The sequence below is a fragment of the Condylostylus longicornis genome, unplaced genomic scaffold (assembly GCF_029603195.1).
Source record: "Condylostylus longicornis isolate FDR11 unplaced genomic scaffold, ASM2960319v2 ptg000048l, whole genome shotgun sequence".
Taxonomy (NCBI): domain Eukaryota; kingdom Metazoa; phylum Arthropoda; class Insecta; order Diptera; family Dolichopodidae; genus Condylostylus; species Condylostylus longicornis.
In genome coordinates this window covers 16199069-16320964 of record NW_026578017.1, presented here as the reverse complement: position 1 = coordinate 16320964, position 121896 = coordinate 16199069, and the positions used below count along the sequence as shown (strand labels likewise).

Sequence of the window (121896 nt, the reverse complement as noted above, 5' to 3'; positions counted from 1 at the left end):
AAATTCGGGGGGTAAATGTAAAAAATGCACTGTATGGATAATAAATTAATTAACAATGTAAAAATATTAGAAAATGGAGGACTAGATATACATAGAATATTAGCGTACTAAAACAAAATTTACAATAGTTTGAATACGTAATGAAATTTATCATTAAATTTTCTAAACAAGCGAATAACTGAAGTTTATTAAGTAAGTTCTTTATATTTGACTACAGTCATATTCAAATTAATTGTATTCTGTCGAATATTTTCTTATTATTTACTTAACTATACCAAAAACCTTATAAGTTTAAGTTTTGGCTTTCATAATGTAATACTCGATTATAACAATTCTAATGTTTAATAGAAAAACTGTTTTTAGTAAAAATTATTTTATGCCAGTTTCAAATGTCCCATTTTTAGCGAATATATAGATCAAGAGCCGAATAAAATTTATACCGTACAAGAAATATAAAACAATTTAATAAAATAAAAGACTAAAGGAATCGAGAAATTTAAACTTGTGTCATATACCAGTCAAACAATAAACATCTTTATTATATGATTCAAGGCAATTAAAGATTCAAATGAACTATGAAGATCATTTAAATTTAATTGAACTGCAGTTTTTGTTGAACCAGGGTGTAAAAAAATTCTATATTTAAGTTTTCATTATATGATTACCGGTCATCACCCAGAGCAAAATTATTCTGGTCAAGATGATGAAGATATTTATTTTGATATGTTTGAAACAGGAGAAATGGCTCCAGATTTAGCTACTAAAAGATGACAGTTTAATTAAAAGTTTAAACGAAAAATCATTGGAAAAATAATAATATTTTTGGTCTGTTGGACAATTAGTGAAAAAGAAGAATATGGATATGATAAAATTTAAACAAATTATTTCAGAGAAAATTTCCGCTTATTATAATAGAATACTATATTTGTGAGGTACTTAATATTTTTTGTATGAGAAATCCGAAATTCTACTCTAGAATGATGTGTGTATTATTTATACATAGTTCTTTTGAAGTATACAATTTTAAAGATTAAATTTTAAGAAAGAGCTATTCCATTTGATCAACAAAAAGGTTTAGTCCATATATAATTCACTTATCAACCATTCTCGAATCATCTACACCACAATAAATGAAAAATATAATTTTGCACAACTAAAATATTTTTAAAATTTAATCATGTGAATTTGAAAAAGAAAACAAAAACCGGAGAGAATAAAAGAATCACGTTTTGAAAAACAATAAATGAAAAATTTTCTCTAAACAACTAATGAATCTATTTATTTTTATTATATGTACACACATATATATGGATGTGTATATGTTATGCTCGTATACTTAATTAAATATTCAAATTGAATGCAAATTTATTAAAAAAAAAAAATAATTTTATCCTTTGTCTTTTCTTCTTTTTATTTTTAATTTTTTTTTAAACCGAAACTGCTGTATAAACAAAATAATATTATTAAAAAATACAAAGAAATTTTTGATAACGAAATTGTCTATAAAACTAAATCTAGTATTTTTTTCTCTAAAAACTTCCTAATTTGACATTCTGTATACACACACATACAATAAAATCATCAAAAATTTATTTTTTTTTTAATTCCCATACAATATAAGGATAAAAAAAATATTAAAAGGATATGCAAAAATTGAATATTTTTATAAACAAAAATACTAGAGCTATTGTTCAAATAAATATTAGCTATTTCGAGAACAAAAATTTTATTCGGCGTTAAAGACTAACGAATTCTAACACATTTTTAAAATTGTCTATGTGTAACCATAGTTAAGTACTGCATTTGTATTAATTTCCTTATACTGAAATTGATTGGTATACAATTATGAAAAATCGAACATGCACATATTACCCATTAAAATTAAATTTTTCTTGACTAATATAACACACAACTGTTGCTTAGATGAAGCATTAAGTACAACGCTAAAAGAACGCAAAATAAATTTTTTTTTAGTCGCAACTAAGCAACTATTAGTTAAAAAGTAACAATCGTCATCATTTACAGGAAAGGGAGGAAAAGAGTATAGATGATGTAAGTTAAATAAAGCGAGGAGATGAAAATGACGAGAACAAATAAAAACATACCGAACTCCAGGCACTGAGAAAGTGAGAAGAATTCTACAAAAAATGATAGGAAATAAATAAACAAATCAATAAAACGAACAAGAATAAAGAATATTACGACAAATTAAAATTATAAATAAAAAGTGTAGATCTAAAAGTACCCTTACTAACAGCAGGATCAAATACCAAAGAACTAGAATTAACACAATGCAACATTCTAATGACCAACTCATTTCTTCCATATAATCAGTAGAATTATAGTGAACATAATATAAGATCTTTGCTCTAGTGGTGGCGGAGTTACGGTCTTCTGGTCCTCACAAGTTGTTCTGGTCCTCGTGTGTTGTAGGGCATTCCGCGCACTCGGGTGAGGGCACACAATAGATCCTTATACGTGGTCTCGCGGTGCACTGTTGCCCCCGTTGTATACATCTACAAATCTACAATACAAGACCTACGATTTCTTAAATTATCCCTAAAAACTAGCTCTACGATTTTCTAATACTACAATTTGTTTCGGTACGGTCTTAATTTATCCGTACATCTTTGAAATTTTGGAAAATTGACAATTTATTAAACACCATACGGTGAACTCTTTAAATAAAAATTATTTTAAATCTCAAGATCCTATTTAATTTTTAGTAAATTAATTGAATTTAATATTTGTAATGTTAGCCTCTTTTAGACCTCAAGATAATTAAATTAATAAAACAATTTGACTGGATTTTATTTATTTAAAATTACCACTAAAGTGTGATAAAAATATTGTAATAACATCGATGTGCACTAAATAAATTTTAGTATCTAAAAATATATTTTTTTTTTCAAAAAAAAAATAAAACAAATCACTGATACCAAAATGTAGAATAGAAGAAAAATAAACAATAAAAACAAAATATGGAAAATATTTTATCATATTAAAAAATAAAATACATATACATATATATAAAAAGGATAAAAAATTTTCACGATTTATGACCAGAATAATGGAATACTTAATGCTTTTGGCGTCTAAATGGTTTATGCAAAAAACAATACACGTACATACTATATTTATATAAAATATTTATTTATTTATTTTTCAAAACAAAAAACAAGGAAAAAACGAAAGGAAATAATTTTAATATTTTATTGTTGTTGTTGTTAGCTAAATTTTTCATAAAAATAAAATTTTTCTTTTTAAAATTCTCTAAATTTATTTTTATTTATTATTCATTATTATTTTCATTGTTTTCCTTTTTTTTTTGTATTTTGTTTTTCATTTTCATATTTTACTTATCTCTTTTCTATGTTGTTTGTTTTTATTCTATTATATTTTATATAATAAACAAATGCTACAGATGCGCCAAAATTTCCATTTCATTTTGTTGAGTATTTACTAACATCGCATTATTATTACCACCATTATTATTACTGATATTATTGCTGTTATTATTATAGAAGTTACTGTTGCTACAACTATTACTATTTCCATTACCATTACCATTTGAATTATTAATATTGTTTAGATTTCTATTATTATTAATATTTGTTTTTAAATTTATAGAAGATGTTGTTTCATTAATACCAATACTATTATTGAAATTTCCAATTATTCCATTAATTCCATTACCGATATTATTGTTAACATTTCCAATAATTCCAATATTATTAGTGTTGTTATTAGTTAATAAAAGTTGTTTTTGTTGTTTTTCGGATTGCTGCATTGTTGCTGATATTGTAACAATTGTTACCAATTCTTTACGACCAATATTATTACTATTATTATCATTATTATTGTTATTATTATTATTATTATTATTGTTATTATTATTATTATTGTTTGTGTTATTATTATTAGTACGAAGTAATGATGTATTTGTGTCATTCGATGAATTTAAATTGATCGAATTTGTACTAGATATTTTATTATTATTATTTTTCAAAATTTTACTAGGATTAAATAATTCATTGGAATTAATTTGGTTATTAGTATTATTACTATTAGTATTATTATTGTTATCATTATTATTATTATTGCTTGTGGCATTTGTTTTATTTTTTATTGTACAATGACTATTTATATTATTGTTACTATGAATATTACTGTTATTATTATCATTACTATTATTATTACAATTTCTATTATTATTGTTACTGATAGAATCTGGATTTTGATTATGTAAAATTGATGTTGTATCATTTTGTTTTATTATTGTTGATTTAAGATTATCATCACGTTTCGTTAATAATTTATTTGATAATTCATTTGCTGTTGCAGTTTGTGTTGAATAATTTTTTCTTGTTGGTGGTGATGGTGAGTCAGTTGATGATTCTGTTCTAGCTGAAATTGGTGTCTCAAATTCCATTATATTGCAATTATTATTATTGTTGCTATTTTTATTATTATTCGTTATTGATAGTAATGAATCTAATTGAGTGCTGTTGTTATTACTTTTATTCTCGTTGCTGATATTTCCACCTAAAGTTGATTCAATACTATCAGTATTACTATCAATAGCTTCACTATGGATTATTGTTGAAGGATTTAATGATAAAGAATTACTATTATTATTGCCATTACTATTATTGTTATTATTACTATTATTATTATTATTATTATTATTATTATTATTATTATTGTTATTATTGTTATTAGAACTATTATTATTGGTACTATTATTATTATTGTTGCTATGAATAGTTTTTATAGAATTTGAATTATCGTTTGGAGTACTATTGGTTATTGCTGTTGTAATATTTCTTGATCGGTAACTTGGTGGTAAACTGTATTCAGAACCAGGACCACCAACACTACTAAATGTTCCAACGTGACCATTAATATTTCCACTGCGTGGATTTGTACTCAAGGGTGTCCTGTAATTAGAAAAACAATTTTTTTTTTCATTTAGTCTTTTCATAAATTTCTTTTGGAAATAATAAAATTATTGGCACCAATGAATAAATCTGAATAATTCATAGCCTGTTTGTTAATTTTTGTTTTGTATAAAAGAAGGAGAATTTTCTCGCAAACAATAATTTTATATAGCGTCGCATTTTAAAAATTTTAATTTGCATAACTTCATGATGAATGTTTTAAAAATGAAATGAAATTTTATGAACTGCAAAAATTTTAAATGTTGAGAAATATTTTAACAGTATTCATTGTTAGGCTGTTAATATTATAATCAAATTTGTACGAATTCTATATTAAATTTCGAAGGATTTCAAAAGGGGCTTTTAAAATAAAAATTAAGAATGACTAATAAACTTTCGATAATAATTAATTTTACAATTAAATTCCTGGTAATATACTTTAAAATCATAATACTTTTAAAAGAAAAACTATATCAGAAAATTATTAATTTTTCACTACAAAGATTAAATTTCATACACAATTCTTTTTATTTTATAATATCATAAAATTAGTTTTCCTATATAAGACACTATTATAAATATATACTCAATATAATAATTACTTAAGTCTTAAGCTCTTTTTAAAGCAAATTATTACTTATTTCCCTTCAAAAATTACTATCATATCTCGTTCATCATTTTCAAAAAAAAAGTTTCTCTTATTATTCAATTTGTATTGTATGTATGTGCGAGAATAACAACAATAAAGTAAATTATATAAAGTAAAGAAAATGAAATAATAACAAGGATAATTACTTATCTCAGATTTGTGTATTTATATATGTACATGTATGTATTATGTGAATATAAAATTAAATTTGAAAAAAATACAAACTTATATCATTAAATTTTCATAAAAACCTCATACCCATTATAGCACAGTAAAGAGAAAATTATTACAAGAGAAAGTTTTTTTTTTTTTACATAATATCCTTTTTATAATATTTATGCATTTGTATTATATAGTCATATACATTATATTCTATACAGGGTTATAAAATGTTTAATGAATTAAATTAAAGCTTAAGAAGCTGGGCAAAATTCTGTAAAAAGTATTTTGAAAGTTCTAAAAAATTTCACTAGAAATTGTCGGGCCATAAAAGTAAAACAATTAAAAACGCTGGAATATTAGAATTTTACTAAAATTCGAACCCTTAAATATTGCCGAAAAAACATGTAAAACCAAATTATCCTCTATTCTTTATTTTAAGTCCTCTAATAGTTCATTCAAAATCTGTTTGTTTGAGGCTCCTATCTTTCTTGGAACGGCAGTTATAAGGAAAAAAATTTGAAATTCCTGTAGCTCGGAAAAGATTCCGATTTAACACTATGTTCCGAACAAAAATTTTACTCATTTTCGACCCTCTATCCGATGGTATATGGCTCTAACATTGTTTATTCTGAATGACTCTGTATAATATGCATAAATTCAAGTTTATTAAAAAGTAAGAGAAAAAAAAAAAACGAAATGAAAATCTTTTGAAGCGATAATTTTTCAAGAAGTCCTTTAAAGTTATTACATTGAGTTTTGCAAGTATTTAAGTATGTAAATTTTTTTTTTTTACATTTTCTATACTCTTTTCTGTGCCTTTACTATCCTTGAAGTACAAAATTTATTTATAAGACTTTATAACTTATTTAATATTTCGTATGTATGTATAAAATATTGTAATATACATGCACGTTATAAAATAATATAGACTTGTACGTAAACTAATGTATTCATAATTTGCATTATAAATGTAAAGCGGCACAAAAAAAAAATTTCCTTTTTTTTTATTTTATTTTGTTTTTCTGCAAAACTTTCTTAAATTTAAGTGGTTCTTTTTTCTATTTTAGATTTAAAAATGTAAAAAATGCGTAATCCTTAGACATCTTGTTAAAATTGTATTTACATAGCATAAATATTATACAAAGTTTCAACATTTATATGTGTATTATATAATATGTATGTACATATAGAGAAAAATATTATAATATGTAACAGGGGTGATTTAACTGTAGCCAAATGGCTACACTCTAGGCACTCTAGTTTCCGTTTTTAATTTTTGTTTTAATTGTATTTCTAAATGTCTCGTAAATTTTTTAAAATAAAAATGTGGCTGATATATGAGTAATTCATTAAAAATTATACGGGAACGAATAAAAACCGCCCCATAATTGTCTGTAATCGACTAAGTTCAAGTCGATTTTGAATTTATAAAATTTCATTGCAACGAAGAGTTGATGTCATACAAACAATTTGTATCACTTCTGCTACAAATATTTTTTTTAATATTTAATTTTTAATATAAATATTTCATTAAACCTCGCGAAAAATCTCAAAATTTAAAACATTGTTCAGATTTTTAAAGACTTTGGCCACCCCTGCATACTTGCATGAATTTATTAAAAATGAATGTTTTCTTATAAAATTCTTATTTATATAAGTATAATATCTAATGTCAAATTTTTCTACCACAAAATATTATACACATACATATAAGGTTTAGGATTCTATTTTAGTTTTTAAAAAAATTAATATTTGTATATTTATAAAACAACCTTGGAATTGATTAAAAATCAATAATTAATCTTTAACTAAATTTTAGTTTTGAACCTCTTTATAATAATAATTTCGTAAATCATATGAAGGCTACAGAGCTTGCATAATTAAATTGGTTAATAATAGTAAAAAATTTATCATAAAGTTGATTAAAAATTCATAAAATTGAGATTAAGATTAATGGAAAATAATGATGTAGAATTTTAAAAAAATTTTTATATGAGTTCTGCGTCATAGTTTTGTTTCAAATTTCTAATTTTATATTAGGCCTTATTTTTAATTTTATCAGTTTTACATTCGTTGTAATTTTAGATATAAGTTTATTGAATATCAAAATATGAAAAAGTTCTATGGAAGAAGAATTAGTTTTTCTAATTAATATAATTTATAATATTGATTTTGGAAATTTTTTATAAGCAAAAATCAAAAACCGAATTACTTTTCAAATAAATTTAAATAATAAAAGGTTGTAGCTGTTTCTAACACCACAATAAATTACTTAATAGGGGCCAAATGAAAAAAGAGCCACAATAACAAAAATTTTCCATAATATACATACATTCTAAGTTAATGGAGAGCCTGAATTTGAAAAAAAATATTCAAAATTACAAAATTGGTTAGAATTCTGACCATTTATAAATAATAAATTACTCAAATGAGTTTGGTCATTCTGCTCATAATGAATATTAAGTGAAATGCTATTTTCAAAATGAATTCTCTTAAGCACCTATATATAAATTACATTAACACATAAACACTAATACTCGTCTTGTTTTATTAGATATAGTCTTCTTAAAATATATTTACTTTATTTTAAATTTAATTAAAATTTCATTAAATACCATTTCATTAAATTTGTCATAACAAATTATTTTTGTACTCTTAATATATGAAACTATACATAAATAGAAGATTACAAGAGCTCAAATCACAGAAGAATGTTTGTTATGATGTATAAAATAAGATTATTTTACTCATATTTCAATTTTTAGCCCTCAAAATAAATAAAAAGAACATTTTCCCCCATTTTAACACTGCATTATTATCGTTCTATTGTACATTAGAAATTTATTGTTTAAATGCTAAAAATAATGAGGTTTAATAATATTTTTAAAATGTATTGAGTGTGTAAAATATTATTAACAAAGAATATACAAAATGCAATAGTAAAAATATTATAAAATAAAAGACTTGTTGTATACACTAACGTATTGAGTTTATATAACAAATTTCAATATGAATTTATATAAAAATTTCGTATAACAAAAATAATGAAGGGTGATTTTAATTTCTTCTTGTAGATGCATGTAATATGAAAATACAAAAAAAGGAATCTTCACTTTTAACACTACATCATGATAAATTAATGCTCTTTAACACAAATCAGTTTTTGAGATTTCCTTATATCTACATACGTGAATATCTACACATTTCCCCCTATATACTTAATTTTCTATAGAGAGAAAAATTTATATTGATGCTCTAATTCTTAACACTATACATTTTATAATAATTTATATAATAAGAATCAAATTTGTATTTTTGTGTCCTTGCATAAATGTAGAGATCATAAAATTTATAGACTGCGAATATAAGATTTAATTTATGCTTTTGTTATAAGAAAATGTAGAATATTATGGTCAACATGTAAATTGTTGTTGGTATACTTGCATATGTACACTCACATCTCTAATCTGCTTATAAGTGATTTGAATTTGAAATTAGTATATGGCATAGTTTGTACCTATATAGTTCTTATTTACTCTCAATAATTTTTTTTAATTCGTGCACATGAATTGTAATTATGATCTTTATTTTTAGAAATCAAAAAACACGTACAAATTATTAGTTGACTTGTTAATAATACTTGAATAAAATTTTATAGCCTGGTACACAATAATTATTGAATAGTCTCAAGATTATTTAAATTTTTATATTCATTAAACAAATTGTCAACTAATCAAAATAATGGACCATTAAAAATATTTAAATTAATTTAATAATTTATTGTAAGTGTAAGGGTAAAAGTGCTTTAAAACATAACTAACATCATAGAATTTGTATCAAAATTAATATCATATAACAATGTGTAATAATTTTACTGATCCCATCAGTATACTATACGCACAGTGAATTTTATCGGGATATAATTGTACCAGATAACAGAGTTTTAAATCTAATGATCAAAATATGTCTTCTGAGAAATTATCGATAGAGAACCATCATTTTCTTCAATTAGATCTTATAATTGTTTGAGAAATTTTAATATTTGAGGACTCCTTGACTTACAAAACGCTAACACTACAATACATAAAAATGCGAATAAATTACAATAACAAATATTTGGATTCCAGCTTCAATTTGATTCAAATGTACAGCGGCCTGAGACATTTGTTATATGTGATTATGATTGTTCTGAAGATTAGTATGCATTATTGAGCTTTGCAACAATCATTAATCGTAATTTTATTAAAAACTACTTATATATTCTTTAAATCAATTCCAAACAAAATCAATCTTTTCTTCTTTTCAAATCCTCTTGAAAAATTTCTTTAATTGAATCTATTGAAGAACATAAAAAATTTTTTAACATTTCAGGCCAAACAAAAAAAAGCTTAATAAAAATTTAAAAAATAATCACAAAAATGTTGAAGACAAAAAAAAAAACAAGGGAATTTAAAATGAGTCATTAAACTAGTAGAATAAAAAAAAAGTAAAAAATAATAAAATTTGAAAAAAATCTATGAATATGGGTAATATTTTTAAGTGCTTTGTGTACCTATATACGTTCTCTTTTATTTTATTCCCACTCAACTTACAACCTATCTACATAATTATTATATAAAAAATTACTTAGCATAATATACTTAACAATGACACAGCATATAAGTCTTACCATGCCTCCTCTTCGTATATAATTAACGTTTATACATAGAATTTTAATACGCACATATAACACAAGTTTCTTGATTTCAAGTTATCCTTCTTAATAAAAATGAAAAATAAAAAGGGAATCCTTTTGTAAAATCATTAAAGAATGAAGAAAGAAACAAACAAAACAAAATAAACTTGCATTTTGCATATTCCACATGAAAAAAAAATCTTACGCACTGCATTTTTTTAATTCCTTTTGTTACTTATACTCTCATTTCCTATTCTTTTACTTTATCCTTATTTCTTTTATTATTTTATATGGGAAAGAAGAATAAAAAATTATTAAAAAAAAAATAAATGAATTAAATTAACACCTAGAGGGCTTAAGTCATTCGTGTGCGATGCGATGTAATTTTACCGATTTTCAAAGGAAGTGATTTTTTTTTCTTGTTTTTTTTTTTATTATTATTATTCGTATTACATTACAAAATTGTGGAAAAAAAAGGTATACATGTATGTATTTGAATAATTACTTATGGTACCAGAGAAAGAAAAAAACAGAAGAAAAATACTTCAATTTATAAATAATTTTGTCATACAACTATAATGGATTTATTTTCTATTTTATTATTAAACAGGGTGATTTACAGGAGCTGTAACATGTGAAGTCTTAGAAGTTTATGGTAAATTTAAATTGCTACTGATTAAATAAAAAGTAAATCGAAATAGGAAATATTTATGTAAAATTGCATATTTATAGGGTGTTGCAAATCTATCTATTTTGGTTGAACTAATTGAATATAAACTTGAGGTACATTAAGGCTTCCATAATTTCAATGGAACATAACATTCTGATGCATTCTTATAGGTGAATTGGAAAAAATTTTGGAAATAAACTGCTTTCTTATGTGGAAAAAGCCAATCAATAGGAGTTTTCTTCCAGAATCAATATAGAATTTGTTACTACGTTTCGAAAGAAACCGCATGCTTTATATTATAGTAATTTAAATGATTTGTATGTATACAATTAAAATTTTTAAGAGCATTAAAGGTTCGCAAATATTTAAGATTCCATTAACATGTTTTTCTTCCCATTATAAATTATGCAACTGCACAGTTTTTCTATTTTAAACACTCAAGTGTATACTAACCCTAAAATTTCTCGGGAATTACCAAAGCTATAACTTTCGATACGAAAAATCTTGACAGTTATTGCAAAACGAATCTTAAATATTTTTTAATCTGCTCTTATAACCATATTTCCGGCCTTATAGCCTATATAATTTATATGTATACATCTTTCACCTTGTATTTCTTTGTGGCTGTATGTTATTCTATATATTTATATTATTATATATGGAACAATGAACATTTATTTGTAAATATAAATATTTTACATATACATAAATTGTGTATACATAAACATTTTTATGGCCGTATACAATACTTGATATACCTGTATGCCATATGCCATCTATACAAGGGAAATGTTAACAAGTTACGCATATACACACATATTTTAACGCAAGAATAAAAAAAACAACAACAAGTCTTTTCTTTTTTTTTCTTGTAATCCATAATTTGTAAGGATAAATAATAACAATAATAACAAGAAGAAACAAACAAAAATAAAGCAAAGAAATAAAATAATAATTGTGAGAAGGTTATTAACCTTAAAAAAAAATTTTTTTTCAAGATTTAACGTAGTGAAAGAAAAAAAAATATAAAAAATAAAATGAGATTCTCTAAGGATTATATGAATAATATGCGTGTATTTTATAATCGAAAGGAAATTATTCGTATTATATAAAGCGAACGTTGACCCAATTTTGTGGGTGAGAATAAAGTATACTATATATACATATACGCACCATATAATATTTATTAAATTGGTACTTTAAAATTGAAATGAAAAATTGAAAATAATATTGAAGCCCTACATGGTGATGAATGTGTTAAAAAAAATTAATATGAAGGCTATATACAGAGACTTATTTAATATGAAAATTGCCGCGCATAGATTTTCTAATTTCTTTCTCTTTTTCTTTGCTTGTATGTTTGTTGGTTTCTTTTCCCATCATTGAGTTTTTGTTTCACGTCAAGGACATTCGAAAAGTACACATTATATATGCTACATGTTGCAAAACAATTAAATATGTTCCAATGCGTTTTATGAAAAACTCGTGTAAAATGGAAATTTTATTATGTGCATTTTTTGAATTAAATATACTTGTTACTCTGGAAATCAACAAAGCACTAGAATTAAAAATATGATTATTTCACATAATATGTGCGTTCTATTTTCTATATAATATTAGAAAATAAAAGTATAGTATTTATATGATTAAACTAGGCGTTTACGGTTTTAAAATTTATTTAAGCGTCTACTTATTTTTAGTATCGATATTTATATTATTGGTAATATTACATATATACATATATAGATATTTATGAATTCATATAATTTGCATATTAATTTTAGATCAAAATATTGATGAACAGAATTCGAATCTGCTCCGGATCTGAATTTTGAAATAATTTCGAATCAAGCTTATATCTTAGATCATACGCAACTATAAATATAAATTTCAACCCTACATGCGATTCTAAAACCGACACTGACCAATTGTGTCGAGGTCCAACTCAGACCCTACGACTCCAACTTCAACACGACCTCGAATCGTACCTCGAAGCAGACCATAAATACGTGCTAATCATTCAGGCTTAAATCAGTTTTATAACTGTGTTATACTATAATTGTAAAGTATTTTGAAGTTACTCTTTAAGGTTATGCGACACAATTATGCTGCTTTTAAATGTTTCTTTATAAAAAATAATATAATCTCAAATTCTTACGGTTGCAAGGAATGAATCATTTATAAACACATAATATTAATGGCCTCTATCGATTTATTACAAAAAAAAATGTTTTATAATATTGAAATGCTATTTTTAATTTTCTATTATATCCCATTTAATATTGTGTTACATAAATTTACAATTTTGCACACAGCCCTCTTACCCAATGCTAATTCATTCATTCCTTCAATCAAAATAATCATGATTGATACATGAAATAATTAAAAGAGAAACTAAATAACCCATGAGAAATCTAATAAAATACATGCTTTTCTTATCACTAAATTGATAGGTGATTAAACTCGAATGTCTCACTATACCTAAATTTTTTTATTTTCCCTGACAAATGAAGAATTTGTTGAAAAAGAAAAAAATTACCCTAACATGCTATTTCACTTTTACATTTTAATTTGTCAGATTCTTCTTTGTTTTATTGCAGTCATAGTACCTTGCGTATACAAATATAGGTGTGTGTGATATAGATTTTTTTTTTGTTTGCAAAATTCCCCATATATTTGAAAAATATTTTATCAAACTAAAAAACAATTCAAGTTAAAATAATTGGAATAGACTAATTGCATTCCCAACGTCGTATTTTTCAAAGCAAAATAAAAAAAAATTAAAAAAAAAAGGGAAAAGATAAGAAACGCACGTTAAATCCAATTCCCGGGGAACAATGTAAGAAAAAAAAACAAAGATAAAAACAGTAGCTTGTGTAAGTGAAAACTACATGAACGCAGAACGGAAAATGTCATACAAACATACATATACGGAATGTCGCGCGTAAAATACTCGTAAAAATGGTCTCTTTTTCAAAAACAAGCAAATAAAACAACAACACACGATATGCAATCAGAACATTTTAAGCAATAAAGAGAAAATAAATAAAAAATTCAACTTACATTGAATTCCAAAAAAAAAAAATTAAATAATTTTTTTTATATTTCGTGTAAATCAAACTAACCTTAGAAAAAATTTTTTTTTGTAATGGCTAAATTGCTGATTTGAAGGTATGTAAATAGAAATGAAACAAAAAACAAGTTGAAATAAAATTTTTAAAAGCAATACCAAAGGAAAATGGTACCAAAAAAAAATGGGGCTATCCCAAGGCATAATAATATAGGAATAAAACACGAGATTGATTGTTGATTTGTGCACACGCGCCTACGTATAAGGATCTACTGTGCTCCCCATCCCGAAAGTACGGGGCATGCTCTATAACGCACGCTCCAGACCCGCCCTCCTGATGCACACGAACACTTTGTGAGGTCCGGAAAACCGCAACTCCAGGAAGACTTTAAATTACAAATCAGTCAAAGAGGCGATAATAATAATTACTTTTATTACCGTATCATATAAAACAATTTCAATGTTAGTTAACTAAATAAGGTTGCATATTTTGAACAAATTGATTCAGTTCAAATTTATCAAGTTCCTCCCAAAATTAATGTTATATCTATTCTTAAATATAAGCATGACATAATTACCTGTAATTAAAAAAAAATGTCGTGACATCTGTCAATGTAGTTTATATACAATTGTCTTATATGCTATAAAAATAATAATTAAGTTTTAAATTGAAGGATGCTTGCACAATTTCTCTACCTAAAGGTTGTACATACCTTAAACTACATAATCTTAAAACAAAATTTTCGTAAATATTTTAAGTAGCGTCCCTATGCTCGATCATTCGTTTAAGTGTTGTAAAATTAACGATATACTTAAAATTCTACCTCGAAATTTTAGAATTGTTACAACATCAGACATACGTGTCATGTGGACGAACGGAACAACAAACCAATATGTTGTGCCGATCGTCCACATAACATATTGTATGTATGTTCTTATTATGATTCAAATATCTATGATTTTAATTTGAGATTCATACTTAATTTACGTATCGATTTATTACATTGCTTACAGCCTTCCAGTTGTAATAAAACTGTCATTATTCAAGAATCTAGATATTTTGAGGAAGAATTCCTAATATTCGAAAACTCATAAAATATAAGTTTTATTTGAGGAAAAATTTTGAAAAAAGTAATTCATTAGATAACCCTTAACATTACTAACGTTACTGTAATGTAAATTTGAAAAAGAAATAAAAAAATTCATTTTTTCTTTCTAATGGTTTTTTTTTTTATGTATGCGATTGGCTATGACTTTTGGATCTAAAATGACCGTGTTAGCCGCGTAAATAATAAAAAAAAAATGCAGTTAATACAAAAATGGAACTTTTCAATATCATCGCAAATAAATAAATTGCAATAAAACCAAACATACTGGTTAAAAGTTTTATAGAAAAATTAAAAACGAGAAAAAAACAATACAAGCTATGCATACAAGAATAACATAAAATTTTTTTTGTTTTAGCCGGAAAACTTATACAGACAAGTGCAAACCTAAATATATTCTAATTCCACATCAATATACATACATACTATTATGAATATACAAGCAATTTTTATTGTGTTTCATGCCTTCTATCTTCATATACGTTTTTTATTGGTATAAAGTATTAGACATTTTAATTTTAGATGCAAAATTGTGTACTATGCAAACTAGCAAACAATTTAACAGACCAGAAAGAAATATGAATGGAAAAAAAAAAATTGAATTATTGCTTGCAATATTGCTTTGCTGCTAGTGATAAACAAAATTTTAAATTGTTAAAAGTTTGGAAGAAAACAAAACAAACATGGCAGCGAATATAGATTAATTTGGAATAGGTACAATTATATATAGTTAGAGTTTGAATCAGAACTAGAAAAAATACTGAAATATTTAAGATGCACAGCTAGCTGACGTTCAAACTTATGTTTTTAATGTAAAGTTATAAAGGCCGTAACTTCTAATTAGCGCTGGTTTTTATTCATAATAGCATTTTTGATTTGAAATGCGAACATTTTTTTTTCAAATTCTGCTACATAATGTGTACAAATTAATTTCCAAAACATAATGTTGAACAGTAATAAATTGAAATAATTAACAAGTATTCGAAAATATCGAAATATTAAAATTGTAACTCCATTTTGATATTATACTCTTAATACAATTAATAATAAGCAGATGACCCTCAAATCAAGAAATTGTTGAATCTCATTTTGAATGTTGCGGTAATTACTAAAATATCAAATTTGCTATTTTTTTTTTTGATATTATCAAATATCAAAAGTGCTATTTTACAAGTATTTTTTAATTCCAATTACATTTTTAATATATCATACGAAACTACTAAAAATATTCGATGGTCAAAGCTATAGTTTATGATTTTTGAAATAATGAACAAAATTCGGTCATATTTATTTACTACACCCCCATATGAAAGTATATCAAATTAAATCGTAAAATCTAATTTCTAAAGACTTTACATGGTGTTCCATGGTACACTTATGCATATTGAGTTTCAAAATTATTACACATATGTACTATCAAATCTTAAATATTTTGAATATTTTTGTTAATAATATATTATCATAAAATCGTTTAAAAATAAAATCTAGATTCATTACTTTGTGGCATATAGGTTCAACTCCAAATGTTCTACAGAAATTACTATTCTGCAGAACTCCTTACAATATTCTCTTTTGACTCCAACAAAAATTTAATTAAACAACTTGAATTCAATTTCTATTTTTTGACATGCCGTTTCGGAAATTTTCAAGGATTCCATTTAAAAAAACAAATTATGTGCTATATTAAAAGCATTAGCAGCTCCTGTACTCCCATTTCCTTCTTAATTTAAATCAAATATCAGATTTTAATAATAAGACTATAAAAATTACTCAATGATAGAACTAAATTATTAAAAATATGAAAAAAAGTGAATTATTTAAGCACATTTCCTTAAATTTTTGTTTTACAAAATGTGCTAAAAACTTCACCTTTTAACTTCAATTTATAAAGCCGATGAATACATGTTTTAAAACAATAAAATAAAAAAAGTAATTTTTTGCTTTTATATGAAAAAAGAAATTGGCTGCGGGAATAGAACACTTACACAACAAAAAAAAACATAAAAAAATTTAGGAACACGGACTCATGAACATGGACAGAAAACATTAAAAAAAATGGTTTTTGCTATTTTTTATGTAAATTTTACGTTTTTTTTCAAATGTAATTTATTTCTATTGTTTTATATTGTTATTGTTATACAATTTGCAATTTTTCATCTTATTTTCAATATCGATCTATACTGAATATAGAATGCTGAGCAATTCAACGTACAATATCCATGCATAAATCACAATATCAGAAAATGTGGTATAAATTATCGATACAATTATACCTACAGTAACAAACAAATGGATTATGTTATACAACATTTTAATAAGAGTAAAAATATTGATGACAGTGCAGGTGTTCGAATTGCATCTAAATTTATTGATGAGTATAATGGATAATAATTTCATATGGATTGCCTGATTGTAATTAAAAAAAAGAAAGGATATAAGTGCAATCTAGGATCGAAAGACTGAAAAGTAAAGGAATTAGAATATTTTTCTAAATTTTCGATTTTTAATTGTAATAGAAGTAATCGTAAATCGGAAATCCTAAAATAAAATTAAATTAATTGTTGTATGCCAGTAATTTTTTTTTAATAAATTTTGAATTTCATACATGTAACGTAATTATTATATTAGAAAAACACAGCTACATAAACTGACTCAGTCACTAAGAATTCAAAACTTTTCATAATGAGCAGCTCACGAAGTTTTGACTGTTAAATAGAAGCTTTCCAATATACAGAAATTCATGAACCAAGGGGGAAAAGAGAGATTGCAGAATGAATTCTTGGATAAACATATACTTTTCCTTACAATTATGATTGAACAGTTGCGCTATATTGGCTGCTGTAACATAATTTTAATAAAATGCTCTCCAATTGGGATTTTTGAAAAAGCAAAATTAAAAGTTTCTTTAACCCGAAGTATTACAATTTATGAAAGTAATGACTATTAAGAAATTTATTTAGAAATTTTCAAAACAAAATCTTAAATTTTTTATTTTAATCACTATTTTGTAGAAAATTTTACATAACAATATTATTTGTTCCAGAAATATTTTCATGGCAGTTAGATTCTTGACACGTGAAACTATGAAACTCCAATTTTTTAATTTTAATAATAATTTCGAAATTTTTGCCAAGACAATTGGATGGACTAAATTGTAAATACGCTAAGGTTTCAGTAGTTACAAAATTATTTTATGACCATATTAACACTGATTCGACCAAGATTTCATGAAAATTTTCCTTGATGAAAGGTAAAATATACTTCAATCCTTTATAAATAAATCGCAAGAAAACTATTTCTTTGTCCATACCCGTTATTTCCATCCATAATAGTAAGTTTAATACACCTACCAGTTTGCGACTTCAATTTGTTATCATTTGCAATAGTGAATTCAGAGTACAAGCTTAGTAATTTTAAAGAAAGAAAATTAGGGAAAATTTCAAAACTTAAACTTCTGTCTATAAAAATCGATTACGATTTTTTTCTAAAATTTATGTTTTTATTTTTTTTAAATTAAAAATCAAATCATAGCAAAAATCAATTTTTTTTTATTGAAAAAATTCTAAAGAATGTTGTTTTCCTCAATTTCTTTTGTTATATTTATTTTTTTTGTTCGTGTAAGGAAAATTTTGTAATAGCAATAAAAATTTTCATTTCCATATATGCAAAATAGTTTTTACTTATATTCACATATACAATTGTATACATATATAAAAAAGCATATAGACATAAAAAAATATGAAATATTCATTCATAATAAATAAGTATATATATACATACGAGTACGTATGTATGTATGAATTATTACAAATTCGATTTGAAGGCGTATACATGAGAATAGATAACTTATATAAAGGTATACGAAAATATGTTTGTGTATATTATTGTGTACAATCATATAAAAATTTGATAAATGTAATACAATTGGCATGAAAGTAAATAATGGAAAAAAATAAATAAAAATCAAAATATTAAAAAGCATCCCAGCGGCATAATAGCTCGAAATGATTGAATAAGATGAAAAAAGAAAGATAACAGAGAGAGAATTTCTCTTATATGAATATGAATGCTAAAGCTTATAACAAAACAAAAAACTAAAATATAAAAATTTTTAGTCAATAACAAAAATACATGTACATATACCTACATATTTAATACATACATTAATACAAATATGTACCTAATGTAAATTAAATGTATGTGTATACAGGAAGAGAAAATATTATTAAGTTGAAATGTATCTAAACATTTTATGCTATCAACATAATCATGATCATGAATTTTTGATATACATACATAATATAGTAAATACTGAAAGTATCGATTTCACTTCTGGTACCAAATACACATACATATTTCTATATCGAAAATAACTATATCTACCTAAAAACATTATATGCAATAATATTTTGGAAAAAAAAGGGAAAAGGATAGATAATGTTATTTACAATTGAGAAAAAAAATATTTGTAATACAAAAAAGTATGTTATAAATTTATCGTGTACTTGAATAGTTCAAATACAACTAATGCAAGTTTTGCGTATATACACAGATGAATAAAATCGGAATACAATCAGTGTTGACACTTTCAGTCCAAATAGGCCAAATGTTGAACATTTTTCTTCTTTTCAAAATCATTTTGGTCCGACAGCCTATTTTCTTCTTAATTAGTCATATTTGGCCCATTTTTTAAATCTCGAAGAACACTTCCATATTTTCCCTTTTTCAAAAATTTTTAATATAAAATTTCATTACAAAAATGTAACAAGACAATTATAAGGTCTTGTAATTAAAGTAAAAAGTAACAGATTGTGTATATTGCTCTTGGTATTGTGGAATTTATGTAACAATTTCCTTATTTAAGTGGGTTTTTCTGAAATACTGAAAATATTGCAAAAGTTTTCACGTTAACATTATATTGCAATTTTTGTATATACATGCATTCTTTGCTGAAAATTTTATTTCAACAAACCAAAAATGAAACATCAAATTAGACTGCAAATAAGTACTTTACTTCTGAAGTTAAGCATATTATCAATTTTTACTCCTTTTACTTAAATTTGGTCCTTTTTTTCCGGAAATCTGGCCCATTAATTTTTTCATGAGTGTCAACTTTGAACACAATTTTCAGTTCCTATAGAATTTGAAATATTGGGCCAGATAGCTTATTATTTAATTATTTTGCTTTAAATCGGGGTATACGAAGTAAATTAGAGTAACCTGCCACAAAAACTAATTCAAAACTAATTAACATAAAATTAAATTTGGAATGTAATATTAATTGAATAAAACGCCAATTTTTTATGCTAAATTACATTGCATATTTATGAAAAAATTTATAAATAATGAAAGAGATGATTTTCGAAATCTCAGACATTATTTTGTTTTACACCCTTAGCACATTTTCAACTACATTAAGTACAATTTTGACTACATCATTATACAAAAACAAAAATTATTCTATAATTTTAACTTTTAATTAACATTCTTGTGAAAATGCTCTACAAACAATGATTTATTAAAAATAATAAAATATTTATTCTCAATTTTGTAAAAAAAAAACATTTATTTCCGAAATAGCAGCTAATTTAAATAGTTTATTTTTAGGCGCATGGACCTCTGCACATTATACTTATATTTTCAATATTACAGACGGAATGTACCTAGCGCTAGCGCAAACTTTAATTTCAAAGAAAACTTTATTTTGCTTCTCCGAAAAGTATGCAATTTTTTTAATGTACACATAAAACTGAAGCGAATAGATAATAATCAATTAAAATTTTAAGTTTTCTCTGCTTATTGTGATCAATTATTCCAAAATTAAAATTTAATTAAATTATCTTACAATAATTTACAATGAAAATAAATTATTTTTCCAAAAAAAAAAAAAAACAATAATTTTCAAAGAAAAAAACATTTCTTTTATTTTTTCGAAAAAAATTCAAGATTCTATTTTCAGTTTCATTCCATATTTCAAAAATATTTTCTTTGTCTTTAAATCTTTAGCTCAAATTTTTTTGTAATTTTTAATAATGTTATCGAATATTACAAGGGTACCTACCAAATTGTGCAATAGAAAGGATAAAATAGAAAATACATAATTTTATTATTATTTTACAATGTAGAACCATGTCTAGATTTATTAACATGTATTCACATCCACACATACATATATGACTTGATTTTTCTTAAAAACATTTTATTTGAATTCATTGAAAAAATTTTAAAATTTTATTGGTAAAAATATTGTGAATTTACTCTTCTACATTTTGTGGTTTTTCTCTCTAACCTATGTATAGATATTTGAAATTTGTTAGAATTATTTTCTGGAAATAAATTTGATTGAAATAATTTAATTAAATTGAAACTGGAAAAAAAAAACACATAAAAACCAAATGAAATCTGTTAAAAAAAGATTTTCTCTAAATAAAATTATTACATTGGGCTTTTCTTCTTTAACACATGAAAATGAAAATGAATGAAATTTTAGTACCAAAAATAAATAATATTATTAAAGAATTTTTTTAAAGAATTTTTAATCTCATTTTTCAATTACAAAAGTTACAAAAAATAAAAAAAAAAAATAAATTTGTTTAAGTATTATTGCAAAAATTTAGATTATTTGCTTTTGGGTCAGTAATAACAATAAAATTTTTGAAAGAGTTTAAAAAAAAATTATGGTTTTGTTTAAAAAACAACAAACATTTTTTTTTTTAATTTTCTAAAATGGTTTCCTATGTATGTATATTGTTATTTTAGAATTTTTAATGAAAATATTTATTTTTTGGTTTTAAACTCAAAATAATTTAGAAATATAACTGGTATAAGAATGGTATTTGGTGAAAAATTTTACATTTAAACATTTATGGTTTCACAGGTAATAAAAATGTTATAATATTTCTAGCACTTTTGTGTAAAAAACAATATTTAGAGAACGCTACGTAAATAGATGATGAGTAGATAATAGAAGCTTAACATTGAGACAAAGTTACGTAAAGAGAAAATGAATGAAAAGAAGCCTTCCGTTTGTGAATTTCGAGCAGTTTTGAGAGACATTCGTGAGGCACAAATTGTAAATCATTAACGGCTTCACATGGTTCTAGTAAGAATTCATTAAATGACTTAAAAATAATCGAGTAAGCATTGAATTTTCCTAAAAGTTAAACGAACGACTCAGAAAAATTTTTATTCTTCATTTCTATAGAAACTATAGGAATTCATTAACTAAAATAATAATCATTAATAACGTATTATTCCAATATTTATATATATAATTTCCAATATTAATTATGCCAGACATTTACTTACAAAATGTAAAAAAATCTCTTTTGTAACGTAAAATAATCAAAATCAGGTACAAATACCTACGTACTCATATATAACAATGTACATAAATAAAGGCTGACCATTAATAACCATTTACAAGAATTTCTTAATTTTAACTTTTGATAAAGGAAATATATTTTTCCTTTTTCTGAAAAACTTTCTTCTTTTTTTTCGTTTTTTGTTTTGTTTGAATGTAATTATCAATTTCCTATTTTCACTATTAATGAGAATTACTTTATTTTTTCCAAGTCATCATCATGACAATATTTCATGCATGAACGTACATGTATCTATATATTTTACCATATCTATATTATATATGTGCAATAAATACTCTACATATAATCTATAACATTAGATATTTTAAATAACAGTAGTGTCGTAAAGTAAATGTATGAGTTATATTAACTTTATGTTGCCTGTAGATTTCAAATTAAAATGTTACTTTTAGCTTGGCACTATAATGTCATACACAAAATTTATATTTTACCTAAAAGTCGCAATGCCGCAGGAATCATTTTTTTGATTATTTGCTATAAAAATTCGTGCTATATACAAGCAACTATGTTCCAATAATGAAATTAAAATAATTACAATACAATCAGGTTTCTCTAATAATAAATTCGTAATACAACCGTGAAATTGTTTTTAATAAATAAGTATAGTGCCTCTTACACTAATAACGCAAACTTAATTTAAATTTCTTCAAACAACTGCAGAACAGATGGAAGAACATTTTGTCGGCAATTTCTTCATACCTCTGTAGCTCAGTTGGTACTTATAAAGTTATTTTCAAATAGAAAATCTTTAACTTCATGGTCAAATTTTCGCAAGATAAAATCAAATTTTGTTGTTGGTTAGTCATTATACCCAACTCAGTTCCTTAATATCTTGCTTTTCAACTTCTTAGATCTACTCCAGTTCAATATTATTTACTGAGTATTTTATGGTTCACAAATTATTTCAATTGAGTACCCTTCCTTTTGATATCCCAATATCGCAGAATTCAGACAAATTATATTTGATCTGTTTTTGAACCCAGTTTAGATTTATAATGAAATAATTATAATATAAAAATATTTACATAAAATTTAAAAATTTTTATATAAATCAAATATCTACATTCAGCTCGAAATGGGTTAAGCATTGAAAAACATAGAAAAAGAAGAAGAAGTGAAATTATAACTAACTTTTACTGTCAATGCAATTAGGAAAATTGGAAGTAATATGAAATAAATGTTCAGCTACCAATAAAAGTATATAATATGTATATATGTCTCAATATACATTGTATACAAAGAAATCATAGAAAGAAAAAAAATTTATAATGACATTACATCCAATCATACACACAAAATGTGGCAATAACAAACAAAACCCCCAAAAAAAAATCAAAAAAGAAAAAAAGAAGACATAAAAAATTGAATGAGAATCAAAAATCAACCCAAGCATTAAGAGAAAAATTTTCCAGCATATCAATAAATTATTTGAAAGATCGAAAAGAATGTCCTTCTTTTTGTACAAAGTGTTTTTGTATTTTTGTTTACTTGTTATTTTTCTTCCTGTCAGCACATCTACCAAACTAACAAACCAATATACGAACAAATTTCTCATTTTTATTTTTCTTATTCACATTTTGCTTATGGTTTTCAATCCCCTTATAAATTCAATATAATAATAATAATAATAATTGTGAACTGTTCGACAAAAACTTTAACAATTTTTTTTTTATACATATAATAATGTTTTTATTGTATTTCTGTACGCCTTTGTGTGCCCCTTTATAACACTATATATTATTGTCAGGCAATATTAAATGAAATGACATTAACATGTACATACATATACATACATATATGTTATATAATGTATATTAACTTAGATGTGTATTATGAAATTGCAGCATACTTATGTAAGGAGGTTGATGAAAAATTCAAAAATTATAAGTTCGGATATATTGGAGCACTTTCCAAAAATTTAAACATAAAATATATTTCATTACTGAATGACTGAAGTTGAGCTAAAGAGTCTATTTTGATAAAAGGGGATTAGATCTAAGCACAAATATTTTGTGAATATCATATTATACAATGGAATCCCTAAAAGTATGCAATATAAATAATTTCTCGGTTTAGAATAAATATCTCTTTCGATTTCTAGCACCATACAATTTATTAATATGTATTCAATGATCATAAAATACAAGCCACATTTAAGAAATTTAAATATGAATGATGAAATTTTGCATTATTTAATTAAATCTCTTACATCCAATTGCTATAAATACCTGCTTTGTTATTACCACATCTAACAATTAGAAATTAAAAAATTAAATTGTATAGTTCTCAGAGTGAAAATTAAAAATCAAATATCAAGCAGTTTTAATCCGAATCTACTCATAGAGTAGATAAATAACATCTTTAGCTTAATTAAAGAATTATAATTAATTAATTTGTTTGGATTTTTATATGCAAATGGTCTCATTTTCAATCGGCAAGGAGTCGTTCTTGTTCATTATTAATAATATAACAATTAAAAAAATTCTTAATATTAAGCTTCATAAATTTAGCCGAACTTTTTTCCCCAACATCATAAAATCAAACTAAAATATTATCGTAATAGGATCAAAAAAGAAAAAAAAATTTTTTTGTCCAAAATGTTCATTCAGCAATTATCACTCTTCGAAAAACTTTTCACACGACAAAAAAAAAACAAGTATCAAAAATTATTTAACTTTGAACTTTTCATTATAAATACTAAAAAATTCTCTAGCTATATATTTTTCTGTGTCACATTTAAAAAAACCTTACATATACATTTATGAGCAATAGTAAATATGTGTTTGTGTCACAATATTCACAATGTCGATAAAATTTATGTCCTTTCATTGTTTGTCGTTTTTCGTATTTTCATCTTTCAATTTCATACCAACATTTTTCTCTTCTTTTTATTCTTTTCTTTTTTATTCTGTTCTTTAATATCCTGGACATTTCAATATATACTTTTATGGTATATGCTAAAGTGTCTAATGTAAAATACTTTAATGTTTTTGGTCAAGTTTAAGCAATTTTATATATAAGAAAAAAAAACAATTTACTGTTAACATAAATTTTCTTTTGCCTTTGCTCAAAAGGTCCAGGAGCAACGAGAAAGTTGAAGTTTAATTTAAAATATGTCCAAGGATTTAAATTGGAATTGCGTCAGATAGGCTAAAATATTATAGAGAATTTATTGACAGAATGATATTTTTCATGTAATATTCGAAATGAATTTCGAAAAATTAAGTCAGAGAAAATATTATTTTCGTATACAAATAATCTGAACAGAAATATATTTTCGAATAAATAGCAAAATAAGTAAAGATACGGGATTGTTCAGTTTTTTTTATAGTATTTCCAGACAAAATTATTATTAATTAATATTAGAAGTTCGAAATCAGAAGTGAATAATTTCTCTTTTTTTTAATTTCTCTTGTAACTCCTAGTATTCATGGAAAGGGTCATAGAACTCAATATTTAGAAGCCGTGTTAGTGAGTGACTCATGCGAGTGTATAATTCGAACCAATCCATTTACAAACTTTTAAGTAGAGAAGATTTTACAATAAAAACAAAAAAATGCATACGTTAATTACGATACTTACAAGCACTCTCATTTTTCTCCGTAACAATAAAAGCAAAGAAATTTTTAAATTTTACGAAGTGGTTGGTAATGTTCGCAAAGAGCAATGCAGAAAAGAGAACAGATGAATTTCCAAAATGAAAATATAAAAATCATTCCGACCTTTTTCTCAACACTTTATTCGATTAGAAAATTTGTTCAAAAAATAAAAAGTTTGGTTAAATTTTCTTAAGGGAACAAAAGATCATTACTTAAAACTATAAGTGTAAAATGAACAGTCGCACACACAACACACCATGCAAAAAACATTTCAACTTTCGAATAATTTAAAAAATAAAAACGATCCTTTTTTTTTGCTTTTATTACCACAGATAAAAATAATAAAGGAATAAAATAAGAAAAGAGGCAATAAAGAAAAGAAAAAGTAAAATTTTAACTTCGTTTTAAAAAAAAAAAAATGAAAAAAAAAAATAGTACAAGAAAAAGGACATTTTGTTTGGTATGGAGTATAGAGCTAGATATTATATTACGCCAATGGGCTTTATAAAGCACAAGAGAACAAAAACGAAAAAAAAAAATATAAAAAGTAAAATGTTGTAAAATGTTAGTAGTTAGCCAAATGGTAAAAGTATCAAACAGTTCATATCCTCAAGAGATTTTTTTTTCCTATTTTCAAGGAAATTATTCTTCAAAATGTATAGGTCAACATATATATTGTATATATGTACATGTGTTTGCACATTTACATATTATAAGAAATTTTATACTGTGGAATTCTTCAGCTCAGGATGAATTCTTAAAAATTTAAATTTTTTTTTGTATTGTGAACCATGGAATGATTTGTCATTCAACTTAAATTACATTCTAGAATTTTCTTTCAAATATTCATCCAAGCACTTAAAGAATACTAAGTGCTTTTTTTATGTTTTTTTTTGTATTAAAGTTCATATTTCGATCCTGTAATTTTAGATTAAAGGTTAAAAATCAAAAATGATTTTAAATTGGAATTGAAAGATCACATTCATATTGTTAAAATTCACATTTCCTGTAATTTTTTTGTTGCGCAAATGACAACGTAGAACACACACATGTAACGAGTTTTCTTAAAATTTTTATTCTTGAATTATTCTTATTGAATTTTGAACTTTTGAATACTTGAACTTTTTCAATAGCATCAAATTCCAATAGATTGTAATAATAGAATGGGTTCAAATGAAATTATTGTATGTAATTGTGTGAAGTAAAAGGATCACTTTTTTGACAAGAATGTCAAGGTTCACTTTATTTCAATTGGATATCAAAAGTTACGTATTTCTGTACTAAATATATGAACATTGAAATTAAAGTAATAATTTAACTACATTATGTTAAACCTTCTCTCTCGTTACTAGGCTCGTCACCTACCTAATAAACTCCAAGTATGCTCGTAGTATGCTCCTCCAAGAAGTGAAGTAGGATAAAAATAACTAAAGCTTAAGTCCGAATCAAGATTGCAAATTCTTACTTAATTTTTATTAGGAAATTTTAAGTGTAACCCACTATTACTGCAAATGCAAATGATAAGATTGGGCTCCCTTTTAAATTAAAAGATTTTTGTTAATTTCACAAATAATTCCTTTCAAAATTCAACATATTTTTTATGCACATTATTTAAATGTACTATTATTTTATGGAACGAAATTATTTGTTAAGCCTGAGCATTAAGGAGAAAATTTAACTAAATAAAAATCATGTTTAAATAGTCCTTGACAATATTTCTAATACGCCTTAGCTTCTTTTCTTAAATTCTGTAAACTTATATGGAATTATTCTTCTCACATTTCTATTAAATTAAAAAAAAATATTTTTCACTTACGCAAAAATTTAAATTTACATTTTGTACACCATATTTATGAAGCTTACCAATACAAAAATGATGAAAAACAAATTCACAAATAAAACGCCAGCAATAAAAATTATTAAAGAAAAAATAAACAGGACCTTTTTTTTTTATTCACGTAGTTTAATGCGTTTTGTTATCAGTTTTGTCTCCTTCTTCTGCTCCCATCATTCATAATCAAAAAAAATTTTCTATATATACAAATAATAAGGAGTTTTTAAAACCCTGTTATTTGTGGAGCAGATTCAAAAAAAAAAAAACTCTAGTATTTGAAATCCTAATGATAATAATTTGCCTCCATTTAAAAAAAAAATAGATGGAGAAATCAGTGGGATGAGTCATGTCAGTCATGTCATAGCTCTATATTTTGTACACCTTTAATTCTTTATTTTAGAAAGAAAAGAATTTTTTTTATCTATACCCCTCATAATAAGTGTAGATAGAAGAAAAAATAGCAGATAAAAAAGAAAAACAAAATAACAAATTGAATGGACCATATTAAGCATCAAATCAGTGGGGGACGAAAAAGAAATATATAAAAATTAAAAAAAAGGGAGGCAAACCCAAAACAAAAAAGTGAAAATAAATACAGGAAATGTTAATGACATTTTCATGTTTTTCTATTTGCGCACATATACAAATAAACATGAAGCACATACACACTAGTTGTATGTCATAGGATAAAAGTGTACTTTTATTTCAAATAAGTACCAAATAGTATTGGGAAAATTCTAATCTTTATCTCTGTTGTTGTTTGTAGGACTTGTTTTTTTTTTTGTTTTTTACTTTTTTCTATTCTTAGTTCTTTAGCAGTAGATTTCGTCAATGATATAGGTTTTTTATGAACTTTATAATATTATTTTATAATCAAAATTGCATAGGGTCTTCCTCTTTTTTCCTTGAAATTTTTTCATAACTTGAAATTTGGTATAATAATTAATTTAATATTTTAATAAAAATTCCACAATAGCAACGTTCTTTTAATAAAATCTTCATATTAGATGACTATTTTCTTTGCATTCTTCACTCCTAGGAGGAGCATAGCGTCATAGGGTTTTAATTAGGTAGGTGACTAGCCTTTTGTTGTTATTAGATGATTATAGACGATTCAAACGATTATAAATGCAAGTGTACAGAGCAGAAATTTACAAACGATAAATTTCGAATCAAATTATGGTTCATATTTTAGAAAATTTTACAATATTTTTGACACATTATATTTTATGATAAATTAAAATAATTATATTATATGTACCAGGCACCCAAATTTCTCACATTATCACAACCTAAACACTTAAAGTGCCTTGTAAATTTCTCGTCGGAATATGAACAAGTCGTAAATTTATCAATATTCTTATGAGAGTTAAATACTAATATAAAACATATTATCTAAACTCATAAGTTCACATGAGTTTAGAGTGAGATCCATAAGGATCAAAAAAGCCCAGTCGCCCCAAAAATACTTGGCGCAGATCTGCAAGAGCGAAGTTAGAAAGCGCATGTCTGACATTGAATCAAGTTAAGAAAGCAGCGAACAATAGAACCAGATGGAGTAGTCAAGTGAAAGAAACCCTATGCTCCCAAGGGAAGTAAGAAAAAAAAAAGAATAAAACATATTATATGGACTAAATAAAGTTTCGGCAATTTGCTCGAATATTTGATAGCCTAAAAGATTTTAAGATTTGAAATTTAGGTATGTGCTTAATTGATTCCATATTGGAGCTAGAATCCAATTGTAAGTGAACACTTTGTATTCACATAAAATATATTTTTATTTATCATTTCATAATATGCGTGTGTATTATAATATCATTTTCTATTTGTATAGGACTTGTCAGGAAAATAAAAACATCATTTTGTATTATAAAAAAAAATTATTTTCACAATTTTGTTGTTTATACACATAACATATTTGTTTGCTTGTTTGATTATGGTTAGAAGGATGGAAGAGAATTTGAATTGATTTTTATATAACAGTATCGTACAACTGGCATAGTATCCCATCTAATATTCCACCTGGATTTTATTATTTTTTTTTTTCATTTTGTTTTTCTTTTCTTAGTTGATTTTTGTACTACTTTCACATTTTTTTATTCTTGTGCTGTTTGAGTTGAATATTCTTATAAGAGTGAAGGAAGAAGGTTTTATACATTTGAAATAGTAAAAATTGTGATTTTGACATGAGATGAGAAGATGAAATTTTTTTTTCGTTACGTTATTCGACCCCCTGGTTTGAACTCTAAAACTCTGTTATATTATGTAACTGTAGAATATGACGCATTTGAAAATAATAAGTTTTCTTTTGTACTCGCATTGTAATTTTGTCCTCGTTTCTATTTCTTTTTTAAATATTGGGGATATTTTTTTGTTTTGTGTAAAAAAGAATGAAATGATGGAAAGAGATGCTTATTTAAGATGAAAAGTTTAAATAACAGGAATAAAAATAATATAAGTAAGAGAAAAATTATCGCAAAAAATTCAAAAGGTTGAAATCTTATTGTTAGAAATGAAGAAAAGCAACAAAAATAAATAAATATGTATGATTGAACCAGGCTGCTGGAGGGTCACCATGTTGATCTTAAAGAATTTCATAAATTGAGATTTTATTTTAATAACACTCTTATCTGAAATTTTTTTTTTTTTGAAAATAATATTTTTTATGTAAATAATGTAAAATAACAATAAAATAACTTGATAAATAATTCACGGCGGTAAATAATTTAAAACTATTAAAAAAAACCTACTGTAGGTACTTAGAGCATGATGCAAAGGGTGCAACTGTTTGAACAAATCGTTCCTAGTGCATTTTTGACGATAAAATTCGATACTCTTCCAAAAATTTCTCAAACATTTGATACTTCTGACCTCCTATATGAAGCTTAAGAGAAAATCAGCTTTGTGAAAGAAAATAAAGTTCGAACTTTCGAAAACTAATTAATAAAGTTGAATTTAAATGTTAAATTGAATGGTAGAATATGAAATTGAAATTTTATATAAGGATACATTAAGAAAAGAAAAGAGAGTTGGGCTAAGAGATGGCTGAATTGTTCTACAATACTATTATAAATCAACAGTTAAATAAATCTGTAGTTGAGTAATAAGAGAAAATTGTTGAATAAAAAGAGACATTAAGAAAGAGAACTGTCGTTTTTGTTTACAACGTATATTAGTGATGTTCTTGATCATGATGATTGCCAATAAACAATAAACCATTCAAATGTTTAAAATATAAACTAAATAATGAATAAAGAGTTCATGTTACAAGAAGAGGCCATTCACATTCCAAGAAAATTGAACTTTTGTAAATTTATCAGAATTCATAGAATTTAGTAAGTTCAATGCTATGCCGAAATTTTATTTTAAATATTGATTTTGTCAATGTAGAAATTCTAGGAAAAGGAAGTTATTTTTGAAAAGCTAATTAAAAATATGATTTTATTTATGAAAATAACTTTTATAGTACAATCCCTTTTCATTGTTGCTCTGTTTTAAATTCCATTAGAACTTGTTCTAAATATGTAATTCTGTTTCTCCACACAAAATGTCATTTTCACCTTCAGAAAATTGAGAAATTTGAAAGAAATTGAGAAATGATTGAAAATAATTTTCTAATTTCATTTTGAATTTGCATTACAAATGAAATGATCAATTTAGAATAGTCCGTCTACGGATAGATATTGTAGGCCGTCATAATATAAAGTGAGTGCCGTATAAATATTAAATGATAACAGGAAAGAAAAAAAATTATTTTTAAAAAATACAACAAATTAGTTATTCCCTTTTTTATTTTTTTTTTTGTCAAAAAGAATTATAGAAAATAGCATAAAAATAAGTTTAATGGCGTTATGGTATCATGGGAATTTGATAAAAGCAAGTTACAAAAAAAAAAGAAATTATCTCAAATTGGACTATTTAGAATTTTAGATAATAATTCTTATTTTTTCGTAAAATTTGGAAGAAAAATAAAAATAAATACTAAATAATTTGTGCAAAATTAATATTATACAAAATTACAAAAAAAAAAAAAAACAAATAGTAGAAAAGTAAAAGGAACTTTTCAGGATGTTGACGACTTTTAAAAATAATGTAAGTAACATGAGGTATTCCCAAATGAAAGTGATTTATTACTCACAATGAGATTTAAAATATGCTTATATAATGATCTTTAAAATGTCGACCTAAAAAGTTGTCATAAAATAATTGATCATTAAATGTTACAAAAAAAATCACAAATTCTAAGAAGTTTTAAGAAATATGAATAAAATTAGTAGATTGATGAATGTGTACTTATTTCCAAAATTATTTGCAATATTAAACATAAATTTTATCAAGTGATCCAATTAAAACAAATTAGCTTCGAAATCAATAAATTTTCCAATATACCTCCTAGCTTATGATGAGCAAGAATGTTTTGTTCTAATCTACACGGGAAGAATTTTGAAAATTATTTTGATTTTTAAAATTTATAGTCGAATCTATAATAAATTTAATCCTATGATACTAATACTAGAGTTGGATTATTCGTTTTTTTGCTGAGATTTCTATTTAATATAGTTTCAACACTTGAGAAACTCAAGAATATGAAATTTTTTAATTTTGAAAAAGTTTCATGTTAAATTTTGTATATCCAAAATCACACTGAATAATAATTTAAGTTGAGTTTTCGATTGTGTGAACAAATGGATTGTTATGGTATAGAATAGGAAATCTAACTAAATCAAATTGAGTTTTGCAATTTTCAAATAATCTTAACTAAAAACAAAAACAATTTATTAATTTTAAATTAATTGAGAATTTACAATTTCTTTTCAATAAAAAAGTCAATAAATTTGGACAATCATTTAAATCATTCAAACCTTTCAATTTTAACATTATCATCACAACCTCAATTATTTCTATTTATGTGCCTTTAGCCACCTTAACTTTAAATGTTCATTAAAAACTTAAAATAAATCCTTAGATTCTTGCAGAATCTCATATCCATATAGAAATTATTTTCTACAATTCATGGTACATTAAATAAAATATACAAAATAGTTTAATAAATCCAAAATGTCACATGTAGGAGTTTAAATGAAATATTGCATAATACAAACTCGATTAAAATTAATTAATTAAAAAGCATTTAAATAACTAAATAATATTATTTTTGACAAGTTGAAAAATTTTCAATTAAAATAAAATCATCCATATCCAAATATGAATTTATTAACCGAATCGAAACTAGTAAAAATATGCCAAAAATAAATTACATAAATTTTATTTCTCTCCTGCATCACATAAATAAAATTATTTTCCATGTCACAATTTAAAAATACATATACACGTATATACAAGAGTGTATTTGAGCTATATGAAATTCAAAAGAAAATCAATTTATAAGAAGAAATTAAAATTATTAAGAATTATTTATGGAACAATGGCTCTTGAGATTTGATTTTCAAAAAAAAGGAATAAATAAATTCTCTTAATATTAAGAGTATCATCTTCTTCTCTTGCATTTTGTACATATGTATTTGATATATAGTACCAGGAACGTATTATATAATCAATTTTAGAAGACATTTTGTATACACGTAGTATCTTGATTCTGGAATAACTTTTTATCATAACTTTTCACTTTTTGTGGAAATTTTGGAAATTTCATTTTTTTTTTAACAAAATTTTATGTATGTTTTTTACTGATATCGAGATTTGTTAACCTCAATACGATAATAATAATATGTAAATTTTCTTTTAAAACTTTTAACAAACTTTATCAAACAAAAATTTTTGAAATTTAAAGGAAATTTCTATAATACTCTTTTTATTTAACAGTAGAATTCAATTATTATAGACGCTGATCAGCAGATAGCTTCACATTATTAATCATAAATTTTTAGCAAACCAATCTCACTTTACATGTATTTGGTCCAGTATTCTAAATTTGACACTATAGATGACTGACGCCTAATAACTATAGATAACTACAGATAACTGCGAAAAATGATAAGGTAGTACCAATCAATTTGTAATATACTACCTTTCCATTTCTATAAATACGATAATCGTTTCATGAAATTCGAATTATATAGTAGGGCCCCAGCTGTTCAGATCACAATTTCTTGCTACAACTAGATTTAACATACAAATGTACAATAATTGATGTTTTAACCCTAGTATTCGCTAATCGAAAAACTTAAATCATTGGCTATATTTATTTTATTGAAATGCTAAATGAAAATCCGAAATAGGGCACGAAATGAGACTATATTTGAGATAAGAATAAAGATAAGATGTGAGCTTATAATAGAAATCGAAGAACAATTAATAATGATATAATTGAATATTGAGTAGGATTCGGAGCATACACTTCCACACTCTATGTAAATTTCTAAATGTTCACTTAATTACCAAAATTCTTAGAAGGTTGCTAAAATTATTTGTTTAACATTTATATAATTTATAGATATTCTACTGTATTTATACTGATATTAATTCTAAAACCAAACAATTTAAAACTTTAATAGCTATCTCAAGAGAATTATCTTATTTATGAAGTATTTTTTATATACGAAACAGAAAAAAAAAACAAAAAACCTCAAATTTTGATAAATTTTTTGGTCCATCATATTCAAAAGAACCAGAAAAAATTCTTTTTTTTTTTTTATAATATAGACTTTAATTTAATCTTTTAAGAAAACACACATAAATCGTGCGTCTCCAATACTTTCTGTATAAATATACTTCACTTAATATATTGGAAAAATATTCACTTTAAATCTTTAACATTATAATCCTTATAAAATTTATAATCGATTACAAATAAAATGGAAATAAAATTGAGATTACCATTCACCCCTTTTTTTATTTGAATAATAATTCATTATAATATAAGAAAAGAAAATCCTGCATACTCAGCTCAATAACAGCACATAAAAGAATCAAATCCCCTTAAAAAAAAAGTGAAAAAGAGAAAATACACAAAAAAAAGAAGTTGATTTTTTTACAATAATTTCAAAATCCCTCCTTTACCTACCCTTCCCAGTTTTCTTGAACAATGAAAGCAAAACCCGAGGAATCGAAAATTTTTTTTTCTTTATTTTACTACACACATTTGTTATTTTGTAGCCGCCGCATTAAAAATTCTATTTTTCTACCTTTTTTTTATCGCTTCGAAAAAAAACAACAGAAAATACTATATGAATAGTTGGTTCATGCCTGACAGATGGGAAATCAATATTATGTACATAAAAGCTGGTAAATATTGTCCAAAATGTATCAACTCTCTCTATAAATATATTATTGGTAACGCTGCTGTGGTGGGTTACGCAATATTGAAATAACAGTGTTTATATTTGAGATGAAACAATGTGTTCTCTTACAAAAGAGGTCATGTAGCATAATTTTAGCTGAAGGAATTGAAAATGAATGAAAAAATTAAGACTTGGAAAGTGGCTTTGAAGCACTTTTAGGTTAATTCATTTACAATAATTTGCTTTCAAAGTAAATTTAATTGTAACAAATGAAATATGCTTTCCTTAATATCGTCAAATATCGTAATTTGCATATATTAATGGGAAAAATTATTAACATATTTATTAGAAAAGGGCACAAACATTGCGACTATTAAGAAATTCAAGCCTCTCCTTTCATATAAGAGCATGCTTGAAATTTCAAAATTTTTCGTAGTTATAAGCATAATTTTTTAGAATGCTTTGTTGCGGAAGTCTTCAATCTCCAACTTTGCTTCTTAAAAATTAAATTGAATGCTGTCACACTCTGTGTTTGCATAATAATCCTATATCTAACGTATATAAATTAACATAGTACACAAAAATACACGAGTTCAATGTCTAAAAAAAAAATTGTGTATTAATAAAACAAAAAAAAACAAATTTATCTTTAAAGCCTTCGCAAAATCCCAGAAAAGAAGGAAATTAAGAGTTTCTGACCCCTGAAACAAAATATCGAATTAAATGAAAATATTTTTTTTTTTTATTTAACAGCTTAAATATACTAGTATTATGTGTTTGATTGTAAATATGTCTGATGTGTACAATGACTGTGATTCTTTACTGTTTATTAAAAAAAAATGTATGTGTGTCTGTATATTTTACAGGCTAACCAAAAATTTTAATTGTGTGGGAGTGAGGAATTAAACTGAAATTTACAAGAGCAATAACAAAAAAAAAATAATCTGTTCAATAAATATTGTGATCAATTTCGTTTACTAAATATTAAGAGAAAAAAAAGTACCGAAAAGCGGGTACACAATTGTTAAAAACAAAAAATTTAATTGAAAAAAATATTGTTGAATATTCAAAAAAAAAAAAATTTATAAAAAAAAAAGAAAGAAATTTAATTACCTTAGTAAACTACCAGCATGTGATCTATAAGTTGGTGGTGGTGAACCACCTCTTACAACACCATTTTGTCGGTCTCGATCCAATAATAACAATCTGTAATAATAAGAAAATACAAAAAAGGATATTAAGAAAAATTTTGTAAGTAATTTAATTTTTAAGTAAAAATTAAACAATTAAGAATTCCATTTAATTTTTTATTAGCTACTAATGATTGGGATAAATGAAACACATATACACTTACTTAAACAATTTTGTATGTATTTGAGGTGAAATAATTGGTGTCTCGCATACAAAATTCGTGTAAGAACTCAAACAGACATACAATTTTCAAATTCGTAATTGCTGTTTGATTATAAAATTATTACTGATACACCAACACAACTAAACTATTGCGTCAATTTAAGTCGAGTGCGCCAATTAAGCAATTAGGCAGTTAAAAATAATTTTTTACAAACTGTTTGATTGCTTAATTGCATGTGATCGTACAATTGCATGTGTGCACGCTTGAATATAAACCAAGTAAGTAATCAAATAGTAACTAACAAATGATAAGCATTTAAAATATACAAATAAGCAAGCAAACACTTGTAAAACTAGGAATTGCATGTCTGTCTCAATCCTTAATTGACTTGACACGAGCTTTTTCATTTTGTTTATATTTAAACTCACTAATGAAAAAGGTTTTCCCTGAAATAACTTTTAAATTACAATTTCTCCCAAATATTCCCCAATTTTAATTTTTGAATTTTTTCTGTTTTTACCTTTTAGTTTCTATTTATTAAGCCAATGTCATTTTAATCCTTAAATTTATCCTATATTTGCTTAGCAAGCGGAATATGATCATTTATCACAAAATCTTTTTTTCCATGCATATATAGTTTTTAGTTGAATCTCTCCCAACCATTTGCAAACTCAAATGCGTGTTGTAGCCATAATTTTCACAATTTTTAAATTAATTTTTAATTTCTTTACATACAACTAAAACTTTATATTTTGACCTCTATCAATATATAATAAGGTTTGAAATCCTTCTTTCATATAAAATGTAGCCCTAATTGGCTCATAATAATATAAAATATGAAGAATTGTGAAAAATTGTGTTCATTTTCAGTTTGATATAATTTTGAAACAGATTTTTAATAATATTCCCAAATCCAACACCTTTAAGTTTAACCTCCAGCAAAATTATCGAAAAAACTGATTCAAAATTTACTAAAGTAGTTTCACTAAAACACGGTCTAAAAATTTTGAGGATCACTTTAAAATAATATTTTTGTGCTTTTCGCTGGAACCAACATTATAACGTGAAGAAACTCAATCATCCCTTCTTCAAAAACATTCAATAGATTGCATACTTTTCAATCTTATATTTAAAATTAATATTTAAATTTACAATATTTCTCCTATAAATAATAATTAAATGTAATGGTTCTATGTTGCCTAATATCAGCCACAAAAAGGTTTTGTATTATTGATTGCTTAATGTGTACATACTAAATACATTTAACACTCTCCCTTGCAATATACAATAATAGCAATAAATTTTTAATGATGAAAAAATTATCAAATTTCAATCTAATTTAAGCCCTTATTACTTTTAATTGTTTTTTTTTATAAATTTTAAAAACTACAATTCAAGTGATTGTATGAACAGATCCCGCACCTTGAATCCATACTTATTATCTATTTTAAATACAGTCTATATGCAAAATGTGGCATTGTAATTAAGTATAAATTATACAGGAAGGTATGTTACAGTCTGACGTAATTCGAACTTTTATTTATTTATTGTACAACATATTGTAGATTTTTATCAATTCAAATGAGTTTTTTTCTCACAATAATTTTAATAAAAAAGAAAAGGGTTGTAAGAACTCTAACAAATATTGCATAATAATTAGTTAACTATAAAAAATATCAAACTATTAAATTTTTCTCTTTTATTTTTTATTATCATATGACTCATATAGTCTCACATTTAAATTTCAATTTAGATTCTATTCAAAGTGCATAACCTAGAATTTTTTTTTTTTTTTTCAAAAAAAAAATTCCTTTTATCTATGGCACTTAAATTACACACGAAAAAAAAAATAACAAAAAGAGAACAGAAAAATACTCCCATTTTACTTACATCACTTCCTTTCCATTAAAGTATATAAAAAAAATTATTACATACCAGAAAAAGAAATAAAAAATTTGTATAGTAATTAAGGATAATAAAGGATATTTTCATTCTTTATTATTAAAACTAATTTTACATTAGAAGAGAATCAGAATAAAATAAGAACAAAAATATAGTAACAATTTTCTATTCTCTTAATTTTGTACACCATAAAAAAAACAAAATATCCTTTTATAAAATTATATCCTTTCAATAACATCTAATTTGTATCTAAAAGGATATTAAAATAAAATAAAAAAAAATTTTCCCCTGTTTTTAGTGTTAATTTTCGTTATTTTTTTATTTTTGCTGTTGTTGATAAAGAGGAAAAAAAAATATAGAAAACAACAACGAATCGTCCGTCAATATCCACTTAATTTTGTGAATTGACACGTGAACGGGAGGGAATTGGCTGTCATTTCCGTTAAACCCGTATATAAAGAATAGAAAATAATATGCGATAAGAAAAACAAAATAAATAAAACAAAAATCCTTTCAACAATTTCTGCTATTTTTTTTTCTTCTTATTTTTCATGTACTTTCCATACAATTCAGTTTCCTGTCCATGTCAAAATTTCTGTTTTTTTTTTTAATTTTTTAATTTTTTATTCTCATATACCCTTTCATTATTATTATATTCGATAAAATAAAGAGAGAGCAACGTAACATTTATATACTCTACCGTTCAACAAAACTAACGGGGTAAGAAAAATTACAAAAACAAAAATAACATGGAGAAAAATGTAAAATTAAATCATCCCTTTTAATGTATTAAGCGATCGCGTGCAGGGTCCACCCAAAAATAAAACAAAAAGAAAATTAAAAAAAAAATTTTTTTTTTTTCATTTCTCTTCACATTTTTGTTCTCATATTTTGGTTCCCTTTTCATTTTTCTTTTATTTTATTTTTTTTTGTTTTTTGGAAAAGTTGCAGCAATGGAGTATTTTTTCCCTCAATAATTTTTTTTTATGAAAATCACAAATTAGCAAGCAACACTCAAAAAGGAATACCAAATTTTGTAGGGAGTTCTTCAATAGATTTAATTTTAACCGCTTGGTGTTTGATAAGAATTCCTGGCTATAAATAGTTTATAAATTTGTAGGTAAACCTATGTTTATAACTTTTTTGAATTTTGTAAATCTTAACTTAAATTTGAAATTTGAATTCTTCGCACTTTTAAAGCCCTGCCCTTTAAATAATTTAAAAATTACGGATTAAAGTGTAAAAATTTTTCATATTTTTTTAAGAAGTAGAGAAATTTTTCGACTTCAACAATGCGTATCTAAATGAAATTTCGAAGTTTATAATATAACTGATATCAGTAATTTGTGTGTAGGCTGAATATGATCTGAAAACCTAGCTAATGCAATATCGAATACGTAAGGCTATTGCTAGTTTTCCTGTCACATTTTATTTACTGAGTGCTAAAATGTAAATTTAGTTGAGGTACTGCATATCAACTAAACTAACATTAATATAATAACAACTTACTATCAATTATATTAATGTGAAAACTCACTCATTATTACACTTGTAGGATCTTTGAAAGTAAAAAACACTCAATCAAACACACATAAAGCAATTATAAGATCCCTATTATATAAAAATTAAACATCTCACTATCAAACTCTCTACAGAAAAAAAAAATAACATAAATAAACCAAAAATAAATGAGAAGAACAAAAAACAGAGAATAAAAGAAAAAAAATAAGCAAATTATTTACTCGAAACATTAAAAGGGCTCCCTGTTTCCTTTCTCTTAACTCGCTATATAACTTAAGCTTTTATTTATTGAACAAAAAAAAAATTACCGAATAGAAAAGAAGAGAATAACATGAAAAACTTAAACAAAACATGAACATGAAAACCCTTTCTATGTTTTCTTTTTCTCTAACTGTTTTTTTTTTTTGCTCATATTATCCCGGGCATTTCATGACAACATATACATGTATGCACATTCCTACATAATTATCCTTAAAAAAAATACCATTATTATGTTCCATTCTCTCTATATACAATTTTGTGAATGTTTTATTATAATTCCTCTTCATACAAACATACATACACAAACATTTATTATATACTTATGTTCTTTTTTTCAACCGCATTATACAATGTTGAAAACAAATCATGAGAGAAAGGATATTTCGTGCTTTATTCACATAATTTTTGTGAACGATGAAAATAATCTAACAAGAAAAGGTATACCCCCTATAACTATATAGAGAATCAAAAATAAAAGAAAATAAGAACTACAAAAAAAAACTAATATTTCTTTCTCGCTCTTTTCACTATTTTCCGCCCGTAAAATATTATTATATTATATAACATGAAAAAAATATAAAAGAAAACAATATAAAAACATAAAAAGGATATGCAGAAAATTTATATATTAAAGTACAATGAGAAATAATAACAATAATAATAAAATAAGAGAAAAATGAAAAGAACGGAACCCGTCATGTTTTTATTCAAGTCTCCTTTCATTTCTTTTTCTCCTATATCTCACTTATAATACAGAAACTTTAATTTGATTAATAAAAATTTATGTCCTATTGAATTCGGTGCTTTCTCTCTTACTCTCTCTTCGTTTCTCTCTTGTAGGTTCTATTATATATATCCAACACCAAAATAATATTTATGTTTATATAAAGCCATATATTAAATTGTTACCATAGCTGAAAGTCCTTTTTTTTAAAAAAAAATAGTTGAATATAATAGAATACAAGTATTTTTTGATCCTTTTTATATTCTGACATTACATAACTCTAAATTTTTGTATAGTAGTTCTTATTTTTCTTGAATTTTTATAAATTCAGAAAGTTAAATAATTGCAATTTTGTCGAAAAAGCTAAAAATAATTTTCTAATGTTCTGTTTCATTCATGTTAAAAAAAATTTAAGCATCTAGCCAGATATGATAAAAATCATTGATCAGGAAAATTCACGTTTAATTTTTTGCCTTTTTGGAAAATTTATGTTCTCTGCAGAAAAATTTTGCAGGAAATATGTAAGCCCGTGCTTTAGGAACCTACAAAGTTTACGAAACTAGCACCTTTTAATATAACCAATATCCAAACAAAATATTTTAATTTCTTTTTAAAGCTTATGATAAACCTTTTATAATAATGGCAACAGTTAATATACGGCAAGACTGTGTTTGTATTTTTAATGAGAAATTTATAAATTTTAAAAGTAATTTTTACTTCAAAAACAAAAATTTTTAAAATTTACATCCTTTTACTGAATTTGTAACAAATCAGAACATAATAATTTCATATAAAGGCTTACATCCATACGAAAATTTCTATATATACAAAAATTTTTCAAAAACAATATAAATGCAATATTATTATTTACCTTAATCTATATTCCTGCATACTAGCCTGATATGATGGTGGCGGTGGTCTATGTTGAAATTCTGGATATAATAGACCATGTGGTGCACCACCACCACGACTACATGGTCGTCTACCACAACGACCTAAATCGACTGTTGAACCTAAACCTAAACATGGTGGACCACCTGGTGCAGTCATACGCCATGCAGCTCCACTAACTGTAACTAATATTACACCAACACCTGAAAATACAAAAAAAGAGTATATGTAAGTATATTGTTATATAATGTAGCTAATATATATTTTATATAATAAAAATATTAAAGTGAAATAGAGATTTTATACGAATATTTGGAAAGAAAACATAAGAGGTAAAAATATGGATTCAAAAAATTATTTTTTTTTTTTTTGAAAATTTTAGTTAAATAAAATATACAAAAATGAGTTGCTATTCCATACAAATTGCTTTTGTTGTATTTTTCATCCTTGTTACAGTTTTATTTAAATATAACACGACATTTTACCATAGTAATAGATCACGGGTTGCCAAACAGCAAAAATATAATATTATAATAAGTAATAAAGAAGAAGTAGTAACAAAATGGCAACATGTTAATGGTAATTTGGGCTTACAGAAATAACTTATTCCCTTCAAATTCGACAATTATATTAGAGGAAGTTCAATACTCACAATTGTGAGTCAAAAATTGTTAAAAAAAAATTTCAAGTAACAGAATTTTCTGAACTTTTCGGAATTAAAAATATTTTTAATCTCGGTGATAATTCGCCTTGAAAACGAATAAAGATCTAGTAATTCAGAATCTGTTGTTAAACTGTTTGATAAATGTTTTGTAATCATTATAATTATACTGTTACTATTGAGAATAACAAAGCATCGTGAACAACTGAATAATTCCATGAAACTCTTCCATGAATTTCTTAAAGAAATGGGTAATATGTTAATTACTTTCATCCCGATCACATCAATTCTAATTTAATATTCTTATTTGAAATTCGCAACATTCTTGGTTTTTTGTTTAAAATAAAAACTCGAGAAATCTTAAAAGTGTTTTGAAAATAAAATGATTTTTCACTTCACTCAAAACCCGCAGCCGTAATTTGTAAGATTTCCAAGAAATTAATAAAATTTTTAGCTTCGATTAGACAATAACAAAAATATACTCCATAAATATCAACTTGATTTTTTTGCAGCTGTACAATATTCTACTGTTATATTTAATGAATTTTTAGAATAGTAAGTTTTCTAATGAACATAGGCCTGCCCATATCCCAAATAAATTTATTTACCTTAATTAAATAGCAATAAGCTGGCATGATAAGTGAACATCTTTCGTCTTAACATTAAACATAAATTCTTTATTTTTGACACATAAAACCGATCGTAGCCGAAGAAGGATGATTATTAGTATTTTTTTTTATGTCGGTAAGCTGGTATTCTTGGAAAACTTATTGCAACGAACAACAATATTTTTGTAAAATAAAATAATAATAGTAATAATAAAAATAGCAGTTTATAACTATTAAAATAATAAATTCGTTACACATTTTCTATAGAATATAGAGTTTCTGTTAAATCGCTCTCCTTAACTGGTATCTATGTTGTACAATATAGGTAAAAATGGAAGAAAGAACACATTGCGGTTTGAGTTATCATAGAGGAGTGTAAAAATTGGTAAATAATCGCTTACTAGTTTTAAATTTTTTTTTTCTTTTTTCGTTATTTCAAATTATATGCAAATTTTAACAATCGGTTTTGGATATTTTTTTTTTTAACATATTATTTATTCCCTTTTTAATATTATTTTGTACACCAATTTATTTATAAAATGTTTTCAGTGAATTTTTTATTATTAACAAAATAAGTCAACCGTTAACCACAATAATACATAGTACATATATAATGTAAACAAAATAATAGTAAGGTGTGCATACTTGTATGTAAGCAAGTATATTATATTTGTCTGTGAAATTGTCCTGCATAATATTTTATGCATTGCGCGTTAAAAAAGCTGAAAGCAAAGGGCTCGATGATTTATTTGAATTTTTATTTTTTGTATATATATATATATAGGAAAATGTGTATAGCTTGTGTATCATTTAACTTAAGTACACTCTCTGGACAGAAATATACGAAAAGAAAAAGGGTTAAAAATTTATTGTATAATATTATATAAATCAGTCAGATGGTCAAAAATGTACATTGCATACCAGCAATGTACATAATATATACTTTATGGTAAATGAAATTAAAATTTTATACTAAAAAAATTTTAAAGAGACGTTGTATATAAACGCTTTGTTTTTCCGTGCATTTTATGGTCATCGAACTGTGACTTACTTGGAAATTTAATTGCAAATGATTATTAAAAAGAAAAAAAATATTTTTTTTGCGAAATCATAAATAAATACACGAAACAGAGAAAAAAAACATATGCTAAATTGCGTGTACTGGAAATAAATGTCTTTCATAAAATGCATGCATTTTACATAAGTGTATTACACATAATTGGTATAGTAAAAGAAATAAATGAATAAGAAAATAAATAAATAAATTTTAAACGTAATATATGAAAAGTCGAAGAAGCCCCCTTTTTCTTAAATATAATTTCTATGGAATACGCGATATTTTTAAATAATAATGGAAATTAATTTTATGCTTTAAAATTCAAATTTAAAAATTTATGGTCATGCAAATTTTTTTTATAATTTACAATTTTATTGCAAAATTACTAGAATTATACAACATCATGTAAAATGTTCAGTATGTTCTCATCTAATATTGACAAACATGTTCTAGGGAATTATTAATAATGAATTTCTCAAAATTAAAATTAGAAATAACATTAACATTAGTAAGAGCTCAGAATGGAACCTACAATATTTAAAATCAACATTTTCGTATGCAGCATTTAAACTTATGTCAGATGTTATTACCCACATTACAAATGAATATAACTTACATATTTCCAAATTTCCAATAAGGATCAAAAATATTTTCGAATTCTCATTTACTCACCCTGTAAATAACGACTAACAAAAAAAAAAATATTGTCATTTAGGTGAATGTCATTAATTTTGTCATTTCATTCCAATTTAATAAAACTTCAATTTAATGCATTCTTTTTATATACATATTTACTTAATTTTCATGTTTTTAATTTTGTTTGTGTTTTTTTTTTTTGTGACTGAGATGAAATTGAAACATTCAAAGTGTCATGTTGGTTATTCATTCAATATATTGGATGAAATTGTAAACATTTTATATAATATAAATTTTTTACAGATTCACCAATAGCTACAGTAATTTCATTCGTATAACATATTGTGTGTTTATATATTATTTCTGTTGTCTTTAAAAGTGTTTACTATAGATGGATTTCCTGCCAATCACCACCAACTTAATCCATTACGTATATATGTTTAATATTACAAACAATCACAAGTATATAGGTATACCAATATTATTGTTATTTGTCGAATCTCATTTTATTTTAATATGAGATATAATAGTGGGGGCATAATAAATCCTATTAATTTCTTATACTGTTTTTATATAAAACATGAACATCAATTTAATTCGTAATTTTTAGCACTTTTCCAAAAAATTTTTTGAAAAAAGTGCTTATTAGTTTCACTCTGTCCGTCCGTCCGTCCGTCCGTCCGTCCGTCCGTCCGTCCGTCCGTGGACACTTTTTTTGTTTACAAAACTTCTACACCCTTTAAGATAGAAAGCTGAAATTTCATACGTACATAGATCTCTACTAGAAACTTATTTCCGTAGAACAAAATTTTTACCTATCTCCCCCGCTCTAGAAGTTATACCCCCCCAAAACCCTAAAAATGGCCTTTTTTAAATATTTGTTGCAATGAAACCATAACCATTTTTGAAATTTTGCAAACGCAGAAAGGCAGCGACTTGCTTCCCCTAGCGCGGTATACTATAGTTAAACTTTAGAAAAACAAAATGGCCGTTCAAATTTACCGTTATCTAAAGTCCTTTTTTTCCAAATTTTTGATGTCATTTTTCTTCTAGACCCCAGCCTGTAGAAGCTTGAAATTTTAGGAGCTTTTAGACATTAACAAATAGTTTATTTCGTTAGAAGAAAATTTTTTACCATCTCCACCCCCTCTCTAGTTATCACCTCTTGAAATTCGTAAAATTTGAATTTTTGACACCTTATATTTCCGAAACCGCAAGCTTTTCCAAATTTTTATAAACGCAAAAAGCTAACGGTAAATTCCATGAAATTAAAAAATATAATTATTTTTCTTAACTCACACAATTAACCCTTAAAATCGAGCATTATGTTAACCCCTTTTTATATTAATATTTGCTTTATTTCAAAGACTGCATATATGCGTCATCCTAAATATATGCAATTCTAGAAATAGTTTTGTATATGAATGAAAATAATTTTAATAGTTTGATAGGTATACATAGACTGTATTTAAAAGCAGAATTTTCACTTGTTGAAGGGAAAAGTGCTACAATACAAACCATTGGTTTGACCCAACTTTATTTTATTATATAGATGTAAATATAAAAGTATTTACAAAAATGTTTGTAAATAACCATTTATTATAATATATAAAATTCATATACTATACATACTTGTGTATGAAGTGAAAATAAATAAATATTGTTTATTAAATACATACATATGCATTAATAAAAGTAAAATTGTGTACAATTGAGTATAGCCGATTGATGGGGTACGTAAGTATTGCAATTATATATTGGAGCTATTGGTAACATATTGAATCAATAAGATCTACAAATTTACTATGATGTTGCGATTAAATTGCGTCATTAAACAAGAAAAAGTGGTAAAATTTTTGACTTTTATATTTGAAATTTAAACATTTTTTAATATCCTCTTCGATTTAAAAGTTATACGATAGTAAATTATGTTCTTTCATTCTATATATTGATTTTGTTAGTATTTTTTATTATTTATAATGAAAGTGTAAGTTTTAATAACATTATTCTCAATTAAAGCGCATTGTGGTAAGTTCAACATCCTCACAGTATAATATTTTAACGTGATCATTAAATTAATTTAACAAATTTATAATTTATAACAATTATAATAATATTGACAACATCTTTTAAATTAAAAAAAATCGAGGGTACCAGATGGTTTTATTAAATTTCACAAATAAGAAAATAATATTTTCAATTCAATATTTTATGATTTGGCAAGTAAATGCCATAGAAATCTGATGTGACCTGCATATAATCAATCACCATTTTTAATTTTTTGCAAAAGAATATGAGAGTGTCCTTTAAATATTTATGTCAAATGCTATAACATTGCCTTTGCTAAATAAGAATAGAAAAGTGTAAATGGGCTTCGACACTAAGGTTCACTTGCTCTATGATCGGATTTCCATAAAAAATTTTTCATTTAATTTCAACAAAATCTACTTAATATTTTCTTAGTGATGAAAAACGTAAAATCGATCCACAGTAAAGTTCTATTTCTGACAAAATCTAATAAATCGAAAGAGCAGATCGAACTGTTCCACGGCAAAGTAAACTCAGATATAAATTTTAGTGAAAATCGTTCAAATCAAACTTAAGATAAAGTAACACAAATACAAACTGACAGAGTAGATAAACAAACATCTTTCTATAAAAAATAGGTTTTTTATGCTTCCGTATTATAAAGTGGAAGTGCTCTTCCGTCGAAAACTCGATATGCGAAATTCGGTTCTTATTATATTCTTATAGCCTTTCTTATTATATCCAATTCGGGTGACAAAGAGAATATCAGAATTTTATTTCACGAATTGGCATTATTATTAGAATTCTATAAAAGCACATAAAATTTTAATTGAATTCGGCTACTTAACTTACAAGTATCACTACGGCCGCCCTATTTTGTGTTGTTTTCCATTGTAAACCACCACAATATTTGTTTATATTTCTATAAAAATAATGGCTAATTTTCTTGAAAATGTCGTGGTAATTTTTATATGTTCTCTTAATTTTTCAAATATTTTTTCTTTCTATTTTGAGCAACATAACCAAAAAGTGGTGAAAAGCAAACGAGGACTTTATTCATTACACCAGTTAAAAAAAAGAATTTCATTCTATTTAATATTTTTATTTGCGATTCACCATTCTACTATCCACTAGCACGCCACACACTATCACCATTTAAGAACTTCTACATGAGTTACAAAAATTCTAGATATTTTTTTGCGTTACAATTTTGTGCATATTTTTATATTAACTATAGTAGTTAAAGCAAAAAAAAAAAAAAACTTAATCTAGACATCTATTTTGATAGCTAAACCGTATATATAGCAAAATATTAAAGCATAACAAGGATTGTGATACGACAAGCATTAAAAAAAATTAAAAATAAACATTTTTCTACTTTTTATACCAAGACCGTACTACAACTAGTGTAAGATGTGAAAATGAAATGAAAATAAATGATAGCGGTAAATAAAAATAATAATAATATAATAGCAAAAGACATTGAAAAATTTAAGTGAAAATTCTACACATAGAAAATTTACTCATTGGACCCTATTTGTACACGTATCTATATTTCACCAAGGAGATATAATTTTCTGCACTCATATACGCTCGTTTTGGGTAGTATATTTTGGATTCTGTTGTTGAAGGACGATAATAGTTTCCACTAGCTTTTATTTAAAAAAATTTGTAAAGAATTTTAAAAATTTGAAAATTTTTAGCAAGGGACACGCTACTTTATAATCTTATAATTAATTATTATTGATAGTATTAAGAGAGAAAATTATAAAAATTTTTGCATTAGGGAAATTATTCATGTTAATTTTTTCAAAGGATTATCCATTTACGTTGTAGTTTGACAGTTTTTAATACGAAAAATCATTTAGAAATCTAATTAAAATGCTATTCCTTCAAAAAATACTATTGTCAGTTAATAAATGAGATTAACTGATTTATAAATTTTTAATAGATTTTTATGCTTTTGCATATTTTGTCTGCGAACTTAATATGTAAGTGATATAACTATACTATATATGATATATAATAACTATAGAACATTTAAAAAAGTTATTGTCGAACTTCCCCATTCCTAGAATATTACATAATATACGAACCGCCCCGAAATATTCCATTATGTGTGTGTGATGCACATTCCGAAAACTTTAAAACAACTGTGACCTTAAAATAGAAATTCAAATCTTTTTCTCTTTCAATGAAATTTTTTTTGCCACGTGAATATTTGTCAAAAGTCAATTCGTTTATCATAGATTTAACAAACAAAAAACACCTTTGTTTATTAAGGAGAGAAAATTTATAACAAAAAATATTACAAAATATTGGACGTAGAATTTAATAAAAATATTTATGATCTCTTATAACATTGGGAGCGTTTTATGGCAATTATATTCAATTTATGACAATAAGATTTTTTAATATTTCATCTTTGTCTATAGCGGTATACCCAACTAATCGTTTATCTTAATAAATTTTGACACTATTTTCTATACGCTTTAAGGTATCTTTTTGTCGCGCTTATCTAATCGCCCAGTTGATTGTCATGCTGATGCATAGTCAATTTTAAAGCGAATCATTCATCTGGAACTGAAAATCTTAATCGAGTCATAAAAATTTATGCTATAATTTTTTTATTTTGTTAATTTTTTTCACAGATTTTCAAAGAAAAACAAAAACCAAAATCAATTTTTTTTGTCTTTCTCTTTGATTTTTGACCGCCTCTGTTACAAACTGCATTTTCACTATATATAAAAGGCTAGCCGTTATTCAATGTTTGAATTTTATTATTTCTTGTGCAACTTTTCCTTTAATTTTCAACAATATTTTGCGTTTTTCTTTTTTTAATTTTTTTCTTGTATTTTATTAAGTTTGGGCTGCTTTACCCGACAATCATTTACTTGATTTACTTTTAAACTTAACGTTTTTTATTATTTTCATTCTTTTTTTTTTGTTTAAACGTTAGAAACGTTAATTTTTTAGTGGAAAGGAAATTTGAGTTCACAAGAATTTAAGCTCCTATTTACTCATAGCACCAATCGGAAATTATACTTCTCTCAATGGCTACAAATTAAAAAAAAAGTGCTCTTTCTGTTGGTACCTAGTTAGACCCAATAATTGATTCATGTAACAAGTAAAAAGTTCAAACTACAAATTTGAAAAGAACAAAGTCAAAATGAAATTTCGCGCCAAAATAAGTAATATGCGAATAAAATTATGAATGGCCATGAACTTTAGCGAATGTAGCAGATTCATCAGATTTATTTGCGAATTCGAGAATTTGAGAAGAAAATTGCGCGAATTTATCAAAAATATTAAGTATATTAATTTGATAGTCATTTTTAAAATATTGTCAATATTATTTACATAATGCTAAAATTCGCCATATATAATACGAAATACTAACAAACTCCCCAGCTCAAGAGAGTTTGAAAATTCAGCGAATTCGCCATACGCCATACTAATACCTAGACGTTGCACTATTATGACTAACATTGATCCAAACTTTTCAATTGTAACGAAAAATTATTTTCGAATTGTATTCTTGAAACATGTATGTTTATATTATTCGGAACTAGGTTTTAAAATCTTGGCCAATATTATTGGTTCATTAAAAATTTATAAATAAAAGCTTTAATTTATGACAAACTAAAGAAATAATATGTAACTCCTGTGGCTGAATTACTTCAATCGCGTAAGTAATCGCGGAGTTCTTGCTTGTTATAATTTAATAGAAATAATTTGAGCAGGTCTTGGAAAAAATTCTGGTACAAAAATTCCCGATTCCTATAATAAAATTTAATTTTTTTCATTTTTCGTCTTTTTCAGCTTCATTTGCAATTTTCTGGATTTTTTTTTTTTGTTTTAATTTTTTCTTTTTTACCAATTTTCTCTGTCTGTTAACTTTTCTTTTCTATATGTACGCTTATTATATAAATTGTGAAAATAAAACAAATAAAACAGAAATGAAAGCAAAAAAAAAATGTGGTGGATTATCAGAGAAATAAAAAATTTAATTTTTTTCCACTTTCGCAATTTCAATTTTTTTTTCTATACTTTTTTTTTGTTGATTCATTTTTCAAGCTTCTTATTTTCAAAAATGAAGAAAATTACATTAAAAAAGCTTTTAGCAGCCATGCACATATATAGTTGACTATACACTTTAAATAAAATGTAAATCAAAAATGAGTAGAGTAAGAAAGAGAGAGAAAATGGGAATTTTCTTATTTAATTAAAACAAAAAATTTAACATTTTACCATTTTTAGCATAATTTTTTGTTTTTTTTTCTTTTTTTTACCAAATATGCATAATTGATAGGATTGTTGAAAAAAAAAAATTAAATATTAGAAATGGTTGCATAAAGTCATAAATTTTCAGAATTAATGGAGAAAATTTTTTATCATAAAAGTTAAAAGTTAATTTGAGTAAAAAAAAAAATAAAAATTAAATTTTAGCTTTGAAAAATTAAGAAGAAAATTTACATGAAAATTTAATAGAAGAAAGTTTAAGAAAATGTCACATTTTCATAACTGAAATCTGACATTCGAAATGAAACTTTGTAGTTGAGCATACTTAATACAATTTTTTTTTAATTGCGCTAAAATGCTAAGACACATTCATTTTTAAAACTTAATTTCAGTTGCATTGGGAAAATTTAAAAATTTTTCGATTTTATAGATGTATGTGTATACAAACAAGTATTTTAAAGTGGAAATTTTGCCTTCAACATTCTCTCAATATAATTTATAAATAAACATATCTTAAATATTAAAATGAATGTTGGAATAGATATGAATTGGAACATTTTGCTCTTACAAATTAGAAATTAAAAGTTGATATGGAACAAACTTACAAGTCATTATCTCAAAAACGAGACGAGGTATTAAAAAAACGGATTTCGAATTTTGAAACGGAAAAAGAACATCGAAAACGGAAACGGATTCGAAAAGAGCTGAGTTGAAAAACTATGCAAAATGTATAAACCGCAAAATCGAGGAAAATGACTTTCTGGCACAAATAAGTGTTAGAACGACGATATACATAATGTGTTTAATTTGATAAAATGTTTAGTGTAAGACCGAAAATAATGCTCACTTTTAACATATTGTATTCTTATAAAAAAATTTCTTATTGTATGCTTAAACAGTGACCATAGAGCAATTTCTAAACGACAATCTTTAACAGCAATAAAAATATTTCGAAAGAGAACGTTTATCTCTCGACTTGAATAATAATTTAAATATAACTTATGCTTGAATGTAACTATCAAAATTATAAATGTAAATATTACTTGCTCTCATTTCAATATTTCTCTTTCTGTACAATAATAACTGTCTTCTATTGTATAAATTTAATAAAATTCATGCATTCTGTTGCATATTGTTATACTTCTAGGGAACACTCAATTTAAGAGAAAATTTTCTCTCATTTTAAACTTAACATATTAAAGTATATGGGCTCTCTGTACTCTCACATAATTTAAATTTAATATCATTTTATTGTGACTGTATAGACTTTATATTTTAGATCAAAAATTTGTTCCAAACATTTCTGATTACGTCATAAGTAGACGCAACATTTTTATTTATAAGAATTATTTTATTCAAATACTATAATTATCTCAATAAAAGATCAACTTTATATAATAAAATTTTTTTTAATAAATAATAATTTCCTTTAAATTTTATTAATTTTTAGGAAGTATATAATAAATTAAAATTTTTATCTTTAACAATAGTAAATAATTATTTAAAGAAAAAAAAAAATAAAAAAAATTTTTTTAATGACTCTTTTTGCTCAGTTGAATTTATTTTAATTTTTTTTTTTGATTAATTTCTGCGCTCCATGGTATTAAGATGATTACCTCATTATCTTTTTTGCTATACTAACTTTCAAAATTAAAGCTCTAATATATAAACAGATAAATGTGTCTACTACATTATAATTATGTGCATATATATGTATATAATATATATATGGGTATATATAGACGCATACTTATGTTTAGTAGGTACATATATATGAACTCTTACTATATCTAAATGAACATACTGATAAAATACCCAAATTTATACGGTTAAAGACTAATTTCTTATATTATAGCAACTTAGCGAGTACAATATGAGTATATATATATATGTATACATTATACAGTTTTATATACATACATACATATACACATATTATATAAGTAGGTTTAAATTGTTTTAAGAAACGCATTTACCTATTTAATATTCATAGGAAACTTTGGAAAATTAAAAACTCTTGACATGTTAATTTTTTCTCTTTGTTTTTTTACTTACTTTTGCAAACAAAAAAGACATAAAAATTGTTAAAAATTAATTTATTTTTTGTAATTAATTGTGAAATGTGACATAACAAACTGCTGGTATACTCACTTTAAATTATTAAAAGAAATGATCATTAATTAAAAATATAATTTAGTCACCATGAAAGTTAAAATGACTTTTTGTTGTTTTTTTTTTTTTGTTATTTTATACAGGTGAAACTGAAATTTTTCTTATAAATATGAAATTTTAAAATTAATAATGAAATTATAACAACAATGCTTAGAGCAATTATTCATGGACAATATACCAAACATTGTTATTAAAAATTTTAGACATGATTTCGTCAGCTGCTTACTGTAATAAAGAAGTCTAAGTCTATTGCTTAAACGAATTTAAATATTTCTTCAGAAATTCTGTGTTCATACCTATTTATAGAGATGGGGCTGGAAAATTGTCATATAATATACAGATTCCTTTAAATGTTCACTGCACCAAAAATTTCTCTCATAAGTTACCTTAAATTCCTAAACTTTTTCCTACCGCTAAATATAAATAATTTAACAGAATAAAATTTTATTTAAAATGAAAAATCTACTCTTTAAATAAATTTCAAGTAATTTTTCATGAAAAATAAATGAAAAAAAAAGAAAAACTATTTAATTTATTAAAAATTGTTAACCACATATTAGTCCTTTAACTTCTAATTTTTTTCACATTATGGTATACGTAACCATAATCAACAACAAAATAAATAAGAAAAAAAGGGGGGGAGCACCATTTTAATGTTTAAAATATCTAGAGTAGCTACATACAAAATTCCTACATCATATCTAATGCATTGCATTTGAATTTTATTTTTATACTATGTGCTTTACCTACGGCTATTATATAGAGAGAGACCAATATTTTTTTTCGTACTATTCTATGGTTATACACAAAAATATGAAAAGAAAGAAATACGAAACATTATACAGACGAAAATGTGATAAATTAGCTTTAGACTTAAAATAGAACACAAACATTTCAATTCTCTACTGATTACTTCACTTGAAATTTTTCTTATTTTTTTTTTAGTACATACATACATACTTATGAAAACAAAACGATCAACTAGTCTGCATTTTGTATTTATGGGCCGGTGTACATGTGCTTATATATATTTACTATAATATATTAAGAAGAAAATTAAGAGGAGGAAGAAGTATAACCAAATTCTAAAAATTTAAGAATTTTTCGTACACTACTACTGTTAAATGTTTATATATCTATATTCATTTATTATAAATTTTTTCGACTGTTTAGAAAAACAGAAATTTAGTTTCATTAAATACAGGACTAATGTATAGATTTAGAATTTTTTCTTTCATTCCTTTAAAATGTGTAGATTCAAAAAAGGGAAGAATGAACTATCCTTGTATTATCCTTGTTTAATGAGAACATTCTAAAATTTCTTCATATTCTATGTATGGAATTAGATTCAAGGGATGTAGTAAACTTGGACATGAGTTTATAACGAGTGTATTTGTTCTCGTCTCTGAGGAAAATTCATGTAAGGAAATTTTCTGTTCTCTATTTTGAATTATAATAAATTTTGAAAACAGTTATGATTCAATTGTCACATGTTCTGCGATTCAAATATGACTTTGTAAACGTCTTTTCTTCATATCCTGAAATTATAACGTTTGGTCTTAGCAATCGAAATGAAAAATAGTCATTTGAAAAGTGTTTAATTTGTTGCTCTAATAGTTGGTATAGCGCCCGCCTAGAAAGCGGTTGGTTCAAGTCCAGTTTAAGGAGAAAAATTTTTAAATTTTTCTGCCTTGAATTGTTCCATTGAATACGTCATTCATATGTTCTCCAGCTGTAGGAAGAAATTTCCATTTAGTTGTTCTTGCAAGAATTAATAATAAAGATAAACAACTACATCTTGTATTGGTAATAATGATGTAATGATTAAAATGTTTTAAAATTGAGTCAAGAATGGGCTCGTTCATAAACAAATCTAAAATATAACAAAAAGTAGACGTTTTAGGTATAATATTTTATAATTGTTCACAGGTATTACATTAGGAGTTCAGGTTTTAAATAGAATGAGTAATCCACTAAACCTAATTACTAGACACACAATATTTAGCATGAACCATGTGAAAACAAATAACCGTATGGGCCCAAGCAAAACTAAATGAAAATTTCCCAATTATTGTTTTTATCATCTAATTTTTTAACATTCCTACAGTGTTAATGTGATTAATGAACAGTTTCTTCATTTTTATTCTTCTTTATTTAATTTTTTTTAAAGATTTAAAGAGTGCACATAGCAATTTTAAAATATTTCAATATTTTTTTCCCAAAAAAAAATTTAGTTAAGAAGAACTCTTGTCTTTCATTTGATTTTTTTTTTTAAATTTCAGTTCTTTTAGAAAAAAAATTATTCTATTTTTTGCATTACTCGTATTTTCTAGACATGATAATTTGAATTTTTTACTAAAAAGGCTTAAATTAAAACGTTAACTAAATACACATACTTATGTACTGAAATATGTATGCATTCAATACCTATAATTGTATAAAGTCCAGACACTAAATTCTGAATTAAAAACATTGAAACTTAAAGAATTTCAAACCAAAAAATAAATATTAATTCATGCCGGTCATAGTCAATGAGAAAAGTTTTTCGTATTTTCAAAATAAAAATTTTTATTTTAGAAAAGGAGAGAAAATTTTTCGGAAAAACTAAAAAACAGTACTACAAGTATTATGATAATAAATTTTAAAGGATTTTAATATTTTTCCTCTTCAAAGAGTTTGTTAATTTATTCTTAAAGGAATCTTCATTTTTTATTTTTAGTTTTTGTTTCTGAAAATCAAAGAAAATGAATTTTTTTGTTTTATCTATTTAGGAAGAATGGAAAATTTTTTCATTAGAGAAAATTGTTTTTTAAGTTTACAATTGTCTCTTTGAATTTTTTTTTTCGTTTTTTGCAAAATACCAAAACAAAAATTTCTTCTCAAAGCTCAAAACAAAAATCAAATAGTCTAGACACTATTTGAGTACTCTATATAGCTCTAAAATGTTAAAATTATCAATTAAAAAGAAATTATAGGGAACCTTATTCAGTATAGGTACTTAATTAGCAGTGGTCTTTGAAAATATAATGATTATTTATGTTCTATGAAATATTCATAATATTTTTTAAAAAGGATTAAAATATGAAGGTATTTAAATATTTAAGTAGTCAATTATAAAATTTCAAAGTAAAATAAAAATGTATGCATAAATACAAGGTTTATTTTATGCTTTATTTTCATGTTTGAATATAAAATTTTGTGAAAATTTCTGAAGGCAATTTTAAACCATAAAAGATTTAAAAAGACTTACTGCACATGTTTTTCTTTAGAAAAGAATATTTTCACAAGAATGTTTGACAATGACATACTTAATTTTTGTGTGACGTAGACAATAATATTGAATTTTTATGGGCTTTCCATGTGTTTTAATTACCATAGATTCAGTTACAAAATCTAATGCAATTTTTTCTAAATGTTAAATTTTATTTTAGCACATATTATCTAATTTTGTTTGAATATTAATTTAGAATTACAATAATCCTTAAACTGACCAATTTTAATTGCTCTTATATGACTAAATTTAAAATTTACTAAAACCGGATGGCGATTCGTATAAATTCGAAAATTGTTGGAAATTTGAAACAAATTCAATATTGTACATATGGCATAAAAAACAATATGTAACTTACCTATCATAAGTAACGCCGCGGTTAAGTGTGATGACGGTGGACCAGCTAAACCAGTTGCACCTAATGCAGCACCACCTAAAGCACATGCAACACCACCTAATGCTACAACAGCTATTAATGAACGTAATGGTGGACCAGCAAACCATTGACCACAACATCCTTTTCCAGATCGTTCTGATGGTGATCTATCATGAAAAGAAATAGAAAATTTTTTTTAATGAATAAAAATTTATAAAATGTGTTGAAAATATTTTCTAATAATTTTCTCTTTCTCTTTTAATCCCTTGCTAATTATAACTTGATAATTTTGAATTTTGCGGAAAACTAAGAAAAAGAGGCAACCAAATTCTAATAATTTAAGAATTTTTCGTACACTACTACTGTCACATAGAATTTTTCATGTTTTAATGAGAAAATTTCAAGAATGTACAAATTGTCACATAGATTTGAATTTGATTCTAAAATAATCTTTATATCTTTAATCTTGTCGAATATCAAATTTCACTAAAAAATCTTTCATCTTGTTTAACCTAATTTCACTGACTTCCTAAAATATGATGTTCAATAATATTTGAATTTCTAAACAAAATTGAAACTTGCTTTAAATTACAAGTTTTGCAATCAAAATTTAATTGTCGAATAAGCTATTTTGTCTTAGTAATGAACAGAAATTTTTGATGCAAGGGTAATAATATAGCTACAATATGATTGCCACGCGTTAGTGTTGGCATGAAATATGACAATGTATGAAAAGAATTGCAAAAGTAAAAAACTAAAAACAATTTTAATAATAATTAAATTTTGGGCCTATTTACTTGAGAATAATAACCACTATAAGTTTGAAATATATGCTGTTCCGGGATTTATATTAATGTACTTGTATTTCATCAAAAAAATATTAAGTATATGAATTAATAAATAAAAAGAGAAAAATACCACCATTAACACTGTTATTTAGCCTCATCATTATATCCGTACGAAAGTATGTTCGAAGTTCAAACGGTAAGGCATACTAAATTTGCCTTACCGTTTGTAACACTAAGAAAGAATGCTTTGAGATATAGACTCAAGTGTATGTTTTTGCTCAGCGTCAAATTCTGAGTCGATTCGGGTTTGTCTTTCCGTCTGTCCGTCCCAACGATTACTTAAAACTAAGTTCACCAAATTAGCACAAATGATTTAAGCAAATGTAAATGCCAGAACCCTATTTGAATTGTGCATAATCGGAGTACTGGTTCGGATAGCTGTCATACAACTTTAATATTTATTAGAGTATATCTCAGAAACTATAAAATCTGTGGTATTGACACTCCTAAAGTTATTTGGCATTATCTCAGCAACTATAAAAGCGTGATATTGAAATTTCGGACAAGCGAATATATTAGTAGAGTCAATGTGTTCGATAAAAGTTGTTGAAATTGCTTGTTTATTTCTGGTAGCTGCCACACAACTTCAATGGTTGTTTGGCCATATCTTAGAAAATATTGAAAACACAGTACTGAAACTTTGCATAAATTATAATGGTAATACGACAACTTAGGGTCATAGTCTGTCTCATTGTCAGCTATGGCATATTTATTAACACATAGGGAAACAAATTCGTACGGATATCACAGAGTTGACACAGTCAACTCTATTTTTTCTCGTTTTCTTTTAAAATTATTTCTTTCTATTGTATGAGAATCATAAAACAAAACTAGCTACACCCATTTTTAATTTTTTTTCCTCTTTGTATTTTAACCATTATCACATATCTACGTGATTACAAGTCTACTATAAAGCTTAAAATTGCTACTTTTTAAAAAAATTATTTTAAATTAGCAAAATTTTGTTTAAGAAACTAATAAGTTACTAAGAAATTATATAAAATGTAATTTTCCTCAAAAAAGTGACGCCTCCAAACTTTTTTACAATCGCGGAATTTTTCCGAAAATCTATTTATTTCTAGAACATGGTTAGAATATTTCTAAAAAGACGAAGTTTGTTAGTAAAATAAAGTAAAATATTTACACTATTTCTGTACTTCAGAAATTTTAAGAAATAACTGGATTCGAAACACCAATCCTGTTACAACTAGGTTCAGAAATATTCGGAAATTAACATGTAATGTAGATTTCTTCGTATCACTATTACTTTTTAACAAGTGTAACCTATTTTTGATGTAGAACCAAAAAAAATTTAAAAATTTAAAAAAATTTGCATTTGGATCTCTGTACACCCAAATGGACACACAAAGGTTAATAAAATATTTTTAATCACTTGTATGTAATTCTTACCTGTAATTTTTTTTTCTACTCTATACGTTTTACTAATAATAATTTTAAAATGACTTTGAACTACTTTAACTATGTTATTTGTTTGCATTTTATTATTATTTTTTTTTTATTTTTCTATTTTCATTTTTAAGCGAAAATAGTGTTATATAGAAAAACAAATAAACTACAGAGTCAGAATTTTAATTAACGACACTAAAGAGGTTATTTTTTCTTATGTGTGTGTATGTACATAGTTTTTATACTATTTCTCTATTTAATATACAGAGATAGTTATTGAGGAAAAAAAGTAAAATTTATAGAAAATTTAAAAAGATCAGGTGACTTTCTCATAATGAAAAAAACAACTTTTGCTCTTACCATTATAGTGATTATGGTTTTTTAAGCATGTTATACATGCGGGATACACGAATTTTAAATCTTTGCAGGAGGATTAATAGCTGCATTAAGTTGTGAAATACTTATTAAAAGTTTGTTATGTTTGGTTCTAGATAAATTCAAAAGTTATTAAATTATAAAGTTCTTATATTGAAAAACCCTAAACTAATCATATAATAAGCTAGGAACAAGTAATACGAACCAAAACAACTCCTTAAAATTTAAGAAAATTGGAAAAGAATTTCAAATTGATTATCACAACATTTATAAAATTAGAACAAATTTCGTAGAAAAATTTGAACGTAAAACAAGTTTGTTATAATAAAATTTTGAAATAGTTGCTGAATATTACGATAAATTACGCAAAATTTTAGTTAAAACTTTTTATAGTAAATTGAAATGAGAACTAATGTGAAATAAGATATTTTTTACGTACAGCACCATATTTTTTTTGTTTTTTGCAATTTTATACTCCATTTTCAGTTGCTTTTCACACAAGTACAAAAAATGCCTTTTATAGTACACAACTTGTTTTATTAAATTTTATATTTTATTATTATTTTTTTATTTTCTGATAGCTTCTAGCAATAATGTTGCTGACATGTTTCTAATAATAAATTATACACTTGTTTTATATTCTGTATATATATATATATATATATATGATGAAATGAGAACAGGGTGAGTGAGAGTGTTTAAACATAATATTTAATTACAAATTCTATATACATATTATTATATCTTTGTGTATTTATACATATGTACAATAGGTTAAAGTTTTTGACACCATGACATGACATGATAAAAAATCTAAAGTTTGATATTAACCTTATTATATAGAAAACTAATTAACTTTTTAGTAATTCTATTATTAAATTCAACTTTTTATATATTTTTGTATTCTTGACCATTATATTGGTTTCTTTCCTTTTTCTCTTTGTTGCCTACAACATAACTTCTCTACGTATATAATTTAGTCCGCCTAACACCACAACGTTTTCATAGTTATATTTTGTAAATAGGGGAAAAGAATAATTTTAAATCTTAATCAATATTTTTTATATAATTTTTGAACTTCTCCCTACTAAATGGAACAGGATCGCTTATCTATCGAAGTACATTTTTATGATTTTTAATTCTTCCAACAAGAGCTATTAATTTACTTATTATATAATACATTTGATAATGAAGTGAATTTGAAGATTTCTTAAAAAACTTCTCTCGATATAGTCTTTCGTGTCTTAATAAATTTAGAACAAATTTCAAAATTTTATTGAAAATTTATCAATTTCAGCTTTCGAGTAGCTATAAAATTTATGTAAGCTGTATAATAGCTATAAGTCGCCTAATCACATGTGGTCCTTAAATACAATATTTAAGTTTGTTATATTACACTTTTTCGTCATATGTGGAGGTATTAGAAAAAAAAAACACAAAAATATACCAAAAATAAAAATAAAATTAAAGTCAAAGTTAATTGACCCAAAAATTTTACGATGTAAATAAAAAAATATACTTAAATATAATTCGAATTTAAAATATTTAATTTGACAATTTTCTCATTAATTTTTAATATTGTCAATTGTAAGAGAAAATTATTCTTATATAACCGAAAAGTTCATTAATTTTTGGTGAAATTTATTGTAGAAAATGGAAAAAATCGAAAACCATAAAATTCACCCACCTACGAAGAACGCTGTTAAATCTTTTTTTAATCTTTCATTTTTGGTAATGATTATTACGTCTTTGCTGTACATGCTTTTCTTAATATCAACCTTTTTCATTTTCAAAAAAATTTTTTTTCATTTTGTTGTACTCAATTCAATAGTGAATGAAGCATAAAAATGCTTGTCTATATTTTTTCAACACCAACTCAACAACTTTAGGTAAATATTAAAATACACTTCAGAACATAAAATAAAATATATAGCTATAAGCATGAAAAGGCTGGTTTAAATTAGGGCATTCACACATTAATTTGGTATTATTAATAAAAAAAATAAAAAATCCATCTTTAGAAATCAATCACTTTCCAATGTAGACGGAGCAAATATCTATATTTTATCATTTTACGTTTATCCAACAGTAGGATAGCACATAGAAGAAAAAAAAACAAGTTAAACAATATTAAATTTTTCTTGATGATCTCATCGAAATAAATGGACGTATATTGGTTTTTGTTTTCTAATTAGAAAAACATGTTATTTTTTTATTTTATTAAGAGATAAGATATTAAAATGAGAATGATTTGTTTTCTATAAAATTTCAATGTATTAAAGCTGGAAGATTAAATAAAACAAATTACATAAAGTCTGTCAATTAGTAGAATCAAAGATATTGTAAGGTCTAGAGATTTAATGTCAAAGTTCTGCGGTTATTAAGTATTTTTTGGCTTGAGTTAACTAATAAGAAGATTGACAGTTTTTTTTAATTGAAAATGTAATTGAAAATATTTTCCATGAAGATGAAAAAGAATAAACGGCCCTCACGTAAATATTAAATCGGGATAACTATAATCAAAATCGGTATTAAGTCTTCTCAATTTCAATTATTTCAATTTTAAATTTAATAGGGTTATTTTTTTAGTTTATGTAATTTGCACAAAATTGCATACTTATGGGAGTAGCACAGAATAAAAGCACAATTCAAAAAGAAAATTCGTATTCTTCGAATAATCATCGTTTGTTCTTCAATATCATGAGGCTAAAATAAATTAAACTTCTATATGCAATGAATAGGAAGCAAGTTTATCTTATAGAATAGATTGTGTACTCATAAAATGAATTTAATTGATGTGTAGGAGACTTCGAGGTACGGAACAATATATGAATTGTTCCCGTTCACAACTTATACTTTTCTGAGATCATAAAATTTTTATAATAATGTAAAAATTTGTCCGTAATTTAGCAATTAAATTGTTCACTATAAATAGAAAATTTAAACAACAATTCTAAATTGAAAATACTTCCATAAGGAACCAAGATGGTAATACGTAGATAGCCCCACATAATTTGACCATCATTATAAACTTCCTAATAATATCCATCAAGTTTTTTAAAAATCAAATTCTTCAAATCGATATTTACTCGTTGTTATATTTCACTTTTCTTAACTTTTATTCAAATAACTAAAATCGTGGTACACCTTATACGCTATAACTGCTCACATTAATTTCATTTTTGAATATTATGATTTTTCATAACATTCAAAAAATTAATACCAAAAAAGTATTGTTCCGCATTTTTTATTAGAAAGTTTTTGAAAAAAAAAGAGACAGAAGAAGAAAAATTCTCTAAAAATAATCCGCCTTTAAAAGTAAATCGTAAATTATTTTATATTTAAAAAAAAAAAACAAAAAAAATACAAAATTAAAGTCAATATGGAAACCAGCTTGAATAAACGATTTGTTAAAATTATAAAATTCATTTAGAAAACAAAATTAATTTTGGCAAGTGTAATGAAAAGAAAATTACGCTATAAACCATTAGAATTTGTTAAGAAAAGAATTTTAATATTAAACACAGTAGCCTGGCTGCTCAGTAGGTGATCTATTCATTGTTCGTTTAATTATAAAATTTTCTTAATTGTTTACTACTATATTAAAAGTTTTAAGATGCGATTAAAAAAATTTTTTTTTGAAGAAATTAATTTAATCGTTAGAATTTTAATGAAATTTACAAGCAGTGACATTTTAATTCATAAATTAAGGCAAAATGGCCATCCACATTGTGAATTTTATGATTTGCACAAATTTTTATATATTTTTAATGTCGGTATAACAATCTTAATGAAATTGTGTAGAACAAAAAGATTTTGGATTTTGAAAGCTTGAAAAATTTAAAAAATTATAATAATTTTAGTAAAAAAAATAATTTATATCGGTTTAATAAAGCGGAAGTGGTAAAATTTAGAATAACTGAATGTAGTACTTACCGAATGAATGAATTTAGAAAAATATTAAAAAAATTTCCTGTCTGTTAAAAAAATTAAAAGTTAGAAAGAACTAAGGCTCAGAAATAAATGTTTAATTACGAAAAAAAAATTATTATCGGAGTCGTAGTCCAAAAATAGAGACAGAAAATTTTTAAAACTAGGACTATATAGCCATCAAAGAAATTCTTTAAAAAAATGTAATTAATTTTTTTTTAAAATCCAAATTCAATTTTTTTTTTTGAATTTCTAGGAAGTAAGGAATGGCACAAATACCAGGTCTTCTAAATTATTATAACAAAAATGTATCAAAATTTATTACTGATATAAGCTATACAATCACTGTTTCCACAGTTTACCACTATAAATTCAAAAATTAAATTTATGTTAATTTTGTAATGAAAAACAAATGTGTTATACTAATTTACGATCTCAATTATAATTTTAATTTTGACATTATAATTCAAGAATTCAAAACAATGTAATTGCTATATTAGTAGAGTAAAATGAAATATTTTTGAATGATGTCATGATGCTTTTGTAAATTTCGAAATTAAAAATTTTATAGAGAATGAAATATTAAATTTATGAGATTAACAGCCAAAAACAACAATTTGTTTTTATTTATTGTTTCAATATTGTATAAAATTTGAACAAATTTTTTTTTCAAAAAAACTTTAAATTTACATACATACATGTACAGTACTGTGTGAACAAATGAAAGCTCTAATATAAAATGTGAATACTAAATCTATGAATTATCTCTTTAGAGAAAATAGTAATTGCCATAATAACAAATTGGAATTCATAAATTCTCTTCAAATAATTGTATATATAATTATGTAGTATAGCTCTGTCTGGGTGTATCGCACGTAATGTAGGAGGCTTAGTTACAACTTCAATTCACGGTACAATAAAAATTATGATAAAATTAATAAAAATGAATTTAAAATTTTAGTAAAATCAAGAAGCCCCCAAATTAATTAATTATAATAATAGATAAGTATTACAATTCGAAAACAAAACCATCTATTATCAGCACCGAATATTAAATAATTTTAGTTAAATAACAAGGAAGCTAACAAATTTCTAATAAATTCCCAAAATTTCATTCTTAATAGCTAGTTGCAGAAAATAAACATGATTAGAATATATTTATTATAACATATGGCAATTTGATTTAAACTTATTAAATTTTTCTAAAAAAAAAAATTTAATTTTATAAATTTACTGTAATGGCCATAAAAATTGCCTATGTCATGTTTACCATATAAAAATTAGCTTTCTCCCCTTTTACTTTATGAAATTTCAAAATAAAAACTTACTTTAAATAAAATAAATAACTTTGTTTTAATTAAAATGAAGCTTTGAAACAAATTTTGTACAAAAAACAGGGAACACATTCCTAAATACACTTATACATATAAAAATTTTATAAAAATTACAGCTGTTTTCATTAATTTTTCCCTTCATACTTCAAAACTTGGATGGTTAAGTGTTTCATAGGGGAAAAGAATTTAGTTTTGAAATTGAAAAAAATTTTGTTTTTTTTTTTTTTGTATTTTGCACCACAATTTATTAATAATAAGAAAATAACACGTATAAGAGCCTAAGGAAGTGAGCGAGAACTAAAATAATAGGAAACTTTTGAAATAAATAATAAAATACATAGAGAAAAGTTTCTTCCCCCATATTTTGTACACTCTTTACACCGCACATAGTCATATATGACTATTAAGAATATTATAGAGAGAAAACGAGAATTAGAGGGAGAAGATTTCTTCCTTCCAGGTTCAGAACCTACATTTATATAGTACTATAGTTTCATATATCACTTATGTGCTTTATAAATTTTATGTAATTTAAAAAAAATTATTACGAAAAGTTTTCAGTAATTGTCATATAAAAGAAAATCATTATTTCCTCCTATATACGTACATTAATGTTGTGCATAACGTTAGGCGCATATATTGCGTATAAAAATGTATATTTCATTTTCTACGATACATTCAACACATAATAATATTTAACAGTTCATATGTATGTAAGTATGATGAATATGTACATTTTGTTCTCCATTGTATTTTATGAACGGAATGCATGCATGAATTTTATTTAAAATGCATTGAAGGAATAAAAGTTTCATGTAAGTTGTTGACTTTTCTTTAAAAATAAAATTATTGTACAAATTTTTTTGTTTTCTGTTTTTATTTTTTTATTACATACCCTTAGGAGTAAAACTGATTTAAACTGTAAATATTATAAAAATGTAGCTATACATATTTATATATAGTTTGTGTGTGTGTAAAAAATTTATTTTAAAAGTTTAAGTTAACAAAATATCTAGATTTATTTATATACATTGCATGTATGTATGTATGCAGAAAAAATTCAATGTAATTTATTTTTTGGTGCAAAAAAAAGGGTTAAAATATTCTTTTTTTTTTTTTTTTTGTTAAACAAAATATCTATTATTATTACTTGTGTTGTAATAATTTGGATGCCATCAGGGCACTAGTGTCATTTCTTGCATTAATGTGTTTTTCATAAATTTAATATTCTCATTTTTAGGTCATAAAAATTAAGAATTCTCTTAAAGCTTTTTTTTTCGTTTCTTTGTTTTTTGCCCATTTTTTTTTTAATTTAAAGGTTTACCTTAATAATTTTTCATGTATACACGTTTATTTTTAAATATTTTAAATAGAACTAGAAAATTACATTATATAAACTCGTAAATCCTGAAAAATATGTTATACATACAATATATACATGTAATATATACGAGTATGTATGTATATATTATGTATTATTATAGAACATGTTCTAGAATGTTATTTAATAATAGTTGCTTGAAGTAGGTACTCTTGTTGTTATTATTAGTGCTCTTGACCGTAATTGATAAAATAATAATGAACTAACTATACATATATAACATTTATAGTTAATATCGTAACAAGGTTTACATAGTATATTTAATTTAAATAAGGGTAAAAAGAAAAGAAAAAATAAAATAGAGAAATATGTGCGTAAAAATAGCAGAATAATTGCTATAAAACCTATACACAATATTTTTTGTCCTTAATTTTACTTGATAAATTACTTGCTTACTTTAACTTTTTAAAAATATAATGCAGCATCTACCTTTGTATACATATATGTACGTATAATGTCTAACTAGCTATGTTAAAATTTATTTAAAATTTACTTAGAACGCATAGAGTAGCATTTTGTATACGATATGATAATGTTAATAAAGGAACAAGAATATTCTAGTTTTAGTTGAAAAATATTGCTATATAAGGTTAATGTAATTATATGGCCGCAATTTATTAAGGGTTGTGTATAACTAAAATATTTCCTCTCGTATAACTTTTATTTTGTCTTATTATAACTACTCACGCGTAAGTATATATGTATATAAAGAATTAATTTAATTAAATAGCCGCTTTTAGGTTAATTTACATTTAATATAATTGTATAAAAATAGAAACTGATTGAACAAAAGTGTAGAAGAAATTAAATTTTTAAATTAAAAAATTTTAATGGAATTTATAATTAGATTTGATTTGAACTTGAAATTTTCATAGTTAAAGTTGATTAATTTTCATGCATACTCGTATATTAAAATTTAGGAATATGGAAATTTTAATAGAAATTTTTAATTAAATAAACGAGAGTGTCTTCTTGTAAGCTAAAATGGATTATAGTTTGAAATTTGTTACAATTTGAGTTAAAGATTTTGGATCCTAGAATATTCAGAACCTGACAATTTTATCTTAATTTATGTATAATGCTGCAGAATATATTGCTATTGCATTTTCACGTTCTATTGCACAAAAAAGCTATTGTTTACTTCGAAATTGTTCAAATTTACTAGCTCTCATATGTTCATAAGAAGCACTAAAGAATTTATTTTGAAACTATCACCAAAATTTCATTCAATACTAATTAACATCTATATTGTTAAACATTATTGAAATTAATTGACATAAAACTATATCTTGAAAATATCAATAAAATTTCAGTGTCACAAAAGTTTTTCACTTTCTTCTGATCATATACAAAAGTATTAATTAACATTCAGAACATAAATTTATATTTTATGTATCCAATTTGTTCCACATTTTAATTACAAATAGCTTAATTTTCATAATGAACCAAATTCCATTAAATAAAACAATAATTTATATAAAAATTATTGTAAAAAAAGAAAAAGAAAATTTCAAAAAAATTTTAATTGGTATTGTTGATCAACAAAATAAAAATTTGTCTTAACTCCTTACACTAAAGTTTTGCTTCCTTCAATTCTTTTCAATATTTTTTTTTATTATTTAAAAGTTTTGACTTTAAAAAAAATGTTATGAAAGAGGAGAAGAAAGCCTCTACACTGAAAAAATTAGTGTAGGTCACTATGACGAAAAAGGTTCTTCAAAATCTTAACGATGAATTTTTCAATATGAAAATTTTTTTTTGTCAAATTGAATAAAATACTTCCATATAAATAAAATTACGTTCTTATGACTAAATTTTCGTAAGTTGAAAAAAAATTTTTTTGTCCAAACAAACTTATTCACAAATACGAAAATTTTTTCATCGTGACAAACCAAATTATTTATTTTGAAAATATTTTCGTATACGGGACGAAATCAACCATCAAATGAAATTGTAGCGGTAAATTTTAATTTGACGAAAATTTCATTACATTAACGAAGAATATTTCTTTCATATGAAAAAAAATTCTTCACAGTGAATAAAACATTTGTAATTTTTGTAAAAATTTTATGCAAAATTTTAAGTTGAAGAAAGGTTCATCATACGGAATAACAATAATTCAAATGACGAAAGTGTTCGTAATTATGACTACGATTTCTTCCTACTGAATAACCGATGAAACATTAGAAGACTCTTATTTTTACTTTCTTTCATATACGTTCAGATTGTTAAAGTGTAACAAGGGTTTTAAAAAGGTGTTACAAAAAATTAAATTTTATTTTGAAAAATTATAATAATAGTGATAATAAAAATAAATTATTAATATAATATTAATTAAAATAGTTAACTTCAAATATAAAATAAAATAAAATAGGATTGTTTCAAACATTTTCATGTAAGTTTGTTTTTCTAAAATTTTTTTAAATATTTTTTATTATACCTGTTTATTTTTAACTTTTTGCATTCTCATAAATTGAAATTTATGTCTTTTAAAAATATAAGAGTATTTTTAATAAAAAAAATAATTTCGCAATATACATATAATAAACTTTTAGATTGCTCGCTAAAAATGACAAGGTGTTTTATATGTAAAAAATCTGATTTTACATATACCTCGTTAAAATTACATTTGGAATATTTTCACTGCATTCTAAATATATCAGAAATTGAATGCTATGAAAGAGGGTGCTATCAGTTGTTTGGTAGTTTAAAATCTTATCACCAACATTGGAAAAGAAAACATAAATTTTTGATTTATAAAAGTATTCTCGAATATTCTGAGATGCCTGTAGAAGAATTACCATCGCAATCAAATACTTATGTTATGCAGCAACCTGTTTCAAAAGTTCTTCTTTTGCTGATACATTTTCTTCAGCTTCACAGAAATTGGATTCATAGGAACAGTTTGCTATTAAATTCAGCTATACTTTATACGATAACAACCATTAAAATAAAAAATCATATTTAATTGATAATTTATGGAAGAGCCAATAAATATTGACCAACATTTGGAAATTATATTGCCCATGAGGCCAGCTTGAATACCATTGTAATGAAACGAAAAAATTTCGTATAAAGGAAATTTTGAAGTAGAACTCAATACAAAATATATTAAGCAAATGGATTCAATATATCGGATTCTATGGGGCATAAATTAGTGAGTCTAATATCAATAATAAATCCGATCGGTTCTGCAAAAATCTCTGATTTTTCTTTACAGGTTGATATTGATTTTAAAGAACTTCATCTACAGGCTAATGATCTTTCCATTTTCAACATAGAAGAATTTAAAGGAAAAATACTGGATATTTTCGAAGAAAAACTAAAAGATACTACTTGTCGATATATAAAATGAAAAATGACTTCTGTGGCAACTGCATTAGGTATTTGCTTCAAAATTTTTAATTTATTCAACTTGGAATATCAAAAAGAATGTTAATAATATTTTTATAATTTAAAAACTAAATATGACAAAGAAAGTATTCATGTTAATTGTCTTATTAATGGCCTAAAATGAGTATAATTTAATTTATATTTTCAAAACTTATGAGTAGTTTATAACGAATATTAAAAAATTCTACATAAAAAATATTTGCTGAGAATATATGAAACATAAATATAAAAAATGTTTGATTAAGACATGATTAATTTTAAAAGAAATAATTTAATAAAAATGAAATAATAATAATATTTTTATTTTGATTTTCTACAATAAAATAGTTATGTGTTTAATATTTTATATTATAAATTAGTTAATAACTTTAAAATGAAATTAAATTTTTGATTAAATAAACAGTTTTTTTTACTTTGACTTTACTTAATAAGTTGACAAAATTTGTATTATAGTAGATAAGATACCATTTTTGAGAAAGACATGTTAAAGTAACTTTTGTTTAAATGTTGTTTTTTCAATTGAATATAATTTTCATTATATTATTTAGAAATTTGATTAAATCTAATTTGCTTTCTGAAATTGAAAAATGAATTACTAAATTTTTGAAACATGCTACACAAAGTCTGTTATTGATAAAAATTGAAAAGCTAAAGTGTTCTAAAATTTTGATAATTTAATTAAGATATTTTTTAACAATATGATGAAAATAATATTCAATATGAGAAACTACATTTGAATAAAATGTTTGTCAAAATAATCAAATATTAGTCATATTGACGAAAATGGGACCTCTAAGGGATTTTGTTACTATGAAGAAATTTTCATCTCATTGACGAAAAATCAGATGAAAAAATTAATATTCATTATGAAGAAATTTTCTTCCCATTGAATAAAACTACGGTGACGAAACAAATCGTCATCTGAAAGAAAAGGAAATAGCTAGTCATCAATATGACAACGCTTTCGTCATCAGAAATACATGTTTTATTGAAGGACCAAATAACTACAGTTTCGTTACGACAATATACGATTTCATCGTATATACGAAAGAATTTTTTCAGTGTAGGGAGTAATATATAGCTACAACTATAAATTAAAACCAAAAGCATTTTGTTTTCATTTTAACACAAAAACAAATGTTATTTTAACATTTTTGTTGATTTTTTGCTGACAAAAATTTTATAATCAGTGATGTTTAAATTTTTTGTGACACCAAAATTTATCAAAGACTAAAGCTTCTTATTTTAAAAGAATTTACATGAAAATGCAAAGAAATAGTTACTTAGGATTTTCTCTGTTGTTAACTAATCAGAAAAAATTAACATTCTTAATTTTTAGAATTATTTACAAGGGGACGTAAAAGTCAACATTAACAGTATTGTTGTTTGACTTTAATACTTAACATATTTCGTTAGCCTTACGCTATGTTATATCTTTAATGTTAATTTATAGCATCCTCAATATCGCATAATAATATGTCTAGTAAAGTTAACATACTGCATATTTCATAAATTGAATGAGGTTTAAATCTTAAAGCTAAGGCTAGTTAAAAAGCTGACAGCATTTCATTCTGAAATTAAAAAGCAACCGCCCTTCAATTTCACTTTACTATTCAAATATTTAAGGAATTTAATTCACTTACTGTGATAACCAGAAATCTTGTTGTGCCATATTTTGTTGTGGAAAAGTGCCATATTTTCATTAATAATAAATTAAATTAAATAATATATGAATGCATCACCGAAATCATAACAATCGCTATTAAAAATCAAATAAATTTCAAGATCCATAAATTGAATTGCGTAAAAAAATTATTCGGGAAGTCTACTGAGCACACATTGGAACAATTTTTATAAGACATTTTTATTATAAAAGCTGATTATAATTTTCAACATTCAACAACCTGATCAAAATTTTAAATTTACTTAAAATTTATTAATACCATAGTAAAATTCACTCTTCCCTGATTAATGCACTCGTATATTATATTTCCTTCATTTCCAATCAAATTACCCATAAACATTTTCTTTTCTAAATTTTTTTTTTTACTTTTAAAGAGAAAGAAAAACTGGAAGAAATTATGAAAATTATTATTTCTTATGAACTAATTGTTAGGGATTTTTCATAAAAACTTGAATAAATTTTCTTAATTTTTTTATTTTTAGGAAAATTTAACAAAAAAAAGTATCATAATTAAAATGAAAAAAGTTTGAACAAAAAGAAAGTAAAAAGATTTTTTCTCGTACTGAAAGGGTTAAAAGTTTATTTGATTTGAAACCACGAGCTCGGTTTAAATGAAAGCCCGAACTACTTCTTAACGTAAATAAACGAATTTTTGTATGCAAATTCATATAATTTTAGATTATTCAATTCTGTAGTAGTTGTTTGGAAGCATTTTTGTAAAATTACAAAATTCTTGTAAAATGACAATCAAGACCTAGTAAGTTTACTCAAAAGAGAACTAAATTTACTTAAAAAAATTTAAAATGTAATAATAATGTGCTAAATGCAATGAATGTACATGACTTTTCTCTCCAAATTTTCAGTATTTCATATAGAACTAAAGCAATAATATTGATTAAAAATGCCATAAAAAAATTTTATAAATCTACAATACGTAAAAAAGTGCAATTATTATTTATCGCATATTCGCGTTTTTTTTGAACTTATAAGTAAAAGAGTCATCATACCAACTAAAATAGAGTAACGAAGAGATAGCCATGAATATTTATTCTGAAAGATGAACATGACATTTATAAATGTCAAATTTTTGACACTTAAAATTAAAGATTATATTTCAGTTTACAAACTGATCTTAACTTGAAAACAGTCAGCCTATTAAATGAACCAATATTTCTTAGAATAGACACCTATACTGAAATGCTTTCCCTGAATTTCATCTCCCAACCTACTGTGCCGGGAAAGTGAACAATAAAAAATAAAATATTCTCGATTGGTTTTGTTTTATTTTTTTTTTTTTTTTTAAAATATGATCTTTTTATATTTTTATTATAATTTTTTTTAAGTAATGTTCCAAGTAACAATTTAATGTGGTGATGCTAAGTTAATGTGAAAATTAACAACATAAAATGCTAAAATAAAATTACAACAAAAACAAAAGATGGAAAGATATAGAGTGAACACAAAAAACAAAAAAACAACAACAACAAAGGAAAGTGATTTGTACATTAAAAGCGGAGAAGACTGTGTGACATGCTCTATGATGTCACTGAGTTTCTTATAACAAAGAAAGAAGAAATGAAAATATTTTTTTTGTCTATTATTTTGTAGTAAAAGCTATGAAATATCTAGAAATAAGCAAACAAAAATGAAAAAAACAAAAACATATTTATTATTTTCTATAGCTTTTTTGGCCCCGGAGGGTTATGCTTTTTTTCTCTGCTCTTTATTTTTAATGCTCTTTTCGTTTTCTTTTAAGATGGAAAGTCATGCTATTATTTTATTTATGGGTATAGTAAATAAAATTTTGTGAGGATTCGCTATTGCTTTTAATTTTTTGTTGAAGAAAAAAATTATAATAATAAAGGCACTTTTAATATTAGATGGGCTAACTAATTTCTTTTTTTCGCTTGTTTTTAAAAATAGCTAATGGTGAATATATTTGTATATTATGGGTACTGAAATGACAGCACTTTTGGGAATCAAATGACGAGCACATTATACCTACAATACTTATATAAAAGGAAAGATTAAATATTTGAACCAAATGTATTTAAATATGTGAGTTTCTTTGTGTATAATTTTTGTTTTGTTAGTAAAAAAATTAATGGTATTCAGTCATGGACTTTGTATTTGTTATATATTATGATGATATTTACGCGCAGATTATTTCTCCGTAATTAATTAGATTTGTGAATGCATTCAAAATGTTTGTCTTTGATGATTTTGTATTTATCTACACATACGTTTTACATAATTTATATTTTAATTTATTTTATAGACGCTTTCATTTGATTTAATATTTTGGGATTAAAATTACATATATATATATAGTTTCTTTGTTAATTTTATTTTGTACACAATGTAAATTTGAAAATAAATGCATAATTAATTCGCAGGTACGTACTCCTTTAATGCTTTCTTCAAAATTTATGTTATAATTTTTAGGATAAGAATCAATAAATGTGAAATTTACCATGAAAATTTTAAAATTTTCACAAATTACTTAAAAAAGGGATGCATTTGACGGTATTCAAAGGAATGTAAATTAATGTGCCTCACTAATATATTATATGTATAACATATGTGATTATAGAGCTATATATAAAAGTTTATTGTGTATAACAAAAGTACCACATATGTATATAAAATATTAATTAGATTATAAAGAGCTAATGGAAATTAATTTAATGATTATCAATATAATTCTATTAATTGAGTGTTAATCAACTAAATTAAATTTAAATAATTAAAAATAATTATTATACTTGTATAGCTTTATTTATATGTATGTGTAGCATTTAAGTATATAAAATTTAAATTTATAATATTTACTTTCATCATAAGCGAATTTTATTTATGAATTAAATTTTAAACACAGTCCAGTCAGCTTCCGTCCCAATATGAACATGATATAATGCAATAATTATTTATTGTTATTAGATGTTTTAATTAATATTGTATAGGTTCGTAAAAAATAACTAAATTTAAATTTCTTTTATTAATTGCACTCTTTTAAAGTCACCACAATTTTTAAAATTGCTAATATTTTGTAGAATTAAATTTTAGTAATTTTGATATTAAAATTCCAAACCACCAAACTTAATCAAACTCCCACACTGTTAGAGGACATTAGAACAAGACCCAATTTTTTTAATTTTACAAATATTAATAAGACAAAATATTCTAATGAATATTCTTAATCTTATTTTCTCTTCGTTTATAATGAAATTTTACGCAAAAAAAAATCAATTAAATAAAATGACAATGACAAATAGGAATGTTGAGATCGAAAATTTTTTAGTGATCACTTAAATTAAACGAACCTAAAACTTTCCTTTGCAAAAAATATTCTGTCAAGTGCATAGATTAAGATACTATGGTTGCAAATCTTATGAGGTAACCTTAATCAAGACTTCCTCTCACAAGTGTTATTAAAGAAACCTTATATGAAATACAATTTACAAATTATTTTTCAAGCAATTTTCAACAAAGACATGCTACACAAAACTTAATTAAAATTTTCATATTACATTGACAAATAAGTTTAATGAAGTTTTTCACCTGCACATATGTTTTGCAGAACCCCAAATTTAAATCAAAATATTTAATGTAAAATTAATAAAAAATTTGATGTGATCAACACATAAACGACTGAATTGTATATTTTTTAATAATTTTGAATGGGGAAAGACTTGTCTCAAATTGCGCAAATTTCTTTTACATCTGTAAAGAGAATATTAGAAACTAATATGAGATTCTAACTAATATAAATAGCAACATTAACAGGAACGTTAAATTGAGTCTTAACAGAATCATTTTTAAATGGAATTTCTTTAAAATACTTTTTTCGCAGTTAATGGACTCTGATTTGTCCGAAAAACTCTTTGACCAATTCTATGGTCAGGCAGCGGTGGCAATAACTCTAAGATTTAATAAATTTCCAATCTTTGATGTTCTTCAATGGTTAATCAATTCAATTGATAATTTTGTTCCTAATAAAATAGAGAAATACACATTTACGTTTAGAAACCGACACGTAAATTTCAGAGCAATTAGTATACCTTTCTTATCACATAAAATATAGTCAGTAAAAATTCAAATAAAGATTTAAATTCTACTTATATAAATTTTCCTTTCCCAAAACAAAAAGTTCTTTGATTACTTCAGTACATATGACATGCTTCTTAAGTCACAAAAGTTTTACTCACACATTCATACAAAACTCACAAAATTTTTCTTCTACTCATTGTCTACCTTTATTAAATTTACAAAGAATTTAAATTTTTAATACTATTCTCTATATGCATAGTTCCTTTTATATCTATAAAATTAGTATAATGAATGAGGAACATAAAAAAGAAAAAGTGAATGTAATTTTACCTTCTTATGATTAAAGAATTTTCTCTTTTTCCGTATGTAGTTTTTCTATATTAAGGGAAAAATTGTCAAACGGTATGATACTATTGTATAAGGAATCAACTTCTCTATTTACTACTCTGCATTTTCTTCATATACATATATATATATATATATATGTATACCTTTTTGCTATTTATTAATTTTCTAATACAAATCACATGTTGTATTTAGTGTGTGTGTTTATGGGTTCCTTATTCAAGGATGCACGAAGAAAAAAAAACAAAAATTAGAGAAAAATTTTATTCTGTTCTCAGCTTCTTCTTTAACGTTCCTTATAATTTAATTTCGATAATAGAATTTCTCCTTTGATGCAATTTTAATGGATCCTTGCTTACATATTAAAAATAATGTATTCATGTTTTGTACATCCTTTGAAGTTATTTTAGTTTTGAATAAATAGGTTTAGAGATGCTCTATTTTAAAAATTTTTTTTTTTATTTGGTTTAACGATAAAAGATGGTTTTAAAAATAAAAGTTTCTTACTTCCTTTTATGGCATATCCAGGGTTCAGCTTTTTTTTTTGAAAAATGTTTGTGTATTTTTTCCCTTTGAATTAAAAAATCATGTTTTTAACTTAAATAACATTTAGAAAATAAAAAAAATTTTCTTTCTTTCATGTTTCACTCATACACGCAAATATTTGTCAATAGTTGAAAAGCATGTAAGTTCACTTACATTTTCAACTCAGTTAAATTCATATACGATTTTGAATTTTACTATAAAATATGGAAATGAAAATGGGTAAACAGGAAAAAAAAATAAAGGGTAATTTCCTCTTGTTTGATCATTGCATTGGAAAAGTTGAATTGTATTTAATTTTGATTTAGTTAAGCTTATATAAAATTTAAAGTATGGTGAAAATTATGGTGAAAAGTATGTGTGTAGATTATTAAAACCCACATTTTTATATGTACATTTTGCAGTATATGTAATTAAAGAGAATGCAATCGCTTTACAATGAACATTAAAGTTGTAAGAGACACACAAAATTGTTTTGGTAAATCCCACAAAATGTCTGTATTATTAAAGAAAATAATTGAATTCTCTCCCTAGTGAAATAAATTCTCTTTAATATTTTATTCATTAATTTTGAAAGAGCATTAACTCGATATTTGAAATGGAATGAAACATTAATGGAAATTATTATTTAATCAGCATTTTATTATTAAAACTTTGTGTACATTTGGGGTTTTTGTATTCCCAAAAGAATAAAAGTTCTCATATTTTTGTCACTAATGACTGTATTTCAAATGTACTTTCAAAAATTTTGCTTTAATATGTTTCAGATCTCGTAATACAAAATTTTGATTAATTTTAAAATAACAAAATAAACAGAATAGAAAAACCACAATGATTTATTTATTGAATCTTCTATAAAATTCATTTGTAAACGTACAAGAGAAATTTATGGGCTAATAAATTCAAAATATACTCTTAGTTTTCCTATTCTAAAACTGTTATTTCAAAATGCATATTATTACTTTCAAATAAAATAATTGTTGAAAATTTTTGCTCTCCAATATTGCTTGATTTCGATACTTGTCACATTTTACTTCCACTACTTAAAAATTATTTTCCATTTTAGTTAAAGAAATCCTAAAATAAATTCGAGAAACAAAATTACTCATCTACGATTTTGAAATTAAAAATACAAATTAAAATAATAAAATTATTGAATTGCGAATAATTTTAATTTTGCACTCATCCTAAGAAACTCTCATAATCAGCTATAGAGTTTTAATAAAATAAAAGAATCCAATTTTTATTGAGATTTTCGAAAATTTTGTTCCTAAGCAAACACAGATTTTATTTATACAGCGTTATAAGAATTTATAAGATTCTGCAAATTATGAAACGAAACTAAAGCAAGTATATTTCACACTAATCCCTGGTTTTACTAAAGAAACCGTAATTTGTTATTCATAAAAATAACGTGAATTCTGCGAAAACACAAGAATCTTCCTGAAAATATTTTACAATATCCATTTAACTCATATATGTAGCTCACAATTCCATGTGGCTTGCGCGTGTTATGTACAACTACAAATCCACATATGAAATATTGTAGCTTATTATATTTTATATTGTATTTATTATTTCTCATGAATTTTCTCTTTCTTTCTAAACAAAATCTTATAGAAATTTACTTTTTAAATTAAATTTTCTTGTTTCTATCACTTTCTTTGTATCATATTTTCTAACTAAAGCGTATAACGATGAAAAGGAAAGGTGAACAACTAATCAAATTACTATTCAAATTTTTACCTGGGAGTATGTGACAAAAAAAAGAATATATTCATTATATATATAAGTAGGTGTATTATGAGAATAAAAATATGCTCTAATATTAGTCTTTCTCTCTAGGTAATAAAAGTGACTAAAACAAAGTGTCATTGTATCAGATTACATGATGGCATTTGATTATAAATGAATACCTAAATAAAAGTGTAAAAAAGAAGTATAGAGTCTTATCCAACTGAATAAATGAAAATAAAATAAAAAGTGAAAAAGGTAAACATGTGTATCACAAATTGACTGGCAACACAGTGGTAAATAAGATGTAACAGTATTTAGGACGAACAGAATATTCTTTAGAGCGAATATCCAAAATAGAGACGATGTTTTCGAAATGTAGTGAACTTTGGAAAATAGTTGCTCCTCTGCCTAGAATACTGAAAGCATGTTCAAATATAAAAATACAAGTCATATCTCATAAACATGGTGTATCTTTCGAAAATCCGTGCTAGTCCGATTATAACTAAAATTTCCAGAAAATTATGAGCAACGCGATACATTTTTCCTCGTAAGTCAATGTGGGGAGGATGGAGAGTGATTCATTAAACCTTCTGGGGGAGTATGATGCTGTCGCCCATAGGAGAAGATAAATACTGAGAGGCTTTGCTGTCACGGCAACGGAGTGTCGGTTTTATGGTCCTCAGTAGATTTCATCAGTAGAGTGAGTCTCGAGGGTGTGTTGTAGGACATGCGTCACACTCAGGGAAGGGGGCACAATAGATCCTTATATGTGGTACTGTTACCCCGGTTGTACATTAATGAATGTTGAACTGCTCAATCAGTGCAACAACATAACCCTTTACAAAATGTCCATTGAAATTTTCCATAAGATTTCTGCAACTATTTATGGAACACCTTGCATACCGACTTATTTAATACTTATTCATGTAGAAAAACATTGTGTGTGTGTAGGTACAAGGGAATAATGTAGATTTACCTTTTTGTTAACGAAATTTTCGGTTTATTTTAAGGTCGTTTCAAACCCGTATCATCTTTTTACTTTCAAACCATTTTTTTCTCTTTTCCACTTCAAAAATCGAAAAGACCAAAATTAAATCATATTTCATCTCAAGAGAGAAAAAAATATTATTATTTTTTTATTATTCCTCAGTTTTATGTCATCTGTTAGTAGGATAAAAGCCAACATTACATCCGACTTTTAGTTAAAATTTGACAACATTTGGATATTTTTATTTTTTAATATAAAATTGATTTTTTTCTTTTTGGCCTTTTCGTTGCTTTTTTGTCTTCCTTTTATTATGTCTACCTTTGAAGTCAGCCTACCTTCTTAACTAAACGTTACCTATACTACTGTGTATGTGTGTATATTATTTTTGTAACGTGTGTTTTTAATAAAGCAAAGGAAAAGAAACCAGAAACCCTTACAACAACAAGTAACCTTCAAAGAAATCTAGTTCTTCAATTTAGTTTTTGCCACATGGTACAAAATCAACCATAAATCATGAACATTTTTATTCAAAAGGATTATTTCGTTTTACATTCTTGATTTTCTTTTTGTTATGTTTGTTTTTTTTCTTTTACCATTTTTCTTTATTAAAGAAAACACAAGGACTTAAATCAACCAAGGAAAAAAAAAAAAGAATTAGTTACGAATGAATATCCTTAGCATGAAAATTACAACAGGGGTTATAAAGTAACATTTTGTACTACATGAACAATAATTTTTTTTCTATTTTTCTTATATTTTGTGCACAAACATACACATAGTACTGACATAAATGTAAAAAATGTGGTTAATAAAATGTAAAAATGTCAACTTAAAGTAACCAGATGCTTAGAGAAAAATTCAATTTTTATTAGATCTCCGAATGTCATTTACATTTTTTTTTATACTTTTTTAATTTAAGTTGTTTGACTTGTAAGAAAACTGCTTTTATTTCAACAAAATTATAATTTTATTGAATATGTGCCGCTTACACATAAAATATTCGATTAAAAATTTTCAAATTCTAATACTGTCCCGCAAAAACACCATGGAAAATCACTGTTTTAATAGTGTAACCAAACTCAAAACCAGAGCTATAAAGAAGCTCTAGTATTACTCTCGATCGCTATAGAGCTTTTTTCAACAATATTTTGAAAGAGCCAGATCTAGACGTAAAACAATTAGATATTGAAATATCAAAATATTCTTAATTTTCTCAAGAGTTTAAATCAAATATTCTCAATTAGAGTGCATTCAATTTATACCTCAATAGTTAGAGCACTCAATTAAATTTCTTCCAAAAATTATAAGTAATAAATTAATTTCAAAATTGTTCCACTCACAAAATATTATTTGTAGTCGGGTACCTTTTCTAAATAAATGCTAGCACACAGTATGTATTTATGTGTGCTTAGATTGTGCACTTGTATAGTAAAAACAATTGATTTCAAAAAAAAATATTGAATTTTTTTTTTCTGTTTGACATGAAAATTTCCTTGTTAAAATGATTTTGTGTCCTAGTTTTATTTATGTTTTAGATTGTTCAATTTAAAAGGACAGAAATTAATGTTCAATTTTCTACCTAATTCAATATTTTTTCTCTATAATAATAATTGAAGTGTAAGAGTCAATTAAATAAATGTTAAAATTTTAAGCATTTTGTGATTGGTTGCAATATTTTTTGGTACTAATTGAATACTTTCATTTAGAAAATTGAAAATTTTGTTTTTGAATGACAATGCAAAATAAAATTTAAAGTTTTCTTCTTAAGTATAGGGTAATTTAGCAAGAATCAGCTTAACAACAAATGAAAGTAGTTGAACTAAGAATAAGCAAAAATTTCAATGTTAATGAAACAATTTTCCTAGTTATTTTGCAAATACTCCCAAAACCGTTCCCAAAATAAAAAAAAACCATATCGGCCAATTTTGAAATAAAATGTTGCTAAATTTAAATGAGTTTATGGATCGTTTCCAAACTTTTGTAATGAGTAAAATTTTTACAAAGAATCCATTTAAATTCGAGCTCACCGATTCACTTCAATTCATAATGAGAAACAACAAGTTTACAATACCCTCTGAAAAAGTTCTTGATATTTATTATTGCTGCAGCATGAACAAAAAAAACAGAATTCTTGAAATTTAACATGTTTTGCATTTCTTTAATGTGATTGACATTTAAAATCTCACACGTCATGTATGTCAAAATTGTTTTATTTTTTTAATAATGTTTTCGATGAAAATTAGCCCTATTGTTAAAAAGACACAACTTCATTGTTATAAGATTTTAAAATTAGTAGCTTAATATGTATTGTATTTTTTATAAATGCATGTGTGATTTAAAATTTGAATGACATATGAATAGATTGTATGTATAAAATGATCAGCATTTTTTTATCAAGACAACCAAAAAAAAAAACAAACCAAGGCAAATAAAAGATCTCAAGTGTCAAAAAGTCATTAAAATTTTGACATCAACCCGAATCCGTATAAGGAAAGAATTTAAGGGATAGTGTTATAATATTAATATAAAATGTGAAAATTCCAGTTATAACAGTATATGTTTCATAAAACTTACATGATACATATTTATATAATATATATTTACAATGTTTGTTTGTGTACTTACACATTTATGCTTACATTAAAAGAAAAATATGTAAATTGAATTTTGTTAACAAGAAGGTTAAAGCAAGTAAAATACAGAAAATAATAAAAATTACTTAAAAGAGAAAAAGAAATTAATTGACAAGACAATAATAATCCCTAAAACAACACAAAAATAAAATGTTAAAGAAACTTGAAAACAATATTTTTATGGTAAAAATTTAATTCTACTACTATCTCTTTCTTTCTTTTGTATTTTCTGCTATGTACCTACATAAGTATATTATTTATTTTTTCTTAAACATGCTCTCACACTCTGTCACTGTCACCTTGCTTTTCATTCCATTTCTTACTTCTTTTATGTCTGTAAAATTTCTAAAGTTTTTAAAGTTGAATGTCATATGCATACTTGTTGCTATGTACATGTTTCTTTTCCTTATTGTCATTGCATTCACTTTTATCAATATTACAGTTAATAATAAATTCTTGCTAGTTCTAGAGCTTCAATACAAAAATACGATAAAAACATAAGATTTTGAATTGTAGTAAAAAATATCTTGGCAATGACTAACTATAGGATTTATTACCTAAACAGGATATCTTTTCTTAAAATGCACCGTTATACTCTTAAGATTACAATTTACGAATATTTTTAATTAAGTATACGTAATCTTGTTATTTTAAATCAGCATTATCATATTTTTCAATTTAAAATTTCATTTAACCTTGTTTGGGTTTAAAAATTAAATTTTGATTAAATCAATCATATTAATTTGTTGCATTTTCTGGAACATTATATTCTAAGTTAATATCGATGCAGACGTATTATTCTAAATTTTTAGTAAAATGATTATGAATAAAATGGGTCAAATGACTCCAAAATGCACCGCTGTTTAGATCAAATATCTATGATTAAGCGACATTAAAAAATAAAGTTAGTCCACAATTTTTATTTATCGAACCTTAGATTTTTTAGGTTTGAAACCTTACTAAAATTTTCTTACAAGAAGTTAAACTGAAAATTTTCTGTAATTTTTTTGTTGTTAATTTAATTAATCCTATAAATAATTATGAAAAAAATAAATTTTTTATTCTATATTTATTTCGTTTTTGAGATTTAGTTCCAACTTCTCTAATATAAACAAAAGTCATATAACTTCTAAATGAATTTTGCAATTTGAAGAATGTTTCTTTTTAAACAGTACTACAATAGATGTTAAGGTGTTACCAACTAAATAACAAAATTTACAAATCATTCAAACATTTAAGTTTTGCGGTAAAACAAAAATGAAGTACAAACAAATTGTGAAAACCTACTTAGTAATATGGTGATTATAGTTTTTTCTCTCTCTTTTTCATATTAAATTTTATTTTTTGTATTCTCTTTTCTTATTCAATTTTTGACAAACATTCAATGAATTGAAATTAACAAAAAAATACCTGTACAATACAATAAAACAAAAATAAAAGCGTTTTAATTCTCTACAATCATAAGATTTTTACATGTTGGAAAACCAAAAAAAAAAAATAGTTAAGCCCGTTCACCTTGATCTTTTGTATACAATTAAAAAAGAAAAAATAATAAGCTTTTTCCATGCTTAAATGGTAAATTTGAAAATTTTTTTTTTGTGTGATCACTTAAAATAAAATTTTGGAATTTTTAATTTTATGCTATACATTTTGAATATATTTATATAAAGTACATTTTGTTAATAAATACGGGGTGTTTCACTTGTTATTTGCTAAAATCTATAATAATACCACCTTGTAATATTTGTAGCTAAAATGAAAGAGTTTGATGAACAATAGAATATTATTAAATAAACTGAAAAATTTTCCAAAAAAACTGATCGTGTCTCCAAAAATAGTGTGTTTTATTGCGATTGCAAATGAATAAAATTTTCACATTAATATCGTAATTTTGAAAAAGTATTATCAAAAACTGGAAGGGCATGAGCAATATTATATTTAACGTACATATACTTCCACTCAACAGAACTACATTAAATGCTTAAAAAATGAATTATACAGAGTGATATACCATTGGTTAGAGGATCGAAAATGAAAATCAAAAATAATCACAATTTTTTGGTTTTCTACATTTTATTAGAGCCTTTAAAATCTTGATATAGAAAAGGTTTTCGTTCTATATCTTCTGTACCATAAAAAATTTCTCAACACTTAATGACTAAAATTAAGATTTGAGAAATTGGTCAAAATTCTGTAAAAAAAAATTTCAAAATTTCAAAAAATTTCGAACGGAATTACCTGGTTAGAAAAAACTGAAAAAATAAAAAAAGGGAAAAATTTGATTTTTCCTAAAGTTCGAATGATTGGTATTTCGAAAATGCACAAAATTCATAATCAAGTAAGGTGTTTATTTTAAGCCCTTTACTAGACCTTTCAGAAATTGTTTGTTTGAAGCCCCTATCGTTTCGGAACGGAAGTTATAATCAAAAAAGCTTAGATAACTAGAAATTTCGTGAAAATTCGTGAAAATCCCTGTATCTCGAAAACCCTTGAGATTTCGCACCTACTCCGGAACAAAAGTTTTAACCATTTTCGACCCTCTAACCAATGGTATATATTGTTGTATACCTTTCTGAACCACCCTGTATAATAAACTCACTTTTAACACACCCTGTATATTTCCTATATCAATGTGTACGAATTATAAATAATCGAAAACTGTCAATGAACAAAAGATTGTATTTATTTCTCTTATTTTTTTTTATTTTATTGCTTAAAATATTTAGTTTTATAGTTTTGCGTTCAAACATGTACGTGAGCTCATTTTCTCTCTTTGTAATCAATATAATCATGTGTGATATTTTTGCACGATCATGTGTTAGGTTGCAAACATCATTTTAATTCTTTTTGTACTCACTTTTTTTTTTCTTTTATTTTAATATAGCAAATTTTTTTTTTATTAATTTATTTTAAACAATTTATATAATCATATATGTGTATATGTATTTATTAACAGAGAATAATATGATTCATTATAATGTTGTATGACTTTAAGATTTTATTTATGATTTTAAATTTGATGTGGTCCTTTTCTTCTTATAATGCGTTTCACTGAAAATTATTTCTTTATTGTATGCACTCTTTGAAATTATCTGAAAATTCAATTGAAATGTCAGCTTTTGAATATTTTTCAATTCCCTTCCCTTAAATACTGAAACAAAAAATCGAATACTTTCAATGGTTAATGATGAAGCAATTCTATATACGTGAGTATGTTTACATGAATGCGTGAAGTTAGTTACGAAAATAATTTTGATTGTCGATGTGGTTATAATTCTTTTGTTTTGTTGTTGGTTTAAGTGAGAAAAAAAAAGGGCAAAAAATAATTATATTGAGGCTAATTGTGAATAAATAAAATTCTTGCAATAATTAATTATTTGGACCAGGATTATTTTCGTTTTCACTTTGAAGGTGTGATAGAGAATGTTATAATTTTTTTTGTAAAGAAATTCGTTAATTTCGTTTTATATGTGATCATTCCTTGCGTTATTTCGAAAATCGAAAATTAAATTAATATAAAATTAAATTGAACGGCTTAAACCACTTGAAGTTGATTGTTGCAAAAATTAAGCCTTAACGAATTGAAAATTTCAACATTTTTAATTTGGATGACAACGATTGTTTTCAATATGTGAAAACCATTAAGGAGAGATTTTTCTTTAAAAAGCATTCCAATGATTTGACAAAAATAATTAAATTTTATTTTATATTGTAATAATTACCTAATAAGAAATAAGAATGTAATTAAAATTAAAGGTATTGCGTTCTTTTAAGAATACCTAAAAATCCTATTTAATAGGAACTACAGTAGTCTAAGAAGTAGAAGATTATTTTGCTAAGAGCTTTGCATTTAAATTTTATGTATTGTACAATAGCTGGCGTTCTCTTTAAATATTTGATTTTTCTTTACTAAGGTACAAACTTTTATGGCAGGTTTTTATTAATTTTTGCTAATAACAAATAAGTAATAAATGCTCAGATAGACATGCAATTTTTAGTTTTGCAACAGTTTAATTTCTTATTTGTATTTCATAGCTTAATATTTAAGCGCGCACATGAAACTTTTTTAATTTTAACATGCAAGTTTTTACAAACTGATGGCAATTTTCAAATGTAACACATTTGATTTGAATTGACAAGATAGTTTAGTTGGTTACATGTGCGCGCAACGATTCTATAATCAAGCAGTTAACAATTGTACGTCGGCCTTAGCTCTAAGAATTTAGTTAATTGTTTCATTAATTAATTCGTGTATTGTAGCTTTCTTGTGAGACAGTATTTAATATGTCAAATTGAAATTTTGAATCTGAATAATTTATAATACTCAGAAGAACAATTAATAGCAACAATTAATAATTTTGTGATTATTCTTTTAGGCACAATAATGTTCGATATAAAATCGGTTCTTGTTTACATGCAATTTCAAATTATATGAATTGGCGCATTATGTCATTAACAATCAACGGAAATTGAGAATAAAAACCCAAAATAAAAAAATTTTTTTTTGTATTTCTTAATTTTTGTAACACATTGAAAAGGTGAGTTTTTTAATAAAAATTTTTTAATCAGGAGAAATGTAAATTTAATAATGACGTTCAACGAACCATTTATAAAATGTCATATGGGGATTCTATATGGATGTATATCTATTGAAATTAATATTTTCTGCACATCCAAAAGTTTAAATATTTCCAAGAATATTATAATATTTTATACGATATTTGAATATACACCTATATTATGCAAATATGTAAGTATAATTAAAACTGTAGGCAATATTAAAAATAAAAGCACAATTTTATGTGTTAAAATTAAAAGTACAAATTATACAATCACCGCATGAATTTATTTTTAAATAAAATAAGGGAAAAAAATAATTCCCTTTTTTTTAATTTCATAAATATTTCAGATTTTTCCTATTTATTTTGTAATTATTTCTTTTTAATGAAATAATTAAACAGTGAATTAAAATTATTCAGATACAATTAATTGTAATTGTAATATGTAAAAATATAAGAAAAAATCAAAAATAAAAATAAATTTCAATGCCGAATTTAAAATAAAAGTAATTACTAACTTAAATTTTGTGAAAAAGTAGGAAAAATAATATAAAATATAAAAATAAATAGTTAATTTGCAGAAAATTACATAAAATCACCATATTTTTTTATTAAAATGGTCGGAGATGACGCGTACTGTCATTACATACACGTTATTCAAGCACGATGATTGGTAATAATTCGTAATATTATTAAAATATTTCGTTTTTATTTTACATTATAAAGAAAATATATTATTTTTATGCATCTGCAATAAATTATTTAAAATTAAATTAGTAGCAATTTTGTATAAATTAAAATACTCTTCTAAAATGAAATTTTCATTACGTACGTTGATTAACTAGCAACATTTAATTTTAATAATAACGAATTAATTACAATTTATGTCTGTTTAATAGTAACAAGTCTTCGTTCTTTATTAGTAAAAAAATGAAAAATGACGGTGTAAGTAAAGAACAATATATTAATAACTGGGCACGCAACACTAAATTTTGCTTCAATTATGAAAGAGTAAATAATGACGTGTACAAATACAACTTTAGCTACGCCAGTACCATGGTGGTATGATGTATTTTGTATTTATATTAATTTTGCGATTATCACTTTGTACGTCAAGTCAATTATACTCATCCCTCGCCTTACGAAATCAATATGTTCCACATATGTTGTCCGTAAATCGAAATTCCGTAAATCGAATCTTTTTACTTACATTACGTTACAGTTACATAATTTTTTTACCTAAACTTATATAGGTGCATGATATATCTTTTGTTAATTTTCAAAAAAAATAGTAGGATTTTATTATTATTACAACATTAGACAACAAGAATCATTTTTGTTTTTCCGTAAAAAGATTTTTACGGTAATTGTTTAATTTTTGAATTCCGTAAAACCGAAATTTCGTTATCGAGCTTCCGTTAAGTGAGTTAAGAGGGGTGAGTGTAAGTGTTTTCTCTCTTCCTTTTTCAGTTCTGACAATTTTTATTTAAAAACGTTCGCATCTCTCTCTGTAACTTTTAAGCAGGTTCAAATAGTGTAGAAATAGTGTGAAAATGATAAAAACCATTGTTTTTAAAATATTTTGAAACCACAAACTATATAGATGTATTGTAAAATCTAAAATGAATGTCAAGCTTACGTCACATTTAAGTGAGTGTACTTTATTAATTTATAAATACATAATCTATAGATATTTTGAGTTTAATGTTAATTTCAAATTACACATCATAATATTGTAGATCCCGCCGTTCTATTCGCTTTTCTACTTCAAACTATCTTATCCTTAAAGAACGATTAAAAATTATAGACTACTGAATGTCAGCTACTTTATCGTATCTTCTCAAATTACACTTTCACAAACATTGACATTATTAATAAAATATCGTGTTTTGCATAAAATTAAAATATAGAAAAGATTTTCTAAATTTCATTCTGAATTTTTTTTCTTTTCTTAATTTCTTTAAATATTTGCATATTTCATACGAATTATAATAAAATTGAAGAAAACAAAATATTTAGAAAAAAAATTGTTAGTGAAAGCTTTCTCGTAAATAAATTTGTTTTTATTTTTAATTTTGGCAAAAAAATTTCCTCCTCATTTATGGGCCAAATGTTGTTTTTTCTTTTTTTTGTAATGACTATTAAATCTTAAACCAAGCATTAAAAATTTATTAATAAAAATTTCACTTTCTTTAAAATTTATTTTTTAAAAATAAGATAATGGCAAAAACAAAAATAATATTTATTTATAACTTTCAATTTCATTACCATATTGGCTTAAAAAAAAAATATGAGAGAAGCCAAAGAAACCCATAGAGTTTTTTTTTTTATACAAAGAAAACAAGGCAAAGACACTTAATTTTTACCCACATTTTCTATTTTTTATTTATTCGTGTTAACTATTAAACAGCTGTCATATTAAAAATTTGCAAGAAAAAACAAAAAAAAAACAGTTTGACCTAGTAAACTTTTATATTGAAGAGTAGGTAACACTAATTTCAAACGAAAATAAATTGAAAATTATCGCAGTATTTCCATTTTAGAATTCATTTTTTACACGCTTCAATATGATTGAATCTTTGATTTCTGCTATATAAGAAAGAAAAATACTTAATAAATATTAGCGAATTGAAATTTAAAATTCAAATTTTTGTTTTTTTTTGTAAATTTTACTTGATCCACATTATTAGTTTACGATATGCAAATTTAAACTTTTAGATATGCAAATTTGATCTTTCGATAATGTTTTGTTATATTCGTATTTCTTTTATAAACAAAACTTTTATATAAATTAAATTTGTACTGAAAATTTGCAAATTATTTTTTTCTTTTCATTCATTTTCATGAATTAATGCAAGTTTTTTTTAACAGATTTTTGACCTAAATATCGCGGAATAACATACGTATTAGAATTTTTAACTTAATTATATTGCACACTTTTGTGCTTCATTATATAGTAAATATAAATTTAAATTAGTAAAATAACTGCATTTTAAAATTATATTATAATAGAATAAAAATGTGGCCAGATATTTTAGTAAATAGCTTTCCAATATGTGAAGGTTTTTAGAAGAATAGAGTTAGTTTATGTATAACAATTCAGTAGCAGAAAATTAATTGACGAAATCTTGAAAATTATTTCTTTTATTTTCGAATATTGTGTTAATATTATTTATTTTTCAACATAATTTCTTCTACTCTATAACACAGTTTAATTTCCAGTTCATATCAGAAATTATTACTGAAGTCATGTTGCTATAATGGAAAAAAATTACTCGGGTTACTTTTGTTATAAAAAATTCAAACAATTTGCGAAAAAAGAAAATTGGTAATTACTTTTTTTTGAAATTATCGTAAGAAAAGCATGAATAATCCTCGGATAATGAAAAAATGTAGTGTGTTGTAATAAATGTGTGAAATTTCACGTAATCACTTTCTCGCATCACCTCTTAATAAGATGAGTGCATACATAATGCCGTACAATAAACTGATTAAATAAAATTCAGTTTTAAAAATTTATTATTTTGTTACATAAAATGTTCGAAATCAAAAACATTTTAAAATATTCATCTGTTCCGTACCTAAAAAGTAAGAACAATAACCGCAAAATTAATGTAATGGAAAATTCAATTTTCTTCAAAATTTTCATTAATTTTGAATTGAATGTTAAATATTTTACAGAAATTTTGCCTTGGTGAATTCAACTTCTATCAAATACTACTTTATTAGAGCTAACATTATAGGTCGAACATTGATTAAACCATTTTTAACTGTCCTTCAATTCATAACATATGACGTATAAAAATTGCATATTTTGGGCGTTGCAATTTGTATGTGTATAGAAATTTTACTTATCAAAAATTTTATGAATAAAACCGAGTTTGCATGTTAAACAGGGTTGATATTAGGCGTGATTATTCTTTAAAAATAAATAGAATTTTCATTTATTTTGAAAATTTAATTAAAAATTTTAATTCTTCAATACTTTTGTAAAGAATTTGTTACTATTCCTCCTTCATATTGTTATGCAGAATTATTATAAATGTTTGTAAATTTATTAGTCTAAAGTTTAATTAAGGATAAACAAATTATATTTGAATATAATGGAAACGAATTGAAAATTGAAAAGTATTCAGACGGCTCTTAATAACTAAGATTATTTATCAGTTTATCTTGCCTGCGGAGCGATAAAATTAAGCAAAAACAAATGAATTCCCTATATACACCATACATATTACATTTATATTAACCACATTAATTTTCATTAATTTAAAAAAAAAAATATTTTTAAAAGAAAATAAAAATAAATAAAAAAAAATGTTTTCCTTATTTAATAGTTTCAATTATTTTTGCTTACACAATTCTGCAGACGCAACACAATAAATCAATTTTAAACCCGGAAGATGTTATTGCACTAAATAATTGCATTTATTTATGACTGTATAATTGACATTATTGTGACGTTATTTATGAAAATATTTGCATATGTGTGGATCGTCTACATAAATACATGCTCAACTTTAAAAAGAAAAATATTTCAACATCACTTAGCCATGTTGAGTGTTTTGTACTCAAAAAAAAAAATTTTATTACTAGCAATTGTATAGCAAAAATCAAATTAAAAATAACAATAATAAAAAATTAAAATAAATTTTAACTTAAGGTCTGAAAATTAATGAACAACCAAACAGAATATGAAAATAATTATTATAGTTACACGTACAAAAGGACAAGGACAAAAATTTATTTGAAATATGATTTTGATTTTTTTTTTTCGTCACTGTTTTTTTTTTGAAACATAATTGCGTTTATGTTTTTTATTTATTTATTATGAAATCTTGTTAATTTAATGCCATCTTGAATTTTATATTCTACAGCCAATATAATGTATAGCTTATATGCAATATTAATTAACACTCTTTCTGTGTTCAACATCAATTAAATTTATTTTGGAAAAAAAATGTTCATATTTAAATGTGTTTAATTTTGCAAAATCAAAGTAACAGTGAAATACGATTAAAATGAATGCAGAAAAAAATTGGTTAAAAATTTAGCTTTATTTTCAGTATAATTATTGCATACTTTTAGGAATAATGCAAAAATTAAAAAAAGGGGTAAAGATAATTGCCGAATTCGCCGGAAAAGATAAATATTTTAACTCACACATTCAGCTGTAATTATTTTTAAATGACATAAGATATTCGCTTTTTACTTTCAAGGAAATTTAGAAAAGCTTACAATTTCAGAAAAATGAAAAGTGGAAATATCGAATTCGCTTAATTGTGAAAGGGGATAGTGAAGGGGAAAGAGGTAGATAAATTTAGATCATACATTGTTAGAATTTGCGGTCTAAGAACAAAATGACAGTCCAGATCCAAAAGAAAAAGAAAATAGTTCTTTTGTTTGTAGTCATTTCAGGTGTAAGAAGAAACTGAACTTCTTAAATAAAGTATTTTTCAAGGAAAGACGAAATGGAAATTTTAATATGAAAATTGTAATTAATACAAATGTAAAATACAATCAAGAGTTATGTGTCCGAACCAAACTATTTGCAAAAACCTATCTAAATCGGACTAGATTTCGATTATGGATGCACATAATATGTACAAGCGATTCGTATGCAATAAATAATTCAAGTGATAATTGTAAATTTAAATTGTTATTAATTTTTCAATAATAATGACGGCAAAAGAACTGCGACAAACCGAGTCTCTTAATATACTTGAATTTATCAGAAGTTTACATCATGAAGGAGTCCTTAATACATAACCGGCGCGGAAGACGTAAGTCCACTTCATATATGGGTCCGATGTATTATTGCCACATATAACCTAATATAATCTATTCCATAATAAGTATACAAACGTCGAAATACGAAAAAGTTTTGTTTTTATATTTGCACTTTTGCAATGTCAAAGTCATCTTCATATTATACTACTTTCTACTACCTAAATACATTTACATTGAAAAAAAAACTTGCATCCTTCGAAATATTTACTGTTTTTATTGTCATAATGATTATCATCATCGCAGTATTATTGTTATGATATTGTTATTATTATCATCAGGTAATACTACATTTTTTAATACAATTACAACACGATAATAAATAAAGTACATACAATTTGTGCATATGAAACTAAACACAATTCCTACATAAATAAAAAATTTATTAAATAATACTTTGTTTAGATTTTAATTATTTATCAGTCTGTTGGTATGTGAACGAATATTATTATGAAGATTACACTTCCCCAATTATTCATTCAATTGTGTCCTCAATTCGCTATTGTATATACAGAAAATAAAATAATGCGTACAAGTATTTTTTTTTCTAGTTACCGCTTTGTGTACCGCACATATTTTTGCTTTTTTTCTATTTATTCACTCAATTATCGCTCATCATTTCGGTATATTTTTATTCGCGCAAAAAAATCCATTTAATTCAAATAAATACAAAAAAAAAAGCAACAGTAATGCGGAGATAATAAAAAACTGGTTTCAATGTTATCATAACAATTCAAAACTTCCACAACATTAATAATAACATGAAAAAAAATACAGATGATGGCTGTATAGTGTGTACACTTATCATTTTCATTAAACTATGGATGGATACATGATTGCATAAAATAACAATAGCACAGACATCCAACATTCCAATTTAATGAAAATAAAGAAGAAAAAAAATTATTTTTCTGTTAACAAACAAAATCAACAAAAGTAATATCAAAATATAATGCATATGGACTTGTAAATTTGTGCGTATGTACACAATATTATGGTGGCAATGATATTTTGTGTAATAAATGTTGCGCAACATTTGTTCTTTACCAATGTTTACATTTACATTTTATGTTTTTTTTCTTCAATTATATCAAATTATCAGCCCTGCATATTCATAAACTTATTTACAGCATTCATAATTTACAATAAGCCACACACGTTTGCACAAATACTTATAAAGGTGTACATATATTTTTGTCTTTTTCACGTCAAATGGGGCGTGATGGATAAATCGAGAAAACCAATCTACCCACATATTTTTTGAGAGCCCGATATCTTGTACAAGTATACAGTGGATTATATATGTTTTCCCTTATCTTATATCAACATACCTTTGCTGTTTATTCTTTGACCGCTGGCCAGGTCTCCCTAACTTCACGCTGAAACGAGGCACTAAAATCTTTGTCAATATCTAAATTTAATTGGGAATTTATAAAAAATTACTAAAACGGAAATTAATTATGGTTGACAAAAATTTTTATAAAGAATTTTAATAGCAGACAACCCTGACGTTTGTATGTTTTGCAGTCTGGTGAAAATAAATTTTAAATGTGTCGGTAAACCCGATGACGATTTCTCACTTTGTTGAATATTAATTTTTTTTTAGTCAAATGCAAATTTACATTTTATATTTTATACCTCAAAAATTTTTATGTACATAGTTACATTCATATAATTACATTTTATGCATACATACACACGTATTTTTTTTCTATTTAAATATTGTTATTGTTGTTTATTTGTACACATTTTAACTAAAAATGTTGACAGATGGTTTCATTGTTCACATAGTATACAATATACATATGCACATATGTGTGTACATATTTTTTATTATATTATTTTTAGTTACAATATCGAATTGAAAGGTTATGCATTTCTTTGCACAATAATAAAGAAATTTTTTTGTACCTGAATTCATTTTTCAAAAGAAAATTGTATAGGCACTTTAAATATTAACAGAAATTATGTCATATTTTTGTATGTGTGTCATGAATTTTTTTTTTTGGAATTCCCAATAATTTGATGGTGTCTATAGGTTTTATGAACCAAATTTTATCTACAAAGTGGTATTTAAATACCATTTAAAAATTGTTGAAAAATAACGCGCTTAAATAAAACTTAATTCTAGATTTACATACATACTTAAACAATATTGCATGTGAATTTGTAAAGTGTATGTATGAGTCAAATATGGCTAAAGCAATTAACCACTTCCTTAAATTAATAAATAGAGTTCAAATATTGAAAAGAATTAAACTTTTGTTAAAAATCTTGAAAGGGAAAATCTTCTTCAGCTACCAGTTTATAATTCAGCTCTGATATAATTATAATGCATAACGGGTTCTATAAGTACTGTAAGGAAGGAGAGGAGATCCAATGTACCTTCTCAATAAGACGTGTAGAGCTATGATCTATAAGAGAAAGGACAACTTTGTGAGATATTTCCTCCGTAAAATTCCTCAGATTTATCAAAAATGTGGGTCTCGAAGGAGTGCTCTAGTCGGAACACTGGGCACACGTGGAGAAGGCACTATAGATATTTTAGATCACGGTGCATTATCGCCCCATTTTGCAATCTATAACCTGTAATGCATAAAAATGTGTAATGGGTTTTATTTTCCATATGAAATTCAATTTAAGACTTACATTAGTTGAGCAATTTTTTTATTTAAACATATAAGGTGCATATATACTAAAACTTGGATTTTAATCAGCGATTTATTTAAAAATTTGCATATATTTCCATGTATTTGAATTGTGTGAAGAGTATATTTTAATGCGGGTCTAAGTATAATTTGAACTATTAAAACTATAAGAATCAATATTTCTTACGAAACTACTAAGACCAAAAATTAAATTACAACTTAGAGTAGTTTTAAATTGACAAAAATCAAACAAGGCTTTTTCGATCTACAATATGTCTTTCACACTAAATTCTGAATATTCTAAACAGATAAAGCAAATCATATATAGATTTTATCAAAAATATTTAAATTTTAAAATAAGAAGAAGAAAAGTGTAAGCGAAATGTAGAAGATCAAAATTTACTACAAACTATTCAAAGGACTTCAAAGATAAATAAATTTCTAATAATTAAAATGCATTTTTGAATGCTACGATAATTTTGAGTTTATTTTGAGTTTTTTAATTGCAATAAAATAGCGTGAACCAAGACAGAATTTTAGATATATACGACAATTTCATCCCAACATACACGAGTACATGTTATGTGTTTTTGTCATAATATACACGTACCTATATATAATTTATTTAGCGGAAAAGATAACCATGCTTAAAGAATTTTTAATTTTAATTTAATTTTTAGCTGTTTTATCTCATTTTTTTCTTTATTTAAAAAATTTTGTGCGGTTGTACCACCACCATGTTATTTCAATTATCAAGATGAATTATTATGTCACAAGAAGGTATACAGTTGCATGTTGAAAATATGATTAATTTTAATGTTACGCGAATAAGAATTTTATATTTAACTCTAGTAAGAAAAAAAAAATTTTAAAATTACTTTAATTTTAAAAATAACAAAGTATAGAAATTTTCTTTTTCAAGTTCTTGTGTTTTTTTTTTATTTTGAGCAGACGTACAATTTAACTCTTGTATTTTTGTAAATTAAATTTTTTCATCTTTAATTTAACGCAATAATTCTCTTCTTCTCTATGTTCTGCCGTTTAATTTTCCTTTTTTCTACTAAGTATGTATGTATATTGCTTATATTTTTCATAATTAAAAGAAAACTCCAATTATGTACTTATTTGTTAAACTTGAAGTCATAAGATAAATTACATACGGAGCAGGTATGCTTTTAACTCGAATAATTACAGAAAATAAACTTAAAAGATTTTATATTTTTTTTTTCTTTTATGAATACTTGCATATAGCAATCCTTTCCATGCCATAGAATTACAAAATCTTTATTTATTTAAAATATTGTTTGCATAAAACCACTATCAAGCTACTATATTTATTTTATCAATGAAAAACTACCGACTAATTTTGTAATTGGTTACAATTTACGGCATAGGGGAGGTTACACTTTTTACGGTATTCACATAATAACCATACATAATAATATGTAATAATTGGAATATTACCATGGCGGTATTTCTTTTTTTTTTTTTTGCAATTACAGGCACGTAAATTACATTAGATCTTTTTTTTTGCTTGTTTTTTTTTAAATACATTGTGCATATTTATACATAGTAATTGGTTTTTCATAAGTTATGCGTTGAAAATGTCGAAAATTAATCTATCTTAGAGATAAGTATTTTAAGTACAAGGTGGGTTTGAACTTATAATTTAGTTAAAATAATGATAAAAAAGCAAAGAGTTGACAATCAAGGAAGTCGAAAAATTTCTCCGGTTACTTACAGTGATCACAACTATTTGGCACTATACATAGGTCTAGTATAGTTCCTTGATTCATTATTTGTTCAATTTTAGTCGTATTAGAAGTTAAAACTTTCAGATACCAAAGATTGCTCTAAATGTCAAAAATTTAAGCTTATATTAGAGAAAGTTCAAATTGAAGAAACGCTATTAGATAACTACTAGTGAATAATTAGGATCTAATCATGATCGGTGATCGTTTTAGGTACTACAATTGCCGCGAGTTTACCGAGTATTAGGTCGAAACTTTTGAACAAAAACTCTGGTATCAACAAGTTATGCGAATGAATTAAAAAATAAAATTAATGAAAAAGTGGCAAGGCCGATTTTGAGGTTATGGTAATGTAAATTTTTGATTCCCTGAATTACTTTACTAAAAATTTTAAATAATTTTTTTATTTTAATACAACTTAGCTTCGGAAACGCAATATCCTAGCTATCCCAAGGAACCTAACTTAATCTAATCTAATTTTTTTCTAATTTATTCGAACTTAATATTTTTATACTTCATAATATTTAAAATTATATGGGCACACCTATGTACACATGTAGCATAGTGGAGTCAAACTGATTTTGATTTAATATTTCAAATGTAATCCCAACAGGTGAATATTTTAATTTTATATAAAATATTTAAATACATATTTAAATATGCATACATACATTTAAGTGTATGTTTTTTCAAGGGACGCCCTTATATATTACATATTATATAAAATGTCATTGCATAAGTTTTTCATAATAAATTATAACGAGATTCCATTCCAATTATAAAATGATAATTTTATGCAAAACTTGAAAAAAAAAAATAAAATAATTTTAATAATTTGAATGAAAAAACACGAGTATAATAATATTTTCACGTTTCTAACAAGGTGAATTTCAAAGTTTCATATTTTTTCGTTTTTAATTTTTTATTATTTTTCATTAATTACACCTTATACGAATTATCTTTTGGCATTGCATTATAATAAGCGCGCGTAATACTGTCAATTGCGAAGGCGTTCAAATTTATTTACGTATATATTTATTTTTTTACTTTATTTTATGGTGTAATTATATAAATGTTATGCTTTATCTATTACATATAACAATGATATGAAAATAATAATTTTGCAATTATAAAAATGTAATTTTGTGTAGATTGGAATGTTTTTAATGATTATTCTACGTGTATACAAGGCAAGACAAGATCATTGTAATTTTGTGATGCAATGTTTATGTTTGAAATTTTAATGAAATTGTTTTTGTCTTTTTTTTTTGGAGATAAGTTTGAAAAATTATCCAAACAGAATAGTAATGAGAATATTATTTGAGCATTGAATGTAAAATACTTCAATATTTAAAATTAATTTAAAAATTTAAATTATTTTATGCAAAACTTAATTATTTTAGGTGTAAGTATTTTAATTATCATCTTCATTTGGGAAGCATTCCATTTTCTTATAGCAACTACAGTTCTTTATGAAACGCTTCTTGTTCACATAACAAACAACTTCAAATCATAGTTGGAATTTTTATTCCTATTGTTTTCTTCAGAGTCCGCTTTTTAACTTGGAGCAATTTCAGCAATTAAACAAAGTTCTTAGCTCCTTTATTGAAGAGCTGTAATACGTCATAACAAGCTCAAAAGCAGTACTCTCAGCATTATAATATTTAAAAATTTGAATATATTTTATAATATTCACTATTATTGTGTCAACAATGGCGTTGTCTTACAAAAGTATTATTTTTACATAAAATCAGAAAAAGCTATTTTGGGGAATCATTTATCTGTGTTTTATCAATTTTTGACGCCAATTTGATTCACATTTAGTATTTCAATAATTAGTACCGTATCTGCCTATATTCGACAAGCTTCTTTTTCAGGTTTTTGAAGGTAAGCATGAGTTAAATGAAATTATGCTCCCAAAATTATTAAGAGATTATTAAGAGTTTGTTAAAAATTAAACTCAGAAATCGTGTGCTATCCGCTCCTGTGCTGATGACGTAAAAGATTTTTTAAAAAATTAAAAGGCATTTTAAAAATTGTGTATGTATAGTTGAAAATAATTGAATTAGGCCCTTTTTCAACTGAAATTTAGTCCTTACTAAGTTTTATTGATTATATAGCACTGCTTCCGATCAGTTCCAAATACAAATGCAATACATGAGTATCAGTTTTCCAAATACATATGCAATACATATAAATTAAGTTCCTAACTTTGTTTGAAATTTTTATTTGAAATTTCATGATATCAAATTCGAACTTTTTTAAAGGTGATCAATTCTATCGCAATTTAGTTAATGTTCTTTAATCAATTCCGGAAAAATGTAGATCAAAAAATAAAAACTACATCATTTTGTTCTTCAAAAATTTTTTCTACGTAACCTTGTGAAAAATTTTTTGCAAAATTATAAGTTCTAATAAATGGCAAAAATTTAAATTTTTTTTAAAATCCTTATAACTTCGAAATAATATGTAAAGTCTACTAGAAAAAGTAAATCAGGGTCATATTAAATAAATTTTCAGAATAAGTTTAATGACAAAATTTCAATTCAATTTTGACAACGCGTACGAGCTTTATTTACAAAATCATTATCAGACACGTACCAAATAATATTCTACATTAAAATCTTTTTCCTTAAACAAGAACAAAATAAAATCAGCACAAATTCACAGATTTTAAATTCCCATTATACTTAACATACTCTAAAATTCTTTATTATTCACAGTTGAAATTTTTTAATGTGCAAAAACTATTATACGATTGTCGAAATCTATTATACAATATGACGACGGAAATTTCTTTCCAAAAAAAAAACAAAACTTTATTCTGATTTATGTCTTAATCTAAAATTAATTTTATTAATTTTGAAGAAAATAAAAAATGCCTTAAAACCATTTAAAAAATTATTTTTTTACATATATTGCTTCCTACACATACAAACAATCGTAATAATAATAACAAGGTCAAACCTATAAATTTTAATCTGTTAATTCAATTCTGGGTTTAATTTATGACTTTTTTGATTTTTTAATACAGAAATACGTTTTATACCCAATATAAAATACATAATTGGATTTTAAGGCTTAAAAGTACAATATTCTATATAGCTATTCTGAATCATAGACTAAATTTTTATATACATACAATTTAAATTTGAGTTTTAATACAATTCACGAAAAAAAAAATAGAAATAAAAAACATGGGCTTGACATTTTAACTTTTTATTTGATTAAAACAAAAAAAAAGAATTCTATATAACAATAATAATTAAATAAAATTTATTTTAATTTTATATATTTTGTATATATATAGCTATGTACAGGTATGTTTGTATAAAGAAATTGTATCATAAATAGTTGAAATTCTATGAAGCAAGTATTAAAATTCAGGGAAATGGGAGAGCATTTTTTAAAAAAGAGATCATAATAAAATTTTTCAAAAAACCTATGAAGAACGTCAATATTGCGTTTTCAGTATTGCAAAAACTCTATTATTTTAGGCGAAAAATTAATCTTTTGACCCTGCACCTTATTAATGTGCAGAAATTTTGACAAAGCCTTCAATTCCGTGTTGTATAATAACGTACAGAACACAGCAAAGAGCGGCTCCAAAAAATTTCTATGCTTTTTATAAATTTTCAGAACGCACCACTAAAACTTTGATTCGTTTGACTTATTTTATATTTTATATAAGGTTGTTAAGACAAGTCGACAAAATTTAAAATCATATGCGAATGTCAAAACAAAAAACATTAACAATTTAAATTTCAAATTCATTCCATAATGTAAATACAATTCTCTGGAAACTTTACACACTGTAGCATATTTTATGTAAGTTAACATAGTAAATTTTACAGTCAGTTCAAAAATTGATTCTTTAACAATCTGATAGCCAGAGTCATATTATATTATTTTTCAATCTTATGGCTCTAAATTTGAATTTCCTAACCTAAATGCGTATAGCAGCTTGACTCCGTTATATATGTATATAATTATATGAATTTTTTGCAATTGTAATACTAGTAAACTATTTTAAATTGAAAATCGAGACTTGAAGTCTTTATTTATTGGGAAATTGTTGGAATATATGGAATTTTTTAAATATAGTAAATAACATAATTATAAGAGAACAATCTTCGTGTAATATACTAAATTCGATATACTACATTTATGTATATAATTCTGTATATTAATAATGTAATATTGTAATACATATATACAATGAAAATAATTCTAAATGAGTGTTAATTTAATAATATATGAGAACTTTTCTCTCAGTAAAAATTCAATATTTTTAAAGTATGCAAATGTTTTGTGCAATTTTAAAGCATTTTGTGAGCATAAGAAATAAGATCTCTTGCATATTGTTACTTACTCTATGGTGTGGTATTCGAATAATTTGAATATGCTTTGAATATTAGAGGTAGGGGACAATTTTAATGCGCTTTTTTAATGTGCTTCAAACATTAGAGGTAGTGACTAGTGACTATTTTATTGTTAAAAGCACATTATAATTGCCCACTAAATCGAGTGCAAAACTTTTTGCGATATTGAAAATATGTCAAATGGTGCGCTACAAATTAAATTTTTTTTTTTATTAATTTTTTCGCTTTCTTATCTCAACTTGTTGAAAAAAAATGTAATATTTCAAATTTTTGCATACTTAAATATTGTTCATAAAACAATTTCAAGTTCATAACCCTCCTTAATAATCAATTATTTAATAATCAAATTCGTAATAGAATTTGAGTAGAAAGAAGAATGTATGTATGTATGGATATAGCTTAGGGTTCAGTTTTAGTTTAATTCAATTAACATTTATAATATACGAAAAATTATTTTAAAATAAATTATTCCTAGGTCAACAACTTAAAGCGCCCTTGCCCGAAGCGAACTTACATATATACATATATAATAAAATGTAGCATTTGTATAATAAAAATCAAAAATTCAAAAATGATTACAATTTTATCAATAATATTGTTATTAAAATTCTACAAAAGTTAAAAGAAACGAAAAACATTAAAATTATTGTCTTATACAAAATTAAAAGAAAATCGACCATTAAAATCATTTTAATGGGCGCTTTTTTTTATTTTATTACAATTTAAAATACATTGTATATGAAATTATGAATAACTTGACATGAGGTGGGGACTATTTTAATAAAAATAATTATTGAAAGAAATTTTTTATGGAAATAAATTCAATTAATCGAAAGTGAAGAATAAAAAAAGAGTGAAAACAATATTGTAATAATAAAATTGATTTCTTATTACATTGAATATTTTGATAATAAATACACATTGTAATTGAAAGTAAGCAGGCATACTTTACATATTATAGGTACTTGTGTACATACTAAAATAAATATTTAAGAAAGTTTATTAAACTTTAAACAAAAAATAGTATGTAATTCATGTTTTGAATTTTAATTATATGAAATTTATTAAGACATACCACAATGCTATGTGGTATGCTATTCTAATATAAAGGTTATTAATTACACATTATGCTGTGGTAAAGCACTTATTTACTTTATATAGTTGCGAGTGTTAATAATACCCTTTAAGAATAGTAATAAACTCATCAAAATGTTGATTATTCTATTGAAATTTGAAATTTAAATAAAATGTGAAATTTTATAGTTTGTGTTCAATTTTGTAAGAAAGGCTTATGAAAATTTCAAATGTCTGTGATAGTATTCTGATGGATAGATAGTGGAAGGTTTCGTATATGAGAGTGATCAAATATTAGAAAAGAATTAATGCAATAAAATAAAAATTGTTGTCCATTAATTAAAGTACATCAGATTTGATTGACAATTTAAAAGGTATTGAACTGGAATTCCACATACAGCTTTGAAATATAATATCAAAAATGCCGATATCTTTCCACATTATAACAATGTTATAGATTATAGAATATAACAATTTCTTAATATTCTCAATAACAATCCAAAATATTATTATTTTAACACTCTTTATTTTGAAATTTCTAACAGAAGTTTGCACTTGTTTAATTTTAGACATTAAAGGCTGAGATCATGGATTAGTAAAATAACAAAAATGCAACTTATTTTTCTAACTAAAGAATTTTTTTCAATTTCAAAAAATTAATGAACTCGATTTTATTTGAAAATTAATTGAACTCAAAGCACAAGTCACTTCCGGCACAATCTAGTATGATTATGCGGAATTTTGTCAGCAAAAGTGGATCTATTTCATTTAAAATATTTTGTATATGTAAGGATATAAGGCAAGGTTGTTTTAACACTTTTCCACACAACAATGTATTTTTTGTTTTATATTGCATAACTCCAGGAGCAACATTTTGAAAAAAAATGTAAGTTTTATATTATGATAAGTACGAAATTTTAATTAAAAATAATATAGATTATACTAACATTATCAAACTTGATATTTTTTAAAAAGCAGTTATTAATCTTAGAGCTGCAAAGTTTTTAAAGCTTCATAGACAAATTAAATATAAAGTTTTCAAAATTTTACAGTTCTAACCTTAAAAACTGCATTTTCAAACTGTTCTAATTCGAGAAAATATTTATCTTATTTGAACAATTATTGGTATAGCAAAGAATACATAATATTATAGTTAATAAGTATGTTTTTTTCTACTGAATAAAAGTAATTACTTGGTATAAGATTACATTGTTTCTCGTTTCCAAACAGTAGCGGTCACCATAGGGTATATATAAACCATTTCTTACTATATGCTACTTACTGGACAGAAATACTAACCTGAAAATAAATAAAAGAAAAATTTAAAATAATTTGTACTCATAGTAAATGTTATATTTTGAAAAATCTGGTATAAATTAAAATAATGTTAACAAGGGACAATTAAATTTTAATTTTCAAAATTTAAAAACAGAAAATCATTAAAAATTTCAAAAAAAAAATAAATTTTTTCAAATTCATTTGATAATTAATAATAATATTATTACCAAAAATTGATTGCAATTTAATTTTCTAAAAATTTTCAATTAAATCGCATAGCAATTTTTAATTATATAAAATTTAAATTCTATTCAATATATTATACAAAGTGTCATATGAGAGTGTTAAAATATAATAAATTAAATTAAAAAAAAAATCCACCAATAACAACTAAATTGATTGAAATTAATTTTCTAATTGTGAATTTTTGCTTTGTCACAGATACTAATTTGAACACTCTAATTGCAACAGAGAATATTTTGTTTAATTAAATTTATAAATAAATTCTTTGTACAAAAAAATTTAGAAATTAAAACCAAATTTTTATAAAATAAATTTTAATTAGCTTTACAATGTATGAATATGTATAAACTAAAAATTAAATTCAATTTAATTTAATTTAATTTAATACATATAATTAATTGAAATCAAATTCAAAAGGACATTAATAATTAAATCAAATACACACATATAAAATCTATTATTCGTTATCATATTTAATTTGTATTAAAAAAATCATTCATCCATAAAATAAAACTCAAATTATCTATTTAACTTGATGTAAAATAAAACTGTATATATATATATAATATATACATTATTTAATAAAAGTAAATAATTATAGATATGTTAAAGTAAATTTAAATTTTCCATAAAATGGAAGAACTTTTTTTAATATTTAATTTAAACAAAAGAAAAATTTCAAATTCTCCAAGAGACCAATAAATCTACGTCAACTTTAATAATTTCTTCCTTTTTATTCAATATATATATATATATATATATATATATATATATATATATATATTATGTAATGCTTAATTTAGAGCTCAATTTTTTATATACATGTATAATTTTCTATTATATTTCATGTACATACATACATACATACAAGTACATTTATAATAATAATAAGAATAGATATTATACATGAGGTAAATTCTATGAATATATAATTTACCTTAAATAATTACAAATTTTATATTTATGTGCATATATATTATATATAAATATAATAAATATGTTAGTACATTTTATATGTAATATTACACAGAGTGTTTCGCATGAGGTGGTAAATAATTTCAAGGATAATTCCTTGACCAAATCGAAAAATTTCGAGATTTTAAAAAAAAAAATCTTATTTTTAATTTATCTCGAAAACTATGGATCAAAGTAAATTGATTGCAAAACCAAAAATGAAGAACAATTAATTGTCTGCAAAAACAAGCCTCCGATAGTTACTCTATGTCGCATGGTTCGGGACTTATAGAAATTTATTTATATGCTGGAAAAATCTGGTAACTTTTTTTTTCAACAGGCTGTAGCTCGAAAACGAGTATATGTGCATTCCTCGCTACTCATACAATTTTTTCTGGAAATTGATCGAAGAATCATCCTTGAAATTATTTGCCAGCTTAAGTCAAACACCCTGTATAATATTATTTAATAAAGAAATATGAAGTCGAAATCAAATTCTTCTCTATTGTATATAACACAGGTATGCATACAGATTTATCTTATATTTTATAATAAATGTTTTATATAATATTGGAATGACGGAAGTATTTCCCAAAACATAAATTTCAATCATATCCTAAAATTCGTAATCATTTTAGTTTTGTATATGTATAAGGATTTGTAAAACATTCCAATTTCATGCTTTATTTTCATCAAAAAAAAAATAATAATTTTTTTTACATTATTTGTTACTATCTCTACTCTTACAACTCATAGGTATGTGTGTGTGCAGATATGTGTACAATATGTTGCATATAAAATAATATATATATACAAAACATATATTTCATAGGTAAACGTGTAATAGTATATTCCTCTTTTAATTTTATTCAAAAAAAAAAAAAAAATTCACTCTTGCTTAATATTACTCTATACAACCTATACAACATTTTGCTATCTTTTATACTTGAAAACTAATAAAATTCCTAGAAAATTCCTTATTTCGCTGGCTATATATTGTTAATATTCCGAAAAGAAAAATAAAAAATAATAAATACAAAATAAAAAATTGTTCATCTATTCAATTTTTATATGAATTATACAAAATATTCATGATCATGTTTAAGGATCTAATGAAACATTCATAAAATCCTTGAATATGTTATTTAATAATATTAATGTATGAATATGTATGACTTAATATCGTATACGAATAATAAAAACTTTACTAGAATATTATGTAGGTACGAATTAGAGGGTAAATTTTATTTTTCTTGAGTTGTAATTTTAGATAGTAAAATTGAATAATGGCATATGGTACTCATACCATCTGTATGATATTTAAAAGATGTATGTTCCATAGTTATTGTAAGAGTTGTATACAGCGATAACGTTGAACATGTACAATTAAATTTTGTACCACAAAGGTCACACAAAGAAAATTTTTTAATGATTTCAAATTTTAACATAAAACTTTTATGTAAAATTGTAATTGAAGTAAAGGATTCTGGCGAATTAAAAAATAAATGACCAAATTTTCAAAATTGACTTTGTGATTTCAAATCATTTATTGTTCCCGAATTTTTAAATCATATGCTATAATAAAAAATATCACAGCTCTCATATGGGATCAACATTCACATTTTGTCTTCAAAATTTTAGTTTACTCAAATATTGTTTTGAAATTACGAGATTTGGCAAATGTTTTGGCGAACGATTTGATGCTTCTACGTTAATTTCCTTGGGAGTTCAAAAAATCTCATGTTTTGTTAGTATTGCCCTATTGAGTATCAATAATTTAATCAGTACAAATCGAGATTAAGCCATTCAATGTTGTAATTTTGAGCAATTTGAGACTATTCAATGTTCATTTTTGTAATGGAACTAAAAATTACTACTTAATTTTCACAAGAAAACTGCTGGAATATGCACTACAAGGTATTGACAAACCGTACTATAATATCCGTTACGATATTACGACTACATAATAACATTATTTTAATAACAAATTGGTCCAGAAACTTTCTAATCTTAAATTTTATAACTAAAAAAATGTTTTAATTATTTTATTTCCAACAAGGCAATTCATAGCTATATAATGTATATGCACGATTAATTATAAAACAGAATGTTTAGTTTCCAAACCAAAAACATCAACTTATATGCTATGCAAAATTGTGCATTATCGTAAGAATCTAGTACAATTTTATATTTTTGTTGAAATAGTTTTTAAAATTTTAATATTTTAATAATAAAATATCATAATTGTATTTCCTTCCATTGTTTCATATTTGGGGGAAAAAAGAAACTTTAATATTTATATAAGTATATAAAACCATACCTAATTCCAGAACCAAAAAAAAACAGGAATGTTATAATGGTTATAACAATAATAATCGTAACTGAAATAGTATATAAGTACATTTTATCCTTATGTATCCAATTTAGTAAATTTTAAATTTATTGTGTACGAAAATATTATATTTAAAATATGAGTGAATGTATAAGTACATTTAAGTGTGTAATATAAGTAATTGTATTTTATTTTATTCAACAACAAATGCAAAACCGAAAATTATAAGATTATTTGAATTCTCAGACTAAATTGCAAAATTATAACAAAAATAATTGGAGTAGGTATAACAAAAGGATTGTTTTTATTTTGATTTTGGGATTTAAATATAATTATGTATAAAATATTTTGTATTCAGTGAAATTTAATATTATATTTAAGAATATTATTATTTATAACAATTATTAAAATAAAAAAACAAAGATAATGAAAAAGTTTTATATAAAATTTTCATAGAAATTTTAATCTTATGTCCAAATAATTAAACATAAATAGATACCCAAAATATAAAATATAATATGTATGAATTTAGGATTATAATTGGCAAACATACTTTTTAATAAATATTTAATTTTATGTGGTAAAACTCAAGCCAATACTAGAAAAACTGTTTTGTAGAAAAACTTATAATTTCATAGAGCCAAAATTTTACTACGATTGCAAATCCGTTTTACAAACATAGGGTAAGAAAAAATATCGAGCTTAGAATTCTTAATTTTTTTTAATTAGAATAAATAACTTACCAATAAATAAGTACAAAAGAAAAATTAGTAAATTATATAAATCATCCTTAAGATTTTAGAAGACTGTAATTAAAAAATTTGCAAACTGGAGATATTTGAAGCAGTGAACAACTGAGTATATGATCACAATAATGTTATACAATATTAGCATGGGAATATACAGTCGAACTCGCCTTATAGGTACATCGCCTTATAGAACTCGCCTTATAGGTAAAAAATGACACGATTCCGGTGTGCTTATATGAGTATTTTCTTCAAAACGAATTCAGTTATAAGCACAATTTGTACTCCTTTTGCTTCTAAGTAATTTTTCCATTCATTTCTATAATAAAAATAAACATGCGATTTCCTTATATCCGACCCCACCTCTTCTTGATAATTTAATTAAGTTTTGTGTTCACAAATTTAATCTATTACAAAAGGACTCTATGAATCGACACAAAAATGACAACTTTTTGAATTAGTTTTGCCAAAAAATTGAAACGAGTACCTCACTAGATATTATGACACGTGTCATACACTTCATAAATTGCAAATATAATAATTGTGTTAAGGTTTAAATAAATTTTTCAAAGTTCAGTTTCTATTCTAATACCTTTTGCTCAAAATAACATCAAAAATACATAGTATGTGAATATGTTAAATTTTTATTCAATTCAAATTATTAAAAAAAAACTTTCAGATAAAAATAATATAGAATTAGTATTCATCATTAATTTTAAACTTTCTAATACAAAAATGTATGTATTGTATAAGTATAATTTCTACTTTAACTTTCAGAAAAGAAAATAACTGGCATATTATTATACACAAGATATAAAACTATAACCGAATTTATATGTAGATATTTATAGGTAGGCAAAAAGTATTTATGCACCTATTTAATAGCGGCAAAATGATAAAAAAAAATTTCTTCTAAAAAAATTAAAACAAAACAACAAGAAATATATTGTAAACAACATAAAATATTATAAATTAAATAAATATTATAGAAAAGGAGAACAACAACACAACAGTAAAAGCAGAGAAGACAGTAGACAATAAAAATAACAAAAACAAGAAGAAAATCAAGAAATAAAAAAAAATAACAAACCAACAATAACAAACGACATGACAAAAGTTTTGAAAAACGACAAAAAAAAAATATATATATATATATATACATACAAGAGACAAAACAAAGAAACAACAGGAAAAATTAGGAAAGTAGAACAGTACCGTTGCTGTTGTTGCCGTTGTTGTTGTCATTGCTTTGTTTGTTACTCTCGTTTTATTTATTTTCTTTTTTAATTTTGTATCTTTCTCTTTTTATACTGTTATTATGTGTGCTAATGTTATGCTCATTCATTCTACTTCCTCCTTTCTTTATTTCTTTCTTTCTTTCTTTCTTAAAACATTCACTGTGGCACTATCTTTTGTAGGCACTTCTGTTCGTACGTATGTATGTTTGCACGTCATATGAATTTAATAAAAATTTTATATAAAAAAAGGAAAAGCAAAAAAAAAAGAAAATATTAAATAAAACAATAAATTTTGATTTTAACCTTTACCCATACACCATATTCTGATGGTGCAGATATAACCAAAAAAAAAAAAAAAAAAACGAGCCCATCGTCACGAAAGTAAAAAAACAAGAAAAAGTAAAAAAAAAATACAAGTGGTAAAATCAGCTATGCCACCTTTGTTGCTATCTTGAAAATTTCAACAAGTTTTTTTTTACAACAAAGTTGTATTTTACATATTATGAGTAACATACAATGTAACGAATGCCTGATAAGTGATTAAAAATCGAAGTATAAAATTAAGCAATTGAATAGCGCTTAATACGTACGGATGTGTAAATAAAGTGAAATTTAATCCTTTCGATAAAATTTCCGATTTTTTATCTTAAAAATATAAACAATTTATTTGTTAACTTATAATACACTGCTCTGAATCTCAGAATTCAATAATAGCAATTTAGAATAGAATAATTAAATACACAGGCATAATTACACCAATGCTGTGTAAATTTACAATTAGTAAAATTAACCGCATTCAAAAAGTAAATAAAAATAATTTTCAAAAAATCAATCAAATTGAAACCAAAAAGTTATACATTGGGGTACCAAGATACGTACAATATTTGTGTATTTGTAAACTTTTAAAACATTACAATAATTGAAAAAACATGTTTCCCAAAAATCTCTTCGAACTAAAAAAAAACAACAAGAATATTTGCCAAAAATTTGTTGAGTAATCAGAGAAGGAAAAAAGCAATACAATCAGGCTTATATTTCTTTTAATGTCATGTGATTAGCAGTTTATTATCCTTCAGTTGGCATTGTGTGCTCTTCAACCTTTCATATATGGTACATGCTAATGTCACTCATGTATATTATATGAATGTATTGTATTACATGTATTACCTACCTACATACATTTATTATGATGACACCAATATCGCAAAGTTGAGCTCTTGTAAATGGTTTTTTTTTGTTGTTTTGGTTTTTTTTTTTCAGCTTTTGTCTTTATTTATTTATTCGCATTCATTTTTTTTTTTTTTTGTGAAGAGAAAGAAAACAATGTCAAGTCATAAATTAGATGTCGTTATAGTCGAGTCGTATACTCGTTCGTATAGTCATATCATCATCATACTAGCTAGTAACTGGAAAAAGAGAGAATATAATATTTTTGTGATTGTTGGAGGAAAGGTGAAAATAAAAATAACAAAGAAAATTAAAGTACGGAAAAAAAAGAGCACAAAAATAATGTAAGCTAAATCCCATACTTACGTATCGTGTTTTATTTTTTTTCTAAACTGATGTCTTTACTAACATTTTACAGGTAAACAGCCACATACCATTAAGAATTATAATATTAAAGACTTCATAAAGTATAGGTGATATTATTAATGTGTCTCTGCATACGTATGAACGTATGTATATGTACATACGTACATAATATAATACATGACGAAACGATAGTGTTAAAATGATGGTAATGTTTTTTTTGGTTTTATGAAAAATTACATTTACTTGTGCCATTCCAATTACCCCCACAAACCCCAAATTTTTTCTAGCATCTTCTTTTGATTTTACCTCATATTCATGTGTTCATATACCTAATGTTATAATGGAAAATTTTTGGGTAAAATATGTTAAGAATTACTTATAAAATTATAGTTTTGTATGTTATACAAAGGGTCGAAATGCGATATTCTGTTCTCCCATACTGTTTTTGCCAGCTTTGTAAATTCTAATTGTCTTAAGGTGGGGAGAAAACACACATTACTATACTTTTCTTGTTTTGGGTTTTATAATATTCTTATAACATATGGTGGCTGTTTTGTGACCATATAAAAATATTATAAACCATAATTAATTTAATTAAAATAAAACAAAAAAATAACAAGTTGCAAAAAAAGTAATTTAAAAGCTAAGGTAAAAAAAAACTTAAATGTTTGTATGCTCGTGTGTGTAGTAAGAGGTAATAAATGATAATTACAAAATCATGATTTTTTTTAAACATAATTTGTTGTTCTTATGCTCGTTGTTCTTCCGTTTTTGTTCCTGTGTTGTTATTATTAGTATTATAAGAATGTGATTTATAGCTTTTGACAACATTAACAAGATGGGTAGGTAGGTAAGTTGTTCAGTTTAAAAATTATTACTTGTATTATACTAATGTTAAGAATGTAATGTACGTTAATAATGTTCAGTTCATATACATACATATATCTACAGACATTACATGTATAAATTTTATTGAAACAAAATCATATTACATAATATAATAAAGAATTTATTTCTTTAATTATATTCGTTATTAATAATTATAAACAGGGATGCCGACACAACTTGAAAGAGAATAAATTTAATGAAGTACGAATTAAGTATAACAATATAAGTTGTATGAATAAAGCGGATCAAGAAAAAATTTCGTTAACTTGTGCAAATACATAGATTATGGAATATATATTGTAATAGTGCCGTCAGTTAATATTATGGAAAGCGCACTATTAAGAATTTCATTCTTAATGCGTGCGCTTTCCATAATATTTCTTAATACGTGCCTCTCCAAAATATAGCTTACAATTGGCGCTATTTGTATGTAATTGCAAATTAAAGCCAAAATGTTTTAAACAAACATTTGAATAGGAATTTCAAGATTTTGAAATTTCAAGAGTATGAAGTAAAGTGGAAATATTTTCACATATAATTCAATCTTGAACAGGTTGTCTTAGAGCTTATTTGAATATAGCGTTTTATAGCATATTTTGTGTTACCACCGTTTTTATTTTATAAAGTGTATAGTAGTTCGTTTCGGATTCTTATCTATTCACAAATACTTTTACTGCAATACTCGGCCAACCCGTGATAGAGTTTCAGCAAGCCGCTAGCATTCCATCAATTCCCAAAAATTATATTAACATTTATGACTTCATTGAAGTCTATCAGATGTTAAACTGGTAAGAAGAGATACTGCACTTTAATAGAGGCGATGATTGATTGAGAATTACAATTGAAGTTGAACAACTTTATAACTATTAATATAACAATGCGGAATTTTTGAAGCTCTAATATTAATATTTTAAATTTTTCAATTTAAAGTATAGCTTTCACTTATTACCATAAATATCTTTTTTTTATTAATAAATGGCAACTCTTAATACAAAATCACTTTGCGTTATAAATTAAATTTATTGTATATACAAATAACTATATTTAATGTACGCACATACTCACATACACCTTCATATTTATTAATTTAGAAAAAATACATTAACAATAAGTTCGAATTTGTATAAAATATGGAATTATTACAAGAGGTCTTTTACCTTTCCGGTGTTGAATAGATTATGAGATTTTAATTGGAATGAGATTTATTAGCGTTTTTGTTTTTTATTATTCTTAAATTATAATTTTTTTTTTATTTCACTTACTCTAAAGTGTGAAAAAAATACCTACGTGTGTATGTAGGTATATAATTATTTATTTTTTTTTATAGAGGCGACTATAGAGTGAGTTATCGGTTGAAGAAGACACGTAATTTTTTGACCTTTATAATGAGAATAAGAAAAAAAAACTAAAATATAAAGTGGAGGAGATGAGGTCGAAAGGATGATTTTCTTAAATAATTATTGAAGTTTTTTAATTTTTTTTTTCATCTTGGTTTGTTTTTTACTGTCTAGTAAATTTGACTTTCAAATATATTGTTATGTAACTTTTTAATTTTGTATAATAATTATTATTGTCATGCATGGCACACACTAAACAGATTTAGAATTTTTCTAAAACGTGTTCAGATTACTAATGAAGTTAAGTTAGATTAAATAAATTGGTTTTTATAGTAGCACTTTTCCTTTAAATAACGAAAATATTTTTTTAAAAGCAATCTATCACATTTTTTAAATCACATTGCTTCATATAACAAAATACATCAGATTATTGCATACATTTCGGATGAGCAAAATTTATAGAAACGTTAACATAATATATTGATCGAATTCAAGAGTTAATTGCGTAAGTTAAGATAAATAATTATATTTTTTGATGGCATTCTATTTTACCGTTAGCTTTTGATTGTTATAAAATTTTAGTGCAGTATCAGTAATACAAGGTGTTGAGAAGGAGGGCGAAATAGGTAAAAATATGGTTTTAGAGAAATAATTTTCTACAAGTGTTTTTACTTCAATTATAAAATTTGTTTTTGCTTTATACAAAATTTTAATATTAAACGATGTAAAGAGACATAGAAATGTACAGACGGACAGATAGAGTGAAACTAATATAAGCATATTTTTTCATATTTTGGAAAATTAGTTAAAATTAAGAAAACTCAAAAATCTAAATATTTATCTGAAATCAGCAAAGTATAATTTCTATATTAAGTGTACATACATAAATACATACACATTTAAGAAATATTTAATTTTTAATCAAATAATAAGTTTAATTAACACGATTTAGCTATATGAACATTTTATTAAATGAATAATGGGTTAATATCGTAAATTCATACTGAAATAAAGTCAAAATAATAAGTTGCATGTAAATGCTTTGTTTATTTTTTTATGATCTGAACACTAAAATGGTATCAAGTGAAAATTTTATATATTATTGCGATAAATAAGAATATGACTTGGTTCTTCATTTGATTTGTAGCGAAATTTTTATTCTCATAATTTTCTTTTTTATTATTATTTATTTAGTAATTCATTCATTTTAAATTATTATTATTAATATTTGGATAGTAACACTTGTCAAAGGATATCTATCTGACATAAGTACTACATATAACTCTATCTTCATGTGACCCAAGTTAATATAACTTTATAACATATTATTTTTACAGACCTAAGAACTAATTGCTTTGTAGTAAACCACAAAAATAATTTGAACTTATCGTACATATACACTTATGTATTTGCACTTAAATTTCCCAAAGTATCTATACTCAAATGTTATACATATATGCTGCAAAGTACATAATAACTACTTTAAAATTACCGCAACCTCAACATTTTATATAATTTACGCAACTATTAATTAAATTCAAAAGTGAATTAATTTTAAAATTATTTACCCTATTATTTTGTATATCACATATTATTATGTAAGTATATAAATTTTTATTGTGAACAATATTTTCCCTTAAATTATATAATTTAAAAAATTTTCACTTGTATATAATTAAAAAAAAAAATTTAATATTTAAAATCATTCATTTTAAAAAAAATTTATTTCCAACTTATTATTTTAAAACCACAAAAGTCTTTTCAAGTCTTTAATTACAAATACCAGAATTTACATTTAAAAAAAAATATGAATAAATTTAGTTTCAAAAACCAAACCAAAAATTACACCAACAAATAAGTAAATAAATTTTCTTTTTTAAATCATAGCCTTGAATTATTTTCAAATTTTAAAAATAAAAATTTTCAACCACAAAAATCTTACATAATATTTTTTGAGTTTAATGTAACGAAGTTTAATAAATTTAATTATGGGTAATTATTTCTAATATGCTTAGCAATAGCAAATTCTAAAGAATTAAAAAAAAATAGAGAGAAATAAAAAATTTAACCAAAAATTATTACAGAATTTTTGATAAGTCTGTGTGTGTGTGTGTACCTTTTGTATAAAAGTTCATATTAAAAAACCTTGATAATCGTTTTTGATTTTTATTCCATAAATAATTTATAAGAATTTCTAATATTTTGGTCGTATAATGAGGAAAATTTCGAAAATATTGATTATTTGCATTACTCATTTTGAGAAGCATTTATGACTCATGAGTATTATTTTATTATTTATGCAATAATCAAGAGTAGTACTGCTGCACACAAAACTTAAGAATAGTTAAAAGGAGTTGAAGAGAAATTAATATATTTCTAGCCCCCGACTAGAGCAATTCAATCCCAGTTGACTTAAATCAGACTGAAAATTTTCAACAAAATTTCTGATTTTAATCTGAATTAAGCAATGCATATATAGTTAATGTAATCCAATTTTAAAATTAAATTAAGGCTCCATTTCAGATTCCACCCAGATCATAGTTGATTATAGTTATTAAAAATTAAGATATTACAATGTCCGGTTACAACTACTTTAACAGAAATTAAAACACAATTTCTCATTTAATTTCCCCCCTACCAAATTTAAAAATGAATAAAGTTCAATGACTCAGTTTGTATAACGAATATTATATTGACTATACGCGTGTATATTCTTTACTAATCTGCGTATACCAAACGGCAATTTAAATTAAGGCAACTGCAATTATTTTATTAGATTTATTGGGTTTTAAGTACAGTTTGAAATTATATAGGTAACTATTTTCTATTTTTATTATATGCTTTATTTTTACGTATATTGTGTACGTATGTAACCAAATTTTTCCCTATATATAAATTATAGAGTTAAAATGAAAAAAAATTCTTAATTAAAACCTTTTATTAAAACAAAATAATATTAGAAATGTTAAAAATAAATTTCTCTATACGAGTATAATTTACCCATTCATCTAATTTTATATAAAGTGTACCTAGGTATATTAAATTTTTGTTGAAAGTTTTTTTTTATAACCGGTAATTATTCCCATGACAAAAGAAAACCCCAATATACATACATTAACCAACATTAACCAGCCAACCAACTAATGGAAAATAAAAATAATACTTTTTTTTTCTTTTTTTACTTGAATCAGGCTGAAATTTACGCGTATCAAAAAAAAAAAAAAAAGAGTTATAAAATAAACATATTTTATTTTTAATGTTGCCTTCATTATCGTCACTTAAAAAAATTTCAAAATTAACCCAAACTATACTAGGTACAGTGTACTATCAGTCATTAGAGTATAGCATTATAATAAGACTATGTACAGATGTGCTTAATTATACGTTTACCAACGTCATATAGACAAGCTTTTATACTTCTTTTACTCATACGAACCGTTACAAAATTACAACTGATTTGTAATCAAAAATTTATTCGTTTTAAGCATATGTTAAATTTCGCTTCCAATATCAATTTTTCGGAACGAGCTAGTATTACTGTATTTATTGATATGAGCTTTTTGTCGAGCAAGGAGATTGGGCTATTAAAATCATATCATCATTGCATAATTTGATTACAATTTTTTTTTAATTAAAAATTACAACGTAATCATAATATTTTTTTCCGTTCTTATAAAAACAATTGAAATGGAGTGGAAAATATGGAAATTTTCAGTCAAATTTTAGATATATGTAACTGTTATAAATTTTTGTAGTTGTAGCAAAAAATTGATCAATTATATAGCCTAATTGTTATATATGTGTATGTATGTTAATAATATAATGGAAAATTAAAAATCTCTTCCAAAGCATATGGTTGAGCTTATATGAAATTCACCGACATAAATATCTAACTTGCCAGAATGTTAGCCAACATTTTTAAAGTAAATTACGGTGAAGTTTATACTTCGATCTTGTGCACACGTTTAATCAGAATTACAGCAGTTAATCTATTCATCTACGAGCCACTATAGTAAAATAAGTTATTAAAAATCCTGAAATTCAAAGCTATAATTGCATTTCTGCAAGAATATAGGTGAATTATTTTAAAGTTGCGAACATAAAAAAAATTCTTGACTTTCATAAGTAAATATATTATTCAATAATATATTGTAATAGAGTTCGTTGCAAAAAAAATAGGTTTCAATGGTTAAACCTTCGCAGAAGTAATATGGTAACAATTTTAGCTTACGTATAACACAAATTTGAATCGGAAAATCCATCAAGAAACTTTCATAAAGTGAAACCTTACCCTTACTATCAAGCCATTCCAAATTTAAACAATTAAGAAAAGTTTGAATATTCTTTCAAAAACGATGATCAAATTTTGATTTTGCGAACACGAGTTTTTTCAATTTTGTATAAGCTCTTTTAAGGCACTCTTCACAAGCTCTTTAAAGACAAATTAATCAAATGGATTCTAAGTGAAAAAATCTAATCCAAGAGAATGTAATTTGATCCATTTGCAGTTAATTGAATCGAGAAACCGTGTTTCAACAAAATTAGATCTTACAAAGTATAAAATATTATACGGGAACAAAACACTGCGTATCCAGAAATTCAATTTCAATATTTGAACCTGTAATAAGATTTTAATTTGATTCCATTTCTGTTTCTTTTAATTTTTATTAGTTTTCGTTGAAAAAAAAAATTTCTCCTAAAATGCAATAATAACAATAAAAAACTAAATGTGGTGTGAACAACAGGTAAAAGAATAATATTAAACAAATTAACACCAATATAGTCACAGATGAATTTAAGTGTCTAAAATTTTAATTTTAAGTGATGAGAATTGGTCCAAATTGAATTAAAAACGTGATAAATAAAAAATAAAATTTCTTGCCCATAATTTTTATGTGTTAATTAATTTTATTTTTCATTTTTTTTTTTGTTTCTCTGGAATTTAGAACATTAAAATCTGTGAGTTTTATGTGAATTGGTGCAGAAGTGTTATACAAATATTATTTTTATTCTTTTAATTTCTTGCTTTAATTTCTGAGAGCATGTAAATTTTAACCGAAAAGTATGTCAATGAAATTTTTTAATTTTTTTTTTTACAACTGGAAATTATACTAATAAAAAGATGATGGACCTGTTGTTGTAAAAAAAACCATAAAATAGGACCGTGATAAATTAAATTATTTGTATAAAATTTTCGTGTAATTTTTGAGTATTTTAAATTTTGTTTTGGAAAAATGATTTATAGCATCAATCATAATGAAGAAAAATTTTTTTTTTTTTGTGTATTTTACAATATTAAAAAAAAAATTTCTTTTTAAGTATAGAATTTTCTTAAATTCTTCAAGCGGCAAGTTTATAGAGTGTAAAGTTACGATTTCTGAAAAGTTTGTTCCAATTAGGGTGGCTTCTGCTAATATATCAAAGCGGGGGTACTGCAGACTGGCTTGAAACTTGATTATAACAGAATCAAATAGTTGACTAATTTGTCAGAAATTGTCGTTTTAACCAAATCTAGAACAATATCCAATAACTAATCTTGTGTACAAGAGAATTAAAGCGAAAAATATCATAGATCAATAATCAGAGCACATAATAAAACCTTCTCTAAATTTCACCATTAAACATTTATTAATTGATCCAAAATTCAATAGAACAAAGATTAAAAAATACGTCATGCTCCAAAACATGGACAAAATATAATATCCTTAAAGATAACAATTTTTTAAATTAAATCAAGAAATTTATAACTGAATGGCATTCAGCTAAGTAATAAATTGTACAAATTGTACATTTTTTATATAACAATTTTTTTTTGCAATAAATTTCATTTAATTTATCAATATTTTGTCATTTTAAAATAAAATCATTTTTTCTATACTATATAGAGAGGAAAAAAAAAAAATTCCCCTTCCTTTTTCATGAATAAAAATTGCAAAAAATAATCAATATAAATTTTTTTTCCTAATCTTTATAGTCACATCCTTTGACATCCTTTAACATCCTTTAAATTTTCTTATTTTTCTCTGTCTTTCTTTTTTGCACCTTAATAACTACATACGTAAACTTTACGTTAAGAAGAAATAGAACATAAAGTTAAAAAAAAGTATACACAGTACCCGTTTTTCTTATATTCTGTCAAAATTGAGTAATGACCTGATATGCTTGTAACCAGTATTTCAAATTCCTTTTTAATCCTTCATCTTGTGGAAAATCACTTATTCTTTGTATGGATGGTAGTTATTTATGATCATTCATATATGGTATTTGTTGTACCTATACCTTTACATTAGCGTAGATGACTTATGTATTCTTTAACTCTTTATTCTACTTATTTTGTCACTATAATATGTCGCTCTAATATATATTCTATATATTTCTATATATACGAACACACATACTATACATATATTTAAATAAATAATAATTTATAACTGTTGTTTAACATAACCGCAAAAAAATAACTTTTATAATTTTCTTTAATTTGATGCGTTATGTCGCCAAAAAAGTAAAACATTTATCATCCAAAAAGTAGAAATAGAAAATAAGGACAAAACGAATCATAAAAAAAAAACCAAAAAGAATTAAATAAAATAACAAAAGAAAAGAGAAATAGAAATGAAATTTAGAATTTTCCTGGATTCAAAATAGAAATAAAATAAATTTATTTTATTTTTCCGTTATTTTAATATGATTTTTGTCAAACAAGGTGTTCCAACCATAACCACTGTATATTTATGACAGCAAAAGTCTACGAGGTCTGAATTAGTTAAAAAATGTAAAAAAATTTTAATGAAATTATTCTAAATTTGGTTTCCATTTCGATTTTTACGTTCTAATAGGTGGAATATCTATATTCGCTCATTCATTGTGATGATAATACTTGATTATAATGAATTCTCCAATTATTATTCAATGCGCAGTTTAAAAGTCGGAGTAAAAATTCGGAATATTAAACTACAGTATTTTCATTAGTTTAATAAAAGAGAATACAAAAAAAAAATTCCAGCATTATAAAAAATATTTCGTCTTTCCGAAATATTTCGGAAATCTTTATGAGCTAAAATAAGCTTGTTCTTGGTAAAAATAATCCCATATTTTACTTAACTTGCATTGCTACAGTATTTTTCCCAGATTTTAATAATCAGTTTAACAAAGATTTAAACAAAGTCTAAAAAAAACTTCAAGTGTTTCACTCCGAAATATTGAAGATTTATCCTCAAATTATATACCGAAAATTCAAAGCCAAATTTTTGGCATTTCGAAAATGTATGCCCGAAAATTCCGAAATAAAGAGAATCGTAGAATATTTTTTTTTATTAAAAGAATAATAGTTTTTGATTTTGTAAATTTGTAGATTGAATTTTTTACTCCGAAATTGAAATTTCTCTTTAAATAAAATCTGGAACCTTTTTCGGAAACATGGTTTCGGAAAGATTTCAAATTTCTGTTGAAACTACCAAAAAATATTGTTAGAAAACTGAAATTTTAATTGAACATCTTGTGCATCCTTACAAAAGACATCTGTGTATTTCTCTATTATATTGTTTTTTTTTTACAGTGATATTTTTCATCTTGATTTTACTTGTACACTATCATTTTTCTTTTTTGAACTCTTTTATTGTTCTATCTTGCATTTATAGTTATTATTATTTTTGTTTTTTTTTTGACAATCAAGTTTTATTTTCTAGGATTCTTAATTTTTTTTTTTTTGCTCAATTCTATCATTTGTTATTTTAGATTTTTTTTATTTTTTTATAGAAAGGCTTCACAAAACTTTTTGTTTTTTCTTGTATTCAATTCAATTCAGTATAATTTTCTCATTGTTTTTTGTATTTCCTGGCACACATCGTATATAAAATAAAAACTTATTCTTATATTTTGGAAGTATGGTTGTTCTATTTATATTTTCACGAACCTTTAAATAAATAAAACAAAAGGAATGAAATTTACGCCCTCCTAAGATAATAGAAAAATGTGAAAGGATTCAATATAACGGATTTTTTTTTTATCAAGATTCCTGTTTTGTTTTATTTTTTTGGAAAAAATTTTTGTGAGTTTACTTGCCGACTTTTGTTAGACATTAGTCATTGCCAAAGAAAAATTGTTGTTGCAATAATTCAAAATATTTATGAAATTCATTCTCTATTGATTTGGTTCAATAGAGAAATGGGAGAGAAATTGGGAGGTTACTGTGTGTTTCATTCTAACATAATTTGGTTTCGGCTAACATTGTATTTTTATAAGTTGTCTTACAAATTTCTTTACCACATAAAGAAGGGGTTTTTAATCCAATGTGCTATGTGAAAATTTCAAATGCAAATAACTTGAAATATTTGGACCTTGAACATGCCCAAGAAAATCCAATTCTTAAAATAATTAATAATAACGCTGTTTTTTGGACCAAAGGTTAAGTTGGAAACGTTAACGAATTCTAACATTAATACTGAAGCGGGCCTTTATTAATTTTGAATTTTGTTAATGGAAAAAATTTCCAAAATTACGAATAACCGGAGGGATTGTCTACTTAGTACAAATTTTTTCAAAGCAGAATATTTTTAATTTGAAGAGAAAATTCTTAACTGCAATACTAATGAAAGGATAAACCATGTTTCCCTAGCTATATTGTTAAATTGTCATATTGCTGGTAAGTTTAATTTAAAACCAAAAATTCTCTTAATATTCCCATACGGAGTGTGTATAGATGTGTGTATTTTCATTGTGAATATTGTGACATAATTTTTCTTATTTTCTATATTTTATTTTAATGTTGTTTTTGAAAACGAAAATGAAGAGCAAAAAGAATGAGTAGAAAAAGAAAAATTGTTTCCTTTTTTCATTTCTTCGTCCGTTATCTTTTCCCTTGTTTGCTATGTGAACTATAAAAATAATTTTTGAGTTTTTTTTTTTATGTGTCCTTGTTTGAACGTATCCCGTGTATCCTTTTTTAAGAGTAATACTGCCATTTTCACAAAATAATATTGAGTTTTTGTTAAGAATATTAAAGAAGAGAATTTTTTTCTTTGATTTTCTTTCCTTATTATTTTTTTTTTGTATTATTTCAAAATGTCAAAATCTAATTAATTATAATCGAAAGTTGACAGGTGAAATATCAAATTTTAAAAGGATTAAGAGTAGAAACAATAAAAATTTAATTCTATTATTTTGATTCAATAAGTCATACACTTACTTGTAGTGGGTGGAAATTGTCATTTGATATTTTATAATGATAAAATACCGACTTGATAAATTTACAAAAGATTGTGGAATTTGAGATTACGGGATCGATGTAATCATTTTGTTTGTTGAGAGTGAATAGAATTGGATTTAGCCACTTGAGAAAATGAGCTATATTATTCGAAATTCTGAAAAATAGGAATTTGGGCTAGAAAAAAATTTATATAAAACGAATTTAAATCAAAAGGAATTATTGTTTTGGGAAAAAAATTAAAGATTTCAAAAAATT

The 121896-nt window shown here is 24.3% G+C and overlaps 1 protein-coding gene and 1 pseudogene across 1 annotated transcript; both read right to left on the bottom strand.

The window, feature by feature from the left end:
* Positions 1 to 1090: 1090 nt before the first annotated feature.
* On the bottom strand, positions 1091 to 61452 carry LOC129610888 (transcription factor mef2A-like). The gene is made up of 7 exons (XM_055523667.1): positions 61349 to 61452; positions 57018 to 57202; positions 41965 to 42187; positions 36445 to 36537; positions 4764 to 4940; positions 4201 to 4646; positions 1091 to 1116 (listed from the first exon to the last, which is right to left on the bottom strand). Exons 1-7 carry the CDS (start codon positions 61450 to 61452, stop codon positions 1091 to 1093), a joined length of 1254 nt encoding a protein of 417 aa, XP_055379642.1.
* Positions 61453 to 111740: 50288 nt separating this feature from the next.
* On the bottom strand, positions 111741 to 111918 carry LOC129611261 (U2 spliceosomal RNA; annotated as a pseudogene).
* Positions 111919 to 121896: the final 9978 nt, after the last annotated feature.

Bases quoted from the DNA above. Each gene is read 5' to 3' on its own strand.
- LOC129610888 (XM_055523667.1), bottom strand. From the start codon at position 61,452: ATGAAAAAGGTTGATATTAAGAAAAGCATGTACAGCAAAGACGTAATA. The intron at 42,188-57,017 runs GTAAGTTACATA...TTGTATTTTCAG, and splicing joins CGCGGCGTTACTTATGATAG to GTGTTGGTGTAATATTAGTT. The intron at 4,647-4,763 runs TCATAGCAACAA...TAACAATAATAG, and splicing joins TCAAATTCTATAAAAACTAT to TAATGGCAATAATAATAGTA.